Source organism: Nicotiana sylvestris, chromosome 2 (assembly GCF_000393655.2).
Source record: "Nicotiana sylvestris chromosome 2, ASM39365v2, whole genome shotgun sequence".
NCBI classification, from domain to species: domain Eukaryota; kingdom Viridiplantae; phylum Streptophyta; class Magnoliopsida; order Solanales; family Solanaceae; genus Nicotiana; species Nicotiana sylvestris.
Genome location: NC_091058.1, coordinates 8137786 through 8281964, shown reverse-complemented (window position 1 = coordinate 8281964; position 144179 = coordinate 8137786). Strand labels below are relative to the sequence as shown.

At 37.5% G+C, this 144179-nt stretch overlaps 9 protein-coding genes and 1 long non-coding RNA gene across 17 annotated transcripts; 2 read left to right on the top strand and 8 right to left on the bottom strand.

Moving 5' to 3' along the window:
* Positions 1–9982: 9982 nt before the first annotated feature.
* Positions 9983–12549, top strand: LOC104232387 (homeobox-leucine zipper protein HAT7-like). 2 transcript variants are annotated; one of them, XM_009785575.2, is made up of 3 exons: positions 9983–10301; positions 10742–11139; positions 12011–12549. In XM_009785575.2, the coding sequence occupies exons 1-3, from the start codon at positions 10160–10162 to the stop codon at positions 12395–12397; spliced, it is 927 nt and encodes a 308-aa protein (XP_009783877.2). In that variant the 5' UTR covers positions 9983–10159; the 3' UTR covers positions 12398–12549. The 2 variants fall into 2 exon arrangements, with proteins under 2 accessions (XP_009783877.2, XP_009783878.1); XM_009785576.2 differs by lacking the exon at positions 9983–10301 and adding an exon at positions 10306–10560.
* Positions 12550–34514: 21965 nt separating this feature from the next.
* LOC104232386 (serine/threonine-protein kinase PBL34-like) lies at positions 34515–43198 on the top strand. Its single transcript, XM_009785574.2, has 6 exons — positions 34515–35370; positions 36249–36571; positions 36675–36810; positions 41082–41218; positions 41326–41449; positions 42472–43198. Exons 1-6 carry the CDS (start codon positions 35199–35201, stop codon positions 42954–42956), a joined length of 1377 nt encoding a protein of 458 aa, XP_009783876.1. The 5' UTR covers positions 34515–35198; the 3' UTR covers positions 42957–43198.
* A 3258-nt stretch (positions 43199–46456) lies between these two features.
* On the bottom strand, positions 46457–52368 carry LOC104228654 (uncharacterized). Its single transcript, XM_009781150.2, has 8 exons — positions 52002–52368; positions 51812–51861; positions 50881–51004; positions 50668–50775; positions 48082–48131; positions 47629–47752; positions 47428–47535; positions 46457–47248 (listed from the first exon to the last, which is right to left on the bottom strand). Exons 1-8 carry the CDS (start codon positions 52171–52173, stop codon positions 46632–46634), a joined length of 1353 nt encoding a protein of 450 aa, XP_009779452.1. The 5' UTR covers positions 52174–52368; the 3' UTR covers positions 46457–46631.
* An 864-nt stretch (positions 52369–53232) lies between these two features.
* Positions 53233–55360, bottom strand: LOC138868077 (uncharacterized). The gene is made up of 5 exons (XM_009781158.2): positions 55048–55360; positions 54922–54971; positions 54419–54542; positions 54045–54152; positions 53233–53957 (listed from the first exon to the last, which is right to left on the bottom strand). Exons 1-5 carry the CDS (start codon positions 55217–55219, stop codon positions 53341–53343), a joined length of 1071 nt encoding a protein of 356 aa, XP_009779460.1. The 5' UTR covers positions 55220–55360; the 3' UTR covers positions 53233–53340.
* Positions 55361–56119: 759 nt separating this feature from the next.
* Positions 56120–58649, bottom strand: LOC138868075 (uncharacterized). Its single transcript, XM_009781153.2, has 5 exons — positions 58285–58649; positions 57901–57950; positions 57143–57266; positions 56953–57060; positions 56120–56854 (listed from the first exon to the last, which is right to left on the bottom strand). The coding sequence occupies exons 1-5, from the start codon at positions 58505–58507 to the stop codon at positions 56226–56228; spliced, it is 1134 nt and encodes a 377-aa protein (XP_009779455.1). The 5' UTR covers positions 58508–58649; the 3' UTR covers positions 56120–56225.
* A 522-nt stretch (positions 58650–59171) lies between these two features.
* On the bottom strand, positions 59172–63852 carry LOC104228655 (uncharacterized). The gene is made up of 5 exons (XM_009781159.2): positions 63623–63852; positions 63358–63407; positions 60150–60273; positions 59943–60050; positions 59172–59860 (listed from the first exon to the last, which is right to left on the bottom strand). Exons 1-5 carry the CDS (start codon positions 63792–63794, stop codon positions 59247–59249), a joined length of 1068 nt encoding a protein of 355 aa, XP_009779461.1. The 5' UTR covers positions 63795–63852; the 3' UTR covers positions 59172–59246.
* Positions 63853–64777: 925 nt separating this feature from the next.
* On the bottom strand, positions 64778–68296 carry LOC104228653 (uncharacterized). The gene is made up of 7 exons (XM_009781148.2): positions 67138–68296; positions 66938–67051; positions 66554–66833; positions 66380–66429; positions 65806–65929; positions 65610–65717; positions 64778–65514 (listed from the first exon to the last, which is right to left on the bottom strand). Exons 3-7 carry the CDS (start codon positions 66726–66728, stop codon positions 64904–64906), a joined length of 1068 nt encoding a protein of 355 aa, XP_009779450.1. The 5' UTR covers positions 66729–66833; positions 66938–67051; positions 67138–68296; the 3' UTR covers positions 64778–64903.
* A 134-nt stretch (positions 68297–68430) lies between these two features.
* On the bottom strand, positions 68431–74039 carry LOC104228652 (protein IQ-DOMAIN 31-like). 2 transcript variants are annotated; one of them, XM_070167665.1, is made up of 8 exons: positions 73919–74039; positions 73725–73768; positions 73426–73544; positions 72717–73007; positions 71995–72198; positions 71337–71387; positions 69228–70254; positions 68431–68694 (listed from the first exon to the last, which is right to left on the bottom strand). In XM_070167665.1, exons 3-8 carry the CDS (start codon positions 73498–73500, stop codon positions 68663–68665), a joined length of 1680 nt encoding a protein of 559 aa, XP_070023766.1. In that variant the 5' UTR covers positions 73501–73544; positions 73725–73768; positions 73919–74039; the 3' UTR covers positions 68431–68662. The 2 variants fall into 2 exon arrangements, with proteins under 2 accessions (XP_070023766.1, XP_009779448.1); XM_009781146.2 differs by having other exon boundaries at positions 73725–73802; positions 73919–74034.
* Positions 74040–82678: 8639 nt separating this feature from the next.
* LOC104228651 (ubiquitin-conjugating enzyme E2 2) lies at positions 82679–93464 on the bottom strand. Of its 6 annotated transcripts, XM_009781142.2 has the most exons (7): positions 93305–93447; positions 92901–93035; positions 92785–92810; positions 92054–92143; positions 85079–85167; positions 83865–84031; positions 82679–83068 (listed from the first exon to the last, which is right to left on the bottom strand). In XM_009781142.2, the coding sequence occupies exons 2-6, from the start codon at positions 93023–93025 to the stop codon at positions 83903–83905; spliced, it is 459 nt and encodes a 152-aa protein (XP_009779444.1). In that variant the 5' UTR covers positions 93026–93035; positions 93305–93447; the 3' UTR covers positions 82679–83068; positions 83865–83902. The 6 variants fall into 6 exon arrangements, 4 of the variants coding, with proteins under 4 accessions (XP_009779444.1, XP_009779442.1, XP_070023764.1 ...); XM_009781140.2 differs by lacking the exon at positions 82679–83068 and having other exon boundaries at positions 83636–84031; XM_070167663.1 differs by lacking the exons at positions 82679–83068; positions 83865–84031; positions 85079–85167 and adding exons at positions 87658–88258; positions 88357–88476 and having other exon boundaries at positions 93305–93452.
* Positions 93465–103376: 9912 nt separating this feature from the next.
* Positions 103377–105218, bottom strand: LOC104229543 (uncharacterized). The gene is made up of 2 exons (XR_711656.2): positions 104971–105218; positions 103377–104656 (listed from the first exon to the last, which is right to left on the bottom strand). It is a non-coding gene; the product is annotated as an uncharacterized lncRNA (long non-coding RNA).
* Positions 105219–144179: the final 38961 nt, after the last annotated feature.

Below are 144179 nucleotides of genomic sequence, written 5' to 3'. Positions count from 1 at the left end.
TCCGTTCTTTGAGTTCGTTGGTATCCTGCAGTTTGTATTGCTACTGTTGCAGGAAGGTCTATTCCGTTTTATCCTGGGAGGATTTAATCCATTACCTTGGCAACGTGTGAGGAGGTTAAAATTCCTAAAGGACGCACAAGAAAATTGTGGACTCGGAATATTACTGATTCTTTACTATTTATACATTTCTTAATTCTTCTAACAGTTTTCTGATTTTTTGTTTTAACACAGTAACACTCACACTTTGCAATTCCGGTGGCCGGTTGACAATTCCAACAGGAGAGTTGATTCGTTTTGGGGAACGAAGACTAGAAAGCTAAATAGATTTTGATTTCTGCGTAGCTTGGAAGTTTTTAGAGGAATTTTCACAAATGATTATTGTTCGGTGGTTTTCTCTTCTTGTATTTAGATATATTTATATGCATTCGATAAAATATACACTGATTTTTATTTTGTACATCGATTTTTGACTGTTGTATTTGGATTTATTTATATGTATTTGAGTTCATACAACAACATTTCTAAATACATTGTTAGTTCTAACTGTATTTATCTGTATTTTCAACCAAACTGTTTCCATCTGTATTTAAAATAACAATACAATGAAATACAGTAAAATATTCTCAATACAAATAGAAAATTAATGAATACAACCAATGAAATATACTCAATAAAACAATAATACCATGTATTAGGAATAAATAAAATATTGTGAATACAAAAATAAACTTCAACACATCGAACAATGTCAGGAAAAAAAAACTCGAGTTGTATAAAAAAAAAGAGGGACTGAAACTCTGAAGGGTGCTCTATTTTTTGGTGTTTAGCGTCTGATAAATCTTGTTATTAATTGGATTGATAATGTTATGTGTTATAATCGATTTAGGCGAGTTATATTAGGAGTGTATCCCGTTAAATTAGCAGCTTTCCGTTATTAAATAACGAAAGAGACCTATTATTACGTTGTATTTATGAATACATGTGAACACAACGGCTGACAGCTGGACTGCCCTGTTTTTTAACCAATTTTTGTTACTGTATTCATAAATACAGTAGCTCGAATACATTACCATAGCAACTGAATGGTAGCTACGGAAAGTAATTATGTATATGGTAGCTATAAGAAGTTAATAGCCACTAAACAATAGTCATTTATGAAAATTTCTCATTACCATAAAAAACTATAAAATGGGCTTTAGGCCCAATAATCTTTTAATAAGCCCACCTAAATTTCATATTCAAAATGCTCAAGATTGTGAACTTATGACAAAGGGTATCAGAAAGCCCACCAGCGTATTCAACGGTCCAAAGATAGCCCTTGACTTACCGATTAACGCATTTCATTTCCTAATATTTTCTTTTCTTCGTTCTGCTTTTGTCACAGATTCTGTGACCCTCCAAATCTAAATTTGCAATTCCCCCACAAGTTGTTCCATTATTAATATAGTGAACCTGTTGAGTACCATGCTGTGAAAATCCTTCATTGCTTTTACTTTCTTGTTATTTTTATTCTTCTTCATTTGGAAAGAAGTATAGGAAGAAGAGAAAAAAAGAAAGAAAACTTTGATATAGAATTGGAGCCAAAACTACTAAATAATGATGAAAATGTAACTATAAGTCTATAACGGTGGCTCCGCCCCTTGTCACATGGGAGGTACACAGCATGTGAGAGGAAACAAAGCAAGAACTGAGACATGAACTTGGCAAGAGAAGAGCAGGGGCGGAGGTAGGGTATAATTTACGGGTTCAATTGAACCCATTAGTTTTTGTGTAGGCCCTGTATTTGTATAGTAACTAAAATATACTATGGGTTCGGTGTCAAGTTCAGAACCCACAAACGTTAAATCCTAGCTCCGCCCCTGGAGAAGAGGGTGGTGGGATGGAGCTGCTCGGTGCCCAGTTTCCAGAAAAAATTCTAACGATGCCATGTGAAAAGGAACTAATAGGGCAATCCCAGGGCATGAGTAAGCTTCCTATGAAATTGTCATGCACTAATTTGACGTATGACAAGTGAGTAGTGACTGTGACTTTTTTGTCCTGTAAAGTTACAAGACATCTAATTACTAGGACAATTTTTAGCTAGTTTTTATCTTTTCTGTTTTAACTATATATATATGTCAAACTTTGCATATTTTATGATGTGGGTGTATATTGAGTTTTCCATAATTAAGTCTTTGCTTAGTCAGTTTATGATTTTAAGGGTAGGAGTTACAAAGAGTTATTGGAAAAGCTTCTTTTGTTACTGATTATATCTATAGCTAGTACTTCATTATGTAAAAATTCTTTTTTTTTCTAAGCTCGAAGACAAGTTTATTAATTCCTTTAACAATTACATAGCATCAGCTTTGTCAAAACGGTTCCCACAATTTTACAAGTGACAGCAAAGTAGCCGTGGCCTTTCTTTAGGGAAAATAATTGACAGGAAAAATGTGTGAGAAATTAAAGAGGCAGCCCAGCTTTCCTGTGACTTGATTTGGCGTTAGGTAGAGTGTACTTGGTCACTCCGACTGCTGATTGTACTCTTTTTCTTTTTTCCCCCACAAGATATCCACATCACCTGATTCCACTATGCTTTTTTCACTCTCCTTTTTTTCCCCTCCCACAGCTGTTGATTCTTCATTTTACTCAACTTTGTCATTCTGCAAAAAAAAATTGTAGATACTATTCAGAACCAGATAAAGAAAAAGGCTATATTAAATTTGTGAACACATATTTTAGTTATACTATAATTGTCTTATCAAGGAGTTCGTAAAATATAACATAGATTCGACGTTAAAAACATTTAGTTTTGCAGTAAACTCACGGTTGGATCCGCACTCATATATATTGGTTCGACGTTAAAACGTTGAGTTTTGGAGAGAACTCACGGTTGGGCGATATTGTTCGCTTTGGCCTAGGCCACACCAAAAGTATTCAAGTTTATTTTTTCTTTTTTACTTTTCATGTGGGACTTTGTTCACACACTCAATATGATAAGCCTCGATCGGCAGCTGGAGTTCTACATGAAGGATTGCATATAGATGTTCATAACACGCACCGGAAGACAATAACAATCCTTGGCAGATCTTTTCGTGTTTAAAATTTATTTACATATCAAAGATCGGATCTGAGACGTACCTGGTGAACAGAGTCTCGTTTCAAAATTCTTCGATAGTGTGAAGACTCTATGAGTATCCACACCGAGACTGATCCTTGCTATCAACTCTTTGATCAATGAAACCCGCGAACAAATTGAACGAAAGAACTTGTGCTGAAATTTTTCTCAAAAATCTCAACTCAAATTAGAAGAACGAGAAACATTTTTTCTTGTAATTGTATTTTCTCTCTTGGCTTTGTATTGCACTGTCACTTTCATAAAATGAATTTTTTTTTTAAGAATAAGTACGACAAATTTTCTCTATCACCCTTTATATATCATCACCTATAAACCATTTTTCTATTTGGTTGAGGTAATAATTTACAGAAGTTTATTCCAAAAATAAACTTTTATGTAATCGTATAAGGAAAAATCGACAACCTATTCTTAAAAGATTTGATTCTGCCGCGACTTCATGGACTTAAAGTCCCACGTCAATTATGGACTTTTTCTGTTATCCAACTCTAAGTTGGTTTTAACAAATAATTCCTTATTGACATTACTATAGGAAACCATTCCAAAAATGGTTATCCCTTTTCCGTTGGCTTCCAATTTCAAATTGACTTTAATATTGATTAATATATTATATACAATACTTATATATAAAATATATTAATTATAAATACCAAATATATATCAAATATACATTTCAACCAAGAGAAATAAATTAATTTTCTATTTCAAATAGAAAATTTCAATTTGTTCACAATATTAATCATACCCTATGTGCTAGCAAAGAATATAATAATATTTCATTTGGACTAATAACTAAATTTATTTGACTAATTAAATTCATTAATTCAATTATCAAATAATAAATTAATCACTCCTTTAGCAAAGATCAGAACACTCGTTAGTGTGCGACTCCATAGGTGCAATACTAAACCGGTAGTAAATTGATCACATCAATATACTAATCAAGGGTGACATCTAGCAACACTCCTTAACGACCGGATAGAATGAAGTATACAATTTACTCTCAAGAACTAGTAGAAGAATAATGTAGTAATTCCTTCTGTCCTTATAGCTTTAGGTCACCCTAGGATATGGTTTAACTGTCAAATCCTAATAGGCGACCAACTATGTGTTCCTGTCAAGTATAATCGACCATTGAATGACCTAAGAAACTCTTTTCTTCTTTTATTCAATTGCCCTGGCCAAGGTCTTAATTTTGTCGTTTATAATTCATGACAACATGGAGCTTAAACTCATTACCAAGAGTTGACAGATTCCATCTTGATCAATCACTAATTCTACAAATATTTAATCATACCCAATATCCTTTAAACTATCGCCCTAGGTGTCTAGTATCAAAGCACAATAAATAACTTGTTAATTACTATGACTATCTCAGATCAAAGGAAACTCTTACATCACATTCTTCAAGAGAATATTCTATTGGCAGTTTATGGTAATTCTAACCATTAGGAATTATTCAATGAGTCGGTTCAATGATCATATCTCTATATGCATAATCTATCTATGTGATTTAGTTAATGAGATCAACTAATCTTTATCCAATAAAGACGATCACATAAATATTGATCTAACCGTATTACTAATATCCAAATTAATAATCCTATGATCAAGAACAAATTTTGATTAAATTATAAGAAACTTCACTCTCATATCATGATCTCCATCACAATGTCAAGTCTCAAAATTTAATTAAGGACTTTATCAAATTAATCAAACAATTAATAATAATGATAAAAGAATATCAAATGTCGTATATATTTTATGTCAAATAACGTTCACAAAAATATGTTCAAATTATCAAATATGATATTGGATCTAGGGCATATTTACTATATCCTTAACACTACAGTGTAGAACCCAACACCTAATTATGTAAAATACCGGTTAGAAGTTCTGGATCTATCTGATCTGTTTCTTCTTAGCGATGTTATGATGCAAGGAATGCATCAGCCGCCAGATTTATTTCAACATATATCCGATCAGCAGTCACATGCGGCTTTCAGATTTTGCGGCCGACTGTATGATCTTATGGTTAGATTTAATGCACCAGAATGTAACTAGAAAACACATGCAGTTACCTTATCTGCTTTAATTGCTTAATGTTCGTTTTCTACTTAATTTCCTATCAATCATCGCCTTGCTAGAGAGCCGGAGCCAGAGTATAGCTTATATCACTGCAGTCGAATTCAATAGCTTTTGCTCAAAACACTACATTCGCCTTAATAAATCTATTGAAATATGTATAAATAATTAATTTATAATCTGTTATAAAATAATAAAAGAAGAAGAATATTGCAGAGCAAAATAGAGAGAGAGGAAATTCTTATTGATATGGGATGATTTACAATAAAATAGAACCCTCTATTTATAAGGAGAGGGTGACTTAACCACCAAGTAATAAGCCCTAGAATCTCTCTAAATATAAACATTCACCATAAATAAAATTCTATTTATAACACTCCCCCTTGAATGTCTATTCAACAGATAATGTGCCTCGTTAAAACCTAACTAAAATAAAACCCAATGAGAAAAAAATTCTAGAAAGGAAAAAGAGTACACATGTTTAGAAATGCGCCTTTTGGTTGCCTCGTTAAAAACCTTGCAAGGAAAACCCAGTGGGACAAAACCTTGTAAGGGAAAAAGAGTGCAATGCGCATTAACTCCCCCTGATGAGAGCATCAATTCACATCCTTGAGCCTTCGCATTCCAATCTTGTGCACCATCTTCAAGAGATCGTTGGTAGAGATTTGATAAATAAATCAGCTATATTAACTTGAATGAATATTTTGCACCTTGAAATCATCAGTCGCGATAGATATATAATGTCTTCACAAATATCGTGGAATGACTCTTCAATATCTCCATAGAGGTATCCTCGCTATCACATTATCATGCTTATAGTTATAGCAAGATACCTTTGTGCATAAATTGCATTGAGGATGTGGTACTTCAAGATCAAGAATTGTATATGCTTCAAGCAACTTAAATCCTTCATGGATTGTCATATAAGTTAAGTCATATAAGCCATCTAAAGAGACTTTAGATGCATATCAAGTTTTCATGTCATGATAGACATATCAGATATCGAAAACTGATTGCACATACCATTGACTTTATACTTTCAAGTGTTTGAACTATATGTCTTTCATATGAAACCAATTCTATTCGAAATTGTTTCTCCAGACTTAAGATCCTCATATATACTTAGCGCTATTGTAGATGTCGTCGGCAAACATTATATATCGGTTCCAACATCATTATTTTCATATAGACATAACATAGAGATCTCTTCATTAATACATTCAGTTACCTGAATCTCTCATGAGATTTTATAAATTGTTATGTCATGTGATCTTTTAGATCACTTGCCTCCTTTATTATGATCATTTTGATCATTTGCTCATCTTCTTTATCAAGAAGTTTATTTGAAACCGATTTGTCTATATGGTTTAAGCGTACCATAGACTTTGTCCTTCTAGGACTTAATAGGAGCATTTGCAATGAGAATATAGTTACTTTCTTTGGGTCAGCAAATGCGTCTAGCATACTTTGCAATATATTGCAGATGAATTATCTTTTTATGAACTTCAAGTTCATATTATCGTATTTGAGTATCTAAATATACAAATGATAATCAATTCCAAGTAACTTTTTCTCAACTAATTATCATGTCTCCCCCTCATATTAGAAAAACTAACTTGCTTCCTCAACTTTGAAAGCCCATCTTTGTGTGTCATGATTTTAATCAAAATATACACCGCACATCAATAATAATAAGATGGAATTATTTGGTTCCTGATCCTGAACCATTTATGAGGGGAGAATATAATATACTTTGGTATATAACGTATATCAAATTGATATAGATAACTTTGTTCTTATAAGCAATTGTTTAACTATTAAGTGGAGGCACTCAATAAATCATTTTGCTAAACCAACTGTGATGTAAATCAACTTATCAAAATGAACTATCTTGAATAAACAAATCTGGAAATTATGCTCAAAATTAAATTATTGAGCAAGTTACCTCGCAAACATCAGATCGTAGGTTAATAATAATCGCACATGCAACCATCTCATAAATGCATCTTATGTGGTATACATGGCAGGTGAATTGACCCATATTCACCTTTGATATTTCCAGTATTCATGGGATTCAATCCCAATTTTAGTTGGTCTATTAATTAATGAGAACAAGCAATATAAGAGAATTCGTAAAGAACTTTCTAGTTCTTTAATATTTACCCATGTGAATTCTCTATTATTTTTGCAAATCATACTTAAATTGATATGGCTAAACCAATTATGTCACCTGAAGAAATTATCAATATTGATAAACTTCAGATTTAAACTATGACGTGTGCAATTATGAATAAACTCCAAGTTTATTATGATATGAGTTTTTATATCAATAAACTTCTACTTTATTATGACATTCTTTTGTTTGTGTAGTACAAACTGGAAAATAAAGCGGGTAGCTTTTCACGTACATATTACCCCACTACAAGTTGTAGTAATATAAGATATTAAATCTTTTCTTTATTTATAATCTCAATATAACCAACCGCTCTCGTGAATACTTTAGAAACTTAATAAGTTTCTTTGAGACTTACTACAACACAATGCCTTATTGATAATCAATTTTATTCCTCCAAGATAGTAATAATTGGCTTTTCCAGAGCTCTCAATTAATTTGGTACTACCACATAATCATCAACATCCATATGGTGAATATCTCTTTTAAAAAAAAAAGTTATACCATTATGGTTATGGTCAAAATTATATGCAAGATCTGTTTCTTGTATTACTGTTGTCTTTAAATAATCACATTGCCAAAATATTTTGGCATACAATAAGTATATGACCAATGACCATTTATGCCATAATAATGACATTATTTTCTTATTTCCTCTCAAACCTCCTTCTAGAGGTGAGTATGGTATATACCACTAGCACACTCATATTCTTCCAAGAATGACTATGTATTCATAAATCACATGTTGTCACATTCACATCATGAATGGACCATAATCATCTATATGTGCTTTACAAAATCTCATGTCAAATCGATGACAAATATTACTTTCACATAGTGAAGGATTATTTTGAGAATACTTATTGTTCTCATTACCACAATAATGACGATTATAATTTTGTCTATTGTCACGTCCACATCCATTGATACATTCATAGTAATAATTTTGTCTTCTTTCAGACTTATCACATACTGCTATCACATTCTCTTACGGGAATGAGAATAGAGCAAATTCAATGGGACGAATTTTCAATTCTTCGCCCACAATCATACATGAATTTGATCATGGCAAGACATAAAATTTTTACCACTTTGGGTGGTTATAATTTCTTTCAAACTCCATTAGAGTTACAATCAAAATTTATCATTTTTGCTTGTATTTAAAATCAACTTATAGAATGTCAAGAATTTGAAAGACAAAAGTAAAATAAAATGCTTATCTTAAATCCAGAATTTAATCATAAAGGAAGTTCATGGAACAATTGACAATCATTATGCTCAATCCCAAAGCTTCTACTCAATCGGTTAGAGTCTCGTGCTGATAACGTGTTGTAAAATAATAAAAGAAGAAGAGTATTGCGGAGCAAAGTAGAGAGAGAGGAAATTCTTATTGATATGGGATGGTTTACAATAGAATAGAACCCTCTATTTATAGGGAGAGAGTGACTTAACCACCAAATAATAAATCCTAGAATCTCTCTAAATATAGATATTCACCATAAATAAAATTATATTTATAATATAACCCAATAATTTAAAAGGATTAAAATTTTAAACTCATAAATTTCAAATCATAGCTCCGAATAGATCTGCTTTTAAGAAAGAGCGAAAATGTTAACCTATCGGGCAATCACCAACACAGACGTATTATCAGAATACTTATTGCATTATGATTCCAATAAGTTAAAATAGGTGTGTGCCCCAAAGTTGGTACTTGATTTTGACTCCGCGATGTCATTTTAGAACTTATAGGTGTGCCCCTTTCATACTTTAATCCATTACCCTTGCCTAGCCGCCAGCCCTACAATGCATTCGTTTTTATTTTATTTTTAAAATTTTAATTATCTGTTACGTATAATTCTTACTGCTTTTGGGAGGAAAAAGAAGAAACAAAACAAAGAATAACATGTTGATAAAGTTTACACCAATTTAATTTAGTTAATTTTTCCTGAAACAGCAGATGTTAAACCATACAGTATCAGCTCATATCTTATATTTCTCCGATTAAAAGATACATAGGATCCTTACACAAATAGCCAGCTGGATTTAGTTGTTTTCTTTTTCTAATCGGTATATATAGATTGTATACAATTATATATATATATATATATACACACATACATATACATACATACATACTGCACATTGATCATACATATACTATATTATCCACTAGATATTTTTAGTTTAAGTGATTATGTGAACTGCTATATATTTGGGTCAATTCTTCTTAAAAAATTAATTAATAGACATAAACTCATAACTCATAATGTTGTTCAAAGTATGATATCTTGTGTAACGGTTGACTTATAGTAGAAAGCCTAGCCAGTTAAAATTGAGAGTAAGTTCACATATTAAATGATAAATAGTGTAAATTTTATACAGTATCAGATAAGTAAAAATGGATAAATTCGCGAAAACTAATCCAAGAATGGACGTTATAATGGATTTCATGTCATATAAATATAAATATCTAAATTAAATTAGCAAAGGTCTAAGAGCATTAGAACAACATCACATTGCAGGTAAGAAGAATATTTGGAAGACTAATAAAATAAATAAATAAATAACACCTCACGTTATATGCCTCTTAATTCTTAACTATACACTTCGCTGGATTCCAGTCTTGCCATCTTCCTACCCCATGTTAATGTCCCCCATTCCATGTTCCCACTTCAAAAATTAAACCTCTGACTTCACACCGTTAATAGTTGACACGCATGCCATATATACAGTAGCTTACTATTGGAAATAAAATCTTATATGAGATATTTTTAGCTAACTTTAATATGCTTTCTGGTACTACAGGGATCATGGCCTTTGTTCCTTCTACTCCTGAAATTTCCATCAATTTTCAAGATAATCACATTCCTTCCACCTCCCCTAAAGTTTTTCCTTCTCCTTGTAATATTCCTCATCAAGACTTCAATGGTATGTATTTTACTCTCTCCCTATTTGTAATTTCTTACGTGCCTGATCAAGATTTAAACTTGATAGGTTCGATTTTTAATAGTCTATATGATTTCACAATTTAATATATCTGTTGAAATTTAAGTAGTTTTGCTCTTATATAATTATGTTCCGTGTTAAAAATGATGGATGCCCTAATTCAAGATAATTAATCACATTCCTTCCACTTCGCCTAAAGTTTTTCCCTCTCCTTGTAATATTCCTCATCAAGACTTCAATGGTACGTAATTTTTTACTCTCTCCCTACTTGTAATTTCTTATATGTGTCGATCAAGATTTAAACTAATTGATAGGTTCGACTTTTAATAGTCTATATGATTTCAGAATTTAATATATCTGTTGAAATTTAAGTAGTTTTGCATATATATAATTATGTTCCATGTAAAAAATGATGGATGCAGGTATATCATCCATGTTAATGAGGAGATCGATGTCGTTTTCGGGTGTGGAGAGGTGCGATAATCATCAGGATTTGAGAGTGGATGATAGTGAAATGTCTGATGATGATGGATCTTCACAATTGCTAGGGGAAAAGAAGAGGAGACTTAATTTGGAACAAGTGAAAGCACTGGAGAGAAGTTTTGAAGTGGCTAACAAGCTTGAACCTGAGAGGAAAATTCAGTTAGCTAGAGCATTAGGGTTGCAGCCTAGACAGATTGCAATCTGGTTTCAGAATAGAAGAGCAAGGTGGAAGACTAAACAATTGGAAAGAGATTATGAGATCTTGAAGAGACAATATGATGTACTTAAGTTTGATAATGATGCACTCAAGGCTCAAAATAAGAATCTTCATTCTGAGGTAATTTCCAATTACAGTCAAACCTCTCTATAAGGGTCTTGTTTGTTTCAGATATTTTTGGATGTTATAACAAATTGTTGTTATAGAAAACATATATTATAACAGAACATGAAATTTGATTCCGGAAAAACTTGACTTTTATAGTGAAGTGTCATTATATAAGGATGTTGTTATAGAAAGGTCTGTCGGTATCATCAACATAACCCACTCACGTGAACACACAGTTAGATAATTTCCCAAGAAAATGGACAAGTTGGATCATAATTCAATCCTTTCAAAGTTTGCTTGGGCCAAAATGGATGAATCAAATAATGTATCATAATTCAATCCGCCTAACAGACCCGGTATATCCGTCCATTTTTTAATTTGTTTTTTGAAAAAAAATGACTTCAATTATTATAGCTTAACTTCTTTTAAGTTTACATAATTCTCAACCTCCAAGTTTTATTTTGTATGTTTGAGTTTGAGTTTGAGTTTCATTATGACTAGCTGATTTTTTATTTTGATTTACGTACTATTAGTTTGATAAGACATTTTGGGTCCACTCATTGAATTAAGTCAACAAAGGGCTATATATGATTGTTCCATAGGTCTAAACAAAGAACTTAAGCCCGGAATCGGGGTGAAGCTAGAAGCCGAGTTTGGTCGAATCCAATAATTTTAGTATAACTCTATATTTGTATTAAAAAAATTCACTAAATAGGTAAAAATAGGTAAAAAATAAAATTTAGAACTTAGTTACTAAAACTAGATGTCACTATTATGCGTAAAAATATATACTCCTACTTCTTTTATGCACAGTTCTCTAATGACTAAAGTTTGTTTAATTTATTCATTTGTTGTCATCCATTATATATTATTCTGGTGGCAGCTCCAGGCATTAACTCTGAGGAACAGAGAATCAGGCGGCGGAGGCGCACCAATGATTAATCTGAACAAAGAAAACGAGGGATCTTGGAGCAATGGAAGTGAAGAGAACAACAGTATAGACGTAAATATTGGAACCACCACAACTACAAGGACATCATCAGGTGACAGCCCATTTTACTCCAATAACAACAAGAATAATGTTTTCCCAGAATCCAGCCCAATCCCTTTGGCCCAGCTCTTTCATCAGAGCTCATCAAGATCAGATCTCCAGTGTCACAAGATTGATCCAACGGTCCCAGATGATCAAGGATTCTGCAATATGTTTGCTACTCCCGTTGATGATCAGACAAATTTTTGGCCATGGCCAGAGCAGCAACAGTTCAATTAATTTTCTTTAATATCATTCAACGGTTTTTGTCCTTTTTGTTCTTATTGTCAATAGTTTAATTCCTTAATTTGGTGTATAGCTAATCATGTAAGAATTATTACCAAGCACTTGATAGTGACCATGTGAGAAATCGCAAAGTGATGTTTCTTTTTTGTGTCTTTTTTTTTTGATTTTATAAGTGCATATGTGGAGTACTTCCATTCTTTCGATAGATATATGCTTTGGTAAAAACTTACTCGCATGCATTAAAGTGAGAATATAGATTATTTACAGTTTATAAGTGATAGCTATATTTGCGAAGATACTTAGTAGTATTTTATTGATGTGATATAAATACCTGTAAGGACGAGAAAGAATTTTACTTATGTTTTTGCAATTAGGTTGGACCACTTGGGAGAGGAGCTTATAATAATATATGTTGTGTGTCGATAATAAATTAAAAGAGAGTCATGTTCCATGCAATATTAGGTGGGGTCTCCCTTCTCTGGCATTGGATAATCTATAGTATTAGTAATAATATACTATTACTCTGAAAAGAAAAGGATGGAGTGCGGTGATCATGGGGTGCATGGGAGGAGAAGATTCTCTACCTGCATTAGTTTTTGTCACTTAGATTGATTTTTAAATTACACATTATGATAGTTAGAATCTTTTGTCTTTTGAACAGCGATATTGTATATTTGTGTGAAGTTCATTTTTAAGAAGCTTCTCTTTGATGTCGGTTGCTCAAGTTGCATATACTATAGTTGAGGATGATAATAATATACAAGCGATGAATAGGCAGATATATTGCAAAGAATGTAGATATCAATTTATATGATTTTTGTTGCGGAATATCGTGAGTTAACTAGCACACAATCACACACAAAGCAAATAGAAAAGAAAAATCAACGCAAGGATTTAACGAGGTTCGACTAAGTCTAATCCTCGGGGCAAAAGCAGAGAGAGTTTTTCACTATGAATGGAAAAAAAACACAATACAATCTATAGAATCCCCAACTACAACCCCTATATATAGATCCCAAAAGGTCTCAAACCTATAAGAGAAAAGTTTCCCAATTTGACAAGGACTATATGTTTTCCTTTCTCAAATTTATTAGGACAATGGGTTTTCCTAAACCTATAGGGACTATGGTTTCCTGAAAATACAAGGAAATAATTCAAATCACAAATAACAAATCTTCCCTTTGGCTTGAATTCTCTTCATCAACATGAACAATGTCTCTCTACCTTGGCCTCAACCCTTGCAAGGGCTCTATCCATTGCCGCACACATCAACCAAGTCTAGGCAACACCTAAACTTGTTAAGAGACTCAATCTCTTTAGCCATATCACTAATCCATCGATTTAGTTTTGTACTCTGAATAGCTTCTGAGTAGCTATAACACTCAAATGCATCAACGGTCTCTGCAACTGCCAAAGCAAATCCCACTAGATTCGTATATCCAAGAAGATTCCCATCAACTACGTTTGCAAACCTTTGCGGTCGGTTGATCACTCTCTTCTCTCTGCCTGTGGTAATGCTATATGGTGGTTGTCGCGCAGGTGCATTAACATTATCATCTTGATCAATATTTTGCACCTCCTCCACTTCCTCTACTTTAGAACTACTGGGCTGAGCTAGTGGAGATTCAATTTCTAGCTCTATGCGGTCACTGACACCACGATCTGTTTTTGCTATTGCCTTCTCCTTCTAACTGTCTAGTAAGGCAGATTCATTGAATGTTACATCCCTACTGATAATTAGCCCTGGAGTCTTTTGATCTGTGCACAACAACCTATAACCTTTCACTCCAGTTGTATACACTAGAAATATGCACTTCTTTGCCCTCGGCTCAAGTTTTCCATCCCTCACATGAGCATAAGCAGGACAACTAAATATCCTTATTGAATAATCAGCAGACGAGTCGGACCATACCTCAAAAAGATTTTTGAACTCAATATCTGTGGATGGAGATCTATTGACCAAAGAACAAGTTGTATTGATTGCTTCAGCCCAAAAATATTTGCTAACACATGAGTGTGAAAGCATGCTTCGTGCCTTATCACAAAGCGTTCTGTTCATACGTTCTGCAATACCATTTTGTTGTGGTGTTCCGACACAAGTGCGGTGTCTCACTATGCCCTCTCTGCTGCAGAAATTATCGAACTCAGAATTGCAAAATTCCAACCCATTGTCAGTTCGAAGACGCTTAACTTTTCTTTCCGTCTGCCTCTCAACCATCGTTTTCCATTTAACAAATGTCGAAAATGACTCATCTTTTATTTTCAGAAAATACACCCACACCATCCTTGAGTAATCATCAATCAAAGTCATATAATACCTGGCACTACTGTTGGAGGGAACTCTGTTTGGACCCCACAAGTCAGAGTGTATATAATCTAACTTGTCTCTGGTCTTGTACTCGGCCTTCTTGCTGAACTTTACCCTTGCCTGTTTACCAAACACACAATGCTCACAAAAATTCAAAATTTTGTACCCATTCAGCAAATTCTGCTTACTCAACAAAGACAATCCGTTATCACTCATATGGCCAAGTCGCAAGTGCCACAACTGAGACTGATTCAGATCACTTTTCCCAGAAGCTACAACAGCTTCCCCTTCAACGATACTAGCTTGAAGATGATACAATTTAGAATGTAGTTTACCCTTCATGAGTACTATGGAGCCTTTACACACTTTAAGTATTCCATTCTCTGAGTGAAATTTATACCCTTGATCATCCAAAGTCGAAAGAGAAATCAAATTTTTCTTTATCCGAGGAACATGCCAATACTCAATGTTTCTGATAATTCCGTCGAACTTTCTTAATTTGATGTTACCAACCCCCTCTACTATTAATGGATTATCATCTCCCATATAGACAGTCCCACTCATTTGTTGGTAGGTTGCAAACCAATTCTTGTGTGGACACATGTGGAAAGTACCACCAGAATCAAGAACCCAAGAATTATGCCCATGACTAGAACTCACAACACAAACTTCCCCTACATAATTACTATCATCAGAATTACTGCTAGTGTCAACAATATTTGTCGAATTATCTATTTTTTGCTTCCCTCTTTTCTCCTTCAGCTTAGGACAATCTCTCTTGTAGTGACCTTGCTCCCCGCACTCATAACAGTGTTGCTTCCTTGCTCTAGACTTTGATCTTGCGGTTGACTTTTTCCTGGTAAAGTCCTTTTGTTGTGTTCTTCCTCTAATCACAAGACCCTCACCCTCAATTCTGTTGTCTGGAAAGCTCTTTTTCAACTCTTTAGATTTTAGTGCATTACTAACATCTTCTAGTGAAATGTTATCTTTCCCATATAGCAGTGTATCGACAAAAGTATCATAAGACTGTGGTAAAGAATATAACACAATCAAGGCCTGATCCTCACTCTCAATGTTGATATCCACATTCTTCAGATCCATTATAATTGAATTAAACTCATCAAGGTGAGTTTTAACAGGTGTACCTTCATTCATACGGAGATTGTATAACCTCTTTTTCAGGTAGAGACGGTTTGTCAGTGATTTCTTAAAATACAGATCTTCCAGCTTCTTCCATGCCGTTGTTGCAGATGTTTCTTTAGCAATTTCCTGAAGAACGCTATCTGTAACGCTCATGAAGATCGCCCTCAAAGCCCTCTCCTTCAGGTCTTCCTTCTTGGTCTCTTTCATATCTTCAGGAAAATCCTAATCAATTGCTTTCCATAATCCTTGTAATACCAGGGACGACTTCATCCTAATCTTCCATAGACTGAAACTAGAACCTCCGTCAAATTTCTCTACTTCGTACTTTGTTGAAGATGATGAAGACATCTTAACCCTACATTATATGTAGAAACCCGAACCTTGCTCTGATACCAATTATTGCGGAATATCGTGAGTTAACTTGCACACAATCACACACAAAGCAAATAGAGAAGGAAAATCAACACAAGGATTTAACGAGGTTCGGCTAAGCCTAATCCTCGGGGCAAAAGCAGAGAGAGTTTTTCACTATAAATGAGAAGAAAAACACAATACAATATATAGAATCTCCAACTACAACCCCTATATATAGATCCCAAAAGGTCCCAAACCTATAAGAGAAAGGTTTCCCAATTTGACAAGGACTATAGATTTTCCTTTCCCAAATCTATTAGGACAATGGGTTTTCCTAAACCTATAGGGACTATGGGTTTCCTAAAAATACAAGGAAATAATTCAAGCCACAAATAACAATTTTACTAGACTCGTGTGGATCCATAATTAACACTATAGATAGCTCCGCCCCTAACTGTAACATTCATAAGGAAATATAGTGACCAGTCTTATTTTCATTTTTCAGATAAAAAAGTTTGTACCTAATCAATTTAACTAGTTTAGAATTAAGGTGTAACTTTGCTTGTACGAGTCTTAAGAGATTCTAGCCAGGGATGGGATCACGAATGGAGTTCAGCACCTTCCACCCCCAACTAAAAAGAGTTTCCTTTCGGCCACGATAAATAGCCGAGTTCACAGGAGAGAGTTATCTCACGCCACTAAATATTTTCTACTTAGCCACCTGTCTCGGGTAGATGATTGTGAATGGACAGAAAGCAAGGAGAGAGGCGCACATGCTATAAACCAAAGGATGGCCCATTTCCATGCTCTACGAGTCTACGTGAATCTGGCCCCCATAGCAATAGGTTTCTTAATACAATGACGACTGTTGAGGGCCTACTAGTTGTTTCATGTGTGTGCAGGGTATTCAAGGCTGATTGAAAACAGGATCTTTGCACAAAAAGACAGTTTAATTTACTGTTTTTTTTCTAGTACATAAATTATACTTATACTAATTATATGCGATTATATACAAATTCTGCAAGTTATATATATGTTATATATCTGTAGGTTATTTTAAATTTAAGTGATTGTGTTTATGACTATTTAAATTAATTCTTTCAATTTTCTATTTTGAAAGAGATAGACTTTGATAGTAACATGTGAAAGTTGTTCTCTCCACTTAATATATAATTACAGATAATCTCGTTGAGATTTCCTAAATTACTGATAGGCCTCTTCTTGTCACGCTTCTTAAGTTTTATTTCATACGCTTGACTAGTAAAAAAAAGCAGCTGAAAATATGAGAAGTCATACAAATCAGAAAGAAAGAAAAGACAGTTTACAAGGCAAATATAATTCGAGTGTCTTATATAATATAAAAATTAAGTAATTCTATAAAAATTGTGAAAATTGATTCTATTTGATGCACAGTGCCTAGGGGTGTTGATGGATATTTAAAAATCGAATAAACTGATCGAATTGTACCGTAACAAATCGATTTTTAGGGTTCTTTTAATAAAACCGTAGGTTTTAATATGAATCTATAATCGTATCGATAATTAGGGTAGGTTTTTTATTTTATGAAAATTAACCGAAAAAATACCGAACCGTACCGAATAAATTTACAATGTGAAAAATATATTTATATATTAAGTTTAAAAATAATAAAACATTAAATTTTTTCTGGGGCCTTGAAATTATTAATGTCACGACCCAATATCCGTTAAAGGTCGTGATTGTTACACTCCGTAAATTTAACAATATTGACATCGTTATATATATATTTGATATGGTATTTTGAGTGAAAGAAAAAAAAAATAGTTTGAAATATATGATTATATAGTTATTAATATTACTACTTTCGAATATGCTTTAAATTATACACATAATATGAAAAAGTTTATGAGATTTTCTTTATTATAAGGATATGAATTATTTTTTTCCACAAGAAAAGAAGGTTATCTTTTTACCATTTTATGAATTAAGCGTACGAAAATTTGTACTCTTTTTATGAGATTAGAAAAATTATAAGTTGAGAAAATATATGTATTTTTACAAGGATACTTTAATGAAATAATAGTGTATGTATTTATTTTATATGGTACCATAAATTATTAAGATTTTAATATTTTAATAGTAGTATTTTATGTAAGCCAAGAAAATTCTTAATTTTACGGGTAATTAGTTAATTACCGGGTAACGAGACATTATCTAATTAACTAATAAATTTGGATAATGATTAAAAATCTCCCTCCACGTGGCAATAAATAGAGAAACACTTGAATGACTTTCCTTTAGATAAGCCAACTAGTAGGCACATGGACAAATCTTAAGTCATTTTTTTACACGTAAGGAATGATTTTGGCCGTTAAAAACACGAAACCTAAAACCATTCTCTCTGGATTTTCAACTCCCAAAAACTCAAATTTCAATCTTTTTATACCCAAATTCACATGTCACTTTACGGAGAAAAAGAAAGGGCAAATGAACGTAAATTCCATGTGTTTATGAGGTGTTTGTAGCATGCACTGTTTGATTTTACGTGAGATTTGGGACTGAGGAGCTGTAATGAGGACTGGGTTTCAAATTCAAAGAATTCTGATTAAGTGTGAAGAGCTGATGATTAATTAAAGAAAATGAGAAATATGGTGAATGGGTTATTACCCCTGTTTGCACGATGTCACTATTGTGGTACGTATTCGTAGTAATTTAAGCTGTGTTTAATTGTACAATTGCACAAAATATTTGCTAACATCTGTATGAGTTATTATAGAAAATTCTGCTAACATTTAAATGGAAAAATTAGTCCAGCGTTGGCTATGGTTTGTGGTATCAACTAGAAACACTGTTTTATATCACGTACTTATGACTATACTCCGTGAGTAGGAGAAACAAGGTATTAAGTAAAATATTTGTAAAATACTTGATACCTCTTTAGATGAAAGAGTTAAACATCGTAAATAGAATTATCCAAGAATATCACTCATTTAGTACATAAGTGACATGAAAACATAAATAAGGATTGTTAGTGGATTATTGATGTTTTTGTTATATATTTTTTTCAAGTCGATTCTTCATGTGCCATGGGACATAACGTATTTTATATGCGCACTAATTGAATCTTTTGTTTTTCCTTAAACTAGCTAGTATTCGTAGCACCATTTGAAGGACACTTCAAACACATTATTTTTGAGCTTAAACGAGATGAAGCATGTCTTGCTTAGGTATATATGTTAAGGTCATTCCTTCTTTCTTTTGGCATGGTCCAAATTATATCGAAGAAACGAGCACACGCATAGTTTTCATAATTACTCTATTCATAGAAATATTAGGGGTGTCTATATTCTTGATTCCCTATGAAAATTATTATTATCTTTTGTTCATGAGTTTTAGAATAATACGCAGTTGAAAAAGTTTATCTGGAAGGAATATTGAGATTATTACGTATTTTTTTCATGCATTTCACCCATTTATACATGTGCATTGACCCATGATCAAATGGCATTATATACGCATATATATGGGATATGGGAAAAGGTTACGACGTTATATACGCACCACCACCTGATCTGCTGGTATACAATGATGATGTTGCCTACAGTGGCTGAAATACGACTCAAACGGCGTTATATATGCGTATATATGTATATATATATATATATGTATATGAGATATGAGAAAAGGTTACGGCGTTACATACGCACCACCACCTGATCAGTTGGTATGCGATGATGATGTTGCCCACAGTGGCTGAAATATGACTCAGACAGCGTTATATACACGTATAAATATATATATATATATGGGAAAAGGTTACGGCGTTATATACGCACCACCACCTGATCAGCTGGTATACGATGCCCGCAGTGGCTGAAATGATATGATGGGGTGCCCCCAGAGGCTTGATGATGTTATGTACGTACTGACCTATGCATTACATGTTATTTATACACATATACATGACATTATAAATATTTCATGATTTACAGAGCTATTCAGACTTACAGGTATAGATAATCAGCTTGACGAGCCCTCATAATAGACGAGATTGACATTCAGCGAAGGATCGGTAAGACTCCAACTTATTCGAAGCGCAACCAAGTCTATGACTCATCATGTCAGAGTTTTACTATAGACTTATGGGTAGGCCGGTACTCTGTCCTATTTTATGTCAAATAATCTTAGAGACTTTGTAGACAAACGTTCATTTTGTACAATATGTCAGAGGCCTTGCCGGCCCATATGTATTCATGTTTTTAAGAACGATAGTTTATTGATACAATGTTGCGCACTTACAGTTATACATTATGGGTTGTGGTCATATGGGCCCATGATAGTTACAAGTGGAATGAGTTCAGCTAACTCGACCTATGTATGTTCAAGTTTTGGTCAAATGATCATGAGTTACAGAGTGGTTCGCTCAGGCCAGTGCGGCATTAGGTGCCAGCCACGCCTCCCAGGTTCGAGGCGTGATAGTGATGGCGTCAGAAACTACTGTCAGGCAAGCCAACACTAAATGGTTAATTAAATTCTCTTTTTAATATTGTAGAAATCATAAATTTGCTTCAACTTAGCTAGTAGAAGGTGATCCTTACAGATTAAGAATAATGTTTCCTAATTTCAATGCAGAATACCTCAAAATCATCCCAGAATCCGGTGTCACAAGTGCATGAGTGTCTATTAGGAATTAAAATACAATACAATAACTGATCGGAATGTAATTTTGGACAGAAAAGAAAATACAAGTACTTTGAGAGAGACTCTGCTGGCTGTGGATCGTCTCATAAAATACACCTCACCTAAGTTCCCGTATCAGCCACACTACTGCACCCACAAAGCCACTGAACACACATGTGCCTATACAACAAAATGTACAGCAAATGTAGTATGAGCACGAAAATAACGCGTACCCGGTAAGTATCCAGTCTAACCTCGAAGAAGAAGTGACAAGAGATTTTCGACACTTATTAGTGGTCCAACAATATGATAATATAAAATTTAATTAAGCACGATTTATAGAGATAAAAATAAAACTCAGAACAAGAAATATCTGCACAATTCCTTCATCATATTAAAGAACCCCAAACATTTCCTTCTTTTATAGCATTTGATCTTTCAAACAACGAATCTATACAATTTATAAAAAAGGGTTTCCAAATCTATTATCACACAAGAATTCTACCGAGAACGTTCGGTCCAATCCAATATAAATGTAAAATGTAAATTCCACCAAGGACATTCGGTTTGATCCAACATAAATGTAAATTGTGCACTTTCGAGGGTCGAACGGTGCGAACCATAGATGCATCTATTACCCCGCTCGCGAATCATACATGCGATGCGGTCAAATATAAATTTAAGGAATTATCCCGCTCGCGAATCATACCTGCGGCGGGGTCAAATATAAATTTACCATTTAAATCATATATGTTTCTTGATTCTTTTCAAAATAAGGAAAATCCATCTTGAAGTTTTTTTAAGGAAATTATCCCGCTCGCGAAACATACATGCGACGCAGTTACACATAGATTTCTTAAGCTATTAATAATATTCCTCAATTCTTTTCTAAATTACGAAGTTCAAATGAAACCTTTTAAATCTTAAAATTTTCAAAATTCAATTCTTTCGAGACAATTATTGCTCAACCTCAATCTTGCTTCTTCTCAAGGCAAACAATAAACATAAATCAACGGTAATATCAACAAGGCATGATGTAAATCTAGACTACCCGGACATTGGCATAGCTAGTATCTACGTACGGACTCTCGTCACCTCGTGCGTACTAGCCCCCACAATTAAAAGCACATATTAATTTATTTTACCTACGGGGTTAATTCCCTCTTACAAGGTTAGAAATGAGACTTACATCGCTCCGAAGTTCCATAGTCGACTCCCCAATCCTTTCCAACAATTCAAGTTGATGCCCAACGCTCCAAAACTAGTCAAACAATATGCAAATCAATAAAGATACACTCTAATACTCACAACAATTCGATTTAAGCAAATTCCCAACTCCGCTTGAAGGGTTGATAAAATCACTCTCGGGCCCACGTGCCCAGATTTCGAAATTTTTTGAGGATAAACTTTACCCATAACCTTACGAACTCAAATATATAGTTTATTCTCAATTCCATGCCCAATTTCGTGGTGAAAATCCAAAATACCAAATTCTAGGTCTTCCACCAAAACTCCCATAATTTATATTAATTTCCATATTTAAATCCTTATACAAATCCATGTATTTAACTTATAATAAGTGGGAATCACTTACCTTGACATTAATGACGAAGAATGGGCTCCAATACCGGCTCTCATGGAGGAAATACAGTGAAAATGAGTCAAGCCCTCGTTTTTAAAGAACACACTGCCCAACCCGAGCTTCACACCTGCGGTCAAGTAGCTGTACATGCGGCTTCGCAGGTGCGAGAAACCTTCCGCTTCTGACGAATCTTTCTGCTCCTGCGAGGTACTTTCCTCTTCTGCGCTTGTGCAGATGCGGCCACGCTCCGCACCTGCGGTCCTTCGCCTGGCCGGCCTGCTCTGCTTCTGCGACTCCAATGTCGCTTTTGCGCCCTCCACACCTGCAGCCAAAACCTCGCAGGTGCGGGTACACCAGACATCAACTGCCTCAACTCTTTTTCAAATTCCAAATTCGATCTGTTAACCACTCGGAATCCACCCGAGGCCTCCGGGCTCCCATCCAATTACACCAACCAGTACCAAAACACCACGCGGATCTTCTCGAGGCCTTAAATTACATCAAACAACACTGAAATCATGAATCGCATCCCAATTCATGCTTAATGAACTTTAGAACTTCAAACTTCAACATTCGATGTCGAAACCTGCCAAATCACGTCCGATTGACCTCAAATTTTGCACACAAGTTATATTCGACATTACAGACCTATTCAAACTTCCAAAATTAGAGTCCGACCCCGATATCAAAAGTTCACTTTCTATCGAACTCCTCAAAAACCTTCAAATTTCTAACTTTCGCCAAATTACCCCAAAATGACCTACATACCTCGAATCCACTTCCGGACGCGCTCCCAATACCAGAATCACCATATGGAGCTATTCCTAAACTCAGAATCCCAAACGGACATCGATAGCATTGAAATGCACTTCAACCCAAATTTATGTAATTCTTCCAAAATTGCGAACTTCCACAATAGGCGTCGAAACGCTCCGGGGTCATCCAAAAAGCCAATCCGGACATATGCCCAAGTCCAAAATGATCATACGAACCTGTTGAAACCCTCAAATCTCGATTCCGAGGTCGTTTGCTCAAAAACCAACCTTACTCCATTCTTCCAACTTAAAGCTTCCGAAATGAGAATTTTCTTTCCAAATAAACTCTGATCTTCCCGAAATTAAATTCCGACCATGCGTACAAGTCATAATACCTGAAGTGAAGCTACTCATGACCTCAAACCGCCGAATGATACGCTAGAGCTCGAAACGACCCGTCAGGCAGTTACATTTATAGTTACAAGCCAACAAGTAATTAAACTCAAAATCCTAATTTCCAAACCTATTATGCTACTCCTATTGAAACTAAATTATTTTCAGCATATTCAATGGCAAGACACAAAGTATTATAGCGATTATGAGTAGCAAACTACATTATATTGAATATGTTTCCTTTCATATGATTTGGATTTATCTTTTTGAATATTTAAACTTCTGTAGACTTTATTCTTGAATCCCAGCTTGGTAAATATATCCACTCGTGTGATTTATATTTGTTTAGTTTCTTTTACTCTGATGTAGAATTGTTGATGGATCTATCCTATAGTCATCTTTTATATTTTCTTAATTCATCACCTTTAAACTATAAAAATATCTAGTGAGTTTTGCTAAGTCCTGTAAAAGTAGGTATGTTATTGCATTCTACTTCTACTAGTGATCTTTACATGATATTTTAAAAAATTATCGAAAATTTACCGAACCGTACCGATACCGAAGAGCAATCGACATGATTGGGTCGATTTCGAAAAGTTTAATTTTAGTTATATATAGTAAAATAACCGAAAAATTAGTATAGTACAAATTTTATAAAATAACCAACCGAACCAAACCATTGACACCTCTGTCAGTGTCCTTATAGAATAGTAAAATTCTGGCTAAAAAAAGATAAGCAGATATAGACGACTTTAATTTTGTTTTTCTTCATTTGGTTTGGCAAAAAATTAAGTCGTAGATCCTCTCAAAAAGTGTATGCATGTATTCTACTAGTGAAGAAAACACGAGGACGTTATTGGCCAAATAAAAAAAGGAGACTGATTAGTTTTGAAAAACATCTTCCAGTACAGTATTTTCCTTGAGAACCTTTAAGTATGTAGTGCCAGTAGTGGTACAACATTTGAGCTCAAATTTTAAAAACTGAAGTTCACGATTTAGATTCATTGCGAACTCTTTTCAATTTCAAGAACTCGAACGAATATGCATGAGTTAAATAGGATATTTTTTATATCCCATTTTATGTGATATACTTTTTTTGTTAGTCCTGTCAAAGAAAAAATGTTACATATATTATTTCTTTTCTGAAAACTATTTAATTTTAATACTTTATTTTACCTATAATAACATAACTTGTTGAGATTGCTCGTTTAGAAAAATGTAAAACGCTTACTACTATTTATCTAAAAGAATACTTTTGATATTTCGTAGTCTAACTAAATACCATCTATATATTATATTAAAAGTACGAAGCCCCTATCGAAATATCCTTTGCTTTTTTTACCCCTTTAGAATAGGTTTCACATTGGATAAAATTGTAATATAAATTAATTATATTCCTAATATTTAGAAATTTCAAATCAACTAAACTATTGGTTACTCAAATATTCCTTATTTGAAAATATGCAAAGTCCCTACTATTTAGGAACTTCATTCACCTAGCTAAGGAATTTATATCCTTAACTTTTTTAATCCTAATTAGACTATCCAAGATCATATGCGTGCATGAATTTTCATTCATGCTTCCTATTTTTTTAATAATAACCAGTTATAGTGTACGTGCGTTACACGTGCAAATCGCGTCTGTTTGTAAAAGAATTATATATCACGTGAATGAACTCTGTGTTATAGTATTTAATGTCCAAATGGATTCAACATGAAATTGAAATATAAAAATGAATGTAATACATTGATGTAATAGGTGAATTCAGATATGGTGAATATCTTCTGAACCTACAAATGTTAACACTATAATTAGTTAAGGTCGTGATATTTATAACATTTGTAATTATAGGTAATATATATTATAAGAGTTAATAACATGTTATATTGTTGTATCGTACCTAATATCTTTTTGTAGACAATGTTCTTGGTATATATGCCTCTTCGTCTCTTCGGTTGCTCTGTCATGATCAAAAATCTTGTTGTTGGCCACTTGAAAGTTCAATGGCGGCAAGTACAATCCAACATTGAGTATTCTTTGACCTCGTGCTTTATTTATTGTCATCGAAAAGCGTAAACGCACTGGAAATTATTTTCTGGTAGCGAAAGTTAAATTCTTGGAATAAACACACGTTCAAAAGCATTTTGGCTTATCATCATTTCTGCATGTATAACGTTGTTGTCAAAACCTCTGTATATTATTTTTGTACCATTACATAAGCCGTTTGAATGATCCAAATTTTTAGTAGCCTAATTGGTGATTTGTTCTTAAATACCAATCTATACACCAGTAAACATAATTTATTTGTACGTATCACGTATGAGAAACAAAATGCAGTTATTTTTTTGATCTGGTAATTAAACTTTGAGTTATCATCTTGAATGTCTTGCCTTAGCAAGAAACAATCGACCTATATTCCAGTACCAGAAGCAAAAATCAAATAAACAAAGTAAATCCAATCAAAAAGAGAAAGAAAATGCAAAAGGTAAAGAAGAATAGGTGTGTGTATATTTTACATGAACGAAACATCCAAAATAGGTAAATAAAAAATGCAAAACACAAGATTCACTCGAAGCATCAGAATCGACAACTCTAGCATACTAACTTCCAAAATGTTACAAAATAGTTGGAAATACAACCAACACTATATAATAGAAAGCAAGTTTGTGGACGCGAGTTTATGATAAAGAATGAAGAACAATAGTTTCTTTTATAGAAGTGATCAGCTCCTCCTTATTGTTTGACTCAAAAAATGTTAGATTCTTTTTGGACAAATCAATCAAAGATGAAGGGATAAATCATAGTCAAACTTAATTGATTCCAAACCAAGAGATTTCATAATAATAAATGTGCAGGGGATGGCGAAAATATCGACAATCTCATTAAGATTCAATATTGCCTTCTTCCTTAGTCTCTAAGGAAAGAATATTACAATTGCTTTTTTCTGTACAAAATACAAGAATGGAGCTTTGTTCTTATTTTCCTTATGTGGGAAAAAAATTGGAGAAGCCCCCCTCCCCCCTTGAAAGCCTTTCGGGGCTATATATATATAATTGAAATCCCTTCACCCTCAGCGTGACTTGACGCGCTTGGGCCAGCGGTGCGTTCTGGTCTTGATTCCAGGCGTTGCTCTTTTCGATTTGTCGGATATTGTGGAGGAGAAATAAAGTGGACTCTATTGACTTTCATTACCCGATTGCTAAAATGGGGGTCGTGGGCAGCCTGGTCGTGGTGGTCAGATTTTGACCAATACAGTTAGTCCCTCCGTCTGTCGGGGCCATCCTTTGTCAGGCTCGACGGACGGATCATGTTTGCAGCGTAGTCGAGAGGAATCTGACCCCCAACTCTCTATTCCTTAGTCGCGTTTTGTGGACTTTTTGGCAGAGTGAAGGTGTTGTTTCGATACTCGTGGACCGTTGCGATGGTTTCAGAATCGAAAGCCGGTTGGCAATGAAGCGTTAGTTCGTGGATGCCACCATTATGACAAACGTTCTTGGGAAACTGAAACGTATCGTGCCCTATCAAATTCAAATGGCGACTCTTGGGTTTCATGCTCGGGGAATTTATGTCTCTTATAAATAGGGAAACTTGTCATTAGAGTAATTCACTTCATCATTCATTTGAAAGAGTTCTTCAGTTATCGCTTTTTCTGATACCCTGAATTCTTGCTTATCTTCTTGCTCACTGCAACCTTTAATCTTTACTTCGTATCACTTCTTTCGGAGAGTTTTCTGCTAAAAATGGCCGGCGATTCTTCTCGTGATAATCTTCCTGCCGCTGATCCGGTAATAGAGAGCTCTGTTCAGGCCACCGGAGAAGTGGATGCGGTAGAGATGAGGAGATTCCCTCGGTAGATAAAATTCTGCCTCGCCTAGGGAGGGACGCGACCGACTTCAGTTTCGGCGGTAGAGCGGAATCGGAACACGTCGCATCTGTTGTGAGGGAAAGAGGAATTGTAGAGTTGAGCGAACGGTGGGGAATCCCCAGTTTCGCCGAGATTCGGCCGGCGGAGGGGGACGACATAATTCACTTCGACCGCCCCGGATATTGTGTGTTCTACGCCTACCCCTTCATTTTAGGGTACTCACTTCCTTTCCCCATCTTGGTGGTATATTTCTGCTGCTACTACGAGGTGTGCCCCGCTTAACTTTCTCCTTATTTGAAAAAGTTGTTTCTCATGCTGCTCAAATATGCGGAACTTGTCGGTCGTGAGGTCACTTTGGGCCATAGGCTTAGCATTTTTGCTCCACAACTGATTCAAGGTACGATGATTCATGCACGTCCTCGAGGATCAAATGGTCTAGTGGTGAAGATGAACGATAGAACCAATCGTCGTTTCTATGAAAATTACTTTTATGTATGGACCGAGCATATTGTGGCGGACCCGAGGGGATTCCCCGAGAGATGGAACTTTTCCCGTAAGTTTGCGTCTTTCATTAATGAAATGTTCAACCATTTTCCGTGGATGCTAAACTGCTTTGTTTTTCTGCAGCTGAGAGATTACCCCCGCCGCCTGTTGAAGGGATTCGTGAATGGGTGGAGGCCATTCTTCCCCACACAGTGGGAGTTCGTACCTGGTTGACTTTCCATGAGAGGTTTGGACGCAGGCCTCTTACAGGTGAGATGGCGTCCTTATCTACTGTTTTCCCTCTTTTTTTTGTTGTTTAGCCTCTTATGTATCGTTCGTCTTTGTCAGGGAGGGTATGGAGAGCAAGGGCCCCTCAGCTAGCCTTTCGCCAACCGGACGCATCCACTCATCTTGTCGTTGTGCTTGCTGCACGCCCTTCGTCGAGGGCTGCTTCGGTTGAATCTGCGGCCTTGGTTACTCCAGCGAGGGCTGCTTCTCAGGATGAGGTCACGACTAGTGTCGTCCGTCCTACGAACGAGTCATCGTCGACTGGGGAGGAGGAAGGGCCATTTAAGAGACAGAGAGTAGAGTTTGAGATAGCGCCTCCGACAGTGATTCACCTGGATGATTCTCCCCCGACGGGTTCAGGAGAAGGTGTTGTTGCGGTGTCTCCCATAGAGGCGGAGCAGATTGTTGAAATTGGCACGGACGGTCAGCGCTTGGAAACTCCGGCTGCCGCCGTGGCTCATCCAGAAGTCCCTGCTGTTACTGGCGATCAACGCCTTGTCGTGGTAGAGAACCAGACCTTTGGCACTGCTGTTGTGATTTCAGGTGTGCCCTCCTCTTCTGCAGCGGACCGTGCTCCTCCTTTGGAAGCAGAAAGGGTAAAAGGCGTGATGGTTAACGAGTATGAGTCTGAGTCAGACCTGGATCCTAATGATGTTAGGATGTTCGAGGAGGGCCTTACTCATTCGGTGGTTCACGCGGGGGGACTCGGCTCGTATTCTTCTCATCCCTTCTGGCGTTAACCTCTTGGAGGAGGGGGAGGATTTGGTGCCGCAATTCAGCCTTTTATGTTCAGAAGCTGAGAATGAGTCCCTTCGGGATATCCCCGATGCTGAGTTGAGGGATGAGGTGATCGTCATGGGCTTGAGGGTACGTTGCATTTTTTTTAGCTATAGGCATTTTCCCCTGTTCGAAAGTATTAGTTTAACCTCATCCTTATGATTTTCAGACATACATAGTGGAGGTAGAAAACATTCGCCGGGCCAACGTCCGAGCAAGGATTTTCTTGAATATGGTGGAGAAGTATCGTCGCTACTACGACAGATGTCGCGAGATGCATGAGCGGATGAGGATGGATCCCCGTAATCGGGCTCTCGGCGAGGAGTTGGAAAAAAGGGACTAGGAATTGATGCAAACGATCCGTAGTAAGAGCGAACTCGAGGAGCAGCTTCACATCAAGGACATGGAGCTCAAGTTGAGCAAGGGGATCACGACGGAGTGTAAGCATTTGCAGGGTAGGTTGAGGTCAATGTAGTCAGAGATGGACCAGAACATGGTCAAGGTTGAGGCGATGAGTACAGAGTGGATGAGAAAATTGACTGCGATGGATAGCAAAGTCGCCGGTTTGGAGAACATTAAGAGAGCTTGGTCTGAGGCTTTGGCGAGGGCAGCGACATTGGAGAACACCATCCGCGTACTCCAATCTGAACAGGAGTCAGAGAGAGCGCTAGCTACCCTTAGGGAGGCGAGGCTCGAGGAACGCATTGGAATGATTGATCAGGAGGCGTCGATTCTCGGAGATCGAGTCGCGGCCTTGGAGGCAGGAAATGCACGACTACAGGCCTAGGTTGCGTCGTCCTCCACTACCGTTCCTCGCCAAGTGCATGAGCTCTGGGTTTATGCTGAAGCCCAGCAGGACATCTATAAGAGTTAGTGGGAGGCAGGCACCATGGCCGAGGCTGCTTACGAGGAAGCGCGAGCGAAGGCTCGCGAGGCTTGTATCAACTGTGGATACGATGCGGTGACACCCGAAGCCAATGTGGGTGCGGATGATAATAATGATGAGCCTCGTGGAGATGGTAATGATAGTGGCAGTGATGATGCCAAATGAAGAGTGTTGTCCTTTGTTTTTATTTTTATTTTATTTGTTGATTGTCATTTGTTTGTTCTGTCTTCTTTTTCTCTTCTTCTTTCCCTTTTTTTTATTGGTTGGCCTGGGGCATTTGTAAGCGGGGATAGCCCGCACTATGACATTGCATAAATAAAAGTTTCCTTCTTCGCTACTTGCATTGTACTTCACTTTTTATTCTAACGGTCCATGGCCTCGAAGCGAGATAGAGGCTCGCCCGACGAGTCCCGGTTTTCTTTTCTTCCGGTGGTGGTCAAACTCTTTTCCTTTTTGGTGAAAGCCCTTGGCCTTAAAGGGAGTTATTTCGAACTTATCGAAATAACAGCCCGTCGTCGTTCGAGTGAGGTCGAGCCTTTCTTTTTTTCTTTGATGGCGAAGGCCCTTGGCCTCAAAGGGTGTTATTTCGAACTCATCAAAATAATGGCCCGTCGATGTTCGAGCGAGGTCGAACCCCTTCTTTCGTTTGATGGAGAAGGCCCTTGGCATTAAAGGGTGTTATTTCGAACTTATCGAAATAATGGCCTGTCGACGTTCGAGCGAGGTCGAACCTTTCCTTTTTCTTTGATGGCGAAGGCCCTTGGCCTTAAAGGGTGTTATTTCAAACTCATCGAAATAACGACCCATCGATTTCGAGCGAGGTCGAACCCCTTCTTTCGTTTGATAGCGAAGGCCCTTGGCCTTAAAGGGTGTTATTTCGAATTTATCGAAATAACAGCCTGTCGACATTTGAGCGAGGTCGAACCCCTTCTTTCTTTTGATGGTGAAGGCCCTTGGCCTTAAAGGGTGTTATTTCAAACTCATCGAAATAACGGCCCGTCGACGTTCGAGCGAGGTCAAACCTTTCCTTTTTCTTTGATAGCGAAGGCCCTTGGCCTTAAAGGGTGTTATTTCGAACTCATCAAAATAACGGCCCGTCGATGTTCGAGCGAGGTCGAACCCCTTCTTTCGTTTGATAGCGAAGGCCCTTGGCCTTAAAGGGTGTTATTTCGAACTTATCGAAATAACAGCCTGTCGACGTTCGAGCAAGGTCGAACCCCTTCTTTCGTTTAATGGCGAAGGCCCTTGGCCTTAAAGGGTGTTATTTTGAACTTATCGAAATAACAGCCAATCGACGTTCGAGCGAGGTCAAACCCCTTCTTTCGTTTGATGGCGAAGGCCCTTGGCCTTAAAGGGTGTTATTTCGAACTCATCGAAATAATGGCCCGTCGTCGTTCGAGCGAGGTCGAACCTTTCCTTTTTCCTTGATGGCGAAGGCCCTTGGCATTAAAGGGTGTTATTTCGAACTTATCGAAATAACGGCCCGTCGACGTTCGAGCGAGGTCGAACCTTTCCTCTTTCTTTGATGTTAAAAGCTCTTGGCCTTAAAGGGTGTTATTTCGAACTCATCGAAATAACGGCCCGTCGATGTTCGAGCGAGGTTGAACCCCTTTTTTCGTTTGATGGCGAAGGCCCTTGGCCTTAAAGGGTGTTATTTCGAACTCATCGAAATAACAGCTTGTTGACGTTCGAGCGAGGTCGAACCCCTTCTTTCGTTTGATGGCGAAGGCCCTTAGCCTTAAAGGGTGTTATTTCAAACTTATCGAAATAACAGTCCGTCGACGTACAAGCGAGGTCGAACCTTTCTAGTTTATGGAGGGTCGGCCATCTTCCGTGGAAGTCCCAGTTTGTTTGGTATTGCTTGAATCAGATGGTTCAACACTGGTGGACACGAGGCATCAACATTTCGCATAGGCTCGCGTTGTGCATGCATTATACTTTTCCTGTCTGGCTCTGGCTGTTCAGTAAAGAGATGCTGCCAGCAGGGAGGGCTTCAGCTGCATCGAAGTGATTTTCGTTCTTCAATCTAGATGTCCTTGCGTACATTCGTCCACGCGGATCTTATGTGCTTACTTTGACGAAGTGTGGGAGGTGAGGGTGAGATGTTCTTTGCTCCCGTCAGGTGTCCAGTGGTCCGGTGGGGGGGGGGGAGTTGGATTGTAGCATCGTTTGCCTTGTTCAGGATATTCGCAGCTGATGGGGCGAGGAATTCCAGGTTTTGTGAATTCATTTGTTTCTCCTTCCCTCAACGCGCTATTCCCATGTCTCGCGTGAGTTAGATTCTCCTTTCGTGCTTCTCTTGGTGAATGATTGTGTTTCTCGGCTTTGATCTGGGAAAAACTATGAGTTTTCACTAGGAAATTCCCACAGACGACGCCAAATTGTTTGACTCAAAAGATGTTAGACTCTTTTTGGGCAAATCAATCAAAGATGAAGGGGTAAATCGTAGTCAAACTTAATTGATTCTAGACCAAGAGATTTCATAATAATAAATGTGTAGGGCATGGAGAAAATATCGACAACCTCATTAAGATTCAATATTGCCTTCTTCCTTAGTCCGTGAGGAAAGAATATTACAATTGCTTTTTTCTGTACAAGATACAAGAATGGAGCTTTGTTCTTATTTTCCTTTTGTGGGAAAAAAAAATGGAGAAGGCCCCCCCTCCTTGAAAGCCTTCCTGGTTTATATATATATAATTGAAATCCCTTCACCCTCAGCGTGACTTGACGCGCTCGGGCCAGCGGTGCGTTCTGGTCGTGATTCCAGGCGTTGCTCTTTTCGATTTATCGGATATTGTGGAGGAGAAATGAAGTGGACTCTATTAACTTTCATTACCCGATTGCTAAAATGGAGGTCATGGGCAGCCTGGTCGGGGTGATCAGATTTTGACCAATACACTTATTATAAATTGGTTTGATTGTAAAACTCTAGAAACCTAAATTGAATCCAAAACAAAGTAAAGACAGGAAGGGGACAATCCTACTACGAGTCAGTAAACTAAGAAGGAATTAAATTCTAAACCAAGACCAAAGAGAGAATGGAATTGAATCCAAAACTAATACAAAAGGGGCGTAACTAAGAAGAAATTGAATCCTAAACAAGACCAAGGAGTCAAGGGAAATTGAATCCAAAACTGATACAAATGGGACGTAAACCGCATAGGCAAGAATCCCAAACAGTGTAAACACTAGGTAGGAACGCGGCAATTTGGTTTATTTTTTTCCCAAGAAAATAGTTGTTAGGATTCCAATTATATTCAACATTTAATACACTTATGAATGGTAAAAAGGCGAAAGACATTTCGATATGACCTTCGTACTTTTAATATAATATAGATATAGATAATTATTATTATTGTAACATAATAATTGAAAATAACACCGATCATATTGAAAAAAATCACTAACAAAATATTTAAATGATTGACAAGATTCAAGTACATTAAAGATTCTACAATCAAAAATCCAAAAAGTGAATATCAAATTATTTTTTTTAGTGAAATATCAAATTATTATTTTTTTACTCTTTGATAATATAACTTAAATAAAATTATAACTATAATTAATTATTTAAAATTAGATTAGCTAATACGAAGAATTTAAATCAGCAAAAATAATTATTTCCTTTTAACGTTGATAAACAAATAGTAAAGCATTTGAATTAACTAATTGACAAGAATCAATTTAATTATTTTTTACATTCATCATATGAGTAAGATTATTTTCAAATTGACAAATCTCATAAGATAGATAAATTTGTTTTGATAAGAATAACATTAGCATATGACAAAATTGGTAATAATAGTATTAAAAGTCAAATTCGTAAAAATACAAACTTGAAGCAATAGGAGGAAACTATAGAGTACAAACTATACTTTGAACGAGTAGTCATTATTATTATTATTATTTTACAAATGACAACTCCCGTTATGTTCTATATTAAAGTTTTTGGTTGTAAAAAATGTAAGTCATTTAAGGTTTCCCATTGTTATACGAGCATAGCACCAACCTCTTTATTCCTAAAGTGATAAAGAAATTCAATTCTTTTGATTTATCTTATTTAGACAAATCTTTGTTGATAAAAGTATTTATATGTTCTTTTGTTTATTTTTGTATTAGGTCTTAGAAATAACAATACCTTTTTATAAGATATTCCTATAGAAGTGCTCATAAACTGCAGTAAGGCATTTAAGAACTTTTATGAAATCAATAATTTCTTTATTGAGCCAGCTAAATAAATAATTTTGTAGTCATTATTTTCAAGAGCTTATATATTTTTCTGATAATTTTTATTTTAAAAGTCAAACACATTATTTATTAATTCTCTTATAATATTTTGAATTAGTATATTGTATTAATATAACATACACGTGCAAAGCAGCGTACCTTCCGACTTGTCGCACAAAAATGGACGAAGGAGTAGTAAGGAAAAAAAATGAGAAAAAGAAAAAGCTTAATGGTGGTTGCAAATAAAAGGTAAAGCGAACTAAAAAAATTAAAACGTCAACAGACCGTTCTTGACTGCAACGTAGACCTACCCAACCCTTAGAACTAAATGCTGAGAAGATGAAAATCCAATCAGATTTGGATAATCAGATTATTCAACTGTCAGTCCACAAATTTTAAAATAATTAAAATATGCGCCTGCAAGTATCACAAAATTCCATCTGAACCCCCTTTTTGCACGCACTGAAGACACTCTCCCATGTTGTCGTTAGCATGCTTCGCTCCGCCTCGAAAAACAACCCACCCATGTTCGTGTCCGTGTCCGTGTCGTCGTCTCTATTCTCGAAACCCTCTTTTTGTTTATTACTGATTGGATCCTAGTAATTTTGTTCTGTCCTTTTTACGTTAGAATGTGACAAAATAAGAGTACAAAGTAGAAGAACAATGGAAGAAGCATGAGTAGGACTGACATATTACCTGAATTTTTCACTCTTCTAATTCCAAATGGCCCAATTCATACGGGTTATTCTCGTGCATTATTTTTCAGTTTAATAATTTTGGGCCAAAATTTTTGTAATCCCTACTTCTTTTTTGTATGACTAATTACTCTAATGCAAGGAAGAAAATTACAAATTTATGCTTGTTTGTATTTTCTTTCTTTGCTGGCATATGGATTAGTATCGACATTATCGATGAGGTTTGGAATCTTTTGGATTAACACGTCTCAAAAAAGGAGATTAAAAGCATTAATAGAAAGTTAACTGTGGATAAGAGGAGAGTAAAAGAGTAGATTTTGATGCATTGAATGATTTATTTTCGGAAAAAACGAAGCTTAAATTGGGCGTTAAGAAGCAAATGGGGTTATTAGCTTCTGAAGACATAAACTTGAAGAAAACAAGTTTGAGAATGGAGAAGAACGGAACAATGAAGAAAGCTAACAATGCTTCATTTGGGGGCTGTAGAATTTTGAAATATCTGTGCATGTCACCAAAGTCTAAAGTTGATAATGGCTCTAGCAGAACTTCTGGTATAAATTCCTATCAATGTTCTTTTTTAGTTTTTTTTTTCTTCTTTTAATCCTCTTGAAAATTACCAGCTTGTATGGCTTTTCTTTTATAGCTGATTTAATTTTCTTTGTCATGTTGATAACACCATTTTCTTTGGGCAGCTTAAGTTCTTTTGCTTCAAATAATAATGCCTGTATCTCTAGCAAATGGGGTTTAGTTAGTCATATCATGATAGTAAAAGCTGTTCATTTTTGCATTAAACCCATTCATTTTCAATGTGCTTCCATGAGATAAACTTGATTAGCAGTGACATTGTCAATGGAGAATGATTATTCTTTGAACTAATTAACCTATCTGGTTATCTCCACCCCCTCCTTCAGCGCGCGCGCACACACACCAAAAAGAAGGAAAAAAGCAGAAGAAGCTGAAAGATGCTACTTTTCCCTGCTTAGGAACTCTTTAAAGTTGTCGAACCCTAAAGCAAAGTAGGAGCACCATCATTGAGTCTCCAAATAAGGGGGAAAACACTTCAGTGGTTTTCTCGTTAGGGAAATTTTTACCTCATCTGAATGTGTCAACTCTCATTTACTAAATGCCTATCTCCAACACGTCTTAGTATGTTGGTGGGAGAACTGTTTTGCAGTGAAATGCCTAAACCAGCTGTGTCTGTGTTAACAGAGAGGGGATGTTTTATCTGATGAGTTTTGAGTTTTTTTCATCTGTAGATATGCTAAAGAATATGATCATGTTTTACTCCTAATATTCCTGTGAGAATCCATTGCTCAAATTCAGTTTTCTTATCTGGTTAATAAGAAGCTTTATATGTGTGCATAAAGCTTTACTTAGGAATTTGACGCCATTGTTCATAGTTTCTGAATGTTCAAACTAAAATCTTCAGATGAGACCACCAGAGATCCTCCTGTTGCTCCAACTTTGTTTTCTTCAACAACCAGTGATGTCGAATCATCTACTCCAACCACTCCTAATAGAGGCAAGGAACTGGAAATCGCTTCCCAGCTTCGAAACTTTGCTTATAATGAGCTGAGGTTGGCAACAAGGAACTTCAAACCTGAAAGTCTTCTTGGAGTGGGCGGCTTTGGCCCTGTTTACAAAGGGTGGATCAATGAGAATGGAAGTTCACCAGTGAAACCCGGCACTGGACTTCCTGTTGCAGTAAAGACTCTCAATAAAAATGGACTTCAGGGTCATAAAGAGTGGCTCGTACGGAACTTTCTTGCTTTTGTCTTCATTTTCTGGACTTTGAAGGTCTAATGCTGTATTTTTATTTATTTATGTCCATTTACAAGTTATCCTCATTTGACAGGCTGAAGTAAACTTTCTTGGCAATCTCCACCATCAGAATTTGGTTAAATTAGTAGGTTATTGCATGGAAGACGATCAGAGGCTGCTCGTCTATGAGTTTATGGCTCGTGGAAGTTTGGAGAACCACTTATTCAGAAGTATGTTCCACGTTATACCTGTGCTTTTCTGTATGTTTTGCTTGACAATTAGCATATTCTGCATAAATCTCTTCCATAATAAAATATGTAACATATAAGTTCTCCATTAGGTTGCATTCGTGGTAAAAATATTTAAAGATTATGTTTTAGATTGTTCTATGTGCTTACTACCGGCTTATGAATCATATTTGCCCGACTAGTATCTTTATTTTTTATGCATTTGATATTAACCGTAACTTAGTTTCAGCATTTGCTTGCAATCATAAATTATTATGCTTTGATGGTTAGGAAATTTCTGCATGATGGCATCTTTCAATTTTTTTTTTTTGAATTGATAACATTTGTATATATTAATAAAATCAGTACATAGGTTGTACTGAAAACCATATTTACAGGTAAATGCTAACTAGATGTGCTAGTGTGCAATCCTAGCAAGATCCTAGTATGTCTAAGATTGACAGTGTATCTTCTGTGTAAATCTGTTTACACCAAAACAGAAAAGAAGAATACAATTGAATTTGATCTTCTGCACTGAGTTGCTTCTGTCTTCAAAACATCTAGCATTTCTTTCCTTCCAAACTGTCCACCAGATATATGCTGGGACAGTCCTCATCTATCTCTGTTAGTTGCTTCAGCTCCAGCTTCTTCCCAACTAAAAAAAACTTCAGTAATCCTGCAGGACATTGTCCATGAAATACCCCCAAGACTAATAAAAAATTTCCATAGTTGGTCTGTTATCTTGCAGTGTAGAAATAGATGGCTAACTGTCTCAGCATTTTCCCCACATAGAAAGCATCTTGAACACAAAGAGATTCCTCTCTTTATGAGATTATCCTGGGTTAAGACAGCCTCTTTTGCTAGTAGCCAAGTGAAACAAGCTACCTTATAGGGAATCTTGGCATCTTTCAAATTTGTGTTTTGAGTTTTCTTTTAAACCTTGGTGTTCTGTAGCAAAACTAGAGGAGATATGATAGATTTTGATTAGAAAAAATATTGTACCAACTAACATTCTGCTATCCATCTAAGATTGTTTTAACATATTACAAGCGGTTGGTACAAGAATTAATAACTCATCTGATTTGAAGTGAAATTGCATTTAGGTGTTTTCTTTAGGTGAATAAAATTAATTAAAATGCATGTAGGTGGTCTTTTCTTTATTCAGCTAGTAAACTTTCTACTCGTTTACCAAAGACAGATTAGGGGATGAGATTAATAAACAGACAGAGCTGTTAAGATGCATGTAGCTAGAACAACCAAGCGAAGCAAGATAATTAGTACAGCTTTCAGATATAAAAATTTGTACAAGATTACACGTTAGATGCATTCATTCCCTGCCATTTAATGAGATCCTAAAATGGTTAATCACTTCTGATAAAATGGTTACCCTCTTGAAATTGCAATTTATACCTTACCTACTCCGACATGAGGTCGTGCATTCTCTAAACCACGCGTAGTTAATGAATTCTAACTATTCTTCTAAAGGTATTTCTATTTATTAACATAATGTGAGCATTGATAAAGAGCATTTAGGCTCAACTTGCTGCATGGAAACCATAACCTATATGTTTGGATATGAATTAAAGCTCAGCTGGACATGAACTACTGCCAAACATGTTTTATTGGAAATAGAAATATCAGGACTCTACTTTAATGGTAGAAAAATAAATAGCTCCTACTCAAAACTGTACATAGAGCTTCCTCCTTATATGACTCCGCTAGTGATGGAGGTTTGTGCTAGTTAAGGATGAGGTAGAAACTAAATAGTTGTAATTGTAACAATTATCCCATAGTTGTGCCTTAAATAACTTGCTTGAAAGGATGTACTTGACGATAACTCATGCAAGAGCTTGGTAATAATGGTGTACGTTTGTACTTATCATAATATTAATTTAAGTACTACAACATTATTATTGTTCTTGTTATTGCTATTGGTATATGCACACTTACACCATTTAATAAGTACATCAAACTCAGGGTTATCAAAATAGGATCAGCTTTTGGGGTCACAGGTAGTTTGGGGGTAGTACGTTGAGGCTCATATTTCCAAACATCTATGCTAGAAGGAGATGACAGTACATAAGGTATGGAGGAGGCACGAAGGAGATGCTCTTTGAGACCTAAGATTTTGGAGGAACCTCATTGCAAAATTTCTAAACCTGGTTGAACAATTTTACAATATTAATACACCCAGGTAGTCAGTCGGGACTTGAGTAGATGGAGACCAGGAGTGACGGATCATTCCCATTTAGGTTATATTACCTTAAGCTCTTCGTCAAGGAAGAATTTCCCACACCTATCAATCTAGATACTGGCGGTGCCAAGAAATATTTGCTTCTTTACGTGGCTCGCAGTGAGGGGTGCAATCGTAATAGCGAAAAACTTGAGGAAGAGGAGGAACACGTACATCAATTGGTGTTTCACGTGTAAAACATCCGGATGTGAATAATCTCCTTTTTTATAGGTAGTATCTCGGTTATGGTGTGAGTTATTGAGGTAGTTCAACTTACAATGGACAATGGCAGGCATAACGAAGGAAGCATTTTCCAAAAAGAAGTTAGAGAAGACGTAAGTCGTGGAAAATTGCTCCTCAAGCCCTCATGAGGTCCTTTGGAAAGAGAGAAGTATGAGTGCTTTTGAACTGATAGAGACTTTCAACATTTAAGGAATAGTCTCTTATCCCTAGGTTCATTTTAGAGCACCCGTGAGGTTCCTGTCATATGGATGATTGGGTATCTTTGCTAGAGACTCGTATTTTCTTATTATAGATTCTCTATCTCTTATACCACTTATATAAGGGAGTATTTCCACCATTAATGAAATTATTTTTACCTTATCAAATAATAATAATAATAATAATAATAATAATAATAATAATAATAATAATAATAATGACAATAATAATGATAATTATCATTATTATTATTGTGTAACAATTTGTGTATGCATGCTAAATTTTGCATTTGGCTTCAAAGAGGCAGAGGGTCATATTGGTGGCCTGTACAAGCTAGCAAGAGGTTGGCATGCAACATTAGTGAACGAGAAATGGAAGATTGGGAAAAAATTTAGTATGGTAGGGTCTACATGGAAAATCTGCATTAAGTTGGTGTGAATCACTTGAGTAGAAGCACAATAATGGATAATTCAGAAGATTTAATATTTCTACCTATGAAAGATGTGAAATGGCACTTCTGTTAGAGAGCTTAAATGATGAACATATCTAATTCAAAACTAGTGATGTCTAACTTGTACCAAGGTGATGAAAAGACATGTGAGGGTAATATCAGAAACAGGTGACATTAGTGTTGACTGGTGAGAAATTTAGGTTATGTACGTAATGCGCTAAATGAGGGAGACTATAGATGGATTTGGATTTTAGCTAACCGTTAGTAGTCCTTTTTCCAACCCGACCTCAGGTTTAAAGGGCCCATGCAAGATATTGATAATATTTCTTGGAATTATGCATTTTCGCCTTTTTGGGGTGTTGCTATAACTTTGAACAGTTTTGCATGAAACTAGAAACTAGAAGGGAAAGATGAGACTTTAGTTGTAGGTCTTATTGAGTGCCTCCTGGGACTAGGCCAATAAGTTTTGCCTGTCATAGGGTTTCATCTGTAGAATTTGATTTTTCGTATTCAGATTGTTCTAAAGTTACTTGCGAACCTTGTAATTGTTCGTATTTTGTCCCTAATGTGCATAACTTTGTATAATGGATTGAATTCATGCGGTTTTTCCTGAAAATGAAAAAAGAATTTTAATCATCCTTGTACTTCGTGAAGATACACCACTACCTTGCAAAATTTGCTTCCTTTGGTTGATTCAAAATGTTGTCCACCTCATTTGAATAGAAAGATTTCTCCTTTAAATCATTTATCTTTAGTTTCTTCTACTTTGAATATCAGCCTGCTAAACCTTATACTTTCACATGACCTTAAAGCCTACTCTGAGGTTCCCCTCCCTCCAACGTATCATATTATCTGGAATCTTCTTATTAATTCCATACTTGGCCGTAATAGTATCTGCAGAATTGGAGCAGAGATGGTAGGTATATCATAATTTATTGCTGTCATCCAGTTATATACGTAGTTTTCCGTTCCGTGACCATAAGAGGACTGCATTTACCTCTACATTACTCTGTTTTCTATACAGATGAACCACTTAGATATGGTATATCAACTCATCAGCTTTTTGTAGTTCATATTGCATATTTTACGTTTATGTCAGTTCTTTCTACTCTCTGTCCACTTCCCATATTCTCTTTCACTGTTCTGCAGGGTCCATGCCTCTTCCTTGGTGCGTCAGGATGAAAATAGCATTAGGGGCAGCACAGGGCCTTGCCTATCTTCATGAAGAAGCTGAAAAACCAGTTATATATCGAGATTTTAAAGCATCGAACGTCTTATTAGATGCGGTAATTATTTTAAATTCTTGACACACTATGAACCTTCTCTGCATATCCCCATAGTTACTACTTTGATATATTCAAATATCTTTCAATTATTGTTATTGTCATTCCAGAACTACAACACGAAACTTTCAGACTTTGGGCTGGCCAGAGATGGCCCTGAGGGTGATAAGACGCATGTTTCAACCCGTGTAATGGGAACATATGGCTACGCTGCTCCAGAGTATGTGATGACTGGTAAGTTGAAAATTATCTTCCTTTTTTTTCTTCTTCTTTTCAAATTGTGCTGTTCTTGGGAAAACAATGCATTTCTCAGGCTTTGTGCAAGCTTTAACTCTTTTACTATGGTAGTATTCCAAGAAAGTCTTTTCAAGGTTCAGAATTTATTGGAGGAGGAAAGGTGCTTTTGGAATCTGCAACCATTAATTAACTCCTTTTTAAATGAGGTTGACACTAGGGAGGAGGTAATTTAGTCGCACAGTGTGTGGCCGGGATTGAATTATGAAGGAATACACAGATCCCATTGTTGAACTTATGTTAGTTTGTTATAGGAATATGTTAGTTTGTTATAGGAATACATGGCCCATGGATTGGAGAGGGAAATGTATTATATTCTTGGATAGGGTAAACCATGTTGTGCTTATTAAATGGTAGGCCAAAATTCAACCGTGTGATCTTGTACCCATATTAGACCGCATTTTCTTTTCCTTGCTTTCTTTTTATTTTTCCTTTTTCTCCCTTCTTCAGAGAGGGTGGGGAACAGGATTTGAAGTACGAAATGATGTTTACTCACATGTCCTTAAGATATAATGGCATGAAGTACTGGTTATATTTGGCCTTTTATAGGAAGTTTTCATATTTATTGAGCTGCCATATCCTGTGCTGAAATCGACAGACTAAATACAAGACACACATAATTACCTTAAAGTTGGTCATTATGTCGTCAATCACGAGTAAAGATTCCATTTTTATTCATACGTTCATTATACAGTAGAAATATAGGACACCCATAAAATACTTATATTTATTTGGCTGTAATCCCAGAACCATATCCATGTTTGGTCTCCGCTGTTCAGAGTTTCATGCTTCAAGGATGTCAAGTATTATGACATAACAGCAATATGCTAGATATGGGACGATTAGCCATGCGTAACAATTTTATTTATACACCATAGAATTGCTATTGGTGCAAGTAAGATAATCTCTTGATGGTTTTACAGTATATTACCTGATTATTGACACTATTATACTTTTGGCAGGACATCTCTCAATGAAAAGTGATGTCTATAGCTTTGGAGTGGTTTTCCTTGAGATACTGACTGGCCGAAGAGCCATGGACAAGAGCAGGCCCAGGGGTGAACAAAACTTAGTGGCATGGGCAAAACCATTTCTTTCAGATAGGCATCAGTTTTGTCAGATCATTGATCCTCGTCTTGAAGGCCACTTCTCAAAGAGAGGAGCATTTAGGTCTACTGAGATTGCTGCGCGCTGCCTTAGAAGGAATGCCAAAAACAGACCTCATATGAGTGAAGTCGTTGAAATGCTGAAGCCTTTGCCTTTACTGAAAGACATTGCCAAATTTCCTGAAGCGCAAGTTAAAGATGTTATTGTCAACCCAAATGACAAGAATGGCAATAAAGTGCAAGCTGGGGTTGTAGCAAAGAGTAATGCAGCTCAGAGCCTCTCTTCACCAAATGGTTCATATGCCTCACCTTCTAACTATACCCTCACTTACCAACCATAAAAAGTTAGCTAGGTTGTCAGAGAAGCAACTTAGCGTTTGCTGTTTACTGGTTTCTTCTCAGCCTAGTCGTGCTGATGAAAAGACGTTATAGTATGCTGGAAGCAGAAGGGGAAACTTCAAGTGCATCCTTAAAGAAGAAACTTTTTTTGATGCAACCTGTAATTAATTAGTATGCTTGTGCTTTCTTATCTAATTTGAAAACTGAGACTTCTTTATATGGAGATTAGACTTTTGTTTTGAAATGCAGGTCCAAGTGTTGGTCATACATTTTGCTAATAGGTTTAAATAGTAATTTCCTGGTCACCTCCAGGATAAATCATTTCTATTGCCTACCTCACTATTTCTGATGATGATGGTGATGTGGGTGCATTCCATGAGACCGCATTTCAGAAACTAATGATTTATGATCATATAGTTTTGATTTATTTTGTGCAGAGGCGTCGTCAATGGTGGTCCATGCAAGAGAAATTCTTGGACACAAATTGCAGTGTGACCCGAGATTTAGGGTTGCTTCGTAAGGAATCTAGGGTGTATTTGGTAAGTCATTTTTTGATGTTTGGTTACCAGAAAATATTTTCTACTCAGAAATCAAGGATCAGAAAACATTTTCCATGGAAAAATGACATTCGTCGTACCAAACACACTCACAGTGACTAGGATAACTATGTCTATGACCTGAGCATTCACTCATGTTAGGGGAGGCTGCAATCTTGGTTCTGTGAAATTATTTAGGAATTTATTTTGTGTAGAAACAGCTTCTTGGATGTCGTCCAAAGGATAATTACTATAGCGGTAGAGCCTATAATCGAAAGTTACAAAATATTATCAGAGGCGGATCAAGAATTTAAATTCGATGGGTTCAATTTTAATGTTTTTAACATTGAACTCATTATATATATATATATATATATATATATTTTATTTTTGGCAATCCACTAGACAAGCGCCCAGGGCTAGTTTTTTATTAATAAAAGAAAAGAAAAATACAATAATTAGGAAAAGTACAAATAAGGGGGACAATAACACCGGTATTGTTACCCATATGTCTTGGCTATATAATCATTCATCTGCGCCTCACATTGCCTTATGATGGCAGCCTCATGTAGAGGATTCATGGTGTAGTTGCCGGCAAAGTCTCACGAGGGCATATAATCTCCTAGCCGTGTGGATATTTTTCCAAAGGCATAGGACCAAGGCAACACTAACCGGGCTAAATCTTACCTTACTAATCCTATTGAGGCAAAAAAAAGGCCTCACCTACTAACAAGCATGTAAAAAATAAGAACGGGAGAATACCAAATATTCAATGATCATCACAGAGTTTATAACATACTCTGTGATGATATTACAAATGATAATACTTATATAATGATAAAATAGAATGTAGTAGGAATTATAATCTTGTCCCTTCTTTTCCAAACTTGTAAAATCTTCAATTTGTAATTCTTTGTTGTTTTCCTCACCCGTGTTCAAAATGTATTCAAAAATCATCATTTCTTTTTTGAATGGTTGGACCTCGTTGATGTAGTTGGGGCAGCTGCTTTTGTTTGGCAACTCTCATTGGAGGTCGCCTAACATTTAAAAAATCACTAACTTTGTCGTCCCAACTATTTTTCCTTGTATGAGTCTTCTTACCTTTGTCGCTATGCATTGGTGATAAATCACCTTGTTTTACTGCATGTGCACGACATTCTTGCAACATTTCATCTTCCTCTCCTTCTTCGTAAATGTCCCTTCCAAAGTTTACTGTATTTGGCAAGTTTTGGGTAGTGTTTTGAGTCATCAGTACATTTGCATCGTAAATGTCACTAACCGGGCTAAATCTTACCTTACTAATCCTATTGAGGCAAAAAAAAGGCCTCACCTACTAACAAGCATGTAAAAAATAAGAACTGGAGAATACCAAACATTCAATGATCATCACAGAGTTTATAACATACTCTGTGATGATATTACAAATGATAATACTTATATAATGATAAAATAGAATGTAGTAGGAATTATAATCTTGTCCCTTCTTTTCCAAACTTGTAAAATCTTCAATTTGTAATTTTTTGTTGTTTTCCTCACCCGTGTTCAAAATGTATTCAAAAATCATCATTTCTTTTTTGAATGGTTGGACCTCGTTGATGTAGTTGGGGCAGCTGCTTTTGTTTGGCAACTCTCATTGGAGGTCGCCTAACATTTAAAAAATCACTAACTTTGTCGTCCCAACTATTTTTCCTTGTATGAGTCTTCTTACCTTTGTCGCTATACATTGGTGATAAATCACCTTGTTTTACTGCATGTGCACGACATTCTTGCAACATTTCATCTTCCTCTCCTTCTTCGTAAATGTCCCATCCAAAGTTTACTGTATTTGGCAAGTTTTGGGTAGTGTTTTGAGTCATCAGTACATTTGCATCTTGTGCCTTTGTTATGACTGTCTTGTCTTGATGTTGTTGAACCCTTTGCACATTATTTCTAACCTTGCTCGGCTGTCCAGTGCTGCAAACTTGAGATGGAGTTAACAAATTAAGAGGCTTAGAAATTACCAATGCGTCCAGAAGCTTTCTATCCTCCAAAGATATAGTTGGAGTGGTTGTAACAATTTGTTGAAGATCTTGCGCAAATTGAATTTGCTGCTCAGCTGTTGCATTCAACTGTTGCTGCTGTTGTCCAGTCTGATTTATTACTGGAAGAGTACCAGTTGTACTGCTCGACATGGTCTGCTGCTGCCCATGCGAATTAGCTGCTGTAAATTCTTGCAACCTTGTTCCATAATATTCTTGCAAACTCATTATATTTTTAAAGTTATGGGTTTATATCTATTATTTTTGCAATTTTAATGAATTTTTACTTACAATTTTTTAGTTGGACCCGTAGACAGTACACTATATCCGCCTCTGAATATTATACTTCAGCACCTATGAAATTGTCTCAGCTCTGCATTAGTAGTATATAACAGTAAAACCCATAACCAAAGAATATAAAGATATAACAAAACAGAAGGTTTTGGTTTTAAACCTTCTGTTTGAACACTCTGCTTGCTACCCAGTTTCCATTGCGACTTTGTATCAACAACTTTCTTTGGTTGTGGAAAGTGCACCCTCCACCCCCCATCCCCCACCCCCACCCCCAAAGCTAGGATTAAAAAGGTAAGCTGATTAAGTTCGTATAACATAGTTTAAAAAGGTAAGATTTTGTTTCTAAAATAATCAATGCATTTGTGTCCAGAATAAACTCGAAGATTTGTGAGTTGTACCTTTACCAATCTAATTCATTTTGGTATGTAGCAATAGCTTTTTGTTTCTAATTGTGCTATTTCACCTTCTTTAATACTCCATGTTTTAGATTGCTTCTACTAACTACATTCATTAGTTGTTATTATGTAATGTACAATGTTTAGAAGGGTAGGAACAGAATTATGTCAACAGCACATCTTTGGCTAAACATTGCCACCTATGAAAATGCAGACTATTTTTATGAAGCAATGTGATCAGAACACTCAATGGAGACTATTAACTAAAAACAAATTCTGATATATCTGAAAGCAGTTCTCTGTAAACTCAATTAAAACACAACTGTATTGAGTCCAAATGTCAGGTATATTATTTGTCAGGAAGAACATATAACCTTGACAGAAATATCAATTTATGCAGAAGATACAAAAGACACAAAAACAATATAAGTATATTATTTCTTGATAGAAAACGTGTACAACACGGAGTGAAGGTAGGTCTTTCCAGGAGTCACAATAGTTGAAGGGAAATTTGGATGATTGACAGCATCCGGGAATCCTTGAGTCTCCAAACACAAGGCTGAATGAGGTTGATATACATATCCACCTTTTCCCTTTGTATTAATGACAAAGTTTGCAGTGTAGAATTGCACACCAGGTGCAGTCGCTTTTATATCCATCACTCTTCCTGACTTCTTATCAAAAACAATCGCCACAGGTTTCATTTTCCTACTGCTGTCAAGCGCATAGTTAATGTCATATCCATTTTGGATTTTATCGATCCTGCTCCCCACCTTACGGGGTTTCAGGAAGTCATAGGGTGTGTTCTTGACGGGGGAAATTTCGCCTGTAGGAATGTGCTGTTTATCTAATGGAGTGATGTGTGATGCATAGATTTGAAGAACTTGGGACAAGACATCACCACTGTTGTGACCACCAATGTTCCAGTAAGGGTGGTGAGACAGGTTAATTGGAGTGGCTTTGTTTAGAGCTCTTGCCTTAAATACCACGCTAAGTTTGTAAGGGTCTTTTAATGCATAAGTAACAGAGACAAGAACATCACCAGGGAACCCTACATAAGAAAGCAATGGAGTTTACCCGTAATGTCATGCTTTTATCCAAAAAAATATCATGACATGTTTAAAATCACAAGTTCTAAAAGCCTTAGTTCTTAAATTTCGTATCCAGACAACTACGCCACATGAACTGAAACAACGGGTGTAATTGTCTTGTATGGATACGAAGATTTACCTTCTTCACCATCAGCACTGTAGTAGGTTAGAGTTATGTAAGGACTTGGACCATGTCGCACGTACTTGCTCACCTTCCAGACAACTTTGCTAAATCCTTTAAGACCACCTATATTTTTGAACATTTAGTTACATCAGAGACAGAGAAAGGGAATTTGGCTAAAGGGGAAGAGAAAGAAAAGGAAATGTATAGCGAGAGTACCATGTAACATGTTTACGCCTTCATTGGCAACAAGCTTATAATGGGTGCCATTCAAAGTAAATTGAGCACCACCAATCCGGTTAGCAACCCTTCCAAGTGCGGCTCCAAAATAACTTGTATCATTCTGCACCAAATTTTGTTCTTAAGTGAAAACAGACGGAGCTAATATCCTTCAGTATACTTCACAAAGATGGGAGGTTTAGGGAAGATATTATAGGCTAGGGACCCGATCTTTGTTGAAGGAACTACAATTAGATAATTGTCAAATGACTATGGAGTTTGACATTGGCACAATTCAAGGTAGGAGCAGCTCAATAAAATTAGTGACTTAAAGTTGAACCACCCTCTCTCTTTCTCTGTTCTCGTTTTTCTTAATGAGAATGTGAATTTTTAGAAAAGAGCAAGTTTGGGATAGACGCATTGAAGTACAATGACAAACAAACGTGAACTAACCTTGTATTCCTTGATGGTGTCATATCCCAGAACAACATCGCCTATTTTTCCTGGAAAGGATCAACACAAGGTAAAACTGATTTCTTCAAGGAATAGCAGAAAACAGTACTGATAAACACATCAAGAAGGTTCAAACAAAGCAGATTTAAAACAGGACTAGGTTTTCTGGAAGATGGAATTTTTTTAATTAACGATTTGATATACCCTACTGACTAATACAGATTTGCGACCCACTAAAGAGGAATGCCACTACCAGGGCTTCTCCTTTCACACGGCTCGAACCCGAGACTTACGGTTAAGAGTGGTCAAAAGATGGGATTGATTAAGGTAGACAGACATACCATGCTTATCAGGAAGAAGGACGGAAATGATTGTGGCACCATAATTAGTGATCTTAACAGAGAAATCTCCTTTCTTGATCTCATAGATTCCAATCTTGCGCCCTCTAACACTAGCAGCAGCACACAGATGAAGAATGAACAAACAGATCAACAACAGACTAATCTTTGAAGACATAGTCAACTCTAGTTGTTTTAGAGTGCCTTAGTGAAGCTTCTCCAGCCTTAAATTTATGCACTCCTAGGATTCATCTGGCATTATTGTGGGATTAGATTATTATGTGCATGTGAACAAAAAAGAAGTTGTCTGCCTAAATAATCTGCGTGTAACCGGGATAACTCCGTAGAAAATGGACAATGATGAGTCCAGACTGTCCAGTCTTGAAATTGACACAGTCAAGTTAGCCGTCTCCCATTATTTTATGTATAGTTAACGTGGCTGTTTGCATTGACTTGTGAATACAAAAATTGGCACCCTCGTTGGCGTGGTTCTTATTCTGCATTATCAAAACCTGTCCCATAATTTGTTATAAAAGATATATTAAACTCAAACCGAAGGACTACAATATGAATAACACTATGATCTATTTTGATGTTGTTGAAGGGCAATTGACATCTAAATTTACGACCTCAGAGGTATCTATAGAGTAGATTTAGTTCAAGAAATGGCGGAACAAGTGGTTGAGTTTAATACTATATCTTTTGTGCCAAATTATGGGACAAGTTTTGACTATTTCTAGAATAAGAATCACGCCAACGACGGTGCCATTTTTTGTATTCAAAAGTCAATGCAAACAGCTACTTTAGAAGTTAACGATACCTAAATAATGGAGACGGCTAACTTTGCATGAATGCATCAACAATTTGGTAGGACAGGATCAATGTCAAAAGCATATCTTTGGTAAAAACACGTATGAAACTACTTACAATTTTTACGGAGTAATTAACGAGACTAGAAATCTCAACTGAGACTATTAACTTGACATAAAGTTACGAGTTTTAACTTGGTCTTGAAAAAAAAACTTATCAATTATTTTGAATGTCAGGTGTTTTATTAGTCACGAAGAACATACAACCTTGACAGAAACATCAATTTATGCAGAAGATACAAATACCACAAGGATAATGGAAATAAAAAAAATATAAGCATTCTAGTACTTCTATTTTTTTATGGAGAACGTATACAACACAGAGTGGACGTATTTCTCTCCCGGATTTACAACTGTCGACGGGAAATTAGGGTGATTCACAGCGTCAGGGAACACTAGAGTCTCCAAAGACAATGCTGAATGAGGTTGATACACAAATCCACCTTTCCCTTTTGTATTATTAACAAAATTTGCAGTGTAGAATTGGACACCAGGTGCAGATGCTTGTACATCCATAACTCTTCCTGATTTCTTATCATACACTATTCCCACTGGTTTCATTTTTTCAGTGCTGTCAAGTACATAGTTGATGTCATATCCATTTTTGAGTTTATTGATCCTGCTCCCAACTTTACGGGGTTTCAAGAAATCATATGGCGTGTTCTTGACGGGGGCAATTTCGCCTGTGGGAATGAGCTGTTTATCTACTAGGGTGATGTGTGATCCAAAAATTTGAAGAACTTGGGACAAGACGTCGCCACTGTCGTGACCACCAATGTTCCAGTAAGGGTGGTGAGACAGGTTAATTGGAGTGGCCTTGTTCAGTGCTTTTGCCCTAAATACCACGCTAAGTTTGTAAGAATCTTTCAATGTGTAGGTAACAGAGGCAAGAACAGCACCAGGAAATCCTACATAAGAAAGCAATGCAATTTCAATGACACTTTTCTTATTAGTTCGTTCCAAAAAGAATACTTACCGCAGTTCTAATTTTGAAAGTAATTTAACTTTAAATTTCCTATTTTATCCTTAATGGCATGCTTTTATAGCCACATATATCTTACGGCATGTTTAAAACCACAAGCTCCAAATGTCCTTTCTTAAATTTCGTACTCAATCAAACTTTAAGGGCAGCCCAGTGCACTAAACTCCCGCTATGTGCGGGGTCCGGGGAAGGGTCAGACCACAAGGGTCTATTGTACGCAGTCTTACCCTGCATTTCTGCACGAGGCTGTTTCCACGTTCTGAACTCGTGACCTCCTGGTCACATGACAACAACTTTACCAGTTACGCCACGACTCTCCTTCTCGTACTCAATCAAACTACGCCACAAAAATTGATACGAAATGAGTAGTTGTCTGGTATAAAATACCAAGATTTACCTTCTTCACCATCAGCACTGTAGTAGGTTAGAGTTATGTAAGGCCACGGACCATCTTTCACGTACTTGCTTACTTTCCAGACAACTTTGCTAAATCCTTTAGGGCCACCTATATTTTTGAAGTTTTAATTGCATCAGAAACAGAAAGAATTTTGTGTAATGGAGGTAAAAGTGGATGAGAAAGCAAAGGGAAAAGGAAACGTAGTGAGAGTACCATGCAACATGTTTTTGCCTTCATTGGGGACAAGCTTATAATGGATTCCATTCAAAGTAAATTGAGCACCACCAATCCGGTTAGCAACTCTTCCAAGTGTGGCTCCAAAATAACTTGTATCATTCTGCACCAAATTAGTTTCGTAAGTGAAAATAAACGGGGCTTTTGAATTTCCTTCAACTGTACTTCACATTAATCCAATAAATGGGAGTTTAGCGGAGATATTATAGGCTAGGGACGCAGTCTTAAAACATAAAGTAGTTGTATGATGGAGGCTGGTGGTGGCGGTTTGTGGTGATAGTAGATAAAGTAATCGTAAGAGGTTTCATTCACATAAATTTTCAAATGCAACATCATCTTACTGATTTTAAGATTATGAACAAGATTTGAATAAATCAGATGTATTCAAAGCATATAAGTGATTGTAAAAGAGAAGAAAATAAATGCATTAAAAAATTGAAATTCAAATGATTCAAGTTCAAATTTCCATTAATTAAAAATTGATCGACTAGATTTCTTTCAATGTACTTCACATCAATCCAAAAGATGCGAGGTTTAGAAAAGAACTATAATTAGACTGTATCAAATGTATGGATTTTGACATGGTACAATTCAAAGAACCGGTGCCATTGACTCATAAGTCATAACCAAGTTACTTTTGGGCGGTTTATTTATTGACTCAACTCATTTTGACCCGTTGAAATGCTCAACTCGCCCATTTGACATCCATATATGAGACTGACTGACCCAGAACGACATTGTAGTAATAAAATGGACGGCGATCAAAAGAAAGGAAAGGCAAGAAGAATATATCCCTCCCTTTCTCTGTTTCTCTTTTTTCTTAATGAGAATATGAAGTAAATTTTTATCAGAAAAGAGCAAATTGGAATAAACTTATTCAAATACGATGAACAAATTAAAGTGAACTAACCTTGTATTCCTCGATAGTGTCATATCCAAGAACAACATCACCTATTTTTCCTGGAAATTAGCAACACAAGATAAGACTAATGTCTTCAAGGAATAGCAGAAAACAGTACACATAGTAACAAAAACAGAAGTTAAAATCGGAATACATTTTCCAAAAAATTGGGATTTGATTAGGCAAAAGACAGACATACCATGCTTATCAGGAAGAAGAACAGAGATGATTGAGGCACCATAATTGGTGATCTTAACAGAGAAATCTCCTTTCTTGATCTCATAGATCCCTATCTTGTGCCCTCTAACACTAGCGGCAACCAACAGATGAAAAATGATCAAACAGACCAACAAATTAATCTTTAAAGACATAGTCAACTCTAGTGTATTTTAGACTTTGGAGTGTCTTGATGACAATTCTTCAGCCTTGAATTTATATACTCCTCCACTCATCTGGTATTATTTGTGGGATTAGATTATTACCTGCATGTGAACAAAAGAAAACTTGTCTGCCTATTAATCTGCGTGGAAATTGGGTAGCTCCGTAGAAAATGGATAATGATGAGCGTGAAGTCTTAAAATTGACAGTCAAGTTAGCCGTCTCCCATTATTTTATGTAACTAATTGCAGTAGTAGTTTGTGTTGACTTGTAAATCCAAACAAAATGGCACCCACGTTGGCGTAATTCTTGGGGTATTATCACTTAGCCCGCTCCAAAAACTATTTATATTTGGTAGCCGAAAAAGTGTATAAAATTTATATTGTTTTTGTGTATAATATACAAAATATATATATATATATATAAATTTTATATATTTTTTCGGCTATTATTTTCCAGCGGCGATACAGTGTCTTACATTCTTATTGTGGAAATAATCTAAACTTGGCCCACTATTTGGCTTAAAAGATGGAGAAGCATAATAATCTCAATCACATGTTTCGCCATTTCTTGGATTCTTTTGCTTTTTAAATATCTTAAATTTAGCTTTCAATGTTGGCCCTTCAACCTCATTACAATAAATTATGTGTGTGTTCCATTTTTATGTCCTAGAATTGCGTATAGCGTTTTCCGGTTCATAGGGTCTTACAGCATAAGCATCTATGCCACTTATTTGCTACACCAAACTAAGGAATTTAACCTAAGTCGTTAAAATTAAAGTAAGAATGCATATTACTCAATCATATCAAAGTGATAAATATGTGTATAAAAATCACAATTTCTGCATTTGGTTTGTTATCAACAATGTGTGCATGTAAGTTTTTACCATTAACACTCTACTTGTTATCATGTTTCTTTTGCAGCTTTGGGTCAACAATTTTGTTTGGTTGGGGTCCTCTGGAAGTGGTTCCCAAAAGTGTGGTATCCAAAACAGTTGTTTGAAAACTATCCAAATACTTAAACGAAGCAAAATTATATTATATCATGAATATCAGAGTTTTATTTGTCACAGAGAACATATAACCATGATACAAAAATCAATTTAAGTAGAATATTTTAAGAAGGATACAAGAGACAGAAGCCAAGCATTCTAGGTAGTACTATTTCTTGATGGAGAACGTATACAGCACAGAGTGGGTGTAAGTCTTTCCCGGATTCACAATTGTCGACGGGAAATTTGGGTGGTTCACAGCGTCCGGATATCCTTGAGTCTCCAAAGACAGTGATGAATGAGGCTGATACACATATCCACCTTTCCCTTTTACATCAATGACCCAATTTGCAGTGTAGAAATGCACACAAGGTGCAGTCGCTTTTATATCCATCACTCTTCCTGATTTCTTATCATAAACTATTGCTACTGGTTTCATTTTTTCATTGCTGTCAAGTACATAGTTTCTGTCATATCCTCTATCGATTTTGTCGATCCTACTCCCCACCTTACGGGGTTTTAGAAAGTCGTATGGTGTGTTCTTGACAGGGGCGATCTCGCCTGTGGGAATGAGCTGTTCGTCAACTGGGGTGATGTTTGATGCAAAGATTTGAACAACCTGGGACAAGACGTCGCCACTGTTGTGACCACCAATGTTCCAGTAAGGGTGGTGAGACAGGTTAATTGGAGTGGCCTTGTTCAGCGCTTTTGCCCTAAATACCACGCTAAGTTTGTAAGGATCTTTTAATGCAAAAGTAACAGAGGCAAGAACATCTCCAGGAAATCCTACATAACATAGCGATGAGGTTTATTCAATTCATAATGTCCGCCAAAACAAAATTAATTGTCTTGTATGGAATATCAAGATTTTACCTTCTTCACCATCAGCACTATGGTATGTTAGAGTTATGCAAGGGCACGGACCATCTTGCACGTATTTGCTCACCTTCCAGACAACGTAGCTAAATCCTTTAGGGCCACCTTTTATTTGAGGTTTAATCATATCAGAGACACAGAAAGGAACAACAACAAGCACAGTGAAATCCCATAAGTGGGGTCTGGGGAGGGTGAGGTGTATGCAGACCTTACCCCTTACCTAAGGAAGATGGAGAGGCTATTTCCGAAAGACCCTCAGCTCAAAAGAAGTGAAAATGAAGCAGTAAACAGACAATAGAGAGAGAGAGAGGAAATTTGGGTAAATGAAGGTGAAAGTGGAAGAGAAAGCAAAGGAAATGTAATGAGCATACCATGAATCGTGTTATTTCCTTCATTTGGGATAAGCTTATAAAGGGTTCCATTCAAAGTAAATTGAGCACCACCAATCCGGTTAACAACCCTTCCAAGTAGAGCTCCAAAATAACGTGTATCGTTCTGCACAAAATCACAAAGAATTTCGAAACTTGACATATTATTCTAACGAATTGTAATTGTGGGAAAATCTTGAGCATCTAAACCAGAAACTGTAAAAGAATAGTTTGGAGCAGCATAAGACCTTTATAAACCATTTTTAATGCCCTTATAAACTTAAAATGGCACATGACTAAGTTCAAGATCCTCTCTCATGTAGACTTTAACTAATAGTAGAACTGAAAGCGTGAAGACTTGTTAAGACGAGTTATCAAAAGCTGGTTTTTGGTATCATCTGAAATAATTGAACTTTCATCTTTTTCTTAATGAGAAAATGAACCAAAAGCTATTACTAACAAACTCGAATAGATGCATCTAAACACAATACAGAAAGTGAACTAACCTTGTATTCCTCGATGGCGTCATATCCACTAACAACGTCACCTATTTTTCCTGGAAAAGGATCAAAGACAAAATAAGACTGATGTGTTCAAGGAGTAGCAGAAAACAACACACTTTATACACATACCATGCTTATCCGGAAGAAGAACAGAGATTATTCTGGCACCATAATTAGTGATCTTAACAGAGAAATCTCCTTTCTTTATCTCATATATCCCTATCTTTCGCCCTCTAACACTGGTGGCAGCCCACAGATGAAGAATGAAGAAACAGATTAACACACTAACCTTGGAAGACATAGTCAACTCCTGTGTTTTTGAGCCTTCAGAGAGTGCTTCTTAATGACAGATTCTTAAGCTTTGAATTTATGTACTCTTCCAACTCATCTGGCGTTATTGTGGGATTAGATTATTTTCTGCATGTGAACAAAAGAGAACTTGTCTCCCAAATAATCTGCGTGGAGTGGAAATGGGATAACCTTATTTAAAAAAATCGACAATGGTGACTGGTGAGTGTGTCGTATTGAAATTGAAAGAATCAGGTTAGCCTTTGCCATTATTTTATGTATTGTTATATGAAGCAGTAGCTGTTTGTGTTGAACTGTAAATAAAATAATGGAAACCACATTTGCATGATTCATATTCTGGAAATAATAACAACTTGAGATTTTATTTGGCTTAAAAGATATATTATTAAACTAGTCAATCACATGATTAGCCATTTCTTGAATTCAACTTTTTAAATGCCCCAAAATTTAGCTTCCAGTTTTGGCCCTTCAATAACATGATCAGATGATGTACCTTTAAGAACCTAATTCGTTTCAGGATGTAGTACTAAATAGTTTTTTGTTTCTAATTCTGCTACTATCATTCTTCTTTGATATGTTTTGGATTGATTTTAGTGATCACATTCATTAATTGTTGTTGTGCATTGTATAATGTTTAGAAGGGTTGAACAAAATTGATGCCAACAGCATATCTATGGTAAAACATTCTACCTATGAAACTCAAACCATTATTATGGAGCAATGTGATCAGAATAGTAAATGGAGACTATTAACTAAAAACAAGTTTTGATTTGTTCCAGAAAGGGTAAAAAACAACAAAACTATCCACACCAAAACCAGTGAATCCGCGTCTAAACACTCACTAAACATGTCTAAAACTGTTCTTTGAAAACTCCATCAAAACAGAACTGTATTGAGTCTAATGTCAGGTGTTTTATTTGTTATAAATAGCATATAACCTTGACAGAAATATCAATCTATGCAGAAGATACAAAGGACACAAGCGATGGTGGAAAAAATTAATAAGAATTCCAGTATTTCATGATTGAGAACGTGTACAGCATTTTGTGAGTGTAGGCCTTTCCTGGACTCACAATTGTTGAAGGGAAATTAGGGTGATTCACAGCATCGGGGAACCCTTGAGTCTCGAAGCACAATGCTGCATGAGGCTGATACACATATCCACCTTTCCCCTTCTGAATAAGGGAGTTTGCAGTGTAGAATTGCACACCAGGTGCAGACGCTTGTAAATCCATCACTCTTCCTGACTTTTTGTCATGAACTATTGCCACGGGCTTCATTTCTGCACTGCTGTCGAGTGCATAGTTGATGTCATATCCACTTTGCAGTTCGTTGATCTGGCTCCCTACTTCACGGGGTTTAAGGAAATCATAGGGTGTGTTCTTGACAGGAGAAATTTCACCTGTAGGAATGAGATGTTCGTCTACTGGAGTGATGTGTGATGCAAAGATTTGAACAACGTTGGACAAGATATCTCCACTGTTGTGTCCACCAATGTTCCAATAAGTGTGTTGAGCCAAGTTAACTGGAGTGGCCATGTTTAGTGCTTTTGCCTTCATTACCACACTAAGCTTGTAAGGATCTTCCAATGCATAGGTAACAGAGGCAAGAACATCACCAGGAAATCCTACGAACGAAAATAATGGATTTTACTCAACTCATACTGTATCTTCCAAAGGAAATTAATAACTGTAATTATCTTGTGGAATAACTAAACAGATTCACCTTCTTCACCATCAGCACTGTGGTAGGTTAAAGTAATGTGGGGATAGGGACCATCTTGCTCATACTTGCTAACATTCCAAACAACACGGCTGAATCCTTCAGGGCCACCTATATTTTTGAAGTTCTTACATATAAGAGGAAGGAAAATTTGAAGAAAAACCAAAACCAAAAGAAAATGTAGTGAGGATACCGTGCAGCGTGTTGGCGCCATCATTGGCAATAAGCTTATAAAGCGTTCCATTCAATGTAAATTGAGCACCACCAATCCGGTTAGCAACCCTTCCAAGTAGGGCTCCGAAAGAAGTTGTATCATTCTGCAGAAAAATACTTTCATATTTGTTTATGCGTATGACGATTTCAATATACAAACAACTCATTCCATAGAAAGATTGAAGCTAAAATGGGGCATTACTATGTTCAAAACTCTTACTCACATGGACTTTAATAGACTTAAAGGCACAGAAACGTGTTAAAACAACTTGTCAAAAGTTGATCTGATACCAAAGTGAAATAATCTAACAATCAAATCTAATTCCTTAATGCAATATAGGTCGTAGCTGAAAAACCTTCATAAATCACTTTCTTTTACGTATCCAAAATGAAAGATTATTTAATTAAATCGGGTATAAGGTTGGTGTTTTCCGTTTCCTTCGATGTACTTGACATCAGTCCATAATTTGGAAAGATTTAAGTTAGACATTATAGGCTAGAGATACGGTCTTTGTAGGAAAGAGCTACAATTAGACAGTGACAAAGAAAAAAGCTGTTAATATGATTTCACAATTGGCTATGAATTTTCACATGGCACAATTTCTATGGACTCACAGAGAACCACAGTGACATGCAATAAAGTAGAAGGCAAATCAAAGAAAGGAAAGTCAGGAGGTATATCACTCTATTTTTCTTATTGTCTTTTCCTTAATGAGAAAATGAACAAAGTGAACTAACCTCGTATTCTTCGACGGTGTCATATCCCAGAGCAACATCATCTATTCTTCCTGGAAAGGATCAAGAGACAGTAAGACTGATTTCTTAAAAGGAACAGCAGAAAACAGACCAAATATACACATCAAGAAGGTTGAAACAAGATCACATTATCAAATAGGAACATGTTTTCCAAAAGGTAAGATTGATTCAGCCAGCAGATGTGGCCTATACGCACAATTGGTCAACATTTTTGACACAGAACATAAATATATATATATATATATATATATATATATATATATATATATATATATATAGTTTAGTGCTAAGAACCACACAAATTGAACCCAATAAATTTAAATTCTGGATCCACCTCTAGATTGATAATGTAGAAGACAGACATACCGTGCTTATCAGGAAGGAGAACAGAGATGATTCTGGCACCATAATTAGTGATCTTAACAGAGAAATCTCCTTTCTTAATCTCATATATCCCTATCTTGCGCCCTCTAACACTGGCAGCAGCCGACAGATGAAGAATGAAAAAACAGATCAACAACGGACTAATCTTTGAAGACATAGTCAACTCCTGTGGTTTTGACACAGCGAGCCTCTTCAGTCTTGACATATGCAGCACTCCAATTTTGGGATGAGTTTAACTTATTATCTGCATGTGTTCAAGACAGAAGTTGTCTGCCAAATAATGTGCTTGAAAATGGGATAACTCCATTGAAAATCAACAATGATGAGTGGACAGACAGAGTCAAGGTAGCGGTCCCCATTACTTTATGCATATTTAACAGTACCTACGTTTCTGTTGACATGTAATTACAAAAAATAGCACCCACGTTGCCGTCATTCTCATTCTTTTTTTCTTTTTTTTTTCTTTCTCTTGAAGATTAGTCAGTTGTACCTTTATGAACCTAATTTATTTTTGAATATAGCAAAAGCTTTCTGTTTCTAACTGTGCTAGAAAAGAAGGACAGTATCAACGCCAAAAGCATATCTTTGGTAAACTCCACTTATGAAAACTCAAGGGAAACAATTAACTTGAGACGATACAGATACAAATTGAGCCGACGGTCTATCGGAAATAGTCTCTCTACCTCTCCACTTATAAAAATTCTGATTTGCTCTAAAAAAAGAAAGAAATTTGTCACTCCAAAAACAGTGAGTCCACATGCAAACACTTACCAAACATATTTTTAAAACAGTTCTTTGGAAATTTCCGTCCCAGCACAACGGTATTGAGTTTAAATGTCAGGTGTTCTATTTTTCACAAAGCACATATATGATATAACCTTGAGAGATATATAAATTTATGCAAAAGATACAAAAGACACAAAATTAATATAAGCATTCTAGTACTATTTCGTGATTGAGAACGTATACAGCATCTTGTGAATGTAGCTCTTTCCCGGAGTTACAATTGTCGATGGGAAATTTGGATGATTGACAGCGTCCGGGAATCCTTGAGTCTCCAAACACAAAGCTGCATGAGGCTGATACACATATCCACCTTTCCCCTTCTTAATGAGAGAGTTTGCAGTGTAGAATTGAACACCAGGCGCAGACGCTTGTAAATCCATCACTCTTCCTGACTTCTTATCATAAACTATTGCCACAGGTTTCATATTCTCACTGCTGTCAAGTGCATAGTTGATGTCATATCCATTTTGGAGTTTATTGATCTGGCTTCCAACTTTACGGGGCTTCAGGAAATCATAGGGCGTATTCTTGACAGGGGCGAGTGCGCCTGTTGGAATGAGATGTTGATCTACTAGGGTGATCTGTGATGCAAAAATTTGAATAACATTGGACAAGATATTGCCACTGGTGTGTCCGCCAATGTTCCAATAAGTGTGTTGAGCCAAGTTAACTGGAGTGGCCTTGTTTAGTGCTTTTCCCTTCATTACCACACTAAGCTTGTACGGATCTTTCAATGCATAGGTAACAGAGACAAGAAGATCACCAGGAAATCCTACAAACGAAAATAATGTATCTTTAAATGGAAATTAATTACCGTATTGTATTGTGGACTATAACCAAGGAGATATATTCACCTTGTTCACCATCAGCACTGTGGTAAGTTAAAGTAATGTGAGGATGCGGACCATCTTTCTCGTACTTGCTCACCTTCCAAATTACATGACTAAATCCTTTAGGGCCACCTATATTTTTGAAGTTTTTACATATGTAAGAGGAAGGGAACTTGGTTTATATGGAGGTGAAATTGGATCATAGGTAAAATAGAGATCTACTGAGAGTACCATGAATGGTGTTATTGCCATCATTGGCGATAAGCTTATAAAGGGTTCCATTCAAAGTAAATTGAGCACCACCAATCCGATTTGCAACTCTTCCAACTATTGCTCCAAAAGAACTTGTATCATTCTGCACAAAATTACTTTTGTTTACGCATATAAAATGAGTCATTCCATAGAAAGCTTGAAATATTATTCAAATGAAATGAAATTGTAAAAAGATCTTGGGCGTCCAACTGATAAAGCTGTGACATCAGTTCGGAGTAACCCAAGACTTTTATAAACCATAGTTAAAAGGCAAACTTGTCCAAACAAACAGGTTTGACTAAACGGGTATTCTTTTATCCTTTTTGTTCATATGAAATTAGTGCCTCCCTGTTTGACTAAACCCAGTCATAAGTTGAGCAGTGTAGTACACTCGCTCCACATCATCTTCCACGTCAGAAAATCATTAAAATTTAACAAATTAAATTCCCTTGGCCTAATCTACTTTCTTCCTCACCCTACCCTACCTGTTTCTTCCTCCTCTCCAAAATAATCCACCATTTTTACTCTTCCTCATACCCATATTGAAGTTGGCTTTTTGTTTTGAGTCTAACTATGTTTCTTGACTAAGAGTCCGTTTGGATTGACTTGTTTTAAGTGCTTTTAAGCCATTTTATAGTGGTTGGATAGCATAAAAAAAGTGCTTTTAAGCACTTGTTTTTAAGCTAAAATGACAAAAACAAGCCAAAAGCCAAAAGTTAGAATTCCTAACTTATGGCTTAAAAGCTATTTTGGCTTAAAAGCTCATCCAAACGGGCTCTAAAACGAAACACTATTCCTTCAATGGTAAAACAAAAAAATAACAGAGGAAAGAAGAAATTGCAGTCAAAGAGATTGTAGGAGAAATAAAACACTGAAGAATGTTATTGCTTTCACTGGAACTCTGATTTACAGCAGTATATGCAAAGCATATAAATAAGACTGAACCACTAACGTTCAACTCCTAAAAAGATTCTAACAACTAGCAATGAATCTTATCCAAACTAACAACTAAGCTGATACTATTCCTATAAAATAGGAACTGAATTATTTGACTCAGTAAACATAAGTAAAACAGTAAATAAAACATGTAAGATGCACTAATTTTTAACAAATGGTGGCTGGTTGATCTTCAATTCTTCATCAAAATAAACTCTTATCATCAAGCATTAGAGGGACTTGAATCGGTTGATTCATACTTCGGTGGTGTTAATGGTGAATATAAGAGGATGAAATGAGCTTTCAGAAGTGAAAAATGGTGGAAGAAAATTTGGAAGTGGGTTTGTAAGGTGGTCGAGGAAGTGGGGGTTCCGGAGATGGCCATGGCAGCGGTGGAAGTAGTTGGGTGTTGCTGGATTTTGTTTGGTGCAATTTATGGAGTCTGTAACTGAAATTTGGGTGAAGGATTTGAACGGTTTCGAGTTGGATTAGAGCTTCAATAGTCTATTGCACTATCTGTCAAGAAAAAAAGGACTAGGGGTGAGGAATAAGGAGAAAGAAACTTTTTTTCTTCCTTCGACGACACGTCGTGAGTTCGAGTCTCTCAAGAGCAAGATGAGAAGTTATCGGATGGATGGATACCGGGGGTCTATTTGTAAACAGTCTCTTTAACCCAGAGTAGGGGTAAGGTCTGCGTACACAATATCCTCTCCAGACTCCACTGACATTATACTGGGTTGTTGTTGTTGTTGTAAACTTTTTATTTTTTTATTTTCTGTTATGTAGGCGCTTTTAATTTGGTTTTTTTGCCACATCAGCTGTTAAGGAGGAAAATAATTCATTTCAGAATGTGTTTAAGGGTAAAAGAACACCCGTTTAGTTTGAGTGTTCAAACCTGTTTTTTGGATAAATTTAATGTCGTCTTTATGTATTTTGCCTAATTAAAAACTCTGTTTCGCATGAACTTCAGCACTATAGAGTAAATGCACAAAAACATGTTAAAACGAGCTTGTCAAAAGTTGATTTGATACCAATTAATGTGAAATTATCTAACTATCAAATCTAATATATATGGTTCATATTCGAAAACCTTCACAAATCTCTTTCATTTATGCATCCAAAATGTGCCATTATTTAGTTGTTACACACAAAATGGAACAAATAAGGCAATATGGTTGATTTTAGGTAAGGAGAATCCTAGAAGGCTCAAATGATGAAAGAGGCATAAAGAATGCACGCGACAGAAGAGCATTGATACCACTTTTGTTAATGATGGTCCACCCCCGTTAGCTTTTTGGTATTGGTTCATCTGCACCCGTATTTTTAACGCAGTACATAAATTTATGTGTAAATGTCCATTAAATTTCAATATATATTAGAGACATCATAATTTTAAAAAAATATAATAATTCAATTCCATGAACCTTAAATATTGAACTTAAATCCTGAATCTCCTTGTTAGAGGCTTCAAAAAAGTGAGTGGCAAACAGCTTGGATAAGCATATATTTCAGTGTGCACTGTGCAGTAAACTGAAACAACTTGGTGGCAGAGGGGCGTAGTCACCTTGCTTGAACACCGCTTCTTCGAATTTTTTTCTTAATATGTATATATAAATAATAAATAAAATTAAAATATTGGGTATAAATGTAAAAATGATACCGCTTGTCATTATAGTAATTTATTCACTTTTGAAAATATTGACATCGCTTACAAAAATTACCGTATACGCCACTGGGCAGAATCTGTACTATATTTGTTGAAGTCATTTCAATGAAAATTTCATTAAAATTAGGGTCAAGTTTTGATGTCAGAAAAGAAGCCAGAGGAATATTTAAAATCTAAATTTGATGTGTTTAAAGTATGGAGAGAATATTTTGCCAGTCTAAATTTCCTTGAATATACTTCACATCAGTCCAAAAGATGGGTAATTTAGGTTAGATATTATAGACTAGAGATGGGGTCTTCTGTTAGGAAAAAGCTACAATTAGCGAATTAAACAGTGGCAATTGTCAAATAAAAAGTTGTTAACCCCATTTGGTTCATAAGTGGTTACGAACTTTTACATGGCACAATTGCTATTGACTCATGAGACGCAGAAAGCACAACCACAGTGACTTGCTGCAATAAAATAGAAGGAAAATCAAAGGAAGGAATCTATCTCTCCTCTTTCTCTTTAGAAAACGAACTAAAAAGTTTTTAGCAAAGAGCAAATTCAAGTAGATTTATTGAAACAGAACAAAGTGAACTAACCTCGTACTCCTTGATGGTATCATATCCAAGAACAACATCACCTATTTTTCCTGGAAAGTATCAAAACAAGATAAGACTGATTTTTTCAAGGAACACAAGAAAACAGGAGACATATACACATCAAGAATGTTGAAACAAAGATCATATTAGTTATTAGATTTGAACCCACAATTTCAAATAAAAAACAAGTCCATAAAAATAGGCTATATCAAATTTGAATCTTAAATCCGCCTCTGGATATTATTTATGTAAAAGACAAACATACCATGCTTATCAGGAAGAAGAACAGAGATGACTCTGGCACCAAAATTAGTGACCTTAACAGTGAAATCTCCTTTCTTGATCTCATAAATCCCTATCTTGTGCCCTCTAACACTAGCGGCAGCACACAGATGAAGAATGAACAAACAGATAAACAGATTAACCTTTGAGGACATAGTCAACTCCAGTGGTTTAATTGGAGACTTAAGTGAGAGTGTCTTTGAATTTACGTTATCCTCTGGCCTTATTAATAGAAAACCTTATAAACTGCATGTGCACAAAAGTGGACTTGACAGCTGCGTGGAAATCGATAATGATTGTGTGTGCAGTCTTGCACTTAGACAGAGAGTCAAATCAAACACATGATTGGTTTTTTGGCACTGGCTCTTGTCTATATTTTTATTAATGTGGTGCTTATGTATTCCTAAGCCGAGGGTCTATTGGAAACAACATTTCTATCGTCACAAGATAGGGGTAAGGTCTGTGTACACACTACCCTCCCAAACCCCACGGTGTGGGATAATACTGGATATGTTATTATTGTTATAGTATTGTTATATTATTGTTATTATTGTTATAGTATAACCGACTGTAAGTGAAATTAATTACCAACTACAAGATGAAAAAATTTTACTTTGTTAGAGTATATATAGGTTAAATTGTTTTTTAAATACCCCGAGGTAGTATGTTTAGCTCTCAATTTGTCCCTCTAACCACACTTTTAAAAAAATCATGTGTATTTCATATTCTAGTCCTTCTAGTCATGGGCGAAGCTATGTTGGGTTAAGGAGGGTCAATTGACCACCTTCGTCGAAAAATTACATTGAATATATAAGTAAAATATTAGTAAGTTTTAGAGGTATATAACATATATTGAACAACCTTTGTCAGAGAAAATTTTTCTCTTCTTTCAAGTTTGATCACTCTTCGGGAAATTTCTGGCTTCGCCACTGCTTTTAGTGGAGTTCAATGTTCATTCAAGGTATAAACTATCCAAATCCGTTGCAATCTCATAAACATTTTACATGAAGAAATTAAGTATTGTCAAACCGTTCATTTCTTTTAGGGGGTCAAATGACTACATTAATTTAAATTAGGGACCAACAAGTGATCAGCATTGCATGATCCGCTTAGCAAAGACAGATAAGAGTTACATTAATTAAAATTAGGGACCAATAAGTGTTTATTTTTCTCAAAGAACATATAACCCTGACAGAAATATCAATTTATGCAGAAGATGCAAAAGACATCAGCAATGGTGGAAAAGATTAATGTTATAAGCGTTCTAGTATTTCACGAAAGTATACAGCATCTTGTGAACGTATGTCTTTCTCGGAGTCACAATTGTCGATGGGAAATTTGGATGATTGACAGCATCCGGAAATCCTTGAGTCTCCAAACACAAAGCTGCATGAGGCTGATATACATATCCACCTTTCCCCTTCTTAATGAGAGAGTTTGCAGTGAAGAATTGTACACCAGGTGCAGATGCTTGTACAAGCATCACTCTTCCTGACTTCTTATCATATACTATTGCCACGGGCTTCATTTTCTTACTGCTGTCAAGTACATAGTTGATGTCATATCCATTTTGGTGTTTGTTAATCCTGCTCCCAACTTTACGTGGTTTGAGGAAGTCGTATGGCGTGTTCTTGACAGAGGTGATTTCGCCTGTAGGAATGAGATGTTCGTCTACTGGTGTGATGTGTGATGCAAAGATTTGAATAACGTTGGACAAGATATCGCCACTGTTGTGTCCACCAATGTTCCAATAAGTGTGTTGAGCCAAGTTAACAGGGGTGGCCTTGTTCCGATCTTTTGCCTTCATTACCACACTAAGCTTGTAAGGATCTTTCAATGCATAAGTAACAGAAACACGAAGATCGCCAGGAAATCCTACAAAAGAAAGCAATGGATTTGGTTATTTATAGGATTCTTCAACATTGAAAGTTATATTTGCAGTGTGGTATCAGTACTAAACCAAGACTCGCCTTCTTCACCATCAGCACTACGGAAGGTTAAAGTTATGTGAGGATGTGAACCATGTCGTTCATGTTTGCTCACCTTCCAGACAACATGGCTAAATCCTTTAGGGCCGCCTGTATATATCAAATTTTGCATCAGGAAAAGAGAGCAAATTTGTGTAAATGGAAGTAAAAGTTGAAGAGAAAGCAAGTAAAGGGGTACCATGCAATGTGTTATTGCCATTATTAGCGATGAGCTTATAAAGGGTTCCATTCAAAGTAAATTGAGCACCACCAATCCGGTTAGCAACTCTTCCAACTATTGCTCCAAAATAATTTGTATCATTCTGCACAAAGGTACTTTCTATTTGTTTATGAATATGAAGATTTGAAAAATATCAGGAGGCTAATTCCATATTCTCATTCTTGGAAAAAATTTCAAAACTGAACACATTTTATGCCCTTATTAACTTAGAATGTGACATTATTAAGTTCACAATCCTCCATCATGTGTAACCCGACTCGAGAATTCACATGTGAAACTTGTTAAAATGAGCTTTTGAAATGTTGGTTTTGGTATCCTTTGAGATAGTCCATCAGACCTAAATATTGAGTGTGCAAATAAAGTCTCACATTAAAAGCTGATAAGAAAAACTACATATAACGTGTAATGATACTCTTAATGATGCGAGGCATTTTGGAGAAAATCGTGCTTGTTTGGCCGAAAACGGACAATATCAAATCATGTTAAGAGCAAATTCAAATAGATCCATTCAAATGAAACAAAGTGAACTAACCTTGTATTCCTTGATGGTGTCATATCCAAGAACAACATCATCTATTTTTCCTGGAAGGGAGCAAGACAAGATAGGACTGATTTCTCAGAGGAATAGCAGAAAACAAGAACAGATGTTAAAATAGGAACATATTTTCCAAAATATGGGATTGATTAAGGTAAAAGGCAGACGTACCATTCTTATCAGGAACAAGAACAGAGATGATTCTAGCACCATAATTAGTGACTTTAACAGAGAAATCTCCTTTCTTGATCTCATATATCCCTATCTTGCGCCCAGTAACACTACCAACAGCCCACAGATGAAGAATGAACAAACATATCAACAAACTACTAACCTTTGAAGACATAATCAACTCCAGTGTTTTTGAGACTTAGATAGAGTGCCTTATTGATAGCTTGAATATATGCACTCTTCTAATATCCTATGGCCTTATTGTGGAAAAGATTTTTAACTGCATTTGCACAAAATAGAACTCGTCAACCATTAATCTGTGTGGAAATTGGATAAATCCGTAGAAAATCGACAATGATGAGTATTAGTACTAGTTATTATTACATGCAGAAGTAGCCGTTTGTGTTGACTTGTAAACAGAATACCTTCAACTTCAAGATATACAGAACCTCATGGTCGATATGAAGATTTGGATTGCATTACGTAATCTTTCTTGAGCTATGGAAAAAAATTTAGATAATTAATTTAGAAATACTTGAGCAAAAAGAGATTCAAATAGAACACAAGTGAATACTGAAAATAACCTAAATTTTTAAACGACTGTGTCTTCTTAGCACTTTGCCTTCCTTACTGTGTTTTCTCTTGAATTTTTTTGAACAGTTAAAGAAAATTATTGAAGGAGAAGCAGGATTTAGCTATTTAAGGAGGGAAGTCGTTTCTGAATTTAAGTGTTGTCAGGTTATTATTTAAGGAGAAGCAGTTTCTGATTTTGAATGGCAATTACTTCCTTACCATTAATTGCATTTCTGATAGTTTTATTTTGACTGTTCATTCTCACATAAAAACTGGCTGGCTAGTGCACAATTTCAATCCTTATTGTCGTTACTACTTTTGGCCAACTTCAATGCATATCCATATTAATGAGCTTCATTTTAGCCATATTAACCACCAATTACTTATTAGCAGATTGATAAGTCATGGCAGACTTGTGTTTAAACATGAACAGAATAATGAGAAAAGAACAATAATGTTGTTGGTAAATATGAGTGGAGTCACCATCTATGACCAATTGTGCGAGTAATTGGCACATTTGACAAGATGAGTCACCATCTATGACCATTTGTGCGAGTAATTGGCACATTTGACAGGAATGGATCTACAACACCCCACAGGAATGGATCTGTAATACCCCAAACTTTAGACAAAGACCTATATCGACAACGACAACGGCAAAATACAAGAGATATGCTGGGTATATAAGTTAACAAGCCTTAGATCCTAGTGACGTGTTTTAAACCCGTGAAGACCAAGGCCCAAAGCAGACAATATCACTAGCGGACTGGACTGTTACAGATGGTATCAGAGCAACTCTTGTGTCAACTTTGCCGATAGTGGATCAGAGTCCAACTGAGTTTAAGCAAATCCCCGAGTCCATAAGGGATGTATGTAACACCCCATACCCGCATCGGCAAAATACAAGAGATACTGGGTATATAAGTTAACAAGTCTTAGACTCTAGTAACGCATTTTAAACTCGTGAGGGCCTAAGACCAGAGCGGATAGTATCACTAGCGGGCTGCATTGTTCTACCTTTTAAGTCGTGGAATCTTGGTTTTGCTCTGTATAAGATTGGAATATTTTCCGAGGCAGTATCATACATTGATATGAATAGAAATTGGAGTGTTTATACCCTCTTCTGTGTAGGTTATAACTTATGCAGAGGTAATACTTGTGTCCCATAAGAATCACATTAAATAACAAAGCAAAACTTTACGAGACAGATGACAGCCAAATGTTCTTCTCCGGAGATACTATGTCAAAGCATATGGGGCTAATAGTGCCAATAAAAGAATTGAAAAAAAAAAAGATAAAGAATATATCACAAGAATCCTGTTAAACAAAACAGTCTCCAGGTCTACAACCAACTATACAATCCCTGCAAACAGCCCCAGCAATACTAATAGAAACACGAAATATGCTATGATATCATATCAAACAACAGTTATTTGGAATTTGCAGTTTAAAGTTCTACAGAAAGTAGCGGAAGAACCAATTGATGTCGTCAACACAAGCAGTACTAAAGTTCCTTGAGTAAGCACAATGTTGAACTCATCTCTTCCAACCAGGGTGGAGCACCTTTTCTGAAGAGGGAGCCAGAAGGTAATCATTGAGTCAGTGAAGTTTTCAAGTTGATGAAAGTAAATGAGCTTGTAACTATCAATTATGAGATGATCTAAGAGAACAATTTATAAGAAGTTAAAGAGCGCAAGTTAATGAAGGATGCCATTAATGCCAGGCAATTTTACATACGGAAGTGGACCAAACAGTAATAATTGCCATATATCACTAAAGAAAAACAAGTTCTTTGATAAGTTACTTGAAAAAAACAAGTACTACATACATACTTTTCTTTTGAAAAAGTAAGCACATACTTTTCTTGGCTTAATTAAGATCAAATCTGAAAAGTCCCAACTATATTCCTCATTCAGCTTAGATGAAAAAAAAACATTTCAAAGCAACACAAACTAACGAAGACCCGAGAGAGAAAACTCACATCAACCTACGGAAATTTCATTACATACCCCACTATTGGAAACAAAACAACCATCTCAGATAGCAAGAAAATGTGCAAGACCAACTTGTAATTAAAATGTCCCTATTCATTGCTTCTTACCATCTTTAGAGGATGACATTGGTCTGTTCTTGTTTCCACCTTTTCCATTTGCTTGCACTGGCCTTTGCACTCGAGGTGACGATGTGTTGAATTTGCCATTGGTAGAGGAAGGTAGAGAATGACGCCGAACAAAACCATTTTCAGCTCCATCTTCACTTACCTTAGCAGATCCTTGAGCTTTAAGCTTTGCCTTAGCAGATTGAGTGGCAGCCATATAACTAGGCACGTTTGGTGTATTATGTGAAATATTCTCAGAATTCTCCTGCTTAGTGGGAAGAGATTTCCTCCTCCTAGTTCTTTCTTTGGCAGTGTGATCTTCCATCGAGCTAAGCTCCTCGTTGACGACTGGGCTGTTTGCAGTGTTCCCAACATCCTCCAATTGCTGTTGCTCAGTGGTAGGATGATCAAGCAGTTCATTACTTGGTTCATCCACTGCTACAGGTAAAGGAGCCTCAGTTACAGCCAATTTCTCAATTTCAGGAGCTGAATCACCCGTTTTCTCAGAAGAATTAACCACTATTTGTTCAACATCTGGAGCTGAGGATTTTGATGTTTTAGCTTGAGCTTGAGCCTGAGCCAGATTAGGAGTTTGTTGTACCTTCTCACTTTCTGTTTCTGACCTTTCAGAAGGTGTTGCCAAAGCTGCAGAAACTTTTCTTAAATTGCGCTTGACTTTCTCAAGTTCGTTTTGAGGCTGATCCGGCACTGGCTCTATGTGAGGATGTGAGAATTTCCTTGGGTTACGTTTAGCTTTTTCTGGTTCAGAGGAACTTACGGCATAAGCATCTCCATTTGCTGATGTAAGAACCTTCTTGACACTTCGTTTTGATCTTACTATTTCTGTTTCAACACTCTGCTTGTTACCCTGTTTCTTCTGCGACTTTGCTTCAACAACTTTCTTTGGTTGTGGAAGTGGTTCCCAAAAGCGAGATAGTGACCATCGTTCAAGCCATTGCCAAGCTGAATTAGGTTCACACGCATCATACTGAAGGCTCAAGGGCATGGCTGTTGGCACTGCCATAAGTAGCTAAAACAAGCAGGAGATTACCATCAAATACAGAATTTTGTTTACATTATAAAAATAATAAGAATTACTTCAGTCCCAAATGGTTGAATTATTAGTATTTGAGTCAAACTGTTTTTAAATGATCTGTTCAAATATTTTGTTTAAAAAAGATTATTATTTTAGTACTTTTCATGCAATTCCCAGATACGTAAATTATATTCCAAAATTACTAAAAAATGTTCGATATCATACTAAAACATTAGATGAGTTGACTCCCGTACTCTAAACACCGCCATTCTTTTTGAGACGGAGGGAATGATTTCTGTTCCAACTTCCTATGCTGATTTTCTGACATTCACATCAACTTTAGGTAGTAAACGGATATCCATTAGATCTTTGTGATACACATACTACAGGTCAGGCTTCGTCATTCAAATCGACATTCTCTCTTCATGATAAGCAACTTCAGCTCTAGCATAGTCACTCTACTGAGGCATTAAAGATGAATTTACTACCACATTTGTTCAACTTTCTCAGAAAAAACTAGCACAAAGGAACAACTTCAGCAAAAGACAAATGCAAAATGTTACAGATCAGATAAGAGTCATTCTGCAGCCACATTGCAGTAAAGGAAACCAATGATGCCGAAAATCTGCAACACTTTTGCACCCTGGATATATAGAATGTTGAACCTGTATCAGAGAAACCAGACTTTCTGACCTTCTAAGATGCATCCCTGCAGTTTTACTAATCTTCCTCACCCCCCTCATTTAACTACACATTGGGGACATTTCCAGGTTCCTCAGTCTTAGATAAAGCTCAATAACTTCCGAGACCCATCTCCTTGTACGTGGTTTTCTCTATTTTGGCACCTCCCTAACCCATCTTCAACCATAAAACCACCCAAAAGTAAAAAGATAAAGCAACATTTTCATTTTCTAACTCAAACCAAATATATTATCAGCCACACAGGTCTTCACCTCGACGCCAACCTAGGGCTAGAAGGGGAAAAAGAAGAAGAAAAGAAACAATACCTAACAGGAAAACCCTGTAATACAACAATAACTTGTCAGTTAACAACCGCACAGGGAGGTCAACAATACCTTGTGTGGAAATGCATTAGCTGTCAGTTTTGAAGGCCTCTGCTCAGGATTCTGGTTAAACAAAGAACACATGGAACAGAGAGTCAACAGCCAAAACAATTTGCACCAACATGAATAAGTTCAAAATAGATACTACAATCCGTCAAAGCTGACAAAATGGGAAAAGAAAAGCAGTAGCAGATACTCGTCATATATTATAATAAAAGTCAAAAAAACATTTGATGTAAGCAAATCCAAAATTTCTTTCTTATTACTCTGCACTTCCTTTTTCGGATCGTCCAATTTTATGTGCACTTCCTCTTTTGGATTTTCCCAAATGTTTGACACACCACCAAAAACTTGAAAATCAATTACATTATTCTTCGCCTTTAATAGTTTGTGCGCATTGATAATTTACATATAGATACAGACTTGATGTTTTTCAATCAAACTATACGAGCTATACTTCTTCCATCACTAAAAAGTTACAGGTTAGTTAAACTCGCTACGAGAATAATATTGAAGTCAAACTAACTCCTCATTTATCCTAGTAAATATCAACTCCAACTCCATCTATCCTCATCTATCCTATGCTTTTATAAGCGGGCAAAAAAAAGGGAACAAGAATACAAGCAAGGAAGGGGAAGAAAAGCATCGTAGATTGTATTGCAAGAGTTACCTTAACTTCTCCAAAACTATACTTTCTAACCAGCTGATTTCCAGAATGTAAGAGTCTAGCACTTTGGCCACGAGCTAATGCCTGAATCCTGACAATTGCCTGCATGCAGCGTAGAGTAGCAACCGCCTGCCTCCTAACCAAGTGCCCACGAATAAGTGCTTGTAGCCTTATGATGCCTTTGAGAGCTCGAAAAGCCCGACGAGCCTGAGAAAAGTTACCAGTGGATAAGGACATAGCGAAAAGAACAATTGAAAGGTGGATCATGCTTTGAAACTAGAAAAGGAAGAAACATCGAAGCTTCTTCAGTTTTTAAGTCCAACTAGTGGGTTTTTACCTAAAGCTATGGTCTGTAAAGAAATTATGCTGGTTTGCAAAAAATGACAATTGACTATTTGACTTAACAGAAAAGGTCCAAATCTAATGCAGAATTAATTTACAGAAGCAGATAATTAGGAACCCTAGTTCCACACAAGCAATGTCTTTGTAGATGATCACATAACTTCTACTGCCTCAATTAAGCAGAAACAAGGGCTCTAAACTCCTACATATTTTAGACATTATGCGCATACACATTCAAACTGTTCCACAATCTAGAGAGACACGATCCATTAGAGTGAATACCTCAAATCTTAGTTCAGAACTGAATATCAAATTAAAATCTTAATAGACCGTACGAAATTTCCTTAGAGATCAAAGTTGTAAATTCTGCTATTAAACAGTACCAAGTAACCCCTAAAGGCTGCTTGTGCTTTGGTGGCAGCATGCTCTAGTCTTTCCAGCTCAGCATTATCTGTGGAAATTTCCCCCTTAACATGCGGATCTGTTTCGTGTGTCACAGAAGATAATGAGGCGGTTTCACATGCAAAGTCAGTGCTTGTCCCCTTTTCCAATCCAGCCTGATCACACTCACCACCGCTATCCAAATTCTGAACAGGTGGATCCAAAGCTGGTGAATTCAGAGCTAGATCCCCCAATGGTGCTTTTGCAGACGATTTTTTCTCACCCGTAACATCCTTCATACAAAACATAGATTAAGATAGCAGATACCTCTAAGTAACTTAATAACATAGAGTAACAAAATTAAAAAGAATCTTCAGCAGCAAAGAGAATTTCGGAGAAAATTTGTAAAATGGCATCAAACTACTTGAGTTAATAAGGAATAATGATGCAAGACATGCAGCTGTGCTGATTTCCAAAATCTACTTAGCATGACATGAGAGTGATGCATTTGCACTGCAACTCTCACTTACACCTAAGTAGGGTGAGAGAGAGAAAGACGGAATTGAACTCATTTTCCTTTGATTGTTAATTAAGAAATAGAAATACCAAATTGCTGAAACCAGATCGAACCAAACACGGAAGTAGTACAATTTTCATAAATTCCCTGTAATGCTGTAGAATTATAACACAATAAGACATATTCTCTTATACCTTAGATAAATGAGACTTGGATGATTTCTTGCCAAAAAGCACAGCCTTGATCCATTTGGCCGGAGATTTCCCCATCGCAAACAGCAAGCTGCTCACCTAAAGTGGATTTCAACTGAATCCTGCATTATTCAATTAAAAAAAAAAACTTCTCCTTAGAACAAGTAAAACGTGTGCACTAGATCTGAGCTAAAACCACAAGAAAAAAAGCAAATTGATAATTGAAGACATGCAAAATTAAAGAGAAAACAAAATGTAGAGTAGGGTTTAGAGAACAAATGTAGCTCAGATCTGAGAAGTACCTGATGAATTGGAAGCTGTTTTTAAGATCCCAAACTTAGCATAGCTGAATTGAAAGTAAAAATTCCAGAGAGAGTGAGCTAAAGAGAAATAACAGAAATCAGGTGAAAGATAGATTGAGATGAAAGCTAAAAGGAAATAAGAGAATGCAGCTGCTAACAAATGAGCAGGCCCATTAGGCCATAGCCATCCATACCTTATGGAAGATGGACCCCTCCACCGCTTCGCTCTTACTCTCTCTCTCTCTCTCTCTCTCTCTCTCTCTGGAATTGGATTCTGCGTAGTAGCAGTGAATAGTGATGGAGTGGTACATATACGATTTGAGTACAACTGTATACTGTAGTTGTTATACTGTCGCTTTTGGTAAAGTTGGTGATTTCCTGCTAATCTACTTTTTGAATTTTTTCGTTAAGTCGTACGACGTCGTTTGTGGATAGATTTAGGAAAAAAAACCTTTGCAGATAATTAGGTTTGTATTATGACTCCTTTAGATGCACCTAAACTCATCACGATAATTAATGGGATAATGACACTGTATAGCTGTAAAAATAATAGCCGAAAAATGTATTAAATATGTATACTTTTTGTATATATATATACATTCTGTATTTTATATATTTTTTCGGCTATCAAATATAAATTGTTTCCGGCACAGGCTAAAAGTGATAATACCCCATAATTAATTAGAGTGGTGTTAAATCACCTAACCAACCAAATCCCGTCAACATTCAACAGTCTCTTCTCTCTTTGTTTTTGATTTATTCCTTTTTCAAAATGAAAGAAAACAAGTCTTCATGTGACATTTCATTAGTTAAGGTATCACATTTTAAACAGTAATGTGATCATTTGAATTTAATACTTTTGTTAATGTTGTCTATTCAGTTTTTTCTACTCACTTCTTATGTGATCTTTTTTCGCACCAAATTTGTTATGGGATTTGAAAGATAAAAAGATGAGGAAAAAAATTCTCATTATATAAGATGAAATGGGAAGAAAACAACAAAAGCAAAAATATTGTTAATATTAGATTCTATTAAGGAATAGGGACTCAACATTCACTTTGTTGCTTTTACTCAATATTGTAAGCATCGACTAATTAAGATACTTACGTGTTCATTTCCACAAATTGATAAATACCAAAAAAGTAGTAATAATAATTTTTTCGCATAGTGGTCCCATTTTATTTCAGTCATATTGGTAATAATGATACTACTATTAATATGTTAGAGATTAGTATAATACTTGACTTTTTTTAGTTCTAAAAATATTAAAGAAGGTAGTCGTTAAGGAATTTAGCTCGCGTTTGGCCATAGATTCTCAAATTTATTTTGAAAATTTTGATTTGAGTGAAGTTTGGTTAGAAGATAAAAATGTGTTTGGACATAAGTTTTCAAAACATATTTCACTTTTTTTCTTTTTGAATAAAAATGAAACATGACTTATACCCACATATTCTAAATACTATCACAAATACCGAACAGAACCTTTATCAATAACATTCATTATATTATCGCAAACCATAGTCCTGAACATAAATAAATTTGGTACAAAATTATTATTTTTATAATGAACTACATAATACAGTATCAGATGGCCGAGAAGATGAAGCAGCATTGTTACAAAATAATAAATGGTGAGCTATTTTATAAAATACAAAAGTATGGGAGGAATTTTTAAAAAATATAATAGTGATATTTTGGGCCAAAATCAGCTCTTGAGCTGGTTTTGGGATTTGGGTTTTGGGAATTTGCCAAAATGTAGATAAAATATATGGCCAAACATGTATTTGCCAAAAAAATCGAAATGTATTTTGGCAAAATCTATGGCCAAACGGGTCCTTAGTTTATGTGTATGATCTTTGTTTCTTTTGCTTTAGTTTTTTTTATTATCTTGTTGTCTTTCCAAAGCTTCTTCATTATTATATTTCCTCTGATTTTACTTTTCTTGAGCCGAAAGTCTATTCAAAATAGTCTCTCCAATTTCACAATGTAGGGATAAGATCTACGTATATACTATCCTCCCCAGATCTTATTTGTGGGATTACACTAGGGTTGCTATTGTTGTTGTGTGTATGATTCTCTAGACAGACACTTTGTCTTTTGATTCCAAATTTCCAGATACTTAGGGTCTAATGAGAGCGATATAATAAGCTGTAGGAAGAAACCTCCAACTAAAGGAAAAATTGTGAATAAATGCTGCATAGACAACGCATCTCTATCCAAGTAACCATCAATAAGCACCTTTGTAATGATTTAAAGCTGCGGTCCCTTTTTTTTTTGGTTCATTAGGTACACCAAACAAACTGACTCTTCTCATTATTCCTCAACTTATCTATAGGGCCATGTGCTTTCTTTTTTACTTGCCAACCGAAGGGCAAATTCATCTTACATTTCCCAATTTTCTTGTACTACAAATGGATTGCTGCAAAAATCTTTAAACTACCGTTAGTAACAAACATAATCCTTTCTACATCCCTGTCAAAAATTCAAATACATATTATGTACATTGGTTGTCTCCTTTTTATTTTTTCCTTCTTTCTTTGTACAAGCAAATAAGAGAAAGGAACTTCCTGTCTGAACAACAGTAAATTCTTTGTTGCTATTTACCATCATGATACTTCAGTGAATCGAGACTGATTGTAACATCTAATGACACAACAGGTTAAAGGTAAGAGTTACTTGTTCGATTGAGCAGGTGTCGCTCGTCAACAATGATACATTAGAGACCTACGTAGTGCAGCACGGGAGATTCAGTTGTAATAGCATGTTATATTACCACTAAGTGGTGGTGGAAATAAAAGGTCATTCCCTCTTAATCAAAAGTTTCTGTTTCGAATCTTGAGAATAAAGTCCAGTACAACTGAAGCAGAGTACATTGCCGCTACAGAAACTGGCAAGGAGATGATATGGCTCAAGCGATTCCTTCAAGAGCTTGGATTGCATCAGAAGGAGTATGTCGTCTATTGTGACAGTCAAAGTGCAATAGACCTTAGCAAGAACTCTATGTACCATGCAAGGACCAAACACATTGATGTGAGATATCATTGGATTCGAGAAATGGTAGATGATGAATCTCTAAAAGTCTTGAAGATTTCTACAAATGAGAATCCCGCAGATATGCTGACCAAGGTGGTACCAAGGAACAAGTTCGAGCTATGCAAAGAACTTGTCGGCATGCACTCAAACTAGAAGACAGTGCTACCTCCTCTGGATGAATGAGACTGGAGGGGGAGATTGATGATGTCCATCTCATTGAAGAAGTATTAGGCATGTGCCTAATAAGAGTTTTCTTTGGTTTGGTAGCCAACCTTGTTGACTTGGTTTGGTTGGTAGCCAACCTTGTTGAATTAGTTTGGTTTGGTAGCCAACCTTGTTGAATTTCTTTGGTTTGGTAGCCAACTTTGTTGAATTGTGAAAAGTGTGTGTAAATTGTCAAATATTGTAGGCTTTAGAGAGTGAAGCTTTGGCTATAAAAGGAGAGCTTCAACTCTCATTTCTTCACACCAACAAAGAGAGAAAGAAAGAGTGAGGTTTCACAGACAGGGTATAAGAAAATAGTCTGTGAGGAAAATAGAGAGTGAGCGATATTGTAGTGAGGTGGGAATATCAAAAGAGGGTTATTTCTTTTGAGTGTTGTAGTGGTCTTTGGAGTATTTTACTCGGATCTACAAAGTGTAAAATTCCTTACTATAGTGATATCAGTTGCTCCTCTCGGGGCCGTGGTTTTATCCCTTATTAAAAGGGTTTTCCACGTAAAAATTTTGGTGTCGTTGTTACTCTTTTATTCTTGTTAATTACTGTATCTCGATGCTACATTATTATTCTGCTTTTATTACCGTGAATATTATTTTTGTGGGGGTTTATTCCCAACAACTGGTATCAGAGCACAGGTTCTGCATTCACTGAAATACTATTCACTATTGGTAGTACTATACTCGGTAAAAATTAAAAAAATGTCCCGAGTAAAGTACGAGGTAGCAAAATTCAACGGAGATAACGCTTTCTCAACATGGCAAAGAAGGATGAGGGATCTGCTCATTCAGCGAGGATTACACAAGGTACTAGATGCTGATGCCAAAAAGCCTGATACCATGAAAGCTGAGGAATGGGTTGACTTGGATGAAAGAGTTGTTAGTGCAATAAGGTTGCACTTATCAGATGATGTGGTAAATAACATCATTGATGGAGACACTGCACGTGGAATTTGGACAAGGTTGGAAAGCCTATACATGTCCAAAACGCTGACAAATAAATTGTACCTGAAGAAGTAGTTATACGCCCTACACATGGGTGAAGGTATGAATTTTTTGTCACATTTAAATGTGTTTAACGGACTAATCACACAGCTTGCCAACCTCGGAGTGAAAATCGAGGAAGAAAATAAAGCCATCTTGCTATTGAACTCGTTGCCATCTTCGTACGATAATTCGGCAACAACCATCCTGCACGGTAAGACTACTATTGAGTTGAAAGATGTCACATCGGCTCTTTTACTCAATGAGAAGATGAGAAAGAAGCCTAAAAATCAAGGACATGCTCTCATAACAGAAGGTAGAGGCAGGAGTTATCAAAGGAGTTCGAACAACTATGGTAGATTCGGAGCTCGTGGGAAGTCAAAGAACCGATCCAAATCAAGAGCCAGAAATTGCTACAACTGTGATCAACCAGGTCACTTCAAAAGAGATTGCCTAAATCCAAGGAAGGGCAAACGTGAAACCAGTGGCCAGAAGAATGACGACAACACAACCGCCATGGTGCAAAACAATGATAATGTTGTCCTCTTTATAAATGAGGAAGAGGAATGCATGCACTTGTCAGGTCCAGAGTCTGAATGGGTGGTTGACACAGTGGCATCTTACCATGCCACACCGGTAAGAGATCTTTTTTGCAGATATGTAGCAGGTGATTTCGGCACACTGAGAATGGGTAACACAAGTTACTCAAAGATTGTGGGATTAGTGACATTTCTATCAAGACAAATGTTGGATGCACATTGGTTCAAAAGGATGTGCGGCATGTACCTGATTTGCGGATGAACTTGATCTCGGGAATTGCTTTAGACCGAGATGGATACGAGAGCTATTTTGCAAATCAAAAGTGGAGACTCACTAAGGGATCATTGGTGATTGCAAAGGGAGTTGCTCATGGCACGTTGTATAGGACAAATGCAGAAATATGCCAAGGTGAATTGAACGCGGCACAAGATGAGATTTCTGCAGATTTGTGGCACAAAAGAATGGGTCATAGAGCGAGAAGAGATTGCAGATTCTTGCCAAGAAATCACTTATTTCTTATGCCAAAGGTACAACGGTAAAACCTTGTAACTACTGTTTATTTGGTAAGCAACATAGAGTCTCATTTCAGACATCGTCTGAAAGAAAATTGAATATACTTGATTTAGTATATTCTGATGTTTGTGGCCCAATGGAAATTGAATCAATGGGCGGTAATAAATATTTTGTTACTTTTATTGATGATGCTTCACGAAAATTATGGGTTTATATTTTGAAAACCAAAGATCAGGTGTTGCAAGTTTTCCAGAAGTTTCATGCTCTAGTAGAAAGGGAGACAGGTCGAAAGCTAAAGCGTCTCCGAAGTGACAATGGAGGTGAGTACACTTCAAGGGAATTTGAAGAGTATTTTTCAAGTCATGGGATCAGACATGAAAAGAAAGTTCCTGGAACCCCGCAGCACAATGGCATAGCCGAGAGGATGAACCGCACCATTGTGGAGAAGGTGAGAAGCATGCTTAGAATGGCTAAACTGCCTAAGTCATTCTGGGGTGAAGCAGTTCAAACAACCTGTTACCTGATCAATAGGAGTCCATCAGTTACGTTGGCGTTTGACATCCCAGAGAGAGTTTGGACCAACAAAGAGGTGTCCTACTCACATCTGAAGGTGTTCGGTTGCAGAGCTTTTGCACATGTATCGAAAGAGTAGAGAACAAAGCTGGATGATAAATCTGTTCCCTGCATATTTATCGGATATGGAAATGAAGAGTTCGGGTACAGATTGTGGGATCCTGTAAAGAAGAAGGTCATCAGAAGCAGAGATGTAGTCTTCCGAGAAAGTGAAGTTGGAACTGCTACCGATATGTTAGAAAAGGCGAAGAATGGTATAATTTCTAACCTTTTTACTATTCTTTCTACTTCTAACAATCCCACAAGTGCAGAAAGTACGACTGACGAGGTTGTCGAGCAGGGGGCAACCTGGTGAGGTTATTGAGCAGCGGAGCAACTTGATGAAGGTGTAGAGGAAGTGGAGCACCCCACTCAGGGAGAAGAACAACCTCAACCTTTGAGGAGATCAGAGAGGCCAATGGTAGAGTCATGCAGGTACCTTTCCACAGAGTATGTCCTCATCAGTGATGGGGGAGCCAGAAAGTCTTAAGGAGGTGTTGTCCCATCCAGAAAAGAGCTAGTGGATGAAAGCTATGAAGAGATGGAATCTCTATAGAAAAATGGCACTTACAAGCTAGTTGAACTTCCAAAGGGTAAAAGACCACTCAAATGCAAATGGGTCTTTAAACTCAAGAAAGATGGAAATGGCAAGCTGGTCAAATACAAAGCTCAATTGGTGGTTAAAGGCTTCGAACATAAGAAAGGTATTGATTTTGACGAAATTTTCTCACCTGTTGTCAAAATGACTTCTATTCGAACAATTTTGAGCTTAGCAGCTAGCCTAGATCTTGAAGTGGATCAGTTGGATGTGAAAACTGCATTTCTTCATGGAGATTTGAAAGAGGAGATTTATATGGAGCAGCCAGAAGGATTTGAAGTAGCTGGAAAGAAACACATGGTGTGCAAATTGAATAAGAGTCTTTATGGATTGAAGCAGGCACCAAGGCAGTGGTACATGAAGTTTGACTCATTCATGAAAAGTCAAACATACCTAAAGACCTATTCTGATCCATGTGTATACTTCAAAAGATTTTCTGAGAATAACTTTATTATATTGTTGTTGTATGTGGATGACATGTTAATTGTAGGAAAAGACAAGGGGTTGATAGCAAAGTTGAAAGGAGATCTGTCCAAGTCATTTGATATGAAGGACTTGGGCCCAGCACAACAAATTCTAGGGATGAAGATAGTTCGAGAGAGAACAAGTAGAAAGTTGTGGCTATCTCAGGAGAAGTACATTGAACGTGTACTAGAACGCTTCAACATGAAGAATGCTAAGCCAGTCAGCACACCTCTTGCTGGTCATCTAAAGTTGAGTAAAAAGATGTGTCCTACAACAGTGGAAGAGAAAGGGAACATGGCTAAAGTTCCTTATTCTTCAGCAGTCGGAAGCTTGATGTATGCAATGGTATGTACTAGACCTGATATTGCTCACGCAGTTGGTGTTGTCAGCAGGTTTCTTGAAAATCCTGGAAAGGAACATTGGGAAGCAGTCAAGTGGATACTCAGGTACCTGAGAGGTACCACGGGAGATTGTTTGTGCTTTGGAGGATCTGATCCAATCTTGAAGGGCTATACAGATGCTGATATGGCAGGTGACATTGACAACAGAAAATCTACTACTGGATATTTATTTACATTTTCAGGGGGAGCTATATCATGGCAGTCTAAGTTGCAGAAGTGCGTTGCACTTTCAACAACTGAAGCAGAGTACATTGCCGCTACAGAAACTGGCAAGGAGATGATATGGCTCAAGCGATTCCTTCAAGAGCTTGGATTGCATCAGAAGGAGTATGTCGTCTATTGTGACAGTCAAAGTGCAATAGACCTTAGCAAGAACTCTATGTACCATGCAAGGACCAAACACATTGATGTGAGATATCATTGGATTCGAGAAATGGTAGATGATGAATCTCTAAAAGTCTTGAAGATTTCTACAAGTGAGAATCCCGCAGATATGCTGACCAAGGTGGTACCAAGGAACAAGTTCGAGCTATGCAAAGAACTTGTCGGCATGCACTCAAACTAGAAGACAGTGCTACCTCCTCTAGATGAATGAGACTGGAGGGGGAGATTGATGATGTCCATCTCATTGAAGAAGTATTAGGCATGTGCCTAATAAGAGTTTTCTTTGGTTTGGTAGCCAACCTTGTTGACTTGGTTTGGTTGGTAGCCAACCTTGTTGAATTAGTTTGGTTTGGTAGCCAACCTTGTTGAATTTCTTTGGTTTGGTAGCCAACTTTGTTGAATTGTGAAAAGTGTGTGTAAATTGTCAAATATTGTAGGCTTTAGAGAGTGAAGCTTTGGCTATAAAAGGAGAGCTTCAACTCTCATTTCTTCACACCAACAAAGAGAGAAAGAAAGAGTGAGGTTTCACAGACAGGGTATAAGAAAATAGTCTGTGAGGAAAATAGAGAATGAGCGATATTGTAGTGAGGTGAGAATATCAAAAGAGGGTTATTTCTTTTGATGTTGTAGTGGTCTTTGGAGTATTTTACTCAGATCTACAAATTGTAAAATTCTTTACTATAGTGATATCAGTTGCTCCTCTCGGGACCGTGATTTTTTCCCTTATTAAAAGGGTTTTCCACGTAAAAATCTTGGTGTCGTTGTTACTCTTTTATTCTTGTTAATTACCGTATCTCGATGCTACATTATTATTCCGTTTTTATTACCGTGAATATTATTTCTGTGGGGGTTTATTCCCAACAAAATGAACCAATGAGTCCACCGACAGTTTTAGATGCTTGTAAAATGTAAGTAACGCATAGCTAACAAGTGTAATGACGGACTTATCTGGTATCCAAGAGAAAATGTCCTTTTCCTTTTGTTTCCCCGCATTTCCCACTGTGCGTTTTCCTTGTGACCAACTTCACGAGTGTTACCGTTCACCGACTCGGTTTAGAAAAATAAAGGCAATTATAGGATTTTCTGACACACAAAACCGACAGCCAAGCTAACAGGCAGCGATTAAATACAACAATAAGGAGCATCATCCAGTTGTCTCCCGCTCACCCTCAATCCCAAATTTGTGAGGAAAAAAAAAATACACATACACATAACGATCATGAATATGTGGTCTTCAAAACAATAAACAATCGTTATCAAAGGTAATTATTAAACGACGACAACGACACAGAGATGTTAGTAATCGAGAGTCGAGAGAGCCAATTATCCTAGTCTAGTGATCATCTTATAGATTCTTGTGATCTAAGTACATTAACATGAAAAAGCGTATCAAACCAGTTGCTGTTTCCAATCTCTAAAACCTCCTCCTTATGGGCAATCCATCTTCTGATGTCCTTCGCCTCAAACCCTGGCTCATCATTAGCAGCCATACCAGCTGAAACAAATTTAACTGTTTATATAGCTCTTCTTAGTCAATACACGCCATGGAGGTAGGTTTCCAAGCAGCGGGTATTTCAGCTGCACACCTGTAAAACTCATCTACAGAAAAGATTATAATTAGGAATCAAATAATAAAATATCAATAGCCACTACCTCGCCAAAATCCAGATGCTCTTCATTTAGTACTATTTTTCGTAATCCGAAGCTCTTCAATTACTGCGACCCACACAAAAAGGCAAACATTCTACTCCATGACGTTTCATAATTGTTTGACATTTGCGGTAAGTAAAACCACAACCTACTTCTTGCAACATCTAGAAATGTAACCATCCCTTTGGATGTCATTGTATGCGCCTCCAACTAAGAACCGCACTATAACAGTCACTTCAGATCCAATATTGGGTGATAATTCAACATTAATGGTCCTGCAATTCTGCAATACCCATTTAACAGATCCTATGGCCTGAAAATTAAAATTAGCCAAGAAATATGTGCAACTTAGATCTTTACAGTGCCACTCAGACAGGCAGAAGATTTTTGACTTATCTATCTCCTCAATTACTTGGTGTTAAAAGCCCAAAATTACCTATTATTTACTTGCTCCATCGGACAATGATAGATGAATGATATTGCATTCACAGGGAATTAAATTGCTAAACAAAAATATCAGATGTTTATCCATTTTTCATTCGGTCTCATAGGACCAACAGAAGAGAGCTTCAAATAATTTGGATACAAGAGATAATATGTACAATGTCTCATGGTCGAGTAGCACAACATGAAGATAAAGGCAATCAGAGTTCCTACAACACATAAAAGGACAATTTCCTGCTACATTTATTTTTAATGTAGCAACAGCACTGAAAAGTTTTCAGCTTGACACAGGCATCCCTACCAGGAAAATCTCCAATGACAGATTCAGTCTGAGAGATGTTAGTCTGCTGTCCAGCTCTGTTCAACAATCTCACGCACCTTCCTGTTGTACTCGCGCTTATTCTCACTAAACATGCGTGCTGCTTCTGAATTTGCTGGTGAGTTTGGGTTTGGATCACAGAGCAAAGACTGCATTTGGAAAAAGTCACACATTAGGGGCCGTTTACAAGCAGACATGCTAATGCTAATGCTTTCTCGATTCAGTTTCATTTACTCCAGCCCATTTTTATTACCGAGTTTGGTTAATGAGAATTGACTTGACTATCTCGGTCTCACACCAGACATCGATCAAATTTTACAAACAAAAGATAAGATTCAGAATAGAAGACACTACTGACCACCAAAAACTGAACTGGATCTTTATGGAAAGATAACAAAAATTTGGCGGTGACAGAAGATCTTTTGAACTCCCAAGATTAGTGCCTAGGTGAAACATAATGAAATAGACGGAATGATATTGAGCAGCTAAGACAGACAGGCACCAACTGAGCACTGTCTCAGATGGAATTGAGCCCAAGTAAAAACTGTTTGAACCAAAAAATATTAACAAAACAAAAAAAAATGTCTCTCCAGCATTTATAGACACAATCAATGTCTTAAGAACAAGGACCTGTTTGCTTTGGATTGATTCTTTTCTGTTATATTATTAATTTGTTGAATTAGTTAATTTACTACTAGTGAAAATGATATCAAGCACAGTATATAGCATCTCTGAACATATTTTATCATCTAATTTGGACCAAATAATGAAGCCTGCATTCCCAACTTATCCAAAATAACAGATATCTTGTTCTCATCATTGTACACTACTCTGCCACCAGTTCAAACAGAGAAATGCAAAGGAACACATAACTCAATCAATGCGTGTCCACTAACACCTACATCCAAGGAGCTACTTGACCACCAAGAATATCATGTCTTAATATTAGTATACTATTAGTACAGAATATGAAGTATAAAAGAACACAAAGCTACAAAGCTAATCAAGGTGGGGACAAAAGAGATGGTCTATGATGTGTCCAAAATAAATGCCAATACCAGGATGTCCATTATTCTGCATGGGAAAACACACACACCAAGGAAATAAAATGAAAGATACTTTTCATGCTATGTTTCTCCAATATTCTGTATAGCCACAAGGCATAATGATGTAAATTAATAACAATCTCAACATACCTGGATTGAAGTAAGTATAGCAGCTACGTCATATATAGGACTCCACTGATTTTGCAGTATGTCCAAGCATATACTTCCATCGGCGTAAACTGAGCAATAGATAAGATATGAGAAATCAGCAAAACTAAAGTCAAATTTTTGCTTTGCATGATAAAGTAGAATCAAATCTTTTTGAAAAGTAGAGTAGAATCGAGGCTAATATCTAGGATTAACTTCTGCACAATGGCACAAATGAAAATAAAGACATAAAACTAATTGGTATACACACATTAGATGAACTCTCTCAAAAGCCAATACTTGAACATAAAAGATTACATTGCTCAGATTGCATGGGCTGTTTAGTCAAAACTGGGCATAAAAGATTATGGTACTCGTATTGCTTGGTCAGGTGAAAATAGAAGATGAGAAAAATAGGTGCAGCAAAACAATTTCAACTAACAAGCAGTACAGTACGTGGACTAATCTAGTATAAGTTGGGACATATACTGAGCTATAGGCCTTAACACATACACATAACTTAACACACACATGAATCACAAAACGCATTCAATTAAACAAGCACAACCCAGGCAGCTACCAGAATATGGCTAATTCTCTCCTAATCAAGAATTTCAAGAAACAGAGTATTACTCTAAGCCATAGTAATTACAAAAGATTTTTGCAATATTTCCATCAACCATTATGTCATAATCACTGGGAAAAAAGTGTCACATCACATGACTTTTGCAATATTTCCATCAACCATTATGTCATAATCACTGGGAAAAAAGTGTCACATCACATGACTCATTAACGACGACAGAATTGCCTATTACATATATATGGAATTACCATTCATATAAGTTCAAGGATAAAGATTTGGGCCGATCTTTGAAAAGGTTGAGTGGATGGGGGAGTTAATAATTTCTTAAAGAGTTAAGGAGTGAATTAAATTACCAAACGTGTTATCTAATATAAGTACGTACCACATACTATATGTCTGGAATGCTTGGGAATTGAAATCTTTAAAGGAGGAGAATGTTTTGTGAAGAACAATGGTAATAGTCAAATATGGATTGAGACGAATGAATGAGAAAAACAATTTTCTACATTCTTTATAAGGACATTCTATATTTTATAGGCATAGTGATGGCATGAGAATTAGGTCTCGGAGAGAATGGTGATGTTAGACTAGCAATATAGGATTAGGAATAACATAAGAAGCCATTTACCTTGTTAGGAGATTGATGGAGCAGTATAGGGAGGAAAGAAGGACTTGCATATGGTGTCCATCGATTTACAAAAGGCGTACGATAAAGTTCCGAGGGAGGTTTTGTGGAGATGTTTGGAGGCTAGAGGTGTACATGTTGCCTACGTTAGGTTGATCAAGGAAATGTATGATGGAGCAAAGACCGGGTGAGGACAGTGGGTGGGGACTCGGATCATTTTCCGGTTATGATGGGGCTACATCAGAGGTCGGCACTCGGCCCTTTTTTGGTTGCTTCGGCGATGGACGTACTGAGCGCACATCCAAGGGGAGGTGTCGTGGTGCATGCTATTTGCAGATGATATTGTATTGATTGACGAGACGCGAGACGGTGTGAATGCGCAATTAGAGCTATGGAGGCAGACCCTGAAGTCTAAAGGTTTCAAGTTGAGCAGGACCAAGACAAAATACTTGGAGTATAAGTTCAGTGGCGAGACTCAAGGAGGGGAAGGGGAGGTAAGGCTGGACTCGCAGGTCATCCCTAGGAAAGGAAGTTTTAAGTACCTTGGGTCTATTATTCAGGGGGTAGAAGATTGATGAAGATGCCACACATCGTATTGGGGCGGGATGGATGAAACGGAGACTCGCTTCCGGTGTTTTGTGTAACAAGAAAGTGCCACCGAAACTTAAATGTAAGTTCTACAGAGTGGTGGTCTGGCCAACGATGTTGTATGGGGCTGAGTGTTGGCCAGTCAAGATCACTCATATCCAGAAGATGAAGGTAGCAGAGATGAGGATGTTGAAATGGATGTATGGGCACACCTGATTAGATAGGAACAGAAATGAGGTTATTCACGACAAGGTGGGTGTGACCCCTATTGAGGACAAGATGCTGGAAGCGCGGCTTAGGTGGTTTGGTCATGTGAGGAGGAGCACAAACGCCCTAGTGAGGAGGTGTAAGAGGTTGATATTGGAGGGTCGAGGGCCTACGGAGAGGTAGAGGTAGAGGTAGGCCAAAGAAGAGGTGGGGAGAGGTGTTTAGGCAAGACATGACACAGCTTCAGCTGACCGAGGACATGACTCTTGATAGGAAGGTATGGAAGTCGAGGATTAGGGTAGTAGAGTAGGTAGTCTAGAGTGTTCATAACAGTAGTATATTCTCACTTTCTGTTGGTAGTAAGTTTTTATGACTAACCGTTGTTTTCTTTCATTGTTAATCACCTTACTATCTTGTTGTTTTTATTCTGCTTTTATATGGCATTTGGTACTGTCCCTTCCAGTGTTTTTGAGAGCGCGAAGCGCAAAAAAGCGACAAGGGCTCGCCTCGCTTCAAAAGCGAAGTGCACGCTTTATTAAAGTGAAGTGCAATTCTTAAAAAACATAATATAAAATTATAAATAATCAAAAACTTCAATTTAAATACTTAAAAAGTAGGTACTAGGTACCACCAAATCATCCACAAACTATCCACAAAGGCACAAACCATAGGACAAGCAAAATCAAAGCTACTAAATTGCTAGAATCAACATCTTATTCTTCTACTCTTCTTCTTCTTCTTCAAGGTTGTCAAAATCTTGAATTCCTCTATTATCTTCATATTGCTCGTCATCTTCTTCTTCCCCCTCCTCTTCATGATCACTTTCATCTTCATCAATTAGGGATAGGGATCGAATTGTAGTAGCCACACTTTTTCCCTTCCTAATAGAACTTGAACTTGGAGTATATCTCCTTAAACCACAAGGATCCTCCCCAACTCCACTACCAACCGCAACATCACCCCAAATGAAATCGGAGTCACCTTCAAATACTTCTTCATCTTCACAATTTTTGGGGACTCTGGTTAGCCACTCATTAGCCTCATCAATATTGTCCAAAAGAATTGGATCAATTATATTGCGGTGGTTATAGCGACGCCTCAATGCTCTATTGTATTTTATGAACACTAGATTATGGAGACGCTTCAAGGTTAGTCGATTCCTTTTCTTTGTATGAATCTGCAAAAAAGATGTGTCAACTAATTAGTAGGAGTTTGGACAATTGAAATATAATTTACTTTATCTCAAAACACGAAATAATTCTTTTTATTTCTCACGTGTTCAAAAACACTCCAGTTCCTTTCATATCCGGATGAACTACAAGTTAAGCTTAGAACTTTGATGGCGAAAGCCTGTAATTCCGGAGTCTCTACACCATATTGGACCCACCATTCAAACTATAGAAGTCAAAAAAAAGTTCAAGAGTTAATAAGTATAAAAAATACATTGAAGTTAGAGTTATAAAATATAGAAACACTTGGTCACCTGGCGACTTCGTCGTTCTTTGTTTAATAGCAAGACGGAGCTTAAAAAGTCCTTCAGCTGCCTTGGAAGTAGCAAGCTGATCTACTATCTTTTCTTGCAAGTCTTCATCTGGGGTCAACTTGATAACAACCTGATGGAATCCTGTCCACACTTCTTTAGCCAATGAATTATTCTCATGATGCTCATAAAAGTGTGATGGGTTCAGAAAAAATCCAGCTGCATGCAAAGGTCTATGAAGTTGCTCATCCCATCTTGCATCAATGATCTGAAAGACCTTTACATATTTCTGCTCATCACTGAATGATGCTTGAATAGCCTTCTTGGCCCTATCCATAGCTTCATAGAGGTAGCCCATTGGTGGTTTTTGCTCCCCATCCACCAAACGGAGTACTTTAACCAAAGGGCCACCAATTTTAAGAGCATGAGGGACATTATTCCAAAAAGAATAAGAAAGAATAATGCGTGCAACCTCTTTCCCCGCACTTTCCTTTGCAAATTTACTCTTGCTCCATTCCTTTGAAGTGACCATCTTTCTCAAATTGTCTTTTTGACAGTGGATACTATGCAAAGTCAAGAAAGCAGTGGCGAACCTTGTCTTGCCCGGTTCCACCAAATTTTTTTTGCATGGTAAATCTTCTCATCATATTCAATAACAAGGGCCGCTGAGAAATATAAGAATGTAACCTAACGCCCTGGCCAAAAACTGTAGAGAAGGGTTTTTCCTTGAAAATGTCCCCGAACATCAAGTTGATACAATGAGCCGCACATGGAGTCCAATAGACATTCTTGTACGCCCCTTCAATCATGCCACCCGCTTTCTTATTTTCACTTGCATTATCAGTGACCACTTGAACAACTTTGCTTGGACCAATCTCTTCGATGGTGTTCTGAAACAAGGTGAACATTTTGATGTCGTCAGTGGATGAGTCGCTAGCATCAATGGACTCAAGAAACAAACTTCCCCGGGGAGAATTCAACAACACATTAATAATCATTTTCCCGTTCTTGCCGTCCACTTATCCATCATAATGGAGCAGTCGTACTTGTTCCACACAACTTTATGCTCCTCAACAATTGTATTAGTCTCCTCCACTTCCTTATTTAGATAAGGACCTCTTATTTCATGGTAAATGGGAGGCTTCATTCCAGGTCCGTATTGACCAACGGCCTCAATAAAGTCTCCAAAAGTGTCATAGTTGACCCAATTGAAGGGGAGTCAGCATCATAGACCCATCGTGCAAAAGCTCTAACTGCACGATCCCTCAAAATGTCTTTAGCAATTTTTTGTACATATTTTCCACCGCTTGCTCCCGGCTTCTTTGAGAAGTAGCAATCTATAGGACCTTTAGTCGATGATCCATGGCTTGACCCATCTCTTCCCCATTTTGTTGGAAGTGACAATTCTTCAATATCATCCTCATCATCATCATCATCATCATCATCAAGATTGGTCACTATTGGTTGATGAACCATTTGATTTTTTTGCTCTTTCTTCTTCTCAACAAAATTCTTTATTTCTTCCCTCACCTCCAGTGGACATTTCGGACTACTTGTGACGTTTCTATCGCCACCAATTAGATGGTATTTAAAGCAATAAATTCCACCCGTTGTAATCTTGTTGCAAAACTTGCATACAACATTTGTATTCTTCTCATTAACTCTCTAGCCATATCGCCAAGCCGGGTCTTTCTCTTTCAAACTTTGAGACATTTATATAAACTGAAATATACATTTAATCAATAAGCAAAAACATAATCAATAAACTAAAAATACATATAATATATATAATAATTAATTATATAAACTGAAATATACATTTAAAAAATCACATAAACCAAAAATAATACATATATATAACTAATTTTATATGCTGACAAAGAGGAAAGGAAATATACACAAACGAAAAAAAGAAGAAGAAGAAAGAAGAATGGAGAACTCGACTGGAGTTCCTTACACAAACGAAAAGGAAAAAGAAAGAAAAAAAGGTTTCTTACTCTGTTCTGGACTGGAGAAACAGAGAAAGAAAGAAGAAGAAGAATGAAAAAAAAAAACAAGAAGAACTAAAGAACAGAAGAAGAAAGGAGAAAGCAGAAGAAGAAATTACCTGGGTCAGCAATGGCGAGTGTCGCGAGCGAGAAAGGAGAACTCGAGCGAGAGAGAAAGGGTCAGCAATGGCGTCTCTGCTCTTGGATTTCAGCTTCAGTAGGTAAAAAACCCTAGGTTTTGTGAGACTCTGTTTTGTCGAAGAATTTTGTCGAAGGGGAAGGGGGTTTTGGTCGACTTAGGGTCTGTTTTGTCTAATAGAATAACAGACCCAAAGTTTTTTTTTTAAAAAAGAGCCCCTGCGCTTTTTTGCAAAGAAGCGATCGCTTCATCGCTTTATCCGCTTCATCGCTTTTTCGCTTTTTCCTGTGAAGCGCTCGCTTCCTCAGATCGAGTCGCCTCAGTGTGCTGGAAGCGACAGCGCTTTTCTAAACACTGGTCCCCTCTTGTCTATATTTTCATTAATGTGGTGTTTATGCTTTCCCGAGGGTCTATTGGAAACAGTCTCTCTATCCTCACTCTTTATCCTCACAAGGTAGGGGTAAGGTCTGCGTACACACTACCCTCCCCAAACTCCACAGTGTGGGATAATACTGGTATGTTGTTGTTGTTGGGGAATTTCTTCACGGGATATATGAAATGGCCTATTGGTGATGAAGGCATGATAGGATGATATAAAGGAAGAGAGCACACTACAAGTAATCGACTGAAATGGGAATTGAAGTGTTGATGCAGAAGGTGTGGCCGTGTGGGATATAAAAAATCTAAGAAGCTAGCTTCCTTCTTGTAGTACGCAGTGTGAGACACAATACTAACTATATTAAAAGGTCTCTAAATTGCTATAACCTCTTGTCAATACTACTAGTAGTCACCTAAGTTGCTCGAACACAGGTGCAGGTGTCCAAAACGGGTGCGGATCTAAAGACTAGATCCTTCAAAAATGTAAATTCTAAGATTCGGGGATACGGATCCTAGTAACAACAACAACAACAAACCCAGTGTAACCCCACAAGTAACACTTACATATAACTAGTAAAGTGTTGATTTCTTTTTTATTCTCAAGATGTAGATAGGTAAATGATTGATTTCCTAAATAAGGTATGCTACTTTCTTCAAATTTATCCTAGTTTTGGTTCTGATTTCGAGAATTAAATTTTATCTCGTTTCGAATTTTTCTGTCTGTCGTGGTCAAAGTACCCAAAATTATTTGACCAGATCCAGTACGAATCCCATACCCACACCAATGTCGTGTCGACACGGGTGCGGCACCTAAATTGTCGTGTCAGAGCAACTTAGATCGTCACACCACTTCCTAGACAAATCCCATCAAGATAAACTCAATTAACAACCAAAGCTTAAAGTTGAAAGTTTTACCTTTCCTAAGGTCTACAACTATGCGAAGAAAGAGGGAGAGAAAGATAAAGCAACATTACTTGGGCTACTTACTATTTGGATGGAACATCCTGGAAATAAACCGCACAGTTGGAGGCTTGTTGGGGTAGTCCTCCGTAAACTGAAGTGTGAGCTTGAACGTACCTGTAAATAGAATTATAGAACACATATTTAATAGTCAAAATTGGGGTGGAAAGGCATGACTATAAATTTTGATGGTTCTTGTCCATACAAACTAGAAGCGCCTGCTTATACTTCATTTTATTGAAAGGGGAAAAACAAGAATGGAAAAGAAAAGAAAGGCAAATCCTAATAACGACAATCAATATTTTTAAAACTGACTATAACTACCTTAACCACCTAGAAGCAAATAAGAATATTCAGCACGGACGGGATCAGATATTAATTTATTATCATGCACCACAGAAACATATTCCTAGAAACCTTCTTCATTAGGAGAATGGGAACATCTCAGCATCACGAAGCACCAAAAGTGGACTAAACTAATATGCATTACTTAAATGGAACTGATGAGATCCACATATGATGTTTCATCCACATAGTCAAGTGACAAAATGCCCTTTACAAAACACCCACAGCGCGATTACAAAAATGACAAAGTAAAGTAGAAAACAGCAAGTGGCATTTGAGTGCGCAAATATTTCTTAGGAGGTATCTAACTATCCGTATGATGGACTAAGATTCAAAGTAATGCGTCTGTTCGTATTTTAAGCATAAATATGAAGAGAGAAACAAAGACCGGTAACTGAGCAAAATTTCCTCACCTCCATCCCAAGGTGTGTCATCAGGACTGCATTTCAAAGAAAAAAGATAAGTTCATAAATATAAAGAAACTACAGCACAAAGTACAAAAAAAAAATGCAGAAGATCCTGCAGATACCCGAATATAACGGCATTCCAGAGCATAATATTGTTGTCATACGGAGCACCACTGATGCCGGCAGGAGGATCCTGCTGTAACCTCTTAAAATCCCTCATCAATCTTTTCCTTGCCGGCGTCGACATCCCTGACCGCCTAATCCCACAACTCACAATTCATCAACTTGCTAAATTCAACTTTAAACAATGAAAACTTCAGCTCCCTACACTAATAAGCCACTAAATTAACGTAGCAGTTTAGATTATAAGGCAATCACATGCCAATAAATCGAACCGAGTCAAAAACAGTAAAATTGGGAAACCCTAGATCCACAAAAAATATGAAATTATTGCATAAATTTGTAGTCCAAGACATCAGCATTGATTAAACAAGGGTTCATGTGAAAAGAAAGGAGATCAAATTACCTGAGCGATGAAGCGGCAAGAATTTCAAAGAGAATCGACGAGATTGAAATTGAGCTTGGATGGGGTTAAGACTAGACTTCAGTTTCTTGCGCGTCACCTGCTTATAGGAAATGAAGATACTGAGTTTGCGTGATATGTAAGCTGGTGAGATATGTGACCTGATACATCATATGCGCGTACGTACAGCTAATAGTGTGATTACGTGGACACTTTTTTTTAAAGGAAAAGTTACACATTCAACAAAAATTAGTTAAAGTCCCTAGCAGATTTATATAAATTACTAGTATTATCACCCGCGCATTATTTGAGTTATTTGAATTATATGTAAATAATCTTAAAATTTAAATTTTCTCTATTAAATATAAATAATCATTGGGTATTAATTAAGAAACACTACATGAAAAAGATTAACCATTTCTCAAATTTTCTAGATATAATTCTATTTTTCTTTTTTGATACCATTTTTGCCGGTGTCATTGGATCCTAAAAGTAGTCGGGAAGCAAAATAATAACTCATATTTATGACAAAACAATCAAAGGTTGAGACTATGAAAGACTCTTTGGATACGACTTGACTCTTTTACTACTACTTGAACTCTTATTTTGTGCGTTGATATCTTTCAAAAATTATTTCTATTTTAAAATTTTAGTTTCTAAAATATTATTTTCAAATAATAATTTATTTTATAATAATGTAAGTGAAAATATTATCCTTAATTCAAAACTCATTTTAGTCGGCTATCTAAAAATTTAAAAAATTATTTAGCCAGTAATTTTTTTTCCAATATGACTCCATTTTGATATTTGACATTAACCATATTAAATATCCGAGTTATTTGAATGATATGTAAATAACCTTAAAATTTAAACCTTCTAGATAATCGTTAAATATCAATTACGAAATAATACATGAAAAAGGACTAACATTTTCTCAAATCTCGTAGTGATAATTTTATTTTTGCACCTAAAAATAGCCATATTTTTGCACCACCTATAAATAGCCATATTTTTGCACCACCTAAAAATAGCCATATTTTTGCACCTAACATTCTCATTGGTGTCATTGGAACCTAAAAAAATCCAAAAAATAAAATAATAATTTGTATTTATGTCAAAGCACAAAGTGTTGACACAATATGAATGATTCTTTGGTTACGACATGACTCTTTTACTACGACGTGAACTCTTATTTGGTATGTTGTTGTCTTTCAAAAAATATTTCTATTTTGACATTCCAATTTCTAAAACTTTATATATATATATATATATGCAAGTGATCTAAAACTATATATATATAATTATTATCTTTATAATGATGCAAGTGAAGATGTTATCCTTAATTTAAAATTTACTTTAGTCGGCTATCTAAGAATTTAAATGATTCTTTAACCGGTGAAATTTTATTTCAATATAACGTTATTTTGAGTTTACTGATATCTCTAGCCACAGATTTTGAATTTGGAATATCCTATATACAGAGGTGGATCAAGGATTTATACTTTATGGATTCAATTTTTAAGATTTTAGCATTGAACTCATTATATTTTTAGAGTTATGGGTTCATATCTACTATTTTTATAATTTTAAGAAGTTTTCACATATAAAGTTTTGCTCAGTGTAAAAAGTTATGGGTTCAATTGAACATGTTGTCAACACTCTACATATGCCTCTATAATTGTTCTTTGAATTATTAAATGTTAAATTAGTTGACTGTTATTATATAACATTGCATATATTATCTTGAAATTGCCAAGTAGTTTTTCTCAACACCATACTTGGCTTAACCTCAATGCAAACTACTCAAATTGCATTTATATTCAAATTCAAATATCATATCAGTTTGTTAGTAATAGTGATTTTTTAAAAACGACACACAATGTAAATTTAAAAAAAAATATTCTAAAAGATCATTGTCTTATAATCTATGTATTTGAGTTGAAAAAAAGATTTAAAATCAATGATATCAACTTCCAAATTTTTTATACTTAACATAGATGAAACGGAAGAAGAAATTCGTTATCATCTCTTATTTCTATTTATTAGATTTTTCATACTTTTTTTCTTTATTTATTTTCTTTATCTTATTTTTTATGTCTTTTTTTTACAAAAAAAATAATTTATTTCTCTATAAAAGGATGAGTTTAAATAGAAATTGTCTACATAAGAACTTTATTTATATTTTTAGTGTTTAGTTGAAATTCTTCCATATTTTTCTTTTGGATTTATCTAATCAACCTAAATAAGTGCTTGTCTTACTACTTAAATTAAAAAATTGAACAATGTGTAATTTATACATAATCCATATATAATATGTGTATAATCGTGTGTTGCCAGTATATCATCTATGGATATTAGCTATAAAAAGTAAACAATAAATCTGCCAGATATTTATGAAAATATTCCATAATATTTCGATTTCCTGATTTTGTCCATGATATGACTTCTATTATAATAATTTAAAAACCCTACTAAAATTCAAAAATATCTTATCCTTTTATTTCTTAAGTTACATTATATTTTAAAAAATAATCCTATTTTGAAATATTTTATTTACATTTAAAAATATATATATATTTCATGTCATACCAGTTATATGGAATAATTTTTTTTCCACAGGCACAATAGCATTTAAATAATCGGAAAAGATAATCAAGTTCTTAGTGTGATTGCATATGATCATTAACCGAATTAAGTATGATAACTTGACCAAAAAAAGATAAATTTCTTTTTTTATATTAATTCAAATTTAAAAACTTTATCTATAAATTCAAAATTATTCTTTAATTCAAATTCAGTTATATATATATTTACCATATACTATTTGCATTTATTAGCTTGTCACTTGGCTTAACCAAAATACAATTATATATGGTAACTTTCTTGCTTTATATATATATATATATATATATATATATATATATATATATATATATATATATATATATATATATATATATATATATCGAGTATTTTTTTGACTGGTTGATTACTTATGTTAATTTCTTTTTTAATGTATATATATATCGAGTATTTTTTTGACTGGTTGATTACTTATGTTAATTTCTTTTTTAATGTCAAAATAAAATGACATAGAAAAAATTTAAATTTTAGCATCCTCAAGTTTTTGTCGAGTAACATATAATTTTTGACTCACTTAGATAAAAATACATTTTTATAGGTAAAGAGAATATATCTATGTCTGTGTGTGCGTGGGTGAAACTTTAACCGCTCAGGTGTAACAACTAAAGGTGTTAGACAGCATTATTCGACCAAAAGATATCGAAACTTTTTTTGATTAAATCAATTAAAGAAGATGAAGAAGTAAATCTCAGCCAAGCATAATAAAATCTAGATTGAAAGATGCAAGGGATAAACAAGGTGAATAATGCTTCTTAATATGTCGAAACCAAACGATTAAGCGTAAATATAATAACTTCGAACGTAGAGAAATATTGCAATGGCTGCTATTGACCAAGGTGAGAAATGATGTGTGGATTCCTGCACTCTAACAAGCAGAAGTTGTCTTTTTTTGTATTCACTTTTCGATCCCCTTTTACAAAGTTTTCTCTCTCTTTCTATTTATAAGGGGCACTCCCCTATTGAACCCTAAAAAGTATAACATAAAGAATATTCGAAAAGTATATTCCTACTGTCTCATGTTGCGCCTACACTACTACAAATGTCGTGCATTTACTAACCGTTGTCGGTCATCGCCCTCTACAATGACCAAAGGACGCTGCGTTGTAAGGGCCTCGTCCCTTGCCGTATTTGTCCGTGGTCGTGGTCGTGGTCGTCCAAATTTGGACCTATACAGTTAGTCCCTCTGCTTGTCGAGGTTGCGGCTTGGTGCGTCCTCGATAATCGGACATAGCCCAAACTTGCGGAGAAATTTGGCTTACGAATCGTAATGGTTTGGCCAACAACGGAAGGTTAGCGTGCTCCACAATATCCTGGGTGGTGTGTCTTATTAGGAAATGATGTCACTTCTACGTACGTCATCATTATACGCATTTCCGAGACAGAGGCTGATGGTTTGTCGCTTCGATTTTGGTGCCATTTTGCAGCCTTCCGCTTTGACTCTGGTGCTACCCAATCCTATAAATAGGTGGAGGGTTTGTTGTTTCAAAAACTTTTGGTCATTTCTTCTTTGGTTAATCCTTCTCATACCTTCAGCTTTTGCTCTAGCAATTTCTTTGCTTTCTCTTTTCCGTTCGCCGTTCTTAGCTTTTTCTGTTTTATCAACACATCTTCCGCCATAGATATGCCTAGAACACATCGATCTCGTGAGGGGATTTCTGACGCCACCCCGCTGTCTATGGCGCTCCTTCCAGTGGTAAGGACATGACGGTGGAGGAAGGGGATAATTTTCCCACCGTGGAAGAGTTACTTCCGAGACACCCCATGTCTCAAAGTGACTTTCTTAAAGAACTTGCTCTTACTCCCGCTTCGGTAGTATCTGAAACTGAGCAGGCCCATATCGATGCCATCCGCACTAAATACAACATTCCCCCTCATATCGAGATGGTTCCAGCGGGAATGAACTTCGTGGAGGTCCATAGACCGGGGTATTGTGCTTTTTATGAATACCCCTTTGTGATTAGTCATTCCTTCCCCCTTCTCCCATTAGCAGAAGAATTCTGTTGATTTTATCAGGTTTGCCCGGCGCAACTTTCTCCGTACACATACAAAATACTTCTGGTGTTGACAAAATATGCGGAGTTGGCAGAGTGCGAAGTTACCGTTCACCACCTCCTGCACTTGTTTTCTCCTAACTTTCACAGGGGTACCATGGTACATCTGAGGCACCGTGGAACCAAAGGACTAGTGGTCGGACCAGGCGAGTCGCAAATTTTGGCATAAGTATTTCTTTGTCAGAACTGAACACATTGTGTCAGACCCCGCAAGATTCCCTGAGCGGTGGAATGAGAATCGTAGCTGTCATAACTTATTTACTCTTTTTTTTATGCCCAACTTAGTATTTATTTGCGGCTCTCTTTTGCAGCTATGGGGCATCCACCCCGTCCCATTGCCGGTATATGGGATTGGGTAGCCCGTTTGCTGCTTCATACAGTGGAGACTCGGGACTGGCCCGCTTTTATGAAACGCTTTGGGCCAAAGGTCTCATCCGGTAAGTGTCTTCCTCTGTTCCACTCTTTGGCTATTTGCCATTGTCTACTGGTACAACTCTTTGTGATGACAAGTCATGGAGCTTCTAGGTGGAGGGCCCCAGTCCCTGCATTTCGCCAGGTCGTCGCCTCTGCAGGAATGCAATTCACTTTGGATGAGCCCGTCTGAGAGGGTCGTGCTTAGCTGGTACAGATGAGAAACTCCTCTCGGGATATGGTTGTGAGAGAAGATATCTCTTCTTTACCAATCCATCACCTCGTGGATGAGTCCTCTAATGGGGACGAATCTTTGTTGAGAAAAAAAAGGAGGGTGGAGCTCGGGAAAGGCGTGGCCGTTGATACTGGTAAGAGTGGGAATCGAAGACGGCACTGGTGCCCGCGTTTATAGCCGATGCTATCTTGGCAGGGATGTCTCCCCAAACAGAAGGGGTTTACTAAGGAGGGGGGTCTGTGCGCTCCGCTGAAGGTGGCGCATCATCTACTGTAAGAAGGGGCTTATGCGCCGAGGGCGACGGCTCGGGCTCAGACGTCTACCCAGGGGATGCATGCGAGTTTTTAGAGCGTCACACTCATATAGAGGTCAGAATGGAGGGTTTTGATCGACACATATTCATTCTTGGGGACTACGACTTGTTGTCGAACTGTGATCAGGTAGCGTCCGTTTTTGCCCCTTTATGTGCTGCTCCTGAGAGCGAGGCGCTTAGATCGATGAGTGATGTAGAGTTGTCATGAAGCGTTTCCAGCATGGCTCTTCGGGTGAGCACCTTTATTTTCTTTTCGTCGTGGGATTTGTTTTACCATTCTTGGCTCATCTCTTTGTTTTAACTTGGTTTTTCATATTAGACCTTCATCATGGAGATAGAGCGTGAGCGTAGGGAAAGGAGGAGGACGACCATCTATGGGAAGATGTCCTCTAAGTATCAAGTATACCGCACCAAGTATCGTGCGATGACTGACATTTTTACTTAGGATCGCGAATTTCAGCTCTTCCACGACGAGCTTAAGCAGAGGGAGGATCAGTTGGCGCGTAAGGTCGAGGAATTGAAAGAGCGAGATGAGGACCTTATGAAGGTCGTCGCCCCGTTGTAGTGAGCTTGAGGCAGCCCTTAAGGTCAGGAAAGATGAGCTTGAGCTAAATAAGGGAGTGGTGGCCGAAAATGCTGACCTCTAGGCAAATGTGGCCAATTTAACCGCAGAATTGAACACGAAGGCAGCGGAGGTTGTTGACCTTAAGAGTGAATTAAGCGCAACTGCTGATGGTCTGGCCCATGCCGAAAGGGACAGAGCAGCCGCCGTATCGGAGGCAGTGGCTTTAGAAGACGCCCTCCGTGTTTGTAGGTTGGAGCGGGCCAAGGAGTCGGAGGCGTCTACGCTTAAGGTAGCGGGACTTGAGGGGCGTATTCAAGGTTTGGAGGCAGAGTTGTCTACATTAAATGAGCAGGTGGCTTTTTTGAAAACGGAGGACGTGCATCGTTAGTTGCAGCCCTCTACATCCCATACTTTGGCTGATCCTGCCGTGCCTCTCCATTTGTATGAGTTGTGGGTTCACGCTGAAGCACGACTCGATGTGTACAAGGCTCTTTATGCTGACAGGAGGGCGTCCGAGATGGAGCTTCAGGATGTGTGTGCCAAGGCCCGTGCAGCTCGTGAGGCATGTGGGTATGACCCCATCACACCTAGCGGGGATGATATTAGTTCTGGTGATGCGGATAAACTTGCCTCCGATTCTTGGTACGAGGAGGTGTATGCCACAAGAAATGATGTGGCGTAGTTTTCAGTTGTATTTACTTTTGCTTCGCCATTTTTGCGAGGGCATCTTTGAGCCCATTGTAAAAACAAATATTTGTAATATATTTGCTGTAATGAAAATTGTTTAGGTCGTGTACCTTTGAGTTGTTGTTCCCTTTCTCTAGTTTGTTTGACGATGACTTTTGCCGCAACTATGTTACTCAGAATCTTTGTTGAAATGTTAAACCTGTTGGATTATGAGTTTAGTTGAACTCTTTTCGTTAGGAATGACCTTGGCCGTAGGGATATTACTTTCGAGCTGGTGCCAAAGTAGTATCCCGTTGTGGTTCGAGTGAAGTTGAACTATCTTCTTTGACGATGGCCTTGGCCATTGGGATGTTATTTTTGAGCTGGTGGCGAAGTAGTATCCCGTCGTGGTTCGAATGAAATCGAACTCTTTTCTTTGATGGCCTTGGCCATTAGGATGTTACTTTCGAGCTGGTGCCGAAGTAGTATCCCGTCGTGGTTCGAATGAAGTCGAACTCTTCTTTTTGATGATGGCCTTAGCCATTGGGATGTTACTTTCGAGCTGGTGCAGAAATAGTATCCCGTCGTGGTTTGAATGAAGTCGAACTCTTCTCTTTGATGATGGCCTTAGCCATTGGGATGTTACTTTCGAGCTGGTGCCGAAGTAGTATCCCGTCGTGGTTCGAATGAAGTCGAACTCTTCTCTTTGATGATGGCCTTAGCCATTGGGATGTTACTTTCGAGCTGGTGCCGAAGTAGTATCCCGTCGTGGTTCGAATGAAGTCGAACTCTTCTCTTTGATGATGGCCTTAGCCATTGGGATGTTACTTTCGAGCTGGTACCAAAGTAGTATCCCATCGTTGTTCGAATGAAGTCGAACTCTTCTCTTTGATGATGGCCTTAGCCATTGGGATGTTACTTTCGAGCTGGTGCCAAAGTAGTATCCCGTCGTAAGGGTGGCATTCTATTTATTTGTTGGAGTGTCGTAGATGCCGGTTTTATTCATACATTGGAGACGCGTGTTGATTTCGTGTACATAATGGAGTGATTTCATTCATATGTCGGAGATACATGTCGACTTCGCTCGTACAATGGCGGTACATGTCGATTTCGTACATAAAATGAAGATTCTTTATATCTAGTCCCTTTATTGCTCGTCCTGGAGATGTAATCAGTAGGCGGGGTAATGAACAATACTTGGAACCTCGAGATATCCCCCTTGTCGCCTCATTAAAAACCTCCCCGAGAAAACCCGATTGGGACAAAACCCGGGCGAGGGAAAAAGAGTACGACTTGGGCGGCGTCTCTTTTCAGAAGTGGAAGTACGTGAGGTGGGCGGCATTCCAGTTATGTTGTAGCAGTTTTCCTTCCATTGTTTCTAATTGGAATACTCATTTGCTTGCTGCTGCTGTGATTTTATATGGCCCGTCCCAGTTTGTTCCCAATTTCCCCTCATTCGGGTCTTTCGCTGCTTGCATTTTGGCTTTTAGCACGTAGTCCCCGACTCTGAGTGGTCGTACTTTGGCGTTCTTGTTATAGCCTTTTTGCTTGTTGTTTTTGGGCCACCATCCTTATGTGTGCCATATCCCTTCGTTCTTCGACCTCATCCAGGTCTTGTAATTTGGTTTCGGCATTGCTTTGTCCATTCTCATTGGAGTATCTCAGGCTCGGTTCCCGGACCTCAACGGGTATGACTGTGTAGGTGCCGTAGACCAGTGAATACGGCATCTCACCCGTGCTGGTTTTCAGCGTTGTGCGGTAGGCCCATAGCACCTCTGGTAGCAGTTCTGGCCATAGCTCTTTGGTGCCCTCAAGATTTTTCTTTAATATGTTCAATATTGTTTTATTGGAGGATTCCGCTTGACCATTGTAGGCAGGATGATATGGCATGGAGAGTATCCGCTTGATGTGCCATTTTTCGAAAAATTCAGTCGTCTTTTTCCCGATGAACTGGGATCCGTTGTCGCAACTAATTTCTTTGGAGATACCGAAGCAACATATGATGTTTTTCCAGATGAACGTGATGACTTCTTGTTCGCGTATTTGAACGAACGCACATGCTTCCACCCATTTGGAGAAGTAGTGAGTTACAACCAAAAGGAAGCGTATCTTACCTCGCCTTGCTGGGAGGGGCCCGACGATATCCATCCCCCATTTTATAAACGGCTATGGAGAAGTGATGGAATGCAGGAGTTCCCCCGCCTGGTGTATCATAGGGGCGTATTTCTGGCATTGCTCACATTTCTTGACATACTCCGCAGCCTCTTTTTTCATAGTGGCCCACTAGTATCCTGCACAAATAAGACACCTAACGAGGGCCCGATTGCCTGTATGGGCACCGCAGTGGCCTTCGTGTACCTCTTCGAGCACTCGCCTTGTCTGATTTGGTCTAAGGCATTTGGCTAAAGGGTCGCCGAATGTCCTTTTGTAAAGGTCGTGGTTTATAAGGTTGTATCTGGACGCTTGTATTCAGAGCTTTTTGGCTTCTTTTTTATCTCGTGGGAATGTTCCCTCCTGCAGATATGATATGATGCGATTACGCCATTCCCAAGTTAAATTTATAGAATGTACCTCGACTTGGTCTATTGACGAGTGGAGGAGGGTGACTGTTATACTTCATTTTAAACTGGTTAAAGTAAGGTACAATATATAGGCAATTTTGTAATTTGATTAAAGCTAAAGAGTCGCCACCTAATTATTTATAAGGTGAATTAGGACACCTAAAGTTAAGTAATGTATTAATAAAGTATAACTTTGTTAATGGTTTACTTAACCTAAAGATTCTAGGTAAGGGTTCAATTAATCCAAAGGGAAGGTTTTTAAGGCACCTTTTAAGATCCATATTAAATGGTTAACTGACCGAACTAAGGTTAATTAAAGGCCAAGTGTAAGTGAATGTTATGTTTAAAGAAATCCACAAGTCTAGATATGTAAGAAAGAGTATATTAACTTAGTGTATAAGAGTTGGTTAAACCCACGTTTTTGCCCATTTATAAAACTTAAAAATTAATTCCAATAAGTTCAAATAAGTAAACCATAGTTGAAAACCACTATTATTGCCTAAAGAAGAGACGAGAGTCACTATCTTAAGCACACTCAGTTTTCAATTCTAATACCTCGAATCTAAATCAAGTTAATCAAATTCTTAATATCTCTATGTCTAGGTGTTGTATTAGTAAATAATAAAGAAGTATCCCAAGAACCTAGATGATTATATAATCGCTAGTTACTATCCAATGTATTGCCATTGGGTCAAATATTTACACAACTAAAAATAAAATAATCATGTAACTAGACTTAAAAGATAATAATACAAAGATAAAACGTTAGTCACCAATCATAAGCAAAAATAAGACAAAGTAGAGGATCTGGTAGACAGCCATGTTTGGCTCTCAAACAGAAGAGTGAATATTTTTTATGACTCGCTTTCAATAAGTGTAGAGGCTCGACGTGCATGAAGATATGCGGCTGCGGCGTCGTTGAGTCTCAAAGTAAAACTCTTCGGCTCCGGTGTTCATATGAAACAAATAAAGAAAACAGAATAATTAGAAGTCATGTACATTGTTAACTATGAACAGCTAGAAGTGAAAAAGTCATATTGTTTATCTAATTTCAATTGTATTTATGCCTTACCATTTACATCAACAGATTAAAACATAGACATCATATATATTTAAAACAAACTCAATAGTCCAACTGGGACACATACAGTTAGTGGTACTAAATAGAGAAAGGATCTTAAAAAAATTAAAGAACAGGTATGTACCCAATACTTCTTAGAGAAATAACATGATTTCTACTTCTTAAGGCATTGTTTCTGTTACTTAAGATTTGTATTAATACCTTCATATATATCTATTTCATTTTGCATAAATAGAGCAAAAGAGTTAAACCTATAGCTCAAATCAATTTATATGCTAAACCCCAAATCATTTGGTGTATTTAGAAACAAAGTCGCATATCATCATTGGCTAATGGAAAAAACTTTATAACGGCTAAATATTCCAACCTTCAACTAAGACTATAGGTCCATAATGTCACGGGACGTGTTTTAATTAAAATAATTCTAAGCCATGAAAATATATTCTCAGACTAATATTCCTACCTAACACAGAATATCAAAACAGAGGTATGGTTCTTCACTTAGGCAAAACAAGAATTATAAAAATATAGCCTGGTATACCGTTAATAAAACAGAGTTTTTATAAAAGCATTTTGTTTGGTACTTATCGATTACTTTATGCATACTCGTCAAAAACACTAAAACACCTTTTAGAATATGATTTCTATACCAAGTGATTCCTAAATCACATATGATAGTAAACAAATTAATACAGAAATAAATAAAAGTTTAGATCTAGCCTTCTTGTGGGCAGTGAATTGTGGCGTCGGCCTCGAATCTATTCTCTCGTTTTGAAGAAACCCGAACCTCGAGCCGAATGAGTTCAAATACCTCGGTCGAAACTAATATCTACCAAGATAGAAAAATTTTGGAAGAGATTCTTAGAGTTTTTGAGTGATAGAGTAGTAATGTTTTATAGAGTAAAGGGGCGACTGAACCCTGAATCCCCTTTTGTGAGCTCCAAAAGAGAATATTTATAGTCCAAAAGGCTAGAGTTTTGAAAAGCGGGAATTAAAATGTGCCGTTTGAATTTTGAACAGCGAAGACAAATTCATCAGTTAAATTTTGAATTGATAAAGGACCAAAGATTTGACTGTCCACCATGAATACAACAGCAAAGAGAAGAGATTCTTATGAAGAAAATGGGAAGAATAGAGCCAAACCTGCAGATTTATGCAAAAGTTTTTTGGCTCTTTCGCTTGACCAAATCTCGTGATAGGGATGAGAGAGGAGAAAATTACAGACATCAGCAAGAAAAGATGAGACATATGAGAAACTTACCCCAAATTGGAGGGGGCAAACTTCTGCAATGACGGGAAGGAAATGAATTTGCATCGAAGATGAAAAATGGAGAAGAAACATGGGTTTGGCTACTTGGGAGTAAAATAAAATAGAAAATCTGATTTGCTTCTTGGGCTAATTATGTTGGGCTTGTTTTTAGGCTTGAGACTTGGTCGAATGAGAGATCTGAAATGACCCTTAAATTCCTTTCATCCTAGTATTTCCTTGGGCTCCTAAATTACACTTAATTAGCTCTTTCAAATGTATTATATAATATTAAGTAGATAATAATAATAATAATAGCAATAATAATAATATTAGTAGTAATAATAGTATTAACAACAAGTCAAAGAGGGGCAGCTGTAAGCACGTGATTTTTGACCCTCCCCGAGAATTTTCACATTTTAGTGTGAATATGTGAAATTGGGTCTAGTATAGCTATTTTAACTATTTTTCCTTTATTTCGTTGCAAAAAGAAAAATTACAAAAAAAAGTATATATATAAATTTTAGTTTATGTATCTCTCATCAACTTGAAAAATACAAAATTGCACTTTATTTTTGTACTTTATATAAATTCAAAAATTACAAAAAATATAATTCTATTAATGTTTTGTAGTCGTTTTAATTTTGGAAAAATACAAAAAATATTACTTTTTATTTTTGTCTTTATTAAAAACGAAAATTACAAAAAAATAGTTTTATTAATATTCTATAATCATTTTAACTTTGAAAAATACAAAAAATATTACTTCATATTTTATCTTAATATTTAAGAAAAACGAAAATTACAAAAAAAATAGTTTCATTAATATTTTGTAGCTATTTTAAATCTTTAAAAAATATTTTAAAAAAATATATAGTTTTGTTGAATACTAGTCTTATTTTTGGTAGTTATTTTTGCTTACATAGGACTAGTTAAGCAACGTGTTCCTATTTCTCGGGTCCGGGCAAAAGAATAATATTCGGGTTTAAACTACCCGGTTTTAGGCCTAATTTTCGGACCTAGCCCATAATAAACAGTGTCCAGGACACATGGGGAACCCCACCACGCGTGGGGGACATATGCCTTGAACCCCACCACGCGTGGGCTCATTTTTCGGGGCAAACCATGTCAAATACACGGACTACACATTTGACAAAGGGAGGGGATTTTGAGAATTTTGAAAAAAAAAAAAAAAAAAAAAGAAAACATGTACTGTTTATCTTCTTCTTCTTAAGAAGAAGAAGCAGAAGAGAACGCAGAAAAAAAAAACGAAAAAGAAACGAAACCTAGAGAGGACGAACGGGAAAGAAAAACGAAAGGAGCCCCCCTCCATCAACGACCAAACACCACCCCATCACCACCGTCCGACACCACCAACGAAAACACCACAAACGACCCTACTGACCACGACCACCCCTCCCGTCGTCAACCTCCGAACAACCACCCACCATCAACAAACCACCATTGTTACCCATCTAGCGTCGCCACCAGCTTCACCAACACTACGACCAACACCTTCCCCGGTACCCCTACTGTCCAAACCACCTACTGCCGCAGGTCCATCCATGAACGACCACCCTCATCTTCCCAAACACCACCCCGACGCCATAACCACCACCCCCCACGTCCAAACCACCTAACAGGTCCGTCAGTAGCCCCCTCCCCCGCGTCGACCTTACTGCTGTCGACGTCGTTCCGTCTTTCGCGGGCAGTTGTGGGTTGCCGCGATCCCGCCTTGCCGAGTTTTCTGTTTTCCGTCGAGGTCGACTTTGGTTCGTCGAGGTCCGGTACGTCGAGGTGCTGTCCGAGGTTCCGTCGTTGTTCTTCGTTCAGAGAGGTCCGGCTTGAGTTCCGTCGGAATCGTGTTTGTCGTTCTGAGTTTGTCGAGGTGCAAAGGTTAGTAAACCTCGATGTATTAGATAAATAAACTTTATGTTGAATGTTTGAGATGCAAATATAAGAATTGGTATGGAAATTTTTTGCCTATGTTTCATTGTATGCATTTTTGCTCATTTTGCGTTATGGGATTCTCGTTTGTTTGATGTCGTTTAATTAAGTTTGGCTAGTTGTTCTATGACACAGGTTTGACGTTAATTTGTTCGTCCTTTACTTCGCTTAGTTCATTCAAAAAAAAAAAAAAAAATTATAATTAGTAAATGTTATTACTAATCCCGAAATACTCATTCGCGAAAACTCTTTTATTAAACCTCTAACAAGTTATGAGATTTTAGTTGTAAAGAAGCTGTAAGGTTTAGTATGGTTAAAAGCGTAAAAATGGCATCCCTTTTAAAAAAAATAAAAAATAAAAATAAAAATAAAAAATAAAAAAAAATAATAATAAAAAAATAAAATGAGACGAGCCTCGCCAAATAAAAGGGACAAATTGCGGGGCCCTCACAAAGTATATGTATTAAATACTTAGATTCCGGGATGGGTCGTTTAGCAAATTTCACGGCCCTACCCCAAAATAATAATGCGCTAGTTGTTTTAGGCGCGCCTTTAATAATGTTATCTCCCTAAGCTCGGGTGCACATTTATGTGACCCAAATCCAAATCTCAACGGAGTCGAAATATGTCTCTAGTCACGGGCGCACTGATTGTGGCGTGGCCCGAGATGCATTTCCATGACGTTGCAAATTCTTTAAAAAAAAATAAGAATGAGATGAGCCTCGCCGAATAAAAAATACAAATTGCGGGGCCCTCAGTAAATACTTGTTTAAAATTACTTAGAATTCAGGAGGGTCGTTTAGCGAATTTCGCGGCCTCCGCAAAATAATAACGCGATAGTCTCTTTAGGCGCGTGTTTAATAATTTACTTTCTTAAGCTCGGGTGCGCATTTCATGCGACCCAAATCCAAATCCTAAAACATCAAATAAAATATGTTTCGGATTGTGGGTGCATTTCATGTGACACAGTCCAAAGATATATTTTAAGCGATGTTCACATTCTTATAAAACAATAATAATAAAGCGGTTAAAAGATAAATTTGCACATAAGTTCATATTGTATTAAAAATCAGATAAATAAGCCAAATATAACAGTTGAGCGACCGTGCTAGAACCACGGAACTCGGGAATGCCTAACACCTTCTCCCGGGTTAACAGAATTCCTTATCTAGATTTCTGGTACGCAGACTGTAATATAGAGTCATTCTTTCCTCGATTCGGGATTAAAATTGGTGACTTGGGACACCCTAAATCTCCCAAGTGGCGACTCTGAAATAATTAAATAAATCCCGTTTCGATTGTCCTTTAATTGGAAAAAACTCCCCCTGCGCCCCCGGGCGCGGAAAAAGGAGGTGTGACAGCTCTGGCGACTCTGCTGGGGATTCGACCCAGAACCACTGGTTCAGGGTTAGAAATTCGAGCTTAGATAAATTGTTATATTTGGCTTTATCTGATTTTTACATGTTTGAGCCTAATGTGCTAAATGTTGCTTTTACCGCTTTGATATTATGTGAACTGTATATAAATTGTGCCGAAACCCATCTTCTCTCTGAGTCTTCTGAATCATGAAGAAGGGTGTACTTCGTACGACTTCTTTTCTGTATAGTGTCCAATCCCAATTTAGAACGAGGTTCGGACAAGTTGCTAAGCCGGTGAAGCTTCTGTATTCCCGGTACGCTGCCCCCCCTCGGCTCGAGCTGTCCGCTCGGGTAAGCCAGGTCTAGAACAAACACCCAGGTTCTGAACTTAGTATAACAAAGCCACATGCCGGATCCCTAGTAGGAACGTTTATTTGCATCATGTGCATTTGACTTAGGGGACTCAACACAGGGGTTGGGTCCGTCTAGGACAAGCAACCTGAAAATAATAGACCATCTTATGGCATCCTATGTGCTACATGTTGTATTCAGTCAAGGGCGAATGGGTCATTTGGTCATTTCCAGCATGATGTTATTTTAATCAAAGCATGGGGAACATTTGCGGAATCCAAGAAGCCTTGGAATTCCCTATGTCCCCCACGCTTGCTTTTTGGGAAAACACATGGGGAACATTTGTGGAATCCAAGAAGTCTTGGAATTCCCATATGTCCCCCACGCTTCATATGTTGGGAAAAGCGCATGGGGAGCATTTGCGGAATCCAACAAGTCTTGGAAATCGTTATGTCTCCCATGCCACATTTTTGAAAGAAATAATAAATAATAAAAAAAATTACAAATAAAACAAAGCATGAAAATTCAAAAAAGATTTTGTATGTTTTCATTATTTTCCACAGATTAAAAATAAATCGTGAAAAAGAGGAGAAAATAACAGCATAGCAGTCCGAGTAGAGTCGAAACTCTGCCGAAATTTTAAAAAATGAAAAAATGTCTTGTTAGTTCGCTATATTAAAAGCAAAGGAAAAATAAAAATCACCATTGTTCTGTCTGTTTTAAAAAAAAAATATTAAAGAGAATAGTTTGTTTTGCCATTAAATGAAAATGAAAAAGAGTTTGTTTTTAAAAAAAAAATGTTTTATTTTATTTTATTTTGTTTGTCTATGAAAATGCCAGAAATAAAAATAAAAAGAGTTTTATTATTTGTTCCAAAAATAAGTATATACATAATCCAAAAAAAAATTCAAAAGAAAGTTCAAATTCAAAAAAGATAAAATAGATAAATAAAAATCCGAAAATATTTTGATTCTTCTTTAGAAAATTCAGAAAAAAAAACATTTTAGAAGCATTTCTTATATTAAAGGTAAAATTCCGAAAAATATTTTCTTCTTTTCTTTAGAATAAAAAAAAACGAAAATTCAAAAAATATTAGTCTTTCTTTTAAAAAGGAAAATCAATCAAAAAATAATATTTCCTTGCTTCTTTTAAAGTAGTTCTTTTAAACGAAAATTCAAAAAGGTTAGTTCATCTTTTTATTTGCCTACTTATTCTTATTTGACCGAACTACGCGGGTTTGATTCTCACCGGATGTGAGATACGTAGGCAACCCTCATCGGGTCCAACCCCACCTTTTCAAAAAAGAAGGAATGTTTTATGTTTTTCGTTAATTCGTTTGTTTGTTATAAATGAAAATAATAGAATAATAGTCTATTTGATTGTTGCTATATATATATATATATATATATATATAAAAAAAAGAATAGAAAATGGAAAAAGGGACTTCTCAAAAATATTTTGATTGCCCGAACTACGCGGGTTTGATTCTCACCGGATGTGAGATACGTAGGCAACCCTCATCGGGTCCAACCCCACCGTTTTGCTAAAAAGCCAAAAACAAACAAATAATAATCATAAAAAAAATATATATGTCAAATTTTAGTTTTTGTCATAAAGAAGTCAGGTGATGTTGTTTTGTCATAAATAGCCGAATGTTCCCGAAAGGGACGCCGGAAGGCTGACTTTGCATAAACAGCCACCTTTGGGTCATTGTTTTAGATTTGGTCCAATTGACCCACACAGCCTTAGAAGATCTTCGTCTCCGAGGCGCTGAAGGGCCGTGTTTTGCAACACCAAATTTTATTATAATTTGAAAAAGAGTCGACGGTCAGGTGAATACCGTCTTTTGTCATAATAAGCCGAGCCAGCTTCGGCCGCGTCTTAAACTGTTCTTGCCGAAATAGCCTTAGAGTATCTTTCAGTTGTCGAAAGGTTATTTTCGTAAAAGAATGGACAAGTTTTAAAGTGTCAAAATAATCCTCTCCGGCCTCAAAATTCGTGTGAAAATTGGAAGGGGCCACATTTGCAAAAAATAACCATTTGGTTGCATTTGTCGAACAGAGAAAGGGAGCTGGAATTTTGTTTTAAGTCTACCAATCTTTTGATTAGAACATGCGGGTTGTTTAATTTTCAAGCTGGTGGGTAATCTTTAAATCCTTGAAACCCAATTTGTTTTAAATTTTTTAAAAAATGTGTGTTTAGTGTTGTTTATCTTTTATTGGTCCGAACTACGCAAGGTCTGATTCATGCGGGGTCATGATACGTAGGCAATCTCCATAAGATTCGACCACAACAAAAAATAAAAAATAAGAAAAATTTTGAAAAAAAAAGAGAAAAGAAAGAAAATGAAAAAAAAATCTAAAGAAAAAGAAAATACAAAATATAATAAAATACAGGGGTTCCCAAAGTACTTCAAAGGGGCAAATAAGCAAGCCGGGATGACGCATGTTGTTTGAAGCAGGGATGACGCATGTTGTTTGAAGCAAGGCATGTTAGAAACGGTTAACTGCCTAGGGGCATTGCATCCTCAATGTGTTGTTATCAAATCTGTTAAACTCTAAACGCTAACAAGTTTGTTGTTTTCCGAATCTCAAACAGTTAGTTGTTAAAGAATTCTGGCAACACACCCTTACCAAACTAGATCCAAAAGACCGATAACAACAAGCATGACTACTTCAGAGAATAGCACCGAGGAAGAAAGGCCGATGAGCCAGTTGTTAAAGGAAGCGATGGGAAAGATAGAAAGGATGGGACTAGAGATGAATGCAATGCAGTTAGCTCTAGCCAAAGCACAAAAGAGCCCTGAGCCATTGGGGCACATGTCGGAATACCCTCACTCCGGCCCTTCAACAAGCCTCCCAAATCCCAATTACCATCAAGAAAGAAGCCCTCATGATTCCCAGGCTCCGCCACCGCATCAACCTCTCCCCACACCCGATATTCCCACTCTTGTGGGACCCACATCAGCCCCCTTGCACAGAACGACCAGTGAGCCATTGTTTCAGGCTCACGATACCCAATACTATCCCCCTGAGCCTACATTCCATGCACCCGAACCACAGGCTTACAATCCCCATTTGGAAGTACCGGCAGAGGTTGAGAAGCCGGTTAAGGCCCCTGAACAGGAGGAAGTATTGAGAAAGTTCAAAAGCCTGGAGCAATCCTTCAGGAACTTGCACGGGCTGGGCAATCAAGTCAGCGTGGCATACAAAGATCTGTGCCCTTTCCCAGATGTCCAACTTCCGGCTGGGTTCAAGATGCCCAAGTTTGATTTATATGAGGGGCACGGCGATCCCATGGCACATTTGCGGGGATTCTGTAGCAAAATGAGAGGGGCAGGAGGCAAGGATGAGCTTTTGATAGCTTATTTCGGCCAAAGTCTGAGTGGATCTGCACTGGAATGGTATACCAGGCAAGATTTCAGCAGGTGGTACACGTGGGATGATCTGGCGCAGGCTTTTGCAGGTCATTTCCAGTACAACCTGGAGATAGTCCCTGACCGTCTCACGTTATTGAGAACTGGGAAGAAACCCGGAGAAAGTTTTCGCGAGTTCGGGTTCCGCTGGAGAGAACAAGCAGCCAGAGTTGATCCTCCCATGAGAGAGGGAGAAATGGTGGACTACTTCCTGCAGACACTGGATCCAACTTACTTTGGTCACTTGGTGACGACGGTTGGGAAATCCTTCAATGAAGTAGTAAAGATAGGGGTCATGATAGAGGAGGGTCTGAGGTCTGACAAAATCCTGAATTACTCAGCGCTCAAGGCAACGACCCAAGCTATTCAGAACGACACGGGAGGTGCCCTGGGAAGGAGGAAGAAAGAAGAAATTGCCACGATCGAGGCAAGCAGTGGGTCCAGGTCTGGTAAGCCATACTACAACCAACCCAGACCCCACGAACCAAGCTACCCATATAGCCCACCTCAACACCACTATTCACTTCAAGAACCACACTTCCCCGTGCACCAAGCTCAAACATATACTCGGCCTCCGGTTCGCCCGCAATGGCGCGTGTCGGCTCCCCAGAACACACATACACCACCGCAAAACACCTATCCACCGCCGAGAGCCTACAAGAACCCTCCAGGGGTAGGTTTCCAGGGAAAGCAGGCTTTCAGAAATGAAAGAATCCAAAGAACATTCACTGAGTTGGGGGAAACCTATACTGTCGTGTTCCACAAATTAAGGCAATTAGGTTTGTTGAGTCCTGTTGAGCCTCGATTGCCAAATCCCCTTCCCAAAAATACGGACCACTCGGTGAGCTGTGAGTATTGTTCGGGGGCTCCCGGACATGATACCGAGAAGTGTTGGAAGTTGAAACATGCAGTACAGAATCTTATTGACACCAACAAGATTGAGGTTCAGACACCAGAGGCTGAAAGCAAAGATTCCTTATTTTGAAAGCAAAGATCAACAGTTGAATGGCCACTCCTCTTCTTATACGAAGGGAGTCTTGGTAGTGGGTGTCACACCTCCTTCGTCCGGCACCGCGAGGTGCGTAGGGAGTTTTTCCAATTAAAGGACAGTCGAAACGGGATTGGTTTAATTATTTCAGAGTCGCCACTTGGGAGATTTAGGGTGTCCCAAGTCACCAATTTTAATCCCGAATCGAGGAAAAGAATGACTCTATATTACAGTCTGCGTACCAGAAATCCGGATAAGGAATTCTGTTAACCCGGGAGAAGGTGTTAGGCATTCCCGAGTTCCGTGGTTCTAGCACGGTCGCTCAACTGTTATATTCGGCTTATTTATCTGATTTTTAATACAATTATGAACCATGTGCAAATTTTATCTTTTACCGCTTTATTATTATAATTATTATTTTTTAGGAATGTGAACATCGCTTAAAACATATCTTTGGATTGTGTCACATGAAATGCACCCACAATACGAAACATATTTTATTTGATGTTTTAGGATTTAGATTTGGGTCGCATGAAATGCGCATCCGAGTTTAAGAAGGTAAAATTAATTAAATCGCGCCTAAAGAGTCTAACGCGTCATCATCTTTGGGGAAGGAAGTGAAATTCACTAAACAATCCATCCCTAATTCTAAGTAATTTTTTTTAATAATTAAATAAATAAATGAGAATGGAGAATCCTATACATTTGTATTATTTACATCTATTTATTTTTAGCGATATCCTTTAATAATATCCTTTAATGACTACATTTTTATTATTACTAAGTTTTTATACATATAAAATCAATATCTACATTCTTGAAAATGACATATTTAAATAGAAGAGAAAAACAAATATTAACAGAAAGTAATAAAATTATAATCATAAGTACAACATGGAATTATCGGAAAGTAAAAAAATAAAAAAAAACTAATTATCCCATAGTTGGATTAAAATTCAAATTATTAGTAAGACTTAAGCTTATTGAAACTAATTATTTGCAAATACTGAAAATTGAAAGAAATAAAAATAAAAACTTGAGTACTAAATCATATTTCTAAAAATTTAAACAATTTAACATTAACTAACTTTGTTTTAATTCATCATGTCCTAATACTTGTTTGCAAACTAATTCATGTTATAACTGAAATTGACTACATGATTCGGATTAACTTATCGTTGACGAAAAACCTTATGAATAAGGAACTTAGTTAATTTTTGCCAAACTGATTCAATAACGCCATTTTTACGTTATTTCTTCTATTTTTTTTTATTTAAACAATTTTAATTAATAATCAGGCTTAACTATATTTCCTAATAATCTGGTAAAGGCGTTATTTAATACGTCGCTATAATATGCCTAGTTATGCCGATGACAGTGATTTACAGAATAATAATACATGAATAACCTAAATACAATACAAAAATTAAATTAAACTAAATTAAAAATTTAACACTCCATTCTTCATTTCAGCTTACAAAATGCCAAAATTACAGTTGTGTACCTGATATTGTCAATATAAGAAGAAGAAAGTCAGCAACGTAATACGTAACACAGCAACAGCAACAATAACCAGCAATAACCAGTCAACGAAAATCCCAGTGACAGCTTTGAAAAATTCAAAATAAAATCCAGGAATGCCGAAAATAATGGACAGAAACCAAAGGAAATTTTCAGATTTTTGAAAGGCTAGTTAATCTTCAACCCTTAATTTCTACACCTGTATACCAGAATATTTCTCAGGTGTGTACTACTTTCTCTTATAATTTTTCAAAATTTTTTTTTCTTTGTATGTTTTTCTTTTCTTGAGAGTTTCAATTTTTTTTTCGGAATAAATGTTCAGCTTTTTTTCAATCTCTTTTTTTTCTGTCTGTCTTTCTTCTCTTGTGTTCAAGACTTCACATATATATATCCCATCCCATAAATCAATTAAAATCAATCCCTTTCTCTACCAAACCCATTATCTTCCCACTCATCCCCATTACATTAAATAAATATATCACACCACCCCATTATATTTTGTCCCCCATGCTTTATTTAAAATAATGCAAGATTCCCCTTTAATTTAAATCTTGTCCCCCCTTTATATTAAATAATCATATCACAACCCACCCCATTTCATTTTGTCCCCCATGCTTCAAATAAACAATTTCAAAATGTACAATTCCTAAACTACCCCTTCCGACCTTACTGAAATTACCAAACTACCCCTGAACGTATTACAAATTTACCAAACTACCCATCAGCTATAACACATCAATTAATCAAACTTAACCAAAATATAGACAATATGATCAATTTCTAACAATGTTCAAACAACAATATGAACACGGATGAACATCATAACAACAATATCATATGAACATGATTTTAACAACATTTCAACAACAAATCACATGAACACAAATTGAACAACCAAGAACAACTAAAATTTGATTGAACAATATTTTAGCAACAAACAATCCTATTTTCGGATTCAAACCAACAACAAACAAAGTATGAAGATTTCTAAATTCAATCATATTGAACTTAAAATCAACTCTAACAACATTATAACAAACAATTCTTATATTAAACTTTAAACAAGATTATGAGACTAATTCAAGAAATAATCACAAATGGTAAACAAGAAATCAAACTATACAAAATTCGGATTCAAGATCATCCAAACAAAGTATGAACATGAATTGAATCTATTTTAAGACAACAAACATGACGGATTAAACGATTAAAACAATATATTCCTTTAATACAACTAAATTCTTTAAACAAATAACAAGATCGACGAAGAAACAATTATGAACTTAAACTTGAACTTAACAATATTAACAATTTCTAACAATACATACACATGAAACAAATTGAAGAAATAGTTGATTAAATTTCAATTTGAATCTAACAAACATCAAACTAACAAATACTTACTTAAACAATAAAACAAACATGAAATAAACATGAAAACAACTAATTAAACTTTCATTTTAAAATCTGAAAATTAATTTAACAAACAACACATGAACATGAACTAAAAATTAATTCAAACGATAAACAAAACAAACATTTGTTGATTTTAGATTCGAAAACTATCAAAACAAAATAACGGACAAAATAAAATTCAAAAACTACTAACCGGATTGAAACGAACGACGAACAACGACCAAACAAACAACGAACTTGTCGAGCCTCAACCAAAACGAAGAAGACGGAGGGAAAGGAGCAGCAGTCCGCAGCTTCAACCCAGCTGAAACCAGCTCGAGCTAGACGGGAATGGTGCTGACGAAGAAGCTGCAGTGGAGCAGCAGCGGCGGGGAGCTGGACGGAGAAGAGAAGCAGCAGTGACAACGTCGGGGGTAGCTAAACACGACGAGAAGCGGAAGCAAGTCGGAGCAGCGATGGACGACGACATGGCATCTTGGTTCGCTTTGTGTTGTTCCGGCGTGGCTGGGGGTCGTTCGTAGGTGGTGTTTGGACGGAAAAGAGCTAAGCAACCACAACAGTAGCTTGACGTGTTCGTAAGGAGGAAAAGAAGCAACATGGTCAGCCATAGACGTCGAGCTCAAGCTTGAGCTCGTCGAGCCTCGTCAATGGTGGATAGGGCTAGGGAATTCGGACGAAGAAGAAGGAGATGAAGACGATGTAGCCATGGGTGGTCGGATTTAATGGGGGATCGCGGGAGAGGTTTTGGAGAGGAAGAAGATAGGGTGGCCATTGTTGGCTTTCTTGAAGCTTGAGGAAGAAGAAGAAGGAAATAGGGGGGGGGCGGATCTCTTTCCTTAGTTTTTAGGGTTTTTTTCTTCTTTTTTCTTTTGTTTTGTGTCTTTGAAATGCAAGATAGGGGTATTGGGTCTTTTGGGTTATGGACTGGGTCGACCCAGTTCGAAATGGACTGGGTCGTAGGGAAGATTGGGCCATTTTTTGGGCCTGTGGCTTGAAATTGAAGAAGAGGCCTAATTCCGACTTTCTTTATATTTTCGCTCTCTTTTCTTCTTTTATTTTTTCTAAGACTAAATTATAAAAATACTTAAACTATTATTAAGAACTAAATTAAGTTATAACAGCGCAAATTAACTCCCAATAACAATTAACACACAATTAAGTATTAATTAAGCATAAAATTGTATATTTGGACATTAAATGCTAAAAATACAAACGATGCCTATTTTTGTAATTTTTAATTTTTGTAAAACAAATTTAATTACTAACAACTATAGAATTAAATCCTACATGCAAAATGCGACATATTTTTGTATTTTTTATTAATTTATCAAATAAACACGCACAGACAAATACAAATAATTATTCAAAATGTCACAAAATATCACAAAATGGCACACCAAGAAAAATCATTTTATTTTTGAATTTTTTGGGAGTAATTCTCATATAGGGCAAAAATCACGTGCTTACAGCTGCCCCTCTTTGCCCGGATACACGAAGGGTTTTCGTGCAAAGATAAAGCGAGCGATTTTTGCCCATTCGCGTACTCCGTTGAAGCATTTTTTTTGAAAAAGATTTGACCGAACCTTTGCTTCAAAGGTTTCCTACATATCCTGGGCTAAACAGGAATCAGGTCAATGTAGTTCGGGAAATTTTGGTAGCTGGGACTACCATGGGACTGCAATGTTACTGCTGTTGCATGCTACTTTTACTGTTTGCTGACCTCCTTATTACACCCTGCTTAAAAAATAAGAAGCTAGACTAAGCTAGAAATTACAGAATCTTATCTGTTTTCCCCCTTGCTCCGGTTGCCTTGCTTTTTGTTGGTTTGTGTTTCCTCTGGTGCCTTTTTACCAAGACTTCTGGCCCTTTTTTTTTTTTTTTTTTTTTTTTTTATAATACCAATTTTCGTCATTTTGTTCGGTCTGCTGGGGACATGGCTTTCTTCATTAAGCTTTTTGGCTGTTCCTCTTGGGACACGATTATCTTCATCAGATTCATCAAGACGTGTCTTTTCTTTCTTTTGACTCATGCGCTTGAATTTGCGCTGGGACTTCTTGTTGCCACCTTCTGCCTTCCGGTGTTGGGATTTTTATTGTTTCCTGCTGGGGATTCTTGTTGTAACCTTTGCCTTCCGGTGGGGTTACTGACTTCAAAATCTGCAGTATAAAACTGAAAAGTATTCCTCTCGTTATACAGGTGGGTGCTTGGAAATGGAAAAATGAAATGTATGCCCGCATTATACTGGTGGGCGACCTGGAAATGGAAAACTGAAATGTATGCCGCATTATACTGGTGGGCGACCTGGAAATGGAAAACTGAAATGTATGCCCGTATTATACTGGTGGGCGACCTAGAATATGGAATGAACAGACAAAATGTATTCCTTCATTATACTAGTGGGCGACCTAGAACTGAAATGTATTCCCGCATTATACTGGTGGGCGACCTAGAACTGAAATGTATTCCCGCATTTTACTGGTGGGCGACCTAGAATATGGAATGAACAGACAAAATGTATTCCCTCATTATACTGGTGGGCGACCTAGAACTTAAATGTATTCCCGCATTTTACTGGTGGGTGACCTAGAACTGAAAAGTATTCCCGCATTATACTGGTGGGCGACCTAGAACTTAAAAGTATTCCCGCATTATACTGGTGGGCGACCTAGAACTTAAATATATTCCCGCATTATACTGGTGGGCGACCTAGAACTGAAAAGTATTCCCGCATTATACTGGTGGGCGACCTAGAACTTAAAAGTATTCCCGCATTATACTGGTGGGCGACCTAGAACATGAAATGAAAACATAAATGCATACCCGCATTATACTGGTGGGTGACCTAGAACTTAAAAGTATTCCCGCATTTTACTGGTGGGCGACCTAGAACTGAAAAGTATTCCCGCATTATACTGGTGGGCGACCTAGAACTGAAATGTATTCCCGCATTTTACTGGTGGGTGACCTAGAACTTAAAAGTATTCCCGCATTTTACTGGTGGGCGACCTAGAACTGAAAAGTATTCCCGCATTATACTGGTGGGCGCCTAATTGGTAAAGAATAATTTGAATTTGTTTCCTCGATTCTTCGAGAAAATTTCCACTTGTGGCAGAAAATTTTATGCCCCAATTCTGGCGATCTTTCTTATGGCGTATCTTTAGGCCATCATCAACACTTTATTTTCCTGTTCAAATCAAAGAAAATTTAGTTAGTTTTTTTTTTTTTTTTTTTGAAATATGGCGAGTGGTCATGTCACTCTTGATGGGGATGATTGTTCCCTTTCCCTTATTCTTGTTCGGCGTTCTCAAAACTTGTTGGGGATGATGTTATTTGCTGGAGATAACATTCTGCTGGGGATGGTTTTTCCATTTATCCCTTCACCATTTTGTATCTCAAAAATTTCTGGAGGTTATTTTGCCGAAGATGAATTTTCCTTTCTTCCCTTCCCCTTCTGTGTTGTCCGACCACCTCGTAGCTTGGTCGATATTCGGTCGAAGTACTCTGGGGATCGTCTTGGAACTTGGCTTACAATTTCCTCAACATGTTTTTTTTTCGGCTCTTCCCCGTACTTTCCTTGCCATTTTAGGACAGTATTATTCGGCCTAGTAACCGACGTCTTTTGCCTTATTGCCTTGTCTCTTGCCTGCCCTTTTCACTTTTTATGTTGTATCATTTTGGCAACTGGTAGTAAGCTCTGAAAGACCTTCCTTAAAACATAAATTTCTAGAAAAATTCTTTTAAACAAAGAAATGAAAAGATATAAAAATGAGAAAATCTTTCTGAACAAAAAAAATGAACTTATCTGGGTGATACAACCGATTCCAATGATCATGTTGTGCATTCCGGATTAATCAACCCAGTCTATTTGTGTCGGTCAAACTTTCTGATGTCTTCACTTGCTGGGGATAAATAGGTGCCCAATTCTTTGCAAAAATACGGATCTTTTCCGTCAATCTATCTTGTCGCCTTATAGTGCCCTTCGCGGGGTTTTCACTAACAAGGCTCTCTCATTTCTCACAACTCCCGTCGCCTTATGGTGCCTGTGAAGGTTTTCACCGATAAGACTCTCTCATTTTGTATTTCTCAGCTTACGTCGCCTTATGGCGCCTGTGAAGGTTTTCGCCGATAAGACTCTCTCATCTTATTTTCTCAGCTTGGGATTGGAGTGTTGCCGATAAGATTTATCTCTGCCGGGAATTCTTTTGGCTAAAAATTCTTTCAATTCATGATCCTCATTCAGTCAGGGACCGATGTTTTATTCTTGGTTTTCATTTGCCTATCTTAACACCTCTCGGATACTGATCGGGAGGTCTTTTTTGGATATCAATATAGGTTTTAGAAGAAAAGGATATAAAATTCAAAATAACTTTGATGGGTAAAGTATTACAACTCTTGGAATCAAACTCTTTTTTTTTTTTTCAAAATTTAGAAACATAATTTCTGCCCCAGTTTTCTTACTTGGGGATTTTTCTTTTGATTTTTTTTTCTTTTTTTATTTTTTTATTTTATTACCTTATGACCGAGCCGTGAGGCGCCTACGTATCCTCTTTGAGGAATCAGGTCGAACGTAGTTCACTGACTCCTTTGTTTTCTTGCGACCTTCACAAAGTTTTTTTTTCATACATTTTTTCATTAATGATTCCAAGAGAGGGGTATAAAAAGATAAGTATGGCTCAAAGGGGTAAAGCAAAGGTTAAAAGTGTTTGGATAGAAGAAAGAATTGCCTCCGTCATTTCATTATCCGATAAGCACTAAGTACAAACAAACAAATAAACAACAAAAGAAATTACACATAATATCTTTTGACTGCATCAGAATTGATAGCCATGTCGACGCATCTTCCTTCAACATCCGTCAGACGTAAAGCGCCATTGGATAATACTCTGGTCACAATATACGGCCCTTGCCAATTCGGGGCGAACTTGCCTTTTGCCTCAATCTGATGTGGGAGGATCCGTTTCAATACTTGTTGCCCTACTTCAAATTTTCTGGGGCGCACCTTCTTATTGTATGCTCTTGCCATTCTCTTTTGATACAACTGGCCATGACATACTGCTGCCAATCTTTTTTCATCCATTAAACTCAGCTGCTCTAGTCGGGTTTTGACCCATTCATCATCGTCAATCCCGGCCTCAGCGATAATTCGAAGGGAAGGAATTTCAACTTCTGCTGGTATTACTGCTTCGGTTCCGTATACCAACAAATAAGGAGTCGCACCTATTGAAGTACGAACAGTAGTGCGGTATCCTAACAACGCAAATGGTAGCTTTTCATGCCATTGTCTGGATCCTTCAATCATTTTCCTCAATATCTTCTTTATATTTTTGTTGGCTGCCTCAACTGCTCCATTCGCCTTGGGCCGATACGGAGTGGAATTACGGTGTGTAATCTTAAACTGTTCACATACTTCTCTCATCAAGTTGCTGTTAAGATTAGCACCATTGTCCGTGATTATTATATTTGGGATCCCAAATCTACAAATGATATGGGAATGGACGAAATCCACCACTGCCTTCTTGGTTACAGACTTAAAAGTTTTGGCTTCAACCCACTTAGTGAAATAATCGATGGCTACCAGAATGAACCTGTGACCGTTCGAAGCTGCCGGCTCGATAGGCCCAATGACATCCATGCCCCATGCTACAAATGGCCATGGTGCGGACATTGTGTGCAATTCCATTGGTGGAGAATGAATCAGATCTCCGTGTATCTGACACTGATGGCATTTTCGTACGAAACTGATACAATCATGCTCCATAGTGAGCCAATAATATCCCGCTCGCAGAATCTTCTTTGCCAACACATATCCGCTCATATGGGGCCCACAGACTCCAGCATGTACCTCTGTCATCACTATCGTGGCTTGACCTGCATCAATACATCTCAGCAATCCCAGATCTGGGGTTCTTTTGTACAACATTCCTCCACTGAGGAAAAATCCATTTGCCAGTCGTCGAATGGCCCTCTTTTGATCTCCGGTTGCCTGCTCCGGGTATATCCCCATCCTGAGGTATTCCTTGATATCATAAAACCATGGCTCGCCATCCATTTCTTCTTCTATTATGTTGCAGTAGGCATGCTGATCACGAACCTGAATATACAATGGGTCAACATGGATTTTGTCTGGATGGTGCAACATCGATGCTAAAGTGGCCAAAGCATCGGCAACCTCATTATGAACTCTCGGGATGTGTCTGAACTCCACTGATCGAAATCGCTTGCTCAAATCGTGCAAACATTGTCGGTATGGTATAAGCTTCAAATCCCGTGTTTCCCATTCACCCTGGATCTGATGTACTAGGAGGTCCGAGTCTCCCAAGACCAAGACGTCCTGAACATCCATGTCTGCAGCCAATCGTAGGCCCAAAATACATGCCTCATATTCAGCCATGTTGTTGGTACAATAGAAACGTAGCTGAGCTGTAACAGGATAGTGATGTCCTGTTTCTGAAATAAGTACTGCTCCTACTCCAACTCCTTTTGCATTAGCAGCCCCGTCAAAGAAAAGCTTCCACCCTGGCTCCTCATTCAGTTCTAACTCCTCTATATGTATCACTTCTTCATCAGGAAAATACGTCCTCAAAGGCTCGTATTCTTCATCAATAGGATTCTCAGCCAAGTGATCGGCCAATGCTTGAGCTTTCATGGCCGTCCTCGTCACATAGACAATGTCGAACTCTGTGAGTAATATCTGCCATTTTGCCAATCTTCCTGTGGGCATAGGCTTCTGGAAAATATACTTTAATGGATCCAGACGTGAAATAAGGTAAGTAGTATGTGACGACAGATAATGCTTAAACTTCTGTGCTACCCAAGTTAGAGCACAACATGTTTTCTCAAGTTGAGTGTACTTATTCTCATAGACTGTAAACTTCTTGCTGAGATAATAGATGGCTTGCTCTTTTCTTCCTGTGATGTCGTGTTGACCCAACACGCAACCAAACGAATGATCCAGGACCGTTAGATAAAGGATTAATGGCCTCCCCGACTCAGGTGGAACCAATACAGGTGGATTAGATAAATAACCTTTGATCTGGTCAAATGCCTCCTGACATTCTGCCGTCCATTCTATCGCGGCATCTTTCCTCAACAATCGAAAGATGGGTTCACAAGTTGTTGTGAGCTGAGCGATGAATCTGCTGATATAGTTCAACCTTCCCAACAGACTCATTACTTCTGTTTTGTTCCTCGGTGGCGGCAATTCCTGGATGGATTTGATCTTTGACGGATCCAACTCAATGCCTCGCCGACTGACGATAAATCCTAACAGCTTTCCAGATGGAACACCAAATGCACATTTGGCTGGGTTGAGCTTAATGTCGTACCTTCGAAGTCTTTGGAAAAACTTCCTAAGGTCTGCTACGTGGTCTTCCTGACGCTTGGATTTGATGATCACATCATCTACGTACACTTCGATCTCTTTATGTATCATATCATGGAACACAGTAGTCATTGCTCTCATGTACGTTGCCCCAGCGTTCTTCAAACCGAATGGCATTACCCGATAACAATAAGTCCCCCATGGCGTAATGAAAGCTGTTTTCTCTGCATCTTCTTCATCCATCAAAATCTGATGATACCCAGCGTAGCAATCCACAAAGGAGCCGATTTCTTTCCCGGCGCAATTGTCGATCAAGATATGGATATTGGGCAATGGAAAGTTATCCTTTGGGCTTGCCCTGTTCAGATTACGGTAGTCGACGCATACCCTGATCTTCCCATCTTTCTTTGGTACTGGCACTACATTAGCCAACCAATCAGGATATCGAGAGACCCGAATAACCTTTGCTTGCAGCTGCTTGGTTACTTCTTCTTTAATCTTCACACTCATATCTGTCTTGAACTTCCTCAGTTTCTGCTTGACAGGAAGACAGGCCGGGTCAATGGGCAATTTGTGAACCACTAGCTTGGTGCTTAAACCCGGCATGTCGTCATATGACCATGCAAAAATATCTTTAAACTCAATGAGTGCTTTGATTAATTCTTCCCTGATGCCAGGCTCAATGTGGATGCTGATTTTGGTTTCTCGGACATTATCCGCATCCCCTAGATTTACAGCCTCGGTGTCATTCAGATTAGGCTTGGGTTTCTCTTCAAATTGGCATAGTTCTCGGTTTATTTCCTCGAAGGCTTTATCCTCATCATATTCAGACTCATAATCGATCTCTTGTATCATTAAATCAGAGTCAGATTGATTTATTAGACTAGGTCGAAGATCCGTCGTGCATGCCATGTCATTAGAACCAGTAAAAAGAGAACTGTTCAGAAAGAGAAAAGAATAAAACAAAATTAAAATGAGACAAGAAAAGAGTTTTATTAAAATGCGGGATAACAGGGTTCACACTTTTACAAGATAAAAATGAGATTTGGATTACACCCTGAATAATCCGAAAAATAAAAAAGCAAAAATCAAAGCCTACTACCAGGACTCTCCCCGAGTAGGAAGAGGAGTAACCGTCCAATTGTTGGTTTTGGCTTCAGGCCCCATAAACTGTATGTCTGTTCCACTGGAACCCTCTCCGACTTCTACCATATTGACATTAGTGAACAATCTTTCGAAACTCTGATTCAGATCCCCGTCAATCCCAATCAATCGCCCGAGAACTTTCGGGACTGGTGACCCCTTGGCGCTTGCTCTAACAAAAGATCTTGAGAGACGTGGCACAGGTTTGGGAAGAAACCAAACTTTCTTCTTCATTTTCCGAGCTCGTTTTACATCTGCCGCAGTCGGTTTGAACCCCAACCCAAAGGTCTCCAAATTCTTGGGCAAGGAAACAGGTTGAACAATTCCCTGAAGTTCAGCTCCCAAGCCTTTTCCTGGCATAAACCCATTACCTAGCATTTCTGAAACCATCATAACCGTTGCGGAAGCTATCCTAGGATGCTGAATGATTTCACCCTCGGGGATCTTGTTTGCCGACACTGCATCAAAAATCTGGTAGACCCAGGGACCTTTGTCATCATTAGTCTCTATGAAGGGTACAATGGCGCCTCCTACGGTGCACGCAGTGTCCTCGCCGTGCAATACGACCTCTTGTCTATCCCACTCGAACTTGACCATCTGATGCAAGGTGGATGGCACTGCTTTGGCTGCATGGATCCACGGACGTCCCAACAGAAAGTTATAAGATACCGTAGCATCTAATACCTGGAATTCCATGGTAAACTGGACTGGACCGATGGTCAACTCAAGTATAATATCCCCCACGGTGGCTGTTCCATTTCCGTCAAATCCTCGGACGCAAATGCTATTCTTTTGGATTCTTCCGTGGTCGATCTTCAATTGGTTCAGGGTGGATAATGGACAAATATTGGCACTTGAGCCGTTATCCACTAATGCCCGAGTAACTGCCGAATCTTCACATTTGACAGTTAGGTAGAGAGCTTTATTATGCTCCGTGCCCTCCACTGGCAGATCATCATCTGAAAATGTTACCCTGTTCACCTCGAAAATTTTGTTGGCAATCGTTTCCAGGTGATTTACAGAAATTTCATTGGGCACATGAGCTTCATTCAGTATCTTCATCAGGGCCCGACGATGTTCATCCGAATGGATTAATAATGATAGCAGTGAGATCTGGGCCGGTGTTTTCTTCAACTGTTCGACCACGGAGTAATCCTGCACTTTCATCTTCTTTAAGAAATCCTCAGCTTCTTCTTCTGACACAGGTTTCTTTATTGCAGCTGGATTGGGTCTTCTCAACTCCGCCGGAGCAAAACACCGTCCTGATCGAGTCAGTCCCTGCGCCTCACAACTATTCTCCTCCACTTGTTGTCCCTTGTACATCACCACTGCCTTTTCATACTTCCAAGGCACAGCCTTGCTATCAATCATTGGTGTTTGGACTACTGGTTTTATGATGACCAGTTCCCTGCAGACCCCTTTCACAACAACCACGGGTGTAGATGATGCTCCCGTTATTACCAACTTGGCTGGTTCTGGTTTCCTTGTAGCGGCAGATGGATTCTTCCCCAATATCACCACTGGCTTGACATCTTCCCCCTTCAACTGTACCCCTGCTTCCTCATTGATCGATTTTTCTTTTGGAGTGGCACGGATCATCATCACTGTCTGTGGGGGTTTCTTCGGCTCCCCTACTTCGTGCACAAGCTCGATCATGTGGGCTTCAGGGTGCTTTGGCAATGGGTTCTGGTTAATGTTAGGTGCCTCCGGTGCCTGTACCTCGATCTTGTTGGTATCAATAAGATCTTGTATTGCATGTTTCAGCCTCCAACATTTCTCGGTATCATGTCCGGGAGCTCCCGAACAATATTCACATCTTACCGAGTGATCCATATTTTGGGGTAAGGGATTTGGTAATCTAGGCTCAACAGGATTTAATAAACCCAACTGCCTCAATTTGTGGAACAAGGCAATATAAGTTTCCCCCAACTCAGTAAAAGTTCTTTGCCTCTGCAATCTTTCATTTCTGGCGGCCGGATTTCCCCTGAAACCCATCCCTGGAGGGTTCCTGTAGGCTCTTGGTGGTGGATAGGTGTTTTGTGGTGGTGGGTATGTGTTATGTGGAGGTGGGTATGTATTGTGGGGAACCGGCGTGCGCCATTGTGGGCGAACCGGAGGTTGGGTGTATGTCTGGGCTTGATGGACGGTGAAATGTTGTTCTTGTGGTTGGTAGTAGGGTTGTGGAGGGTAATTTGGAATGTGTGGGTAGTTTAGACGATGGGGTCTGGGTTGGTAATGAGGGGAAGGACCTCTAGATCTGGACCAATTGTCGGCCTCTAATGTCGTGACCTCCTCTCTCCTTTTCTTCCCTAGCGCACCTCCCGTGCCGCTCTGAATGGCCTGAGTTGTTGCCTTAATTGCTGAATAACTCAGGATCTTATTGGACTTAAGTCCCTCTTCTATCATACCTCCCATTTTCACAACTTCATTAAATGATTTGCCAACTGACGTCACCAAGTGACCAAAGTAAGTTGGCTCGAGAGTTTGTAAGAAGTAATCCACCATTTCTCCTTCTCTCATTGGGGGATCAACTCTGGCTGCCTGTTCTCTCCATCGGAACCCAAATTCCCGGAAGCTCTCTCCGGGTTTCTTCTCGAGCTTTAGCAATGTGAGACGGTCTGGGACTATCTCAAGGTTGTATTGGAAATGTCCTGCGAAAGCCTGTGCCAAGTCATCCCAGGTGTACCACCTGCTCGGATCTTGTCTTGTATACCACTCTAACGCCGACCCGCTCAAACTCTGGCCAAAGTAAGCTATTAATAGCTCATCTTTGCCCCCTGCTCCCCTCATTTTGCTACAAAAACCTCGTAGATGTGCCATAGGATCACCATGCCCTTCGTATAAATCGAACTTGGGCATTTTGAACCCTGCTGGTAATTGAACGTCAGGGAAAGGGCATAGATCCTTGTAAGCCACGCTGACTTGGTTACCTAACCCGTGTATGTTCCTGAAGGATTGCTCCAGGCTTTTAAATTTCCGCATCACCTCGTCCTGCTCTGGGCTCTTAGCCGGCTTTTCAATCTCCGCCGGGACCTCAAAGTGGGGATTATAGGTATGTGGCTCGGGTGCTTTGAATGTGAGTTCAGGGGGGTAGTATTGTGTATCGTGAGCCTGAAACAATGGCTCACTAGATGATCTGTGCAATGGGGCTGGGGGAGGTGCCACAAAGACGGGAACATTTGGTGGAGGAGGGTTTTGAGTGGGTGGTGGAGCTTGGGAATCATAAGCCTCTCTTCCCTGATAATAGTGATGGCTTGGGAAACTTGTTGAAGGACCGGGAGAAGGGTATTCCGGCGTGTGTGTTGGTTGGAGGGTAGGAGTAACGGGTAGTTCTTGCCCCTTCTGGGCTCTAGCTAAGGCTATCTGCATTTCATTCATTTCTAGCCTCATTTTTTCCATTTTCTCCAGGGCTTCTTTCAGCATCTGATTGGCCGTTTTTTCTGACTCAACGCTGTTGTCTGACCCAGTCATGCTTTCTGGTATAGGACCTTTTGATCTTGTCTGATAATGGTACGGTGCCAGTACGCTCTAACAACTAACTGATATTAATTGGAAAAACAACAAACTTGTCAGTGGTAGAGTCTTAACAGATATTGTAATTGCACATTAGGGGGATGCAATGCTCCTAGGCAGTTAATCATTTCTAACATGCTTTTGCTCCGACCGCATGCATCATCCCGGCTTATTTTTGCTCTGACAAATATATATTCTTCCTCTTTTTTTTTTTTTTTTTTTTTCTTTTTAATTACGGTCGAATCCTATAGAGATTGCCTACGTATCGTGACCCCGCACGAATCAGACCAAGCGTAGTTCGTGCCATAAGACCAAATATTTTTTTTTATATTACTCAAAAATAATGCTATTACAAGCCATCACAGAAAAAAAACAAAAAATACAGACTTTATATATATATATATATATATATATATATATATATATATTTTTTTTTTTTTTTTTTTGAGAATGTTTGAAGAAAAGGAAAAAAACATATGGGTAGACAACAGACTCGAAAAACAAACAAGTGCAAGATTGAACTAGGGATACATTAAAGCTTTGAATTTTGGTGCCCGCGAGGCATCATTCGGCCTTTCCGCGGGCTTGGGGGCCAGGCTTCTTTGCAAGCTTTTTAGTTCCTCCATGATCTGATGGACATAGCCCATGATTGAGGCAAATAGGACATCACGAGGCATCTCTTCACATGTTAGGCACTTTGTGGTGATATAGCGCCCTATATCATTGATCCTACCCCTGATTCTATCCCTCTCTATGCACAGTTGTTCTATCCGTTGATTCTTTAGTCCCAATATTCGAGTATTGTCAATGAGCTGCTCTTGGAACCTCTCCATTTGTTCTTCCATCCGGGCTATCGACTCATGGTAGTGTTCTCTATATGTTCTAGCATCCTGGGCTTGTTTGAGGACCCGATTATTGAGAATGGTGTTTATCTCTCTCAATGTCGCAACACTCATTTCGTAGTCCCTTTTTACTTGCCATAGGTGCTCTCTCCGTGATGTTGTAACTGTAGCCCATCTGACCCGCATTCTTGTTATACAAGCCTGGGATCTCTCCAAGTCTTCTCGGCTTTGGCTGACTTGATTTCTCAATTCCGCTATCAACCTTTCATCAGATAGACGTTTCTGTCGGTCGCTATCACTCTTACTGACTCGGCGAATTCGGGCTTTCAGTGCCTGGTTTTCTTTGGCTAATTTGTTCTTCTCACCCTGCTCTGAGGCTACTTGAACGTTGTTTTCAAACATAAGCCTTTCAATTTGTCGCTTCAGCTGCCCGATTTCAACCCGGTAGCCTTCCTCTCTCACTAACCAGCCCCACTGTTCCTGCGAATCATCCGTAAATTGTTGGACGTGAGCTCTTTTGGCAGGCCTCTGACGAATCTGGAACCTTTTCCCGAACCAAACATCGTATTTTGGGTCTACCTCACCCTTAGCCAGCTCTCGAACCATAGTCTTGGGTTCAAGGAATCTACATTCGTGCCACAACTTTCTAATTTTTCCTTCGGGGAACACGACTCCTGGACTCAACTCAATGGCGTGCTTGCTTAGATCCTCATCAGTGGGAATTACCTGAAATCTTCCTAGTTGGCGCAGTACCCGATGAGGAGCATATGGTTGGATGCTACGAAGTCCCATTAAAAGAACATGACATTCCTCGGCCGCCATGTATATTACCTCAGTATCATTCAACCACCCAAATGCCCATTCAACTTGGTCGGCTGTTGTTGACCTCAATTGTGCAAGCCATGCTTCGACGCCTTCGGGAAATATGACGCCTGTCATTCGTTTCTCAAAGCCGCTAATGCAGTTTTTCTCAGTCAACCCGTGGTTCATGTATCCCACTCGGTGATGGAGGTGTTCTTGCATCCACAGCTGGAGTAACAGATTGCATCCCTGAAAGAACTTGCCTCCTTCTCGGCATATAGTTAAAGCTCGGTAGATTTCAGACAAAATCAAAGGAACCACAGTACTGTCGGTTCTTTTGATTGCAACATCGGCCATCCCTACAAGGCCTATCTCTATTTTTTTATCTTTGCGGGGACAGACCACAACTCCCAGAAATGTTGTGATAAATGCCAAAGTACGTCTTGCTTCCCACTTGATTCTGTTCCCAGTGTGAATTAATCCGAGGTTTGGTTCTTCCAAACCCTGAGGAATTCCGTACCGTTGATACAAGAATTGGAGAGTACAACATCCCTTCGACAAATCATCATTCTGTACCTTCCGACTAATGCTTAGCAAATCCAAGAACGCGTGCGGAGATACTGGTCTTGGTGAAAGTAAATACTGCCCTCTTAGTTTCCCATTCAACCCCGCATATCCGGCGACTTCCTCTAGTGTAGGTGAAAGTTCAAAGTCAGCAAAACGAAACACGTTGCGGGTTGGGTCCCAGAACGGTATTAGAGCCTCGATGATATCTGTCCTTGGCTTGATATTCAACAGATCGACAAAACCTCCCAAAACTCTTTCCACTATCTTTATACTATCCTTTCCCATATCATTCCACCACATGTGGAGTTGCGAAGGGACCTCGCTACACACTGAGAATGGTTCATTTTGACTTGTGCTCATCCTGCACATTTATTATAGTGATTAAAGAAGGAAAAACTTTTATTTGACTTAAAAACTATCTATATTCTAAAGAAATATTTTTTTGGATTTTAATAAATTTTTTTTTCTTGAAAAAAACTTTTAAGGAGAAAGGAAATATTTTTGAACCAATATTCTGAATTTATGAAAGAAATACTACAGAAAAAATATTTTTGAATTTTATTTTGAATATCTTTTAAACAAATAATTGGGATTTTGAGATTAAAAGGAAATATATTTTTTTTTTAAAAAAAAATTGAGGTCTAAAAGAAAAACTTTCTAAAGAAGTGAGTAATGTTAAATATTTTTGGATTTTTTTTTTGAATATGGTGAGCCGAAACCAAAGAGGTTTGCCTCTGATCTCACATCCGGTGAGAATCATACCCGCGTAGTTCAGGCTATAAACTAACTAATTTTTTTTTTGAAAACTTTAATTACAAACAAATTTTTCCACTTCCTTTTATATAAAAAAAAACTATTTTCATTTTTCATTTTTTTTTAAAATAAAGCAAATTAAAATAAAAGACTTATTCCTACACACTTTCTGCTTTCTAGGCAAACCAACAATTCTAAAAGTAAAAATATATATATGTTTTTTTTTTAAAAAAAATTCGGCAGCACTTCGACAGTACTTGGACACTGATTTTTTCTAAATTAAACAAATAACTTTTCACTTGCTATTTTTATTTTATTTTATTTTTTACACTCCCGGGACTCAGAAGCCGGTCAACATGCAAGACCGAGCAAATAAATGCACATAAAACAAATAAGATGCATCAGGATGGTCATTTTCATTTTTGGTGCACCTGTCCTAGACAGACCCAACCCCTGTGTTGAGCCTCCAAAGTCAGATGCACGTGATGCAAACAAACGTTCCTACTAGGGATCCGACATGTGGTTTTGTTATACTAGGTTCAGAACCTGGGTGTTTGTTCTAGACCTGGCTTACCCGAGCGGACAGCTCGAGCCGAGGGGGGGTAGCGTACCGGGAATACAGAAGCTTCACCGGCTTAGCAACTTGTCCGAACCTCGTTCTAAATTGGGATTTGACACTATACAGAAAAGAAGTCGTACGAAGTACACCCTTCTTCATGATTTAGAAGACTCAGAGAGGAGATGGGTTTCGGCACAGTTTATACACAGTTCACGTAATATCAAAGCGGTAAAAGCAGCATTTAGCACATTAGGCTCAATCATGTAAAAATCAGATAAAACCAAATATAACAATTTATATGAGCTCGAATTTCTAACCCTGAACCACTGGTTCTGGGTTAAGTCCCCAGCAGAGTCGCCAGAGCTGTCACACCTCCTTCGTCCGGCACCGCGAGGTGCGTAGGGAGTTTTTCCAATTAAAGGACAGTCGAAACGGGATTGGTTTAATTATTTCAGAGTCGCCACTTGGGAGATTTAGGGTGTCCCAAGTCACCAATTTTAATCCCGAATCGAGGAAAAGAATGACTCTATATTACAGTCTGCGTACCAGAAATCCGGATAAGGAATTCTGTTAACCCGGGAGAAGGTGTTAGGCATTCCCGAGTTCCGTGGTTCTAGCACGGTCGCTCAACTGTTATATTCGGCTTATTTATCTGATTTTTAATACAATTATGAACCATGTGCAAATTTTATCTTTTACCGCTTTATTATTATAATTATTATTTTTTAGGAATGTGAACATCGCTTAAAACATATCTTTGGATTGTGTCACATGAAATGCACCCACAATACGAAACATATTTTATTTGATGTTTTAGGATTTAGATTTGGGTCGCATGAAATGCGCATCCGAGTTTAAGAAGGTAAAATTAATTAAATCGCGCCTAAAGAGTCTAACGCGTCATCATCTTTGGGGAAGGAAGTGAAATTCACTAAACAATCCATCCCTAATTCTAAGTAATTTTTTTTAATAATTAAATAAATAAATGAGAATGGAGAATCCTATACATTTGTATTATTTACATCTATTTATTTTTAGCGATATCCTTTAATAATATCCTTTAATGACTACATTTTTATTATTACTAAGTTTTTATACATATAAAATCAATATCTACATTCTTGAAAATGACATATTTAAATAGAAGAGAAAAACAAATATTAACAGAAAGTAATAAAATTATAATCATAAGTACAACATGGAATTATCGGAAAGTAAAAAAATAAAAAAAAACTAATTATCCCATAGTTGGATTAAAATTCAAATTATTAGTAAGACTTAAGCTTATTGAAACTAATTATTTGCAAATACTGAAAATTGAAAGAAATAAAAATAAAAACTTGAGTACTAAATCATATTTCTAAAAATTTAAACAATTTAACATTAACTAACTTTGTTTTAATTCATCATGTCCTAATACTTGTTTGCAAACTAATTCATGTTATAACTGAAATTGACTACATGATTCGGATTAACTTATCGTTGACGAAAAACCTTATGAATAAGGAACTTAGTTAATTTTTGCCAAACTGATTCAATAACGCCATTTTTACGTTATTTCTTCTATTTTTTTTTATTTAAACAATTTTAATTAATAATCAGGCTTAACTATATTTCCTAATAATCTGGTAAAGGCGTTATTTAATACGTCGCTATAATATGCCTAGTTATGCCGATGACAGTGATTTACAGAATAATAATACATGAATAACCTAAATACAATACAAAAATTAAATTAAACTAAATTAAAAATTTAACACTCCATTCTTCATTTCAGCTTACAAAATGCCAAAATTACAGTTGTGTACCTGATATTGTCAATATAAGAAGAAGAAAGTCAGCAACGTAATACGTAACACAGCAACAGCAACAATAACCAGCAATAACCAGTCAACGAAAATCCCAGTGACAGCTTTGAAAAATTCAAAATAAAATCCAGGAATGCCGAAAATAATGGACAGAAACCAAAGGAAATTTTCAGATTTTTGAAAGGCTAGTTAATCTTCAACCCTTAATTTCTACACCTGTATACCAGAATATTTCTCAGGTGTGTACTACTTTCTCTTATAATTTTTCAAAATTTTTTTTCTTTGTATGTTTTTCTTTTCTTGAGAGTTTCAATTTTTTTTTCGGAATAAATGTTCAGCTTTTTTTCAATCTCTTTTTTTTCTGTCTGTCTTTCTTCTCTTGTGTTCAAGACTTCACATATATATATCCCATCCCATAAATCAATTAAAATCAATCCCTTTCTCTACCAAACCCATTATCTTCCCACTCATCCCCATTACATTAAATAAATATATCACACCACCCCATTATATTTTGTCCCCCATGCTTTATTTAAAATAATGCAAGATTCCCCTTTAATTTAAATCTTGTCCCCCCTTTATATTAAATAATCATATCACAACCCACCCCATTTCATTTTGTCCCCCATGCTTCAAATAAACAATTTCAAAATGTACAATTCCTAAACTACCCCTTCCGACCTTACTGAAATTACCAAACTACCCCTGAACGTATTACAAATTTACCAAACTACCCATCAGCTATAACACATCAATTAATCAAACTTAACCAAAATATAGACAATATGATCAATTTCTAACAATGTTCAAACAACAATATGAACACGGATGAACATCATAACAACAATATCATATGAACATGATTTTAACAACATTTCAACAACAAATCACATGAACACAAATTGAACAACCAAGAACAACTAAAATTTGATTGAACAATATTTTAGCAACAAACAATCCTATTTTCGGATTCAAACCAACAACAAACAAAGTATGAAGATTTCTAAATTCAATCATATTGAACTTAAAATCAACTCTAACAACATTATAACAAACAATTCTTATATTAAACTTTAAACAAGATTATGAGACTAATTCAAGAAATAATCACAAATGGTAAACAAGAAATCAAACTATACAAAATTCGGATTCAAGATCATCCAAACAAAGTATGAACATGAATTGAATCTATTTTAAGACAACAAACATGACGGATTAAACGATTAAAACAATATATTCCTTTAATACAACTAAATTCTTTAAACAAATAACAAGATCGACGAAGAAACAATTATGAACTTAAACTTGAACTTAACAATATTAACAATTTCTAACAATACATACACATGAAACAAATTGAAGAAATAGTTGATTAAATTTCAATTTGAATCTAACAAACATCAAACTAACAAATACTTACTTAAACAATAAAACAAACATGAAATAAACATGAAAACAACTAATTAAACTTTCATTTTAAAATCTGAAAATTAATTTAACAAACAACACATGAACATGAACTAAAAATTAATTCAAACGATAAACAAAACAAACATTTGTTGATTTTAGATTCGAAAACTATCAAAACAAAATAACGGACAAAATAAAATTCAAAAACTACTAACCGGATTGAAACGAACGACGAACAACGACCAAACAAACAACGAACTTGTCGAGCCTCAACCAAAACGAAGAAGACGGAGGGAAAGGAGCAGCAGTCCGCAGCTTCAACCCAGCTGAAACCAGCTCGAGCTAGACGGGAATGGTGCTGACGAAGAAGCTGCAGTGGAGCAGCAGCGGCGGGGAGCTGGACGGAGAAGAGAAGCAGCAGTGACAACGTCGGGGGTAGCTAAACACGACGAGAAGCGGAAGCAAGTCGGAGCAGCGATGGACGACGACATGGCATCTTGGTTCGCTTTGTGTTGTTCCGGCGTGGCTGGGGGTCGTTCGTAGGTGGTGTTTGGACGGAAAAGAGCTAAGCAACCACAACAGTAGCTTGACGTGTTCGTAAGGAGGAAAAGAAGCAACATGGTCAGCCATAGACGTCGAGCTCAAGCTTGAGCTCGTCGAGCCTCGTCAATGGTGGATAGGGCTAGGGAATTCGGACGAAGAAGAAGGAGATGAAGACGATGTAGCCATGGGTGGTCGGATTTAATGGGGGATCGCGGGAGAGGTTTTGGAGAGGAAGAAGATAGGGTGGCCATTGTTGGCTTTCTTGAAGCTTGAGGAAGAAGAAGAAGGAAATATGGGGGGGGGGCGGATCTCTTTCCTTAGTTTTTAGGGTTTTTTTCTTCTTTTTTCTTTTGTTTTGTGTCTTTGAAATGCAAGATAGGGGTATTGGGTCTTTTGGGTTATGGACTGGGTCGACCCAGTTCGAAATGGACTGGGTCGTAGGGAAGATTGGGCCATTTTTTGGGCCTGTGGCTTGAAATTGAAGAAGAGGCCTAATTCCGACTTTCTTTATATTTTCGCTCTCTTTTCTTCTTTTATTTTTTCTAAGACTAAATTATAAAAATACTTAAACTATTATTAAGAACTAAATTAAGTTATAACAGCGCAAATTAACTCCCAATAACAATTAACACACAATTAAGTATTAATTAAGCATAAAATTGTATATTTGGACATTAAATGCTAAAAATACAAACGATGCCTATTTTTGTAATTTTTAATTTTTGTAAAACAAATTTAATTACTAACAACTATAGAATTAAATCCTACATGCAAAATGCGACATATTTTTGTATTTTTTATTAATTTATCAAATAAACACGCACAGACAAATACAAATAATTATTCAAAATGTCACAAAATATCACAAAATGGCACACCAAGAAAAATCATTTTATTTTTGAATTTTTTGGGAGTAATTCTCATATAGGGCAAAAATCACGTGCTTACAGCTGCCCCTCTTTGCCCTTCTTGTTTGGATTATTGCAGAGTTGTAATCCAGTTTTGTTTTAGTGTGAAACTCTGTTATCCCGTATTTCTATAAAGCGAAAGCTTTTCTCTTCTTATTTTGTTTTGAGTCTATTTTTCTTCCTTTTCTCTTTCTAAACAATGCTCTTTATACTGATCCCAATGACATGGCATGCGTAACGGATTTTCAACTTAGTCTAAAAATCAATCTGATTTCGAACTGATTATACAAAAGGTCAATCACGATGACGAATTGGGATACGATGATAATAAAGCCTTCAAAGAGACAAACAGAGAGTTAAGCTAGTTGGAAGAGAAATCCAAGCCCAACTTAAATGACGCATAAGACATCAATTTAGGGGATGCAGACGATATCAGGAAATTTAAAGAGGGACATCAAGTGTTGAAACGGATCCTCCCACATCAGGCCAAAACAAAATGGCAAATTTGTCCCGAATTGGCAGTGGCCGTCTATTGTGACCAAGATGTTATCCAGTTGCACTTCATGTCAGACAGATGTCGAGGGAAGATGCATCGACATGGCTATTAATTGTTGTTTGTTTGTTTATACTTGGCATTTATCGGAGAATGAAATGACGGAGGCAATTTTTTCTTCTATCCAAACATTTTAACCTTTGCTTCCCCTTTCGAGCCTTATTTATTCTTTCATACCCCTCTTTTGGAATCAGTAATGAAAATAAGAAAAAAGAGAAGAAAATATAATGATAATAAAAACAAAAGAAAAGTCAAAAAAAAAAAAAAGGAAAAAAGGGAGTTGGGAACTACGTTTGACCTGATTCCTCAAAGAGGATACGTAGGCGCTTCACGGCTCGGTCATAGTTTTGAAAAATGAAAAAAAAACAATTAAAATATCCCCAAGCAGGAAACTGGGGCAAAAGTTGCGTTTGATGTAAATAAATCTAATTCCGAAGGTTGTAACTAATAACCCAAAATCGATGCATTTTTGAGCCTTTAATACCCTTTCTTTCTAGCCCTATCCAAAAAACCACATTACGGTCCAAAGAAAGACCTTCTGATCAGTCTTTAAAAGATGCCAAGTCAGACAAATGAAGAGTCTTGCCGGCGAACATAACATTCTGTTCCACAGCAGAAAGGACTCTAATCTCCAGCAGAAAGAGTCGTACCGGCGACACTCCAAATCCCCAGCTGGAAAGTGATACAAATGAGAGAGTCTTATCGGTGAAAACCTTCACAGGCACCATAAGGCGATGAAAAGCTGAGAGAAAACCAAAATGAGAGAGACTTGATAGTGAAAACCCTTCGGGCACTACAAGTCGAATAAGATTGAGAATCAGAGGGGGAATCGCCAATGGAAGATCTTAAAAGATGATTGACGGCAGAGGATAGGCCACATACGCATGTCATGGCCATTAGAGTCAGTATCTGCATTTGATAGGGTTTTATTTATAGTTTCTTTTGTAAAAGAGTCATCGTTTCCTTTGTCTTTTATTTTGTTTCTGTTATCTTTCTCCTTTCATAAAAAATTTCCCCAATAGAGTCTGTCCGGTCAGAACAAGTATGAAATGACTTCAAAATATGCCATCATCTTTCCAAGATGAGATCTGACTAGTATATCCAAATGGTATAGTCAGCAAGGAACAAGCGCGAGGCCAGTATCAAAAGATATCCCCAGCAAAGGGAATTGACAGAAAGATTGACGAGCGTCAAGAGAGATATCCTTGCCAAAACCAAGGTTATAAACCTCTTATAAACCTCAAAGGTCAAGGCCCATGAACAGAGCAAGGAGAGCAGTGAGCATGATTGGGCGAAATCCATACTAGACTAAGGTCGGGAAAATGCCAGTTTCCGAGCTATGCCACAAAAGAAGAGGGATATCCCCAGCAGGAAGGGATTATCCCCAGCACACGATATCATCCCCAACAAGTTGTGGAGCACAGAGAAAGGCAGGAGAAAGGGAAAGCCATCCCAGTAGGAGTATCACAGCCAACCACCATGTTTTAAACTAACAAATTTTGTTTGATTTGAAACAGGTAAAGGAAATGACAAGGATGCAGAAACGCATGCCACAAGGGATATTATCAAACTGGGGCAGAATATTTTCCTTCCATTTAGAAAATTTTCTGGAAGTCGGGTACCCCCAGCTGATAACATTTACCCCCCAACAGGTAAGTAAATCAAGGGAGGTAGTCTTTGAAGGAAGAAGCTATGCAAAAACAAAACAAAAACAAAAAAAAAGGAATAAAAAAAAGAGAAAAAAAGAATAATAATAAAAATGGGGAAGGTAGAAAAGGAAAATTCATCCCAACCCCCAGCAAGTATTCAAGGTGAGACATTTTCAAATCTGAAGGATATTTTGGGTTCATCCGCCCTCGAATAGGATACTTTGGGTTCATCCGCCCTCGAATAGGATATTTTGGGTTCATCCGCCCTCGAACAGGATATTTTGGGTTCATCCGCCCTCGAACAGGATATTTTGGGTTCATCCGCCCTCGAATAGGATATTTTGGGTTCATCCGCCCTCGAACAGGATATTTTGGGTTAATCCGCCCTCGAATAGGATATTTTGGGTTCATCCGCCCTCGAACAGGATATTTTGGGTTCATCCGCCCTCGAACAGGATATTTTGGGTTCATCCGCCCTCGAACAGGATATTTTGGGTTCATCCGCCCTCGAACAGGATATTTTGGGTTCATCCGCCCTCGAACAGGATATTTTGGGTTCATCCGCCCTCGAACAGGATATTTTGGGTTCATCCGCCCTCGAACAGGATACTTTGGGTTCATCCGCCCTCGAACAGGATATTTTGGGTTCATCCGCCCTCGAATAGGATATTTTGGGTTCATCCGCCCTCGAATAGGATATTTTGGGTTCATCCGCCCTCGAATAGGATATTTTGGGTTCATCCGCCCTCGAATAGGATACTTTGGGTTCATCCGCCCTCGAACAGGATATTTTGGGTTCATCCGCCCTCGAACAGGATATTTTGGGTTCATCCGCCCTCGAACAGGATATTTTGGGTTCATCCACCCTCGAATAGGATATTTTGGGTTCATCCGCCCTCGAATAGGATATTTTGGGTTCATCCGCCCTCGAATAGGATACTTTGGGTTCATCCGCCCTCGAATAGGATATTTTGGGTTCATCCGCCCTCGAACAGGATATTTTGGGTTAATCCGCCCTCGAATAGGATATTTTGGGTTCATCCGCCCTCGAACAGGATATTTTGGGTTCATCCGCCCTCGAATAGGATATTTTGGGTTCATCCGCCCTCGAATAGGATACTTTGGGTTCATCCGCCCTCGAATAGGATATTTTGGGTTCATCCGCCCTCGAACAGGATATTTTGGGTTCATCCGCCCTCGAATAGGATATTTTGGGTTCATCCGCCCTCGAATAGGATACTTTGGGTTCATCCGCCCTCGAACAGGATATTTTGGGTTCATCCGCCCTCGAACAGGATATTTTGGGTTCATCCACCCTCGAATAGGATATTTTGGGTTCATCCGCCCTCGAATAGGATATTTTGGGTTCATCCGCCCTCGAATAGGATATTTTGGGTTCATTCGCCCTCGAATAGGATACTTTGGGTTCATCCGCCCTCGAATAGGATATTTTGGGTTCATCCGCCCTCGAATAGGATATTTTGGGTTCATCCGCCCTCGAATAGGATACTTTGGGTTCATCCGCCCTCGAATAGGATATTTTGGGTTCATCCGCCCTCGAACAGGATACTTTGGGTTCATCCGCCCTCGAATAGGATATTTTGGGTTCATCCGCCCTCGAATAGGATATTTTGGGTTCATCCGCCCTCGAATAGGATATTTTGGGTTCATTCGCCCTCGAATAGGATACTTTGGGTTCATCCGCCCTCGAATAGGATATTTTGGGTTCATCCGCCCTCGAATAGGATACTTTGGGTTCATCCGCCCTCGAACAGGATATTTTGGGTTCATCCGCCCTCGAACAGGATATTTTGGGTTCATCCGCCCTCGAATAGGATATTTTGGGTTCATCCGCCCTCGAATAGGATATTTTGGGTTCATCCGCCCTCGAATAGGATACTTTGGGTTCATCCGCCCTCGAATAGGATATTTTGGGTTCATCCGCCCTCGAATAGGATACTTTGGGTTCATCCGCCCTCGAACAGGATATTTTGGGTTCATCCGCCCTCGAACAGGATATTTTGGGTTCATCCGCCCTCGAATAGGATATTTTGGGTTCATCCGCCCTCGAATAGGATACTTTGGGTTCATCCGCCCTCGAATAGGATACTTTGGGTTCATCCGCCCTCGAATAGGATATTTTGGGTTCATCCGCCCTCGAACAGGATACTTTGGGTTCATCCGCCCTCGAATAGGATATTTTGGGTTCATCCGCCCTCGAATAGGATATTTTGGGTTCATCCGCCCTCGAATAGGATACTTTGGGTTCATCCGCCCTCGAATAGGATACTTTGGGTTCATCCGCCCTCGAATAGGATACTTTGGGTTCATCCGCCCTCGAATAGGATACTTTGGGTTCATCCGCCCTCGAATAGGATACTTTGGGTTCATTCCGCCCTCGAATAGGATATTTTGGGTTCATCCGCCCTCGAACAGGATATTTTGGGTTCATCCGCCCTCGAACAGGATATTTTGGGTTCATCCGCCCTCGAATAGGATATTTTGGGTTCATCCGCCCTCGAATAGGATACTTTGGGTTCATCCGCCCTCGAACAGGATATTTTGGGTTCATCCGCCCTCGAACAGGATATTTTGGGTTCATCCGCCCTCGAATAGATTTTGGGTTCATCCACCCTCGAATAGGATATTTTGGGTTCATCCGCCCTCGAATAGGATACTTTGGGTTCATCCGCCCTCGAATAGGATACTTTGGGTTCATCCGCCCTCGAATAGGATATTTTGGGTTCATCCGCCCTCGAACAGGATATTTTGGGTTCATCCGCCCTCGAACAGGATATTTTGGGTTCATCCTCCCTCGAACAAGATATTTTGGGTTCATCCGCCCTCGAATAGGATACTTTGGGTTCATCCGCCCTCGAATAGGATATTTTGGGTTCATCCGCCCTCGAATAGGATATTTTGGGTTCATCCGCCCTCGAATAGGATACTTTGGGTTCATCCGCCCTCGAATAGGATACTTTGGGTTCATTCGCCCTCGAATAGGATACTTTGGGTTCATCCGCCCTCGAATAGGATATTTTGGGTTCATCCGCCCTCGAATAGGATATTTTGGGTCCATCCGCCCTCGAATAGGATTTTATTTTCTAAATTGTTGTTGAAACCAGGCGCCCACCTGTATAACGAGAGGAATACATTTTGTTGAACCCAGGCGCCCACCTGAATAACGAGAGGAACACATTTCAGTATTTGCATTTCATGTTCCAGGCGCCCACCTGAATAACGAGAGGAACACATTTCAGTATTTGCATTTCATGTCCCAGGCGCCCACCTGTATAACGAGAGGAATACATTCCAGTTTTTATTTCAAGTGTTGAAATTGGGAGCCCGCCCATAATAACAGAGGCATACATTTCAGTCTTTACTTTTCAGGTGTTGAAATTGGGAGCCCGCCCATAATAACAGAGGAATACATTCAGTCTTTAAATTTCTTGCTAGGCGCCCACCTGTATAACAAGGGAATACACCCTAATCTAGTGTTTAGTTCACTCTCAGCGCTGCATCAGTAGTATCAGTGGGCTACGATTTTGCTAACGACTCACAAACCTTCCCAGTGCCAACTGGGTTAGGAAATTTTGTTTGTTTTGATTGTTTTGACTGTCAGGGACCCGCCTGTAGAACGGAGTTTGTGGTATGTCAAAGATTGAAGAAGTTAGGGGTCCGCCTGTAGAACAGCGGGATCGTTCAAAGTCAAGCCGTAACCCATTGGAAGGCAGGAAGCCACAACAAAAATCCCAGCACTCAATCCAAGATAGAAGCAACAAGAAGCTCGCCCCAAGAATGCGAGTCAACAGTCTGAGAGAGTCAACAAAAGCTAGTCACAAAAACAAAAAGAAAAAAAGAAGAAAAAGAAAAGGAGAAAAATGAATGAATCCGAAGCACGGATGTGGAGAACAAATGTGATCTGCTCAAGAACTAGCGCCTACAACTAGCAAGTACCAAGGTTCAAATCCAAAGTCTGTATGAAGCACCATTCAAGACTCAAGACCAAGTTTCAGAAGACTTAAGAGATAGGAATCCTTGTAACAAGTAGCTGATAGGCTTAGTTAGGCTTTTTCAGTTTTCATTTTTGTTGTAATGACAGGACCGCAGACCGGAACCTCAACGGAACGGCACCTCGATCGGCTCTTCACCTCGGTACACTTCACTATCTCTCTCATTTCCGAACTACACGTGGCCTGATTCCTGTATAACCAAGGATATGTAGGCAGCTCAGATGCCAGGGCTCGGTCACATTCCCTCCCTTTCCTTAAGTGTAGTCCGTCCAAGTAATGGTCGGGTCAAAAACACGGCTAGTCGTTCTTTGTCGGAAAACTCTTCGTGTTTCCAGTCAAAGAGGGGCAGCTGTAAGCACGTGATTTTTGACCCTCCCCGAGAATTTTCACATTTTAGTGTGAATATGTGAAATTGGGTCTAGTATAGCTATTTTAACTATTTTTCCTTTATTTCGTTGCAAAAAGAAAAATTACAAAAAAAAAGTATATATATAAATTTTAGTTTATGTATCTCTCATCAACTTGAAAAATACAAAATTGCACTTTATTTTTGTACTTTATATAAATTCAAAAATTACAAAAAATATAATTCTATTAATGTTTTGTAGTCGTTTTAATTTTGGAAAAATACAAAAAATATTACTTTTTATTTTTGTCTTTATTAAAAACGAAAATTACAAAAAAATAGTTTTATTAATATTCTATAATCATTTTAACTTTGAAAAATACAAAAAATATTACTTCATATTTTATCTTAATATTTAAGAAAAACGAAAATTACAAAAAAAATAGTTTCATTAATATTTTGTAGCTATTTTAAATCTTTAAAAAATATTTTAAAAAAATATATAGTTTTGTTGAATACTAGTCTTATTTTTGGTAGTTATTTTTGCTTACATAGGACTAGTTAAGCAACGTGTTCCTATTTCTCGGGTCCGGGCAAAAGAATAATATTCGGGTTTAAACTACCCGGTTTTAGGCCTAATTTTCGGACCTAGCCCATAATAAACAGTGTCCAGGACACATGGGGAACCCCACCACGCGTGGGGGACATATGCCTTGAACCCCACCACGCGTGGGCTCATTTTTCGGGGCAAACCATGTCAAATACACGGACTACACATTTGACAAAGGGAGGGGATTTTGAGAATTTTGAAAAAAAAAAAAAAAAAAAAAAAAAGAAAACATGTACTGTTTATCTTCTTCTTCTTAAGAAGAAGAAGCAGAAGAGAACGCAGAAAAAAAAAACGAAAAAGAAACGAAACCTAGAGAGGACGAACGGGAAAGAAAAACGAAAGGAGCCCCCCTCCATCAACGACCAAACACCACCCCATCACCACCGTCCGACACCACCAACGAAAACACCACAAACGACCCTACTGACCACGACCACCCCTCCCGTCGTCAACCTCCGAACAACCACCCACCATCAACAAACCACCATTGTTACCCATCTAGCGTCGCCACCAGCTTCACCAACACTACGACCAACACCTTCCCCGGTACCCCTACTGTCCAAACCACCTACTGCCGCAGGTCCATCCATGAACGACCACCCTCATCTTCCCAAACACCACCCCGACGCCATAACCACCACCCCCCACGTCCAAACCACCTAACAGGTCCGTCAGTAGCCCCCTCCCCCGCGTCGACCTTACTGCTGTCGACGTCGTTCCGTCTTTCGCGGGCAGTTGTGGGTTGCCGCGATCCCGCCTTGCCGAGTTTTC

What these genes read in the sequence shown, in the direction of transcription:
- LOC104228654 (XM_009781150.2), bottom strand. Translation starts at nt 52,173, where the DNA reads ATGTCTTTAAAGATTAATTTGTTGGTCTGTTTGATCATTTTTCATCTG. An exon ending in TCTTCTTCCTGATAAGCATG is followed by an intron (nt 51,862 to 52,001) that starts GTATGTCTGTCT and finishes GCTAATTTCCAG; the next exon opens with GAAAAATAGGTGATGTTGTT. An exon ending in AGGCAAAAACATGTTGCATG is followed by an intron (nt 50,776 to 50,880) that starts GTACTCTCACTA and finishes TCAAAAATATAG; the next exon opens with GTGGCCCTAAAGGATTTAGC.
- LOC138868075 (XM_009781153.2), bottom strand. Translation starts at nt 58,507, where the DNA reads ATGTCAAGACTGAAGAGGCTCGCTGTGTCAAAACCACAGGAGTTGACT. An exon ending in ACACCGTCGAAGAATACGAG is followed by an intron (nt 57,267 to 57,900) that starts GTTAGTTCACTT and finishes ATTTTTCTGCAG; the next exon opens with AATGATACAACTTCTTTCGG. An exon ending in TGGCGCCAACACGCTGCACG is followed by an intron (nt 57,061 to 57,142) that starts GTATCCTCACTA and finishes TCAAAAATATAG; the next exon opens with GTGGCCCTGAAGGATTCAGC.
- LOC104232387 (XM_009785575.2), top strand. Translation starts at nt 10,160, where the DNA reads ATGCTTTCTGGTACTACAGGGATCATGGCCTTTGTTCCTTCTACTCCT. An exon ending in TCCTCATCAAGACTTCAATG is followed by an intron (nt 10,302 to 10,741) that starts GTATGTATTTTA and finishes TGATGGATGCAG; the next exon opens with GTATATCATCCATGTTAATG. An exon ending in ATAAGAATCTTCATTCTGAG is followed by an intron (nt 11,140 to 12,010) that starts GTAATTTCCAAT and finishes TTCTGGTGGCAG; the next exon opens with CTCCAGGCATTAACTCTGAG.
- LOC104232386 (XM_009785574.2), top strand. Translation starts at nt 35,199, where the DNA reads ATGGGGTTATTAGCTTCTGAAGACATAAACTTGAAGAAAACAAGTTTG. An exon ending in TGGCTCTAGCAGAACTTCTG is followed by an intron (nt 35,371 to 36,248) that starts GTATAAATTCCT and finishes TAAAATCTTCAG; the next exon opens with ATGAGACCACCAGAGATCCT. An exon ending in GGAGAACCACTTATTCAGAA is followed by an intron (nt 36,811 to 41,081) that starts GTATGTTCCACG and finishes ACTGTTCTGCAG; the next exon opens with GGTCCATGCCTCTTCCTTGG.
- LOC104228653 (XM_009781148.2), bottom strand. Translation starts at nt 66,728, where the DNA reads ATGTCTTCAAAGGTTAGTAGTTTGTTGATATGTTTGTTCATTCTTCAT. An exon ending in TCTTGTTCCTGATAAGAATG is followed by an intron (nt 66,430 to 66,553) that starts GTACGTCTGCCT and finishes GCTCCCTTCCAG; the next exon opens with GAAAAATAGATGATGTTGTT. An exon ending in TGGCAATAACACATTGCATG is followed by an intron (nt 65,718 to 65,805) that starts GTACCCCTTTAC and finishes TGATATATACAG; the next exon opens with GCGGCCCTAAAGGATTTAGC.
- LOC104228652 (XM_070167665.1), bottom strand. Translation starts at nt 73,500, where the DNA reads ATGGGGAAATCTCCGGCCAAATGGATCAAGGCTGTGCTTTTTGGCAAG. An exon ending in CCAAGTCTCATTTATCTAAG is followed by an intron (nt 73,008 to 73,425) that starts GTATAAGAGAAT and finishes TTTTGTATGAAG; the next exon opens with GATGTTACGGGTGAGAAAAA. An exon ending in CTAATGCATTTCCACACAAG is followed by an intron (nt 70,255 to 71,336) that starts GTATTGTTGACC and finishes TGCTTGTTTTAG; the next exon opens with CTACTTATGGCAGTGCCAAC.
- LOC138868077 (XM_009781158.2), bottom strand. Translation starts at nt 55,219, where the DNA reads ATGTCTTCCAAGGTTAGTGTGTTAATCTGTTTCTTCATTCTTCATCTG. An exon ending in TCTTCTTCCGGATAAGCATG is followed by an intron (nt 54,972 to 55,047) that starts GTATGTGTATAA and finishes ATCCTTTTCCAG; the next exon opens with GAAAAATAGGTGACGTTGTT. An exon ending in TAGTGCTGATGGTGAAGAAG is followed by an intron (nt 53,958 to 54,044) that starts GTAAAATCTTGA and finishes TATGTTATGTAG; the next exon opens with GATTTCCTGGAGATGTTCTT.
- LOC104228655 (XM_009781159.2), bottom strand. Translation starts at nt 63,794, where the DNA reads ATGTCCTCAAAGGTTAATCTGTTTATCTGTTTGTTCATTCTTCATCTG. An exon ending in TCTTCTTCCTGATAAGCATG is followed by an intron (nt 63,408 to 63,622) that starts GTATGTTTGTCT and finishes GATACTTTCCAG; the next exon opens with GAAAAATAGGTGATGTTGTT. An exon ending in ATACCATCAAGGAGTACGAG is followed by an intron (nt 60,274 to 63,357) that starts GTTAGTTCACTT and finishes AATTTTGTGCAG; the next exon opens with AATGATACAAGTTCTTTTGG.
- LOC104228651 (XM_070167663.1), bottom strand. Translation starts at nt 92,940, where the DNA reads ATGACAACAATATTATGCTCTGGAATGCCGTTATATTCGG. An exon ending in CAGGATGTTCCATCCAAATA is followed by an intron (nt 88,477 to 92,053) that starts GTAAGTAGCCCA and finishes TGACTTCTATAG; the next exon opens with TTTGAATGGTGGGTCCAATA. An exon ending in ACTGGAGTGTTTTTGAACAC is followed by an intron (nt 88,259 to 88,356) that starts GTGAGAAATAAA and finishes TCTTTTTTGCAG; the next exon opens with ATTCATACAAAGAAAAGGAA.